This window comes from Ovis aries, chromosome 10 (genome assembly GCF_016772045.2).
Source record: "Ovis aries strain OAR_USU_Benz2616 breed Rambouillet chromosome 10, ARS-UI_Ramb_v3.0, whole genome shotgun sequence".
Classification (NCBI taxonomy): Eukaryota; Metazoa; Chordata; class Mammalia; order Artiodactyla; family Bovidae; genus Ovis; species Ovis aries.
In genome coordinates, this window is record NC_056063.1 from 81,604,213 (window position 1) to 81,743,094 (window position 138,882).

General features: G+C 45.2%; 2 protein-coding genes and 1 long non-coding RNA gene across 4 annotated transcripts; 1 reads left to right on the forward strand and 2 right to left on the reverse strand.

The window, feature by feature from the left end:
• Positions 1-16,385: 16,385 nt before the first annotated feature.
• On the reverse strand, positions 16,386-65,469 carry EFNB2 (ephrin B2). Its single transcript, XM_004012234.6, has 5 exons — positions 64,984-65,469; positions 39,949-40,232; positions 23,182-23,274; positions 22,334-22,447; positions 16,386-20,128 (listed from the first exon to the last, which is right to left on the reverse strand). Exons 1-5 carry the CDS (start codon positions 65,103-65,105, stop codon positions 19,740-19,742), a joined length of 1,002 nt encoding a protein of 333 aa, XP_004012283.1. The 5' UTR covers positions 65,106-65,469; the 3' UTR covers positions 16,386-19,739.
• Positions 65,470-72,996: 7,527 nt separating this feature from the next.
• On the reverse strand, positions 72,997-99,083 carry ARGLU1 (arginine and glutamate rich 1). Of its 2 annotated transcripts, XM_004012235.5 has the most exons (4): positions 98,504-99,083; positions 89,950-90,175; positions 87,574-87,657; positions 72,997-73,867 (listed from the first exon to the last, which is right to left on the reverse strand). In XM_004012235.5, exons 1-4 carry the CDS (start codon positions 98,848-98,850, stop codon positions 73,703-73,705), a joined length of 822 nt encoding a protein of 273 aa, XP_004012284.1. In that variant the 5' UTR covers positions 98,851-99,083; the 3' UTR covers positions 72,997-73,702. The 2 variants fall into 2 exon arrangements, 1 of the variants encoding a protein (XP_004012284.1); XR_006061020.2 differs by lacking the exon at positions 72,997-73,867 and having other exon boundaries at positions 87,597-87,657; positions 88,090-90,175.
• LOC132657268 (uncharacterized) lies at positions 98,028-119,579 on the forward strand. Its single transcript, XR_009595156.1, has 2 exons — positions 98,028-98,130; positions 119,142-119,579. It is a non-coding gene; the product is annotated as an uncharacterized LOC132657268 (long non-coding RNA).
• Positions 119,580-138,882: the final 19,303 nt, after the last annotated feature.

Below are 138,882 nucleotides of genomic sequence, written 5' to 3' on the forward strand. Positions count from 1 at the left end.
AAATTGCTGAACCCCGTCTCATCCTGGTTTGCTGACGATCCTTCCCTAGGAAGCTCCTCGGCTCATTGCAGACGTCAGCCAGTGCCCCCGGCCCTTCAGCTGCCCTAGACAGGCCCGAACCCTGGAGTGATGATCACGCCCGGGCTGGGTACCACCTCATGCTGGTGTGATGAAGCAGCATCCTGGAATAGCCTCCAGGGCCCCAAAGTTCAATTAAACAGAGAACAGAGTCGGCAGAGGCTTTGGAGGAGCTCTTCGTAACAGAGATGAGGCTTGTGGTTTCTGTAAAGCGAAGCCTTGCCAATATTCTTTTCATTGGCATATTGTGCTAATAATAGATGGTTTGGAAGCCGTGTCAGTTTGTAAGCTGGTAAGTTGATTATTAAGACAAGCGCTGTGGGAGCTTCCGACTATTACGTACAAGTGCAATTTTTAATGGTTGCCCGATTTTTAACCAGGGGGCTTCCCTGGTGACTCAGATGGTAAAGAATCTGCCTGTAGTGCAGGAGATATGGGTTTGATCCCTGGGTCAGGAAGATCTCCTGGAGGAAGGAACGGCAGCTCACTCCAGTATTCTTGCCTGGAGCATTCCATGGACAGAGGAGTATGGTCGGCTACAGTCCAAGGAGTTTCAAAGAGTTGGACACGACTTAGTGACTAACACAACAACAATTTTTAATGAGAAGCATAAGGTAGCAAGAGCATTCATCCTCAGCTCTGATTTTTAAAATCATTATGTCGTTCAGCTGAAACTAATATATTTCGGTTATGTCTCCTTAAAAAATAGATAAATAACTGTATCTTTACAAACTCACTGAATCTGCCGCATGGAAATATAACAATGAGAATAGTAATAAAATCTAGCAATCTTTCTACAGACAAAATGATTCTTTTTAATTTTATTTTGCTCACATTGTGAGTCATGTGGGATCTTAGTTCCCTGACCAGGACTCGAACTTGTGTCCCTGAAGTGGAGCCTCAACCACTGGACACCAAGCAAGTCCCGACAACATTATTTCAAGAACTTTCCTTTTTTATTGTATTACCCCCTCTGCCATCATGATGACTCTGTGAGATTGGTACTATCAGTTCCCTCACTTTAGAGGGGGGGAAAGTGAGGCCTGGGTCCATTTAGAAACCTGTACTCATTGTGAGCCAAGATTGAAGAAGTATAAGCATGTGGATACAAGAATATTTCTCTTGGTTCAAGGCTCTGATGGCCTTCCCTGAACATCCATCTTATCTCGAACTCTTTTTGAAAACTGTCAAACTCCTCTATCAGTGATTTTCAAATTGTGGGTTTTGATCCCATAGGAAATTGGGAAAAGTTGCAAGATACATGTATTGAGTTAGACTCTTTGTTGTTGTTCAGCCTTCTAGTTCATACTTTGTTTTTCATTGTTCTTGTACACTGAAACCGAAGCTTATTAACTCAAATGGAAGAAGAAATGGTGTATAATAAAACTGTCAAATATAGAGATCTCCATACAATATAAACAGACATAGCAAGACTAAAAACTTCCATTTCCTATGATACTGAAGGCAAGTACCTAATATAGGCTTTATATAAAATTGTGAAAATGTAATTTGGTATATTTGTCCTTCCCAGGTGGCACTAGGGGTAAAGAACCTGCCTCCCAATGCAGGAAATGGAGGAAACATGAGTTCGATCTCTGGGTCAAGAAGACCCCCTGGAGGAGGGCATGGCAACCCACTCCAGTGTTCTTGCCTGAGGAATCCCACAGACAGAGGAGCCTGGTAGGCTGTTGAGTCCATAGGGTTGCAAAGAGTCATAAAGAACAGACTTTTGGACTCAGTGGGAAGAAGGAGAGGGTGGGATGATTTGAGAGACTAGCATCGAAACACAGGCATGACCATATATAAAATAGATAACCAGTTCATGTTTGATTTTTTTAATGAAATAGAACAAAAGGTATGTAAAAAGCAGATTACATCTCAATAGTGAATGTCTCATGAAACTTTCCTTCAGTTTTGTGTGTGTGTGTGTGTGAAGTAACAATGTACCAGTAACATATAGCTGCGTTACAGTGGAAAGAACTTCACAAGCTGTGTGGCCAGCCTGCACTCAGCCCGGGGCAGCACTGTGAGACGTGAACTCTTGCTGAATTAACTGGACCCTGCCTGAAAATGCTCACCTGGTTCCTTACCCTGATCTGAGCTCAGGTAGTCTACTCCTTTGCCTCTGGAGCACAATGACAGCTATCTGTCTGTCTCTTTCCTGGTGAGAGCCAAGCGTACTATCTTCATGGCAGGAGTTAAACACGGAACCCCAAGAAATGAATCCACACACACAGCGTGACTCGCTTATGATGGTAATCGCAAGGGAGCTATGGCAACCGGCTCCTCTCCTGCCCTTTTCCCTCCCATCACCCCTCCTGAACAGATCTGCACCGGCATTTAGCCTAAAGTGACTCTCACTAAACTGGCAGCTAGATCCTGGCTGTTTGGAGCCTTTGTAAATGTCATTTACTGGTGGTCGAGGTCCCAGGAGCAGCAGCCTTTATGGAGACCTTGTCTCACCCTCCCTTGGGTTACAATTAGGAGCATCCTTGCAGGGGTTCAAAAGCTTCTTGGTGATTGGCTAAGCCATCTTCATCCTGTATCCCTTCTACTTCTGGTTTAGAAGTCGGCATGGTTGCAGTTTATTGCTTCTTTGTTGAATTTGTGGGACTTCGCTTCCGGTGTAGGCAGACGTTGTGAATCATAATTTGGACAGAGTTATTTTAAAAATACAATTAATAATTACTTGAACCCTAGACAGCATATTAAAAAGCAGAGACATTACTTTGTCAACAAAGGTCCGTCTAGTCAAGGCTATGGTTTTTCCAGCAGTCATGTGTGGATGTGAGAGTTGGAACTGTGAAGAAAGCTGAGCGCCAAAGAATTGATGCTTTTGACTGTGGTGTCAGAGAAGACTCTTGAGAGTCCCTTGGACTGCAAGGAGATCCAACCAGTCCATCCTAAAGGAGATCAGTCCTGGATGTTCATTGGAAGGACAGATGCTGAAGCTGAAGCTCCAATACTTTGGCCACCTGATGTGAAGAACTGATTCATTTTTGAAAAGACCCTGATGCTGGGAAAGATTGAAGGCAGGAGGAGAAGGGGACAACAGAGGATGAGATGATTGGATGGCATCACCGAATCGATGGACATGAGTTTGGGTAAACTCTGGGAGTTGATGATGGACAGGGAGGCCTGGTGTGCTGCAGCTCATGGGGTCGCGAAGAGTCGGACATGACTGAGCAACTGAACTGAACTGAATAAGAAGTAATCTATAGCATAACACATAGCATGCTTTGAGACTTGGGTTCATTATCCCGAGAGAGCTGTGCTAAAGAATAAAAAGCATCCTGAAGAACACAAAACGCTGCTTCCTCTTAAGCTGTATTGTTTCAGCCTGATGCTGCAACCTGACCCTCATACGTTCTCAGGACCCCGAAACTTTTCTGGCTGTGCTGGACTCAGCAGCAACACAGGCTGTTCACATGCCAGCCCTTTGTGGGAATAGCCTTGTGACTGTGTTTTTGTTACATATTTATCACAAAATTTGCAAGTATGAATCATTGGCAGAATATGTCCAAGGAAATTCCCAGCCGTTATCAGGTTGGGAGATATATATACCCTTGGCCACGACAGCACCTCCTTGCAGATCCCCCTGAACATTTAATGCTGCCTCCCAGACAAGCAGGGCAAAACCTCTTCCCGAGCCGCATTTCTCATCAAACTCATCATTTTTTTGCCTTCGTAACAGTAACTGCCTGCATTTCATCAGCGCGCATGCTATCCGCCGTGCTCTTGGACTATGACACCCCTCTCGCAGTCACTGACTCATTTCAGTCCTGTGCAGCACTTAGTATGACTATGGCCATTTTATAGTGAGAAAACCGAGTGCTTTCTGAGGTCACGACAATTAAGCTGCCGTCTGGAAGACAGACCAAAATCTGCGGGATTCCAGGCCCTGCTCTGAGCTGTGCATTGCTCTGTCTGTCTGTCCAAGTCCTAGCCTGACACCCAGCAACCCAGCGCCAAAGGACAGCCTGCTGCATTAAAACTTTATAACTTATTGCCTCTCACACTGGGGCTTCTTGGTGCTTTTGTAGGACAATATAGTCAATGGTTTAATCTGCCCAAATAACATAATCTCTTTACCCAGTGTCAAAACATAATTTTTCCAAAAATAGGTGGAATCATGCTTCTATAATCAATAGAAAAATGGACACACAGTTATAATTAATATTCTATTTCAAAGGCACATAGGGGGTAAATGATAAAAAAGACATCTTTTGTTTAATGAAGTCTAAATATATTGCTCATATGGATAAAGATATAGACTCTTCAAGAAAACAGTCACAGATGGAAAAGGATAAATATTCCCTAATATTAAAGACAATAGACACACATTAAAGCTTTTACTTAATTCATTCATGGCATCTGTCTGCCAGTGCAGGAAATGCAAGAGACTTGGGTTTGACCCCTGGGTTGGGAAGATCCCCTGGAGGAGGAAATGGCAACCCACTCCAGTATTCTCGCCTGGGAAATCCCGTGAATGGAGGAGCCTGGCGGGCTATCGACAGGGTCACAAAAGAGTCAGACACAACTTAGTGACTAGATAACAACAACAAAAAATAAACAAGTGTTGTATCTGGTTATCTGAGCGGGTGCTGTTCGGACGATGCGTGTTTGTGTGCCCGCTCGTGCTTGAGTCTTTGCTTTAAGTATATATGTATCAAGTCCGTTAAGTTGAACTTGTATATACATCTGCTATATATGCTGTATATGTATACGCTACACACACACACACACACACACACACACACACATACACACATATACACATTGGCTTCAAGTTCAACTTCAAGTATAAATGCATGGCCATAGGTTTAAATAGTCAAGACAGAAAAGTAAAGTGCAAAGAAAGTTTGTTCTCTCCTTACTCTGGCAAAAAATTGCTCATGGTTTCCCCCTTCATTTTGCTGTTGTTCAGTCGCTAAGTCATGTCTGACTCATTGAGACCCCGTGGACTGCAGTACACCAGGCTTCCCTGTCCTTCACTATCTCTGGGTGAGTGAAGTCGCTCAGTCGTATCTGACTCTTTGCAACCTCATGGACTGTAGCCTACCAGGCTCCTCCGTCCATGGGATTTTCCAGGCAAGAATACTGGAGTGGGTTGCCATTTCCTTCTCCAGGGGATCTTCCCGACCCAGTGATCGAACCCAGGTCTCCCGCATTATAGGCAGACGCTTTTACCATCTCAGCCAACAGGGAAGTCCCATCTCCGGGTGTGTGTGTGTTTGTGTGTGGATACAAAGTTGCTATGTATGTTATGTAATGTCTTTAATATGAATGCTTTGTATGCCCATTGAAAGACACAAAGATTTTAAAGAAAAAAAATCAGCAATTCAGGGTGACTTGTGGTCAAGAGTAAAATCCATCAGAAGCCAAGCCTTGGGATGGGCTGTTTGATACAGACACACTTCAGAGATCACTGCACAGGGCCTATTGTCTTCCAGACTCACTGACGTATGGTGAAGTGAAGTGAAGGGAAGTGGAGTCGCTCAGTCGTGTCCGACTCTTTGCGACTCCATGGACTATAGCCCACTAGGCTCCTCTGTCCATATAATTCTCCAGGCAAGAGTAGTGGAGTGGGTTGCCATTTCTTCCTCCAAGAGACATCCCGACCCAGGGATTGAACCCGGGTCTCCCACATTGCAGTCAGACACTTTACCATCTGAGCCCACTAATCTTCACAACAGTTCTCAAGATGGGCGTTAATGGACCTCTTTTCATTGATGAAGAAACCAGAGGTTCCAGGAGGTTAAGTACCTAGATGCGCAGCCAATCAGCAGCGGGGCCAGAGTCGCCTGTAGCCAATGGGAACGCGCTCTGAACTACGATTCATGGAAGCTGTGCTGATAACAGCAAGGCTTTTCTGAAAGAGTCCCTTTATATCGGGTGCCACGTACCACAATTTGGGTTGAACAGGGAGGTCCCGCCTGGCAGATCCTACACAATGCAGCGAGGGGAACATCCCCAGGGGTGAGCACCATTGCACCCAGCTGCACACCCCTGGATTCCAAACTCAGGGGGAGGCTGCCCTCCCAGCTCTAACCTGCTCTTCTCCCAAAGTGATCTTTCCCTAATGTGTTTTGCTAATGCTCTGTTTCAGCCTCCCGTCGGTTGGATCCACGGAGCGCAAGTCCTGTGAGCTCCTTCCCTGCCTGTGGAAATTGGCAAAAAAGAAAGGGCAAGAGCCCAAAAGAAAACAAACAGGCCTCGTGTTCTCAGTTATCACCATTAGCTATGGATTGTGTGTGTGTGTCTGGAACAGTTGAAAGACTCGCCTAGTTTCTAATGCCTCTGTGAAAAAGTTGGGAATGTTCATGGCATGCAAAAGAGGAGAGAAGGAAAGAAAAACGATAATGCTTGTCCTCACTGTTCTAAGGAACCATGGCCAAAACCAACCCTACTTCTGGACAGGGAAACGCATAGTTTGAATGTTACAGAGAAGCTTTTGTTGCCAAAAAAATAATTCTGTATTGACTTGCTACAAGCTGATTTTTATTGGGAGAAACAAGAAAAGCAGGGGCATTGTCTTCAGAAGGCCCGAGTTAAATAAACCATGTGTTTCCTGAGCAAAGCCTTCTCACTTATAGAAACTGCTCATCAGATTAGGCGGCTGAAATTTGGGAGTGGAGGAACTGAGATATAGGGCGACGTCAGTGGGTGTGGTTCCCGGCAGAGTGAAGTTGGCAGCGTCCTGATGGGATGAAAGGATCCAGGCAAGGAGGGCCAGACCGCTTCACCGGGAGGAGGATGGGCAAACGTTTAGTGTCTTAACAATTGCTCCCTAAGGAGAAGGTACTTTTTTTTTTTTTTTCTGTCTTGTCTATGCTGATAGAGAAGGTACTTTAAATACAGCCACACATGTGAGCAAAAAGAAGGGCATTAAACTCGTCCAGAACCAACGTCATTGTCTTGCTAAGAGCTGATCCTTTTGCGGGCCCCTCTGTGTGAAGTTTATGTTCCTAAATCATCTGATGGGCAGACAGGCGAGGCCCAGGTGAATATTGAAGAGACCTGGAGAGGAGGTGTTTGCCCATAAACGGAGACTTTTGACGCTGAGGACAAGCTTTACTCATAGACCGCTTGGACAACTACATAGGCAGTGCCGTCTAGGGAGTCTGAGATCTAAGTTCTAGCCCTGATAAGGCTCAGTTACTTCTGTCTTGCCTGACTCTTTGTGACCCCATGGACTGTAGCCCACCAGGCACCTCTGTCCTTGGGATTGTCGAGGCAAGAATACTGGAGTGGGTTGCCATTTCCTTCTCCAAGGGATCTTCCTGACCCGGGAATTGAACCTGTGTCTCCTGCATTGGCGGGTGGGTTCTTTTACAGCTGAGTCATAGGGGAAGCCCAGGCATCTTCTTACTAGGAGCAAAATATGTCTCCTTACATCGTAATCACAAAGCAAGACTGAAGGTTCTGAGCACTCTAGAAGGTACTGTGTCCTATGTAAATATAAATATGCATATTTGTGTGTGTGATATTTCTAATTCCCAGAGCTTGGCACCAAAGCAATATTTAGTGCCTTAACAATTGCTACCTAAGGAGAAGGTACTTTAAACACAGCCACACATGCAAGCAAAGAGCTCCTGGTGGTATTAATCTTTCTCATCCCATTTGCCTCTTGCAGGTTTTAAAGTACATCACAGAGGAAAAATGTAAACAAACTAGGAAAGGGAGGCAATGGAGTGGAGCAGAAGTTGTATATTTAAATTCAAAAAAAAAGAGGAAGGTAATTGGAAGGCAATCTGGCAGTATTTATCAACATTTCAAATGTGCATTGCCTTTTGTATAACAATTTCACCACTAGGAATTTGCCCTATGGATATACTTGGGAAAATACCTGGAGATGGTGAGGATGTATAAATTAGGGTAGGTGGGCACAGGCTGTGGTAACAAATACCGCCCCCCGCCCCGATCTTCTGGGTTACCATGTAAATTTGAGTCATCACACGCAGAGCACGGTAACACAGACCAGCAGGAGGCTCTGCTCCATACGGTCACTCAGGATCCAAGCAGGCCAGACCCAGCCTCCACTGCCTTTGAACTGTGCCCTCTGGAACTTGTGGCAGCCTCGTCGTGACGGCTGGGGAGGAGGGAAGCATGGCAACCCCTCACCTGCTCTTTTGTCCTTCATACGACATCCACATCACCGCTCGTTGCCTTCAACCTAATTGCAAATGAAGCTGAGAAAAGCACAGAAGTATGTAATTACTCAGTGAATTCCACTGTCTCTGCCACTAACCATGAGCTACACGTGATGTATTGTGTGTCCAAGCTTAAAAACCAAATTTTGCTGGTGGCCAATGATTTAAATAAGCTGCGATATATTATAATACGGTGACTTAAAAAAATGAATCTGTATGTCCCAATAAGGAAAGACCTCCTAGATGTATTATTTAGCGAAAAAAAAAAGAAAAGAAAAAAAGCAAAACAGTGGACAATGTGCAAAGTGTGATCTGTAGAGACGTCACTTAGAGAATGCACAGATGCAAGTATATAGTGTTTTTCTGAACAGACAGACACAATTTTGTTCACGATGGTTGCCATGAGGAATGAAGGAAGGGACAGGAAAAGAAAGATAATTTTTGCCAGATGTAAGCTCAGTACTAATTTTACCCAAAATAAGAAAGCTAAAAAGATGACTCTAACACACTAGTTAATAATATTGTGAAATTCTTAGTTTTCTCAAGATTGATTATGGTATTTTGGTTCCATGAGGGGGGAATCTTTGTTCTTTTATTTTAAATATTTTCTTGGCCATGCTGCACAGCACATAGGGTGTCAGTTCCCTGACGGGGGATCAAACCCACGCCCCCTGCTCTGGAAGCTCAGAGTCTTAACCCCTGGACCGCCAGGGAGGTCCTGGGTTTCTCTCTTCCTAGATGCTGAGCCGTGAAAGGAAGTGTAATGATATCTGTAACCATTTTCAAGTGCTTTAGCTGAAGAATCGTGAGCATGCGCACACACACATGCCCCCAGAACACACACTTATGTACAAAATGTGAATTGTTGAATCTGCATGGTAGCTCTGTGGCAGTTTACTGTTCTGGTCTTTCAGCTCTTCTGTATATCTGAGAATTTTCAAGGTAAAAAGCTAAGGAAAATGAAATAACTAAAAAGCTTGGCACCTTAGGACAGAGAGCTTCAGAGATCTCCCGTCTTCCTGATGTAGGCGGCGTTCACAGTTTGCCATATTAAAACGTCAGAAATCAGGCATTAAAATCTGAAGTGAAGATGCATCACAGAAAGAGTGGAGACCACGGTCTGGTAGAAGGAGCTCTCTGAAAGGATTTCTGTTCAGGCCTAGGAGAAGCTGGGAAACCTTGGTAAGGGTAACGAGACTCTTCCAACTGCTTTGTCACTGTCATAATCATGGTATCTTCTTGGCTGGAGATGCTGTTTGAAAAGATCGGTTGCCTTGAATCAAACCCTTTTCTGGAATCTGTTCTTCAAGTTAACCTAAAGGAGACTCTTAAAAACAGTGCAGGGGGATGAAAAGCCCAGTGACGGTAACTCATTCTCTCCTGCATCCTTGAGGTGGTGATGACTCACGAGAAGGTGTGTCCCTGCCGGGCATCCTCGGGGAGGCAGTGATGCTGCCATCCCAGTGGCTGGCGGCCTCTCTCCGCATCCCAAATGATGCTACACACAGACTCTTGTCCGTTGCGTTCCATGCAGGCTGCGGTGTTTCCCACATTCAGCAATCGCTTGCAGCCGAACCTTGTCCCCATGACGCAGAGCCGAGGGGCCCGGAGGAAAGGAACCATCACGGGCTATCTTCCATCGCCCGACAAAACGAATGGTAACTTCCTCTTTGAATCTGACACACGTGCTCCTAGAGAGAACATGTGTGGTGCCATCTTGTCTTTTCCTGACCACAGTGGGAAGAATCCCTGTGTTACATGTGTCATTGATGACAGATTTCTGCAAGATAATTAAAGGAGTTGGTGGTTATCTTTTCTTCTCTCCGTTACAAGGAGAGAAGTTAAAAGGCAGAGCCCTGGTCTCGACAGGAGGAGCCCTGTGTCTGCTCGGCTAAATACCTTCTGCTGCAAGAAACTCTGGAGGTCAGTCTGGCAAGCATCCCAGACACTCAGACTTCATTTTTTTTCCTGCTGTTTTTGAGCTCAGCACTAACTACTGTTAGCAGACAGAGAGCTCTCTGCAATCCTTTCCTCAGAACTAGCTGCAAGAAAACTACCAATTATAGCCAAGAAACAGTCTTTCAAATACACATACACATTGTAATGTGGGCTGGAAACCAATTGGAAACGTTTTGATTTGCCCTTTAAGGCCAGAGGCAGGCGCTTGAGGCAGACTCTGAAGATGTTTTAAAGAACCGTTACACTAAATTTAGCATCTGAACCAGCCCGTTGGCATATATGTAATGAAAAATTTAAAAGGAAAGAAACCCACAGTAACAAAGACATAGGCTGCTAATGGACAAATACTTCTTACAACAGATGCTCTGGGAATAAATCATAGAGTGGTTATTAAAGTTGTTACTCCCCTCTTTACATGCGTTTGAGGCGCTTCATTTTCACTTGTGAAGGTTTTGAGTTGACGACTGGACTCTGAGCTCCCTAACAGGAGGAATCTTCTGATTCATGTCGTCATTTCCAAGGCTTAGGGCCCTGCCTGGCATATATTAAGTGTTAAATAGATGTGTGATGGGTAAGTGGGCAAGTTAAATGTGTGTGTGTGTGTTTTCAGTGGACAGACGCTTCTAGACTTGTGTAGAGCCTACTGGGCCCCTTGTTAGCATCTTGGACCCGTCTGGTAAAAAGGATCTCTCTGAGGATGCTGAAGTCACTGGTAATTCTGCTTCTATGTCATCATTATCTGCGAATCTCTAAGCGTTCACTCCGGGTAAGCTATAGAGATAATAGGTTTTGATTTGTTGCGTTTTATAAGCTACACGCCAAAATGGGACGCACGGAATTAAGTTAAACCTTATGAGTGAGTGTCCCAAAAAACCCACTTTCAGATGACTGGCCTTGGAGGAGGAAGGAACAGCTATGCAGTTTGCCTGGAGCCAGGCAGCGGGGGCGGGTTGGAGAAGGGTGCAGGGGGGGAATCCTACAAGGAACCAGAAGCTCCAGACAGGTGTCCCCGGTTCTGAGAGTTGCATGCATTCTCTCAGGCAAAAGACACTTCATCAGAAGGATATGAAGGAACCCAAACACAGTAAATGCCACATGTAAAACAAAGAAATTCGCAGTGATGTTTGTAGAAACCTCTTACAGCCTTCTCAGCATCTTGAACAATATGCCGATTGCCAGGATGACAAAGGGACCAAATACCTTATAGACTCGAAGGAGAGCTGTCGCAGGAGCTTTTCCTGTGGTGTTGCTGTTGCTTTCCCCACCTGGTATGTCCTGGAGCCAGACATTAATCTCGACCACCTTTTTTGTCTCCCTTTCATGTGTCCTTAATGAGGCTACTAAACAAAAATGATACACCTCAAAGGCATCTTCACATTTCAGTCAATTTTAAGCAGTTTTCTGTGATGACCATTATCTCCTGTACGGTTCTTGAGTTTTTAAAGATAGAGTCAAGGATGGCTTTAAAAACAAAACACACAAAAACTCTGTGATGTCTTTCTTATGCATGAATGATTCTTGGGAAATAATAGCGCTCTTAACAACCAAATGTTTTTCAGTCAGGTACTTCTTTGCCACAGACTGCAGAATCAGAGGTGTAAATCAGAAAGGAGATAGTAGTAATAAAGACGTGTTCCAGCAACCAGCACGGAAAGAATGAACTACTGAGCAAGTTAATCTCAAGTACAAGGAAAATAAAGTGAACCTGGGCTCAGTTAACTGGTGGAAGAGAATACGACCAATCGCTACCACATTGCCTGGCCCCTCATGAAACCTTTAAACAGAAGCTGGGAGCCTGCTCAGAGTGACTGACAATGTTTTCAAATAAAAAGAAAAGATTTACAGGCATGCCTTGTCTTATTGAACTTAGCTTGACCGCCTTTTTTTTTGTTACAAATTGAAGATTTGAGGCAACCTTCAACCAGCAAGTCTGTTGGAACCATTTTTTCCAACAGCATTTTCTCACTTGGTGACTCTATGTTACATTTTGGTAATTCTTGCAATATTTCAAACTTTTCCTAACTATTATATTTGTTATGGTGATCTGTGGGCAGTGATCTTTGACATTACTGCTGTAACTGTTTTGGCATTTTTTGGCAATAAAACAATTTAAAAATTAAAAATTAAAAAACAATTTTAAAATTAAATTAATTATTAAAAAATTAACATTTTTTAAAACATAATGTTATTGCACACTCACTGGACTATGTGTGTGCCTGCTCAGTCACTTTAGTTGTGTCCGACTCTTTGCAACACTGCAGACTGTAGCCTACCAGGCTCCTCTGTCCGCGGGACTGTCAGGCAAGAATCCTGGAGTGGGTTGCCATGCCCTCCTCCAGGGGATCTTCCTGACCCAGGGATCGAGCCTTCATCTTCTGCTTCTCCTGCACTGCAGGCAGATTCTTTGCCGCTGAGCCATTGGTGCTAGACTGCAGTATAGTGTAAGGATAACTTTTTTATTTGCACTGGAAAATCAAAAAATTCATATGACATGCCTTTATTGCAGTACTTACTTTGTTTTGGTCCAGAACCAAACTTGAACTATCTCTGAGATGTGCCTGTTCTTAAAAATTATGGCTAAAAGGCTGAACACACAAGAGCAGGGCTCCCAGTTCAGTCAGTGTGTGCAGATTGTTAGAAGCTGGATCTTTCTAGTTTTAACGGCAGGAAGGGGTGGCGAGCAGCTGAGCTCAGAGCCAGAGGTGGACTCTCGATGGGGGAGGGGTGAACGGTCAAGTGCAACCCCAAGGGGGTTGGGGTTTGACGGTGAACAGTCTTCAGAGCTCTGTCTGTGGGATGCCAGGATAAATAGGAGCTTGCATTGAGATCCTTTTGTACAGAAGACTGATGGCTTTGCTGCAAATCCTGTAAAAGGCTGAAAGCGACCTTCAGTGTGCTGGAGACACGCCCTCTCACTTTGCAGGTGAGGCTGCTGGGGCGCGGAGCACAAAGTGATTTGTTAAAAGGCCATGGAGTCAGTGGCAGTAGAGATAGAGCAGGAAGCTAGGTCTTACTTTCATTCATTTGACACATGTGTCGACTTTCTACGACTGTCCATGAACTGTGCGGGTTTCCTTATTTCTCATGTCACACACTTATGTCCATAGAGATTTTTTTTTGAGGAGTTTGGTTGTTTTTTAAAATGTGTCTGTGTGTTTGTTGCTCAGTTGTGTCTGACTCTCTGCAACCTCCTAAGATTGTAGCCCACCAGGCTCCTCTGTCGATGGGATTCTCCAGGCAAGAATACTGGAGTGGGTTGCCTCTTCCTTCTCCAGGGGATCTTCCCAACCCAGGGATCGAACCCAAGTCTCCTGCATTGTGGCAGATTCTTTACTGTCTGAGCCACCAGCAAAGACCCCCCTCTTAAAAAAAAACTATATATATATATATATGTGTGTGTGTGTATATGTATATATAAAATTAGCTTCATGTGAAGAACTGTTTCTAAGAGATTCTGTTAGTTCATTTACCACGATATAAAAACTTTGAAGTGAATACATTTTTCAGCTTTGGGGGCACACTTTCATCACTAAAAAGTGGATTCATCTATCTGTACTTTGCTGGAAAAAAAGATAATATTTTAACATCCCCTTGATCACTGATAAATGCTTTGTTACCTGGAAATATGAGGTAGGAAATACAAAAAGAAGAAAATATTTAGGAAATACAGAAATTGTGCCATCAAGGGCATCAGTTGTGTAAATATCACAAACGTTATGCCAAATTCCCTGAAAACAGAAACAGAAGACCATCCTGGGCCTTTGGGTGCAGTCGCAATTTTGCCTCCTGTTGAGCCACCTGAAGACCTCTTTTCTGCCCAACCCAAAGCAGGTAATCAGTCTTTTCTATGTACATTAGGAATCAGTTTTATTCCTCTGAATTTTGTTTATTTTTTCTCCTTCCCCTGATTCTTCTCTGGGTTGGAGCCACAGACTGATACCAAGCTGCATGGCCAGACACTGATATTTTATTTTTTTTCTCATTTCCATCGTGAACCTTTATCACAGTGTTTGAGTGGACAACTGCTTTACCAAAAAGGAGACTAACAACAGGGAGAGTCGTTCTGAAGAGTTGTCAGCTGGCCGGACAACACTTGGGGATACGAGGCAGGGAAGTCGCAACCGCGGGCTTACCTTTCAAAGAGGACGCAGGGCCCCTGCTTCTGCCACCTCTGCAAGGAGTTTCTGTATGTGACATTCCTCCTCTCCAATAGAGAAGAATAACACCTGTTGGGCACATTTTATTTTTCTCAGTTGAGGCTGACTTAGTTTGGAAAGGATGGTTTCAAAAACAAAGTGACCACTGAAACTGTGTCAGAGGTCACAATGCTTTTGTGAAAATTGAAAACACAGTATTTTTGTCATTGATTTCTTTTACTCAGACTAATCATTCGTGATCAGGGTTGAACATTCAGCTGGCGGACGTGGCTGTAAACTGTACCCGAACCTTGGATTTGCACCGGAGGGGCAGTGAAATAACCTTATGGGGAAGACGAAATTACTATTCAAGCACCAAGTGAAACTGTAGGCCTCTGGAGAATTTTGTTTCTGGTTTTAGGAAAGAGAGCATTTATTCGACAAACATGCCTTTAGCCCAAGTCTGCTGGGCCAAGGCTACAGACTTTCAAGACTTTCATGACAATCTCCTGAGGGGCTTCTGAAGCACTCAGATTCTTTGTTTGCTACAGCCGTGGTCTGGGGCAAATCACCCCGGGCTGGAACGATTTCTGGCTCCTTACTTCAGGGGCCCTTTCTCACTCTCTCAACCTAAAAGGCTTTACTCCTTAAGGTAAGGATTAACCAGAGCTCATGTAGCCAGTGAGGGCTCCCGAGGTGGCTCTGTGCTAAAGAACCCGCCTGCCAGTGTGGGAGATGCAGGTTCGATTCCTGGGCAAGGAAGATCCCCTGGAGGGTCTCACTCCAGTGAGGTTCTGAAGTCCTGGCCACTCACTCCAGTACTCTTGCCTGGGAAATATCATGAACAGAAGGGCCTGGTGGGCTGCAGACCAGGGGGTCACTCAGAGTCAGACACGACTGAGAATCGGAACACTCAGGTGCTGCATAGCACGTGCGTAGGAGAACTGAACTCTTCATGGTTACCAGTCAGTCACTTTTTGGCTTGACCACAGCTCTGCCCTCGGAAATCAAAGGATGACCACAGTGGGGGTCTGATGATCGATCCCAAGGCCTCAAAGACCACAAGATAGGGGAAAACACTTCGGGCAGCAGTCACCTTCCCCAGAAGGTGTGTGGCAAGGATGGCTAAAGCTAAATTCACTGCTTGCCTCAGTCCGGCGTCACAACACTCGCTTTCATCCATGGCACGTTTTCGCAAAGAACCTTTGACTTTTTCCCTCCGCCTGGGATTATTTTGTGAAGGAAAGGGAAGCAAACTGCTCTGTTTGAATGGAAACCAGATCAATCTGGAACTAAAGTTGGAATAAAAGTCCTTATTCTGGGACTTTCCTGGTGGTCCAGCGGCTAAGACTCTGTTCTCCTAATGCAGGGGGCTCCAGTTCCAGGGAAGCTATGGGTTTCCCTCATAGCTCAGTCAGTAAAGAATCTGCCTGCAGTGCCTCGAGTTTAATTCCTTGGTGGGGAAGATCCCCTGGAGAAGGGAATGGCAACCCTCTCCAGTATTCTTGCCTGGAGAATCCCATGGACAGAGGAATCTGGCAGGCTACAGTCCATGGGGTCGCAAGAGTCGGACACGACTGAGTGACGCTCATTTCATTTCCAGTTCGATCCCTGGTCAGGGAACTTGATTCCACATGTGTCAACTAAGAGCCCCCACGCTGCAAGGAAAGGTCCTGTGAGCCACAACCAACACCCAGCGCAGCCAAATCAATAAACAAAAATATTTTTTAGAAGTCTCTCTTCTTCTCACGTCTGTTTTCACACTGTGCAGGTCAAACTGCTCAGGATGAAGAGGAGTCCATGTAAAACTTGACACCAAAACTTGAGTTCAGAAGTTTTACGGGGAAACCAAGGGGTTCACGCAGCAGGGTGGGGCAAGATGAACCTTTACGCTGTGCGCACGGCCTGGTTTGAAAAATGGGCTCGTGCACGCCTATGGGCAGAAGGGTTTGGGTTACTGCAATCACAGAGAAACATGGGAGGCAAATTAAAGTAACCAACAAAAAAGAAAGTCAAAGGAAAAGAAAACAAGCAGAAAAGGAAAATACTTTGAAGGCGCTTTTTCCATAGGAAAAAAATATTTTATTTTTTTAAGAACAAATTCAGTTTGAAACAGGTTTGGAACGTGACTTCATTGGCTGGGGGCTAACTGCAATGTGGAACTAAAGCAGATCAAAAAACCTATGACAGGCTATCAAAATAAAACAAAGAAAAGAAAAAATATTTATAACTCAAGCATAATACTGTGTTACTTACAAATTGGACAACGAAATTTTAAATAAATATTCATGGTACATAATTACGGCACAAATATGCAGCAATTTGGCAACCTTTTATACCATTTTTTTTTCCTCATTACAGTGCAAAGGGGAATGACACTGCTGTTTAACAAGCTGTAGCTAAATACATTGCAAAATTCAGATTTTATACAAAACATCTTGCTTAGACTTTATAAAAAACCAACATTGCTCTATGTACACAATCTGGGTAAGAAAAGCCATATCTGTCTCGTTTTTCATGTGTATTTTTATTAAAAAGGTGAATAAGGCTACTGTAACACCCCAAATCCATATACAGTAAAATCTGAACTTATTTACAGCATCTTCACTTAAACATTATGGTGCAAATTCCAAAGTCAGGTGACTAGGGATGAGAATACAAGGAAGGCATTTACAGTAACTTTCCAAAGCTGAACCAACTTCAGACAAAGGGACAGTTGGTAGATTGTCATATTCTGCACCACACACAAAACAGACGCACAGACTACTTGTCAACTGCTTGCAGGCAACTCTTCATCAACTCATCTGATTTTTTTCACAGTTTAGCACATACTCAAAATGTAGCCAACTGATGACGCACACCTTCAATTGCATTGAAATCAGACTGGTTCCCATTTCTCCCCTTCCTGCCCCTCTCCCCCATCCTAAAGGTCAATTTTTGATGGCTTACAAGAAAACCTTGTATGAATGCACGTACAGGAGAGGCCAGGGTGATGGAAAGAATTACATATGTACTGTGGCTGGTCACCATAGCAACCTTTCACAGAAATATGATATAGATATATATAATATATACTGGCGATATATATTATACATATATGTACACATGTATACCACACACCCACTCACACAAACACACACACGCACTTTGGACCAACATCATTTTCAGGTTCAGGAAGCAGAAAGAAGAATTTCTGTGACAACTCATTTTTGTAGGTATTCACTGGAGGTTTGAGAACCTTAAAATGCTGTTGCTTTTTTTTTTTTCCTCCCAATTCAGAAAGCAAAGTGTTACCATAGTAACGGGACTATGTTAAAGATGTCTATTTTGCATAGCACATAAAAAGTAGGTTTCCTGTTTACTCGCTTCTTTTCCCAGCAGGGAAGGGGCGAGGGGAGGGGGGAGAGAGGAAGGAAGGGGGTCAGGTTGAACTTTCAGCCGAAGCCCCCTGGACGTGACCCGGTGGATTCTAGCGAACACTTCAGCCCACGAGGCAAGGAAAACACAGCGCAGAAGCTAAAGGCCGGCACATCTTCTCATTGTTGAAAACACGACGCAGTGAACACTGATTTCCTGGTATTTGGGGCTTGCACTTCCTAATCTATGGTGACGTGACATGCCTTCAGAGGACTTGGTTATTTTTGTGTTTGCTCCCATTATTGTTATTTTTGGAGTAATGTCGTTTTTCCCAGAAGTAGCAGTCCAATTAAAAAAAAAAAAAACAAAAAACACGGAGCGTTTGAGACCACTTAATCGCCACAAATGAGTTTCACATCTTCTGGTGTGGATTGTGTGCAATCGTAAAATATATATTAGTAAAACTCTTTCATTTTATATCCCTTGTGTTCTATATACCTATTATAAACACATCCTACCTTCCTTCTCCCCGCCGGACATCATCATTTGGGCCCTCGGGACTCCTAGGGGGGTTGCCACGTGGGCCTCTCCCTGACACAGTACCGGGGACTGCAGTCTCGATCAATACCCACCCCTCGCCCCGAGGCCAGGGCGGCACCACCATAAACCAAAGTGTCACGAGGCGCGATGAGGAGGTGGGGCGGGGCGGGGGCGGTGGCAGGGGAGGGGCGATGAGGGGGCGGGGGGATCTGACCTTCCTTACGGATATGAAGATGCCTTAATAATTAATGTCAATGATGATGGAATTACAGCCCGTGTGACCTTTGGCTTTTTAAACTTCTAGGTCAGATTTGGCTCTCTGCTATTCTCCTAAAGGCTCTCCCTGTGTGAATAAAATGTGATAAGTATAGCAGCTGGGTCCGCTTTAAACAACATCCAAAGCAGACCGAAGACTTCCCTACAGCTTCACAGCTGTACGTCTATTGCCAGTACCAAGAAACTCCTGCCCGAATCACCCTTCTCTCCAAGCCTGGTCCTCTACCAACAATGCCTCTTTGTTCCACCCGGCTAGAGAGGGACTGTTTATTTCTTTTATTTTTCCTGTGCATTGCTATTTGATAAGAGTGAATTCCTTCAAATGCACCCTAATCTACGGTGTGTGTCGTTGCGTCTCCTGCTTGCCTCTTAAAAATCTTAGCAAAACCAAAGTGCTGTGCTCTCTAATTGGGGCTTTCCCTTCCCAAATCTTGTTTCAGAGGTGGCAGCACGGAACCGCCTTCGCAGACAGCCTATGAGTCTCCCCCACGCCCCCTTCTCACGAAACTCCTCGTTTTCCTGGGCTGACAGCCGAGCATCTGGCTGGAAGGCTCTTCTTTACCCGCAGACGCCATTCCTATCAACGTGTGGCCCCTTTCACTGCGGCTGTTGTTGCAAAAGGATGGGGTAGGAGACGCCCAACGTTAATGTCCCGTGAGTGATGCGAGTGTGGCGTGGGGTGGGGGGGAATCTCGTGTGAAGGCCTGCAGAGCCCTGGATGACAGGGCGTGTGCAACAGTGAGGACTAGAAGCCAGCGGTCTCCCGAGGCCTCACGCAGCCAGAGTCTGTGCGACAAGACAAGTCCGGGGTGCAGCTCAGGAGTAGGGGGTCGGGGGGCCACGCCCGAGGCGGAGGGCGGCCCCGCCAGGCCCGGCGACCCAGGGGCCTGGGATGCTCCCAGCTCTCGCTCCTTCCCACCAGCCGCTCGGTCTCCCGGCTCCTGCGGAGGCCTGCGGGCGCGCGCTCGTGGTACCCAGTGGTACCCGGAGGAGGAGAGGGGCGGGGCGCGCGCGCGCATCTTCTACGCGAGTCTTCCGACGGCCGGGGCACATCCTCCGTCACCGCGGCCGAAACGCTACAGACTAGTAAGCTGTCCGACTCTACGGGGCTCTTCCGGGAAGGGGTGTCCCCGCTCCCCGCTGCGCGTCAGTCCGTCGCAGACACAGGGGGTCTCGGACCCTCGGCGGGCGGCAGCGGGGACAGTAAGTTTCCTCCGGGAAGCGAAGGCACCGCCGAGGCTCAGACCTTGTAGTAAATGTTCGCCGGGCTCTGCGGGGGCATCTCCTGGACTATGTACACCGGGTGCCCGTAGTCCCCGCTGACCTTCTCGTAGTGGGGGCAGAAGACACTGTCCGCGGTCCTTAGCGGGATGATGATGTCGCTGGGCTCCGAGCCGTTGTTGTTGCCGCCGCGCTTGGGCGTGGCGAGTGTGCTCAGCGACAGCGTGGCCGTGTGCTGCGGCGAGTGCTTGCGGTGCCGCCGGCGGTACTTGAGCAGCAGCACCACCAGCGTGATGATGATGACGATGAAGATGATGCATCCTGAAGCTATCCCTGCGAATAAGGCCACTTCGGAACCGAGGATATTGCTCCCAGAATGTCCGGCGCTGCTACCGTCTGTGCTGGAACCTGTGGGGAGGGTGGGGGTGGGAAGAACAGTCAGAAGAGTCAGCTCTGTCCCAGGGGGCTCTGGAGCGCTGCTGGGGATGGGGGGGAGTGTGTCCAGGCGGTAAAACTCAGCGGGGGACCAAGCATTTCCCTGGCAGCTAGACTCTGGTAAAGCAATCACCTCATTTATTAGCCACAGGCAAGGGTAAATCAGAAAATCGGAATTGACCAACCACTACTATATATAAACTAGAAAACCAACAGGGACCTACTGTGGGCTTCCCTGGTGGCTCAGAAGGTAAAGAATCTGCCTGGAATGCAGGAGACCCAGGTTCCATCCCTGGATCCAGAAGATCCCTTGGAGAAGGAAATGGTAGCCCACTCCAGTGTTCTTCCTGAAGAATGCCTGGTGGGCTACAGTCCATGGGGCTGCAGAGCATCAGACACCACTGAGCAACTAACAATACAATACAATACTGTATCGCCCAGGGAACGATACTCAGTATTTTGTAGTAACTTATAAGGGAAAAGGATCTGGAAAAGAGCATATATGCTTATCACTGTGCTATACACCTGAAACTAACAGGACATGGTAAATTTTGTTTAGTCACTAAGTCCTGAGTCTTTTCCGACCCCATGGACTGGAACCCACCAGGCTTCTCTGTCCACGGGATTTCCCAGGCAAGAATACTGGAATGAGTTGCCATTTCCTTCTCCAAGGGATTTTCCTGATCCAGGGCTTGAACCTGCATCTCCTGCATTGGCAGGCAGATTTTTTTTTTTTTTTTTTTTTAACCAGCGAGCCACTACTGTACTTCAGTTAAAACAAACAAACAAAAAACAGCTAAATGCAAATGGCAGAAGCCAGCCCTGGGGGGAGACGGGACTCCAGGTGGGGCTTTGAAGCTGCTCCCAGACTGCTTCATTTCCCCTCCATACATCATCGTCCATCAGCTGCGAGAACGGGCTGTGACAGGCAGCCCTTGATCTTGCCCCACGTCTCAACCCAGGTCAGCCAGCCTGCAGCCACCAAAGGGCGCAGGAAAGGAAGTGGCCAGGCCTTCAGGTCAGCGTCTGCCGCTCAGGCGGTACAGCTCTTGGACCGCCTTCTGGCTCGGAAGGCTTCCTGGGAATCTCCAAACCCCCTGTCATTAAGGACAAGCCCCGCCTACCCGCAGAATGGCGGGAGCGCTTGCGAAGAGGGATGGGGCCTGGGAAAACGTTCAACCCGTAACTAGTTTGTATTACTTGATTTACACTTAAAATATATCTGGAAGGCAGTAGAAACTCTCACACGGAACAGACTGCCAACCCAAATGTTAAGCACTAAAAAACTGCCTGGCATCATTATATTATCCATTTATCAGTTTGTCATAAGAATTTGACACATCTTGTCATTGAAAGTTAGAAATAACAACTTCCCTCCTTGACGCTTGGAAAGAGATGGAATACTGCTACAGATGCTAAATTCGTGCGACTACCAACCAGGCGTTCAGATCTGACGTCTGCTCAGCGACCACCACATAACAAGTTCATTCCAGTGGTAACAAACACATAGCTATTTGCTCAAAGACTGCTAAAAAAGCGAAGTTACACAACAGTTTTATCCAGTATTCTAAACTTTTGCCAGGACTCCCTTTAATATCTCATTTTACACTGAATTCGTGGAAAAAAAAAATTTATGAAACCACCTGGAAAATGTAGCATTGTGCAATATTTTAAGGCGTTACCACCTTAAATGTAGAAGAGGATCAATCAGGCTCTCTGTGGATTAGATATAATTAGATGAGGCATTAGAGCCTTAATTATATATACATTAACACCGGCTTGAAGCTAGTGTTGCAACCAGCATGATAAAGTGTCAGCCAATGAAAATAACTTTGATCTGAAAGAGCAGTGCTAATAATTGGCACTTAGATTTGATGGATTCTGCTCTCTTGAAGCTAAGACTTTTGTGGGAGTGAATTATTTTATTCTGATTGGGTAATGGTGATGGACAGGGAGGCCTGGTGCGCTGCGATTCATGGGGTCGCAAAGAGTCGGACACGACTGAGCGACTGAACTGAACTGAGAGGGAAGATTACTGGCTTCAGGAAGTACAAGTTCACGTTCTGGGGCAGAAGCACCTGCACTCTGATAGTCCCCGCTGTGTGCAACACAGTTAAGTGTGGTACACAGTAACAGTGATACACACAGACTAGTCACACACAAGTCACACTGCTGTACCTGAATTTGGTTTGACAAAGGGACTTGTTGTTGAACTTCTTCCATTTGTACCAGCTTCGAATTCTGGCCTCCTCGTTGGATCATTATGCCTGGTTGACCCAGCGGAACTTGCATCTATATGGAAAACAGGCAGTTACTTACAGCACAGAGATCTGATGGGATCTACCTTTAGGAGCTGGATCTAAATCTCAAGAGGCACGAATAGCAATGAACGTAAGATTCTTTATGCAAAGTACAGTAAGATGCAAGAATATAATTTTCCTTTGAAAGCACAACAGTTCTACTAGTTATTTCAGAGGTTTAGCTAGTGAGGCCATCTGTGGAAACTACAGGGATTCTTGCATTTGGCAGGCAGAACATTGCAGATGACATTTTAATTTAACTGTGCGAGTTGACTGACTACTACCCCAATTTCTAATTAGAAGAATAATTCTCTCTGCACAAGAGGTCATCTCTGTGTGAAAAGGCTCAGTGAACACAAGTCTTCCATAGTCAAGAGGCAGAAATGGGCAAAATGGCAGAAACTTTAGTTTGCATTCTGGGTATTTTAATTGTGAACCAAAGGGGGTGTTTTGCCTTGAAGAAGGAAAAATCTATCTGCAGATACAGACATGGCCATAGACACTGAACATGGCTGACCTCAACTTTTAGAAGTGTCTCCAGTAAAAAGAAATGGGCTGCATCAACTTAAGGAAGTCGGTCAGTGGCTCGAGGTGCACAGAAAGGTTTGCTTTGGAAACTAAGCTGAAGAGTGAGAGGAGGCGCGTGTGCGCAGCCCTGGGGGCAGCCATACTAGCTGGGGGCCCAACCAGATCAGAGGCTCCGTGAATCAGCAGACGGTTTTTTACCTTGTCCAACTTTCATGAGGATCTTCATGGCTCTTGTCTGGCACACCCCTCCCTCCTGGTTATCCAGGCCCTCCAAAGACCCATTTGATGTAGCTGATCAAAAATAAAATGGACAAAACAAAAAAATAAAGAAAAAATCAGGAAATCAATAAGCCAAGTTTACATGAACATGAAATGTCTGAAAACAATTCGGAAAATAAGAATTCACTCTTAGTCACAGGTTTGCTGAAAGTATGGGATGCTGAAAGGCAAAACGAAAAAATACGGAAACAAAGAGCGATGGATGTCGTCCACACTGCCGCATGTATGACCTCTGGTTTCCAATGGACTTAAGCGCTTTCTCCTCCCTTTATAATCAACGGATTTCGTCTGAGTCTGTAGATAAAAGGAACGGCATCTTCCAAAAGCTGACCATTTTGGAGTTCAGCCTCCAAAGAGCAGTACAGTAAATACGGTAATTTCAAAATGTGGTAATCATCACCCAGCACCTGCTTCCTCTACTACTGATTTCCTGCCTCAAGAACAATTACCTTGATGCTCCCTGATTGTCAAGCGTCCAAGTTCTATAAACACTCAGAGAGGAGACTCCCACGCCCCGTTTTCTTTCCCCAGCCTTTCTGGAGCTTAAGAGGTTGTACTAGAATTCACGTCTTCCAGCTCTGGAGTTTTCCTCCTCCATCATTTTGTACTCGTCTCGAATGAATGGATGCGCTATTACCACCACCATCGACCTTGGTCAGACTCATCAACCAGACTCCCTGGCACAGAACTCTGGGTGGACAGAGCGACGTGCCCACTCACAGACACGTGCCCACTGCTCTGTGAGTCGCCCGGGGCAGCCCGGGACGTAAGGCAAGGACTTGGTCCAGGTCCACCACCTCGGTTACCTTTCCACCTTGAGGAGGAGGGGGAAGGCAGGATGTTTAACCACTCTCAGTGTCTTTTTTTTTTCCCCAGCAGTCCATGCCCTACTCTATTTGAAGACAAAGGTCTATCTCTTTAGGACAGTGAGTTCTCTGAAGAGCATTGTAACTAAAGCCGCAAAAAGACAGGCTGCTAGCTAACTTGCTGAGGGACAGGATTTAAATTACAGGTCAAGTTCCAGATGAGAAAAGGAAGTGGACGTTTAGACATTTCTATTCCTCCACAGTTCAAGGGGCAGGGAACATAAGTGTTTCACATCCAATTCTGCCGTATAAATCTTTCTCTATTATTTTTTTTTCTCTCCCCCCCCCGCCCCCCTGCCTTTTTGGTCATGCTGTGTGGCATTCTGGATCTTAGTTCCCTGACCAAGGATCAAACCTGTGGCCCCTACGGCAAGCCGGATCCCTAACCACTGGACCCTCATAGTAGTCTCCCTTCTCTAATTACCAAAGTCGTGCCTACTAACTCTATACTTTTAAAAGCACTGAAAATGGGACAGACTTTCTGATAAAAATACATCCAAAGACATTCTGTTAATGGGCTGTTTGTTTCCCAAACGGCAGGGCAGTAGACAAATCTGGATAGGTGTGCATGGAAATATGTATGCTGTGGATAATTACCTGAGCTGGAAAACAAGGCCTGAGTTGACTTGTTTTTGTGTTCTCAAGTTACTGACTTTACTTTCACTGTTTTCCTTAACAACAATGGCTGCCTCTTGTGTGTATAAATATCTCTTTGCTTATCTGAGTGCTTCCTTCAAGTCCAAGCTTACAATCATATCTTAGTCTTCTGTTCTTGCTGATACTGAGTTTCTCCTGGGAAACTGGACAAAAATTGCCATCATAATTTTTTTTTTTTAAGAGTAAAAAGTAGATAGTACCCTCTTATAGATGTCTGAGAAAATGTTTGGCAGATAAGTTAGAATAAATACCTAAGAAGCTTGCATGCTTTGGGGACTCTAAAAAAATTTTATTTTTTTCTTTCCATTTTCTGTCTTATTTCCCTTTTGTTTTTTCCAAACCTGGGCTTAAGTTTCAAAGTATCTTTTCCTCCCACAGGCCTAGAAGAGTATGGTTAAGTGTGAGCAGGCACTCTTTCTGAACAATATCAGAGCAGTACTATAATTGTCACTTGAGTTTTCTCAAAATTTAGGATATGTTTTTATACAGAAAAAATGGTGAAAAGCTGATGTCTTTATCTGGCTGACAGTCTCAAAGGTTTAGTTACTTAACTGAAGTGGAATTCCCATCTTTTCTAATTTATACACACATAAATGCACCCCAATGCAAAGTTCAATGACTAAGTGTTTCTTGCTAAAACTTTAACATGGAGCTGACGAATGATAAAAATAAGATTTGAAGGTTGATACACAGAAGAATAAAAAACCAACCAGGTAAGGGGAAGGAATATAGATTTATTTATTTTAACCTTGATGTAAAAAGATCAAAGATTCAGGTCTAAAAGTAAAAAATAAAGAAATACAAGAAAGGATAGCCAAGTCACAGCAGAGAACAGTCACTGGTGAATAACATTCAGAACTGCATCTGCAGAGGCAGAAACTACAGCCGACTTCCACTTTGTCAGTTTGGAAGCAGGAGGGGTGCCCGTAATTCGAGTGACTTTCCTTTTGATTTTAATTTATAGGTCAGTGCCTTTCCTGTGCCGTGGGAGAAGACCGCTTTGCATCTCCAACTGTGGACGTTTTTTCATTCCTTGGGGAAGGGAAAAAAGCAACCCTCAAGCGCTGGAGAGTCCCAGAAGGAAACCTGAAGATGCAGCTCTGGCTGAGCTCTTGAGGCCGAGGCCACTGCTGGGGTGGGGGCTGGGATGAGGGTGGAGGGGGCCCAGGAGCAGCAGGCTGTGACTGCGGAAGGGCCTTCTCTCCACTCTAGGCTCTGCATCCCTTCCCTCTAAGTCCACTTGGAAATCGCAAAGTTACTAGAAGATACTGAAAATTTCATTCCTAATGTTTGTTTTAGCATCCCAATACTTGGGTGTTCAAAAGGGTGCGAAGTGGGGGGTGGGTGGGATGAATTAGGAGACCGGAATTGATACATATACCCTGTTGCTTATCTTTAACTTTTCATTTTGTGTCGGAGTATAGCCGATTAACAATGTTGTGGTAGCTTCAGGTGAAGTGCGAAGGGACTCAGCCTTACAGGCATCCATTCTCCCCAAATTCACCTCCCATCCAGGCTGCCGCGCGCGTAACACTGAGCAGCGCTCCCTGAGCTGTACATACACGCTACTGACACTCCACTGTACAGCCCAGGGGACTCTATACTCAGAGCTCTGTGGTGACCTAGATGGGAAGGAAATCCAAACAAGAGGGGACATATGTGTATGTATCGCTGATTTGCTCTGCTGTACGGCAGAGACTAACACAACACTGTAAAGCAACTGTACTCCAATAAAAACTTAAAAAAGTGAATAGAAGGGGCTAAACTTTAAAATACAGTTAAGAGGGCCGGGCAGTCCAGTGGTTAGGACTTGGCGTTCTCCTTGATGAGGCCCCGAGTTCAATCCCTGGTCAGCGAACTAAGATCCCACAAACCATGCAGCTCGGTCCAAAAAAAAAAAAATACAGTTATATGTTCCACCACGAAAGGATTTTTGCCCTGAGTTAGGAAAGATGTAAGCTGTCTGGGAAAAACCCCCGTTTTAAGATGTGAGTACCAGTGGAAACTTCAGAAGGTAAACTTCACAGCAAGTTCAGTTATAAAATAACTCAAGAGTAACTTCAACTTATTTTATATTTAATCTCACAGTAAAAACTAATGTCTGTCTTCCTCACGACCTTCTTATCAAGGAATGCAGGGCTTCTGGTCCTAATCTAGAGGTGTCCCCTGCCCTCCCTCCACCCCCACCTTGAGAAACGGCACAGCTGAAAGTCTTCTGACCTGATGACACCTTATTATTGGCCATGAACTCTGAAATAAAGCCTCAAGATTAATACTCTGATTTCTGCTGCAACAGCTAGTCACCAACAAGCTTTAAAAAGCTTAGTGGCTGACTTTGAAATACAACAAGAAAGTGCTAATATTTGGGAGTAAAATCTACTTCTACTTCCGGAGACAGTTTTGCAATTATTCTTACTGTTGATTTGAATGTATTGGAAATTGTTAACTGGGAGACGGTAAAAATAAATTGCGAACCTCATTCTACTTAATTTTTCTTTGCATCTCTCAATCAGCATCATCTAATGCCACCACAATCATAGTATGACTGTACTAAATGGATGAAATTGCACTTAATCATTTACAGAGAAAAAATAACATTGTTATATCTAAGCTTTTAGTGCCCAGAATTTTTTTCCCCCCTTTACTCAGAGAAAAACTAGATTTTATCAAATCAAAAATTATCAGAAGAGTATCTCTATCTAGTTAGAAAGGAAGGTTCATAAAGATACATGGGCATTTTATAGCCTGCTTTTAAAAGCTTTTGCTTCTGGGATCTAATTGCACTGAGCAAGTGTATTGAAATCTCTAGCTTGTTCCCCCAGGGCCTGATTTTAAGTGGGTGGAGATCATGGCTCAGCGGAGGAGGGGGGGAAATACCCTGAGTTCATATTGCCTAAAAGTTCTCTTCACGTTTGAAAACTGCTCCGCAAACATCTGTACCTGCCCGTGTATTTGTACGCGGACTTAACTGCAGTTTCTCCCTAGCTGCAGGCAGGCAGTGTGCTGGTGATCTGAGTAAGAGAGGAGAACCAGTGGGCAAGGCATACTGCATTTCTGGCTGTGTTTTTGGACTGTGCCCACGGAGAGGAAGTCCTATCACATTCTAATGTGTCTTCACTTGGTGGTTATGGCTCTGCACCCGGGGGAGGGTGAGCTGGAGTCCTGGGTCTCGGCTGTTTTTATTTCAGTCTTCCACCTCGGTAAGTGGATGGAGCATTAACTGCTGGCTGAGTGCCGACGTACACTTGGGTCCATCCCATGCACAGAGAGGTCAGCACCAAGAAATTCTATAGAGTGGGCACCTCCCGACGAAGCACATCTGTCATTCTTAAGTTATGATGGAAAGAGTGAAACATCGAGATATCCTATGCAGGGCATTTCATACTATTTTATTTATTTATTTTCATGCCCACACCTCTCAGCTTGTGGGATCTTAGTTCCTTGACCAGGGATCAAACCTTCGCCCCTGCATTGGAGGCACAAAGTCTTAGCCACTGAACCGCCAGGGAAGTCCCTAGACCATTTTAAAATGTAGCTTACTGGGATGGGGCTGGGATGGAGTCGGGGGGAGGAGGGGGTTGATGGACATCCCCAAAGCAAATCCTTTTCTCATCAGAGAGATGCACCAAAGAGAGACAGATAATAAGCATACAGGGTCAGGAAATCAGAGTTCAGTTTTCTAGTAAGAATAAAAACTCTGTGTCCATATAAAACTGCACAAGACATAATTTGCTCTTATTTGGTTATGAAACAAAGAGCATTTTGTGAAAATCCTCTATCAACATCAGCTTCCTGGCACTGTCCGAGTCCGCCGTGTCATCTGATGCTGGCCATGCTAAGTGTGGTTTCTTCGAGCAGCCCTTATACACACGGGTCTCCTGAAACTCAGCTCAAGAACTGGAAGGACTTGAAGCCTATTACCCAGCACACTGAGGAACTAAAAGAAGCAAAACCAAGCGAGAAACTTGGAAAGTAAAGCGATGTCACTAAAATGCATGTGGCATGTGGATGGGGTTACTGTTTCCTTCCAGAGGGTTGCTATATAAGTTGAAAACCAGAAGCCTGAGAAAAATGGAATTACTTAATATGAACATACAACCCAGGGAGCTAAGATCTACCTATTTCGCACCCTGACATGAATTCATATTCAAAACATACGATGCATATTCAAAACATATATTAAAGACACAGGGATTCAGTTTCTAGCACTCAGTGTAGTTTAATGCCCTGGGTATCATAGTTATCCTCTAATATGCCAACTTCGAAGAAAAGTTCTAAACATGGAAATGCTAACAATCACTAAATGCCAAAAGGAACTTGCCCTTTGCTTTAATTAATAAAAACTTTTGAAACAAAAACATCTGTATAATGTGTCAAAAGGAGGATGAAAAAAAATCACTTCTAACTTCTTCTTTTTTATATGCTTTCCTCTGTGGTTTTATAGTTAAAGAAGTGGCAAATACACCACCATGGTTTTCCAAGGTCCTCACTATTTTTGCTTGGTGCAGTATCAAAAAAAGTTCAGCATTAATTCAAATCCCAGAATGCCTGATCTTAGAACTAAAGATTTATAGATACTTCTAAAAGTCTGGATTTGAAGGAAGAAAAATACAAAGGAAGACACAGGATGTGTGCATTTTTCACCCAAGGAAACATTGTTTCAGTTATGATGGGAAGAGTCACTTGAACTTAACCCCACATCATTCTGGCTGTGTTTTGACATTTTAAAGCAGTAAATCAGGCATTTGGAGGTAATAACTGGCTTAGCCCCAGTGACTTCTATACAACACGTTTAGTTAGTTTCTCCACTAGACAGAATGATTTGGAAAAATGAATTAAAAACCAAAGTCACAATTTAGCCCCTCCTCCCATATTAAACTACAAGTAAAGATACAAGTAAAGATACCTACTTCTCACGTAGCACTAGTGGTGAAGAACCTCCTGGCAATGCAGGAGACATGAGACGTGGGTTTGATCCCTGGGTCAGGAAGATCCCTTGGAGAAGGAAATGGCAACCCACTCCAGTATTCTTGCCTGGGAAATCCCATGGACAGAGGAACCTAGCGGGCTACAGTCCATGGGGTCTCAAAGAGTCGGACACGACTGAAGCAACTTAGCATGCATGTAGCAACAGAGATATGGGTATCCAGTATAAATGAATGCTCTTGAATAAAATGGTATAATTTTATTTTCCCAATTTTAAATGTTCACCATGAACAGTGATAGGATATTCTACTGACAACTCAGTAATGAGAGTTTTGAAAAATGTTTAACAACCTTGAAACAGTTTAGTCAACTGCTTCTGCTTGTGTGTTCACTAGAAGATTGTATGACGTATTACTTTTCCAATATTACTCTTTTGGGAAAGAGGGACAATGCAAAGATACCACTTAGAACTGAGTCTGCAGGCGCCAACATATGTTATTATTTCTCCTACTTCATAGGAGACTTGGATGTTGAGAGAATTCAGCCAATCGAGAGAACCGTAATAATCGAAAATAATAAATATGACCCTCAGAGCATAAGCGATTTCATCACAGCTTACTCATAAAACCCCTTCACCATGAGGAAGTATATACAAAGTCCAAGGTGGGGACAATCACTGAAGATGCTAAAAGCCGAAGTCACCTTTGGTGAGACAGCCCTGAACAGTCGCTGACTACACATAAAACCAGAGCGGAAAAAATGGGAAAAGGAGAAGAAGTGAATGTGTGTGTGTAAGTGTGGGCACACATCGCAGGTAGATGTCGATGACAGAAATACCTCCCAGGCTCAACGGCTGCTCTGACATTTCGCTGAGAAAGATCAAACAGTCCTGGAAATAAATCACCGGTCCCCTCTTTTTACAAGAGGCAGGCTTAAACACATGGGGTCCTTTATGAGTGGCTTACTTTATTTTCCTCAAAATATGGCTTGCAACACCTTGATTTGTTGATTTTTCATAAATTCTGTTGTGGGAAAACATTCCTTTCAGAGTCTAAAATTTTATTGCTACAAGTGATAATGATGTATGTAGGTAGGATCTCTCTCATTAGGCAAAACAAAAATTTCAACAAGATTTTTTAAAAAATAGAAAAAGCTTTGCATCAAGTGTGCTTTTAAGAGAGTGTCACAATGATTTAGAATTGAGAGAATGTGATCATTAACAGTAAAAGAACCTTCTACACACGACTGTCAACCTTAATATGGGCCAAAATCTACTTCAAAAGAGGAATGACATTTTAAAAATAGGGTGCCAACTGCCTGGTGGCCTAGTGGCTAGTTAGGATTGCAGATTTTCATTGCGACGGCTGTGGTTCAGAAAAAATTAGGGGGCCAGATGATCACGTCGATAGAATGACCAAACTCACATTAAAAAAAGAATGAGGTCAGAGTTCTAAAGATAAAACATAATGCCCTATTGTCTATATTAGCTTTACTTTGGCATTCTGATTTTTTTTTTAAATAAAAATGAGATTTCCAAGTCAAGAGAGAGTGATAACATCTAATAAAAACATTTTGGCCATGAAGAAGCGTGTGTTTGGGCAAATTATTTCCAGCACACAATTTCTAGCCCACTCCTGAGTGTTTAACGGTCTTCATCATTAAAATATCTTTGTGGAGATGTGGAAACCTCTAGATAGTGAAGGGTCAGAGTAAAAAGTTCATGGTGGGGCGGGCACAGCCCACAAGCCTCCTGCTCGTCCCTAATCACAGGCAATGATATTAATGACCCAGTAATTGGGAGACCGCGGCACTGAAGTGGAAAACTTCCATCTGAGGCAGAGTTCATCTCTGGGTGGTAGGGCTTCACCAGAGACTGAATTAATGCTTGCTGACAGTTTAGAACATAACACTGCAGATGAGAAAATGCATGATAGCTCAGACGGACATGATGTTATTTGCTTTGACCGCCTAGAGACCAGCAGGAACCCTGATAAAGTGCCCTGTCTGAATCTGCCCTACACGTGAACCTAATTCCATTCAGGGGACACGTCCTAGACTCCAAGAAGCCACATTTTCCACATGTTTGCATCAATAAAAGAACACCTGCAGCTCCTGGTTTAACATCAGGAATGATGAAACTGGGTTACTCCACCAAGGCAAAAAGCAAAGCGGGACGGTCTTTAATGACACACAGCCTGGCTCCTCTGAGAAGAGATCAACTGTGCTCCTGCCAGAGGTTCTGCCTGCCCACCCACCCATCCAGCCCTCCCTCCCTCCATCCACCGATCCACCCCTCCCCCCATCCACCCATCCATCCAGCCATTCCTCCATCCACCCATCCATTCCTCCACCCCTCCGTCCCTCCTCCATCCATCCATCCCTTGCTCCATCCACCCATCTACCCATCCTTCCATCCATTCCTCCATCCCTCTCTCCATCCATCCCTCCATCCACACAAACTGTACGCTTGTACTTGGCTAAGAAAATCTGAAGTCTCTTATTACCTCTTTTGTACACTTGAGAGATTTTTCATTATTTTTAATCTTACTATTAGCCACTTCTCACTGACAGGCAAAGCACACTGAACCCTTGAACATGAGGGTTAGAGGCCCCAACCCCCAAGCAGTCGGGAATCTGAGTCTAGTTTACGGTGGGCTCTCCACACCCGTGCTTCTTCCATATCCTCGAATTCAACCAACAGCAGTTCCTAAGGCGCTGGAATAGTTACTACAGAAAAAATCTGCACGGAAGTGGATCCAACCAGTTCAGTCCGTGCTGTTTAAGGGTCAACTGTACTTGATAAAACACAAAGCTCCGTCTTGCTGGAGAAGTGGAATTGACTGACAGTAGCTCTAAAGAGAGAAATGAAAATTCAGAAGATCTGATAAATTGCCACTACAACCACTGTTAACCAATGGCCCTTTCTACTTTCCTACTGCTCTATAGCATTTTCGCAGGGCAATTTCAGGGCATATGACTGAAGTTAGCCATCACTGTGATCACGCTTAGTCGCTCAGCTGTGTATGACTCTTAGCGATTTCATGGACTATAGCCGCCAGGCTCCTCTGTCCATGGGGATTCTCCAGGCGAAAATAGGGAGTGGGTAGCCATTCCCTTCTCCAAGGATCTTCCCAACGCAGGGATGGAACCCGGGTCTCCTGCACTGCAGGCAGATTCTTTACCATCGGAGCCACCAGGGAAGCCTGAGGGTACTTATACATTTACACAACACAGGCCAGCACCTCTGGTCCAACACGTCTGATCCAAGCAGAGGTTCCTGGGTATCCGTGGTGAGCACCCATGCTTGGGGGCCTGGGTATCCATGCCTGCTACTGCCATGCATGCACTCTGTATGAATATATGCTGTCTCTGCTGCCACCATGTATGTGACATGTGTGTCCCAGTATGTAGGGCGCTCTGGCTGTAGACTGTCTTTCCTCTCCATCTGTACACAGGTATGTGCCTGACAACCCCAAGGAGCACCGGTAGCATCTAATGATGCTGGGCTAAGAGTCTGAAAACCTTGGTCTCAGTTTTGCCCCTGACACCCCATGCCCGTGTGAACTGTACTAACCTACTCACACATCCTAAGTTTCTGTTTTCTCACGGTGATAAAAATTCCTCTGTCACCTGTGTTTTGAGACTGCACAGTGACACAGAGGATGTGAGGCCATAACACTTTCTTGTAAGTGATCAAACACCCAGAGCCTGAGGTTTCAATCTGTCAGGAACACACCCAGGACTCTTAAGAATGATATAAATAAGTTCTTGCCAAGTAATCTTTTCATGTCTGTCTAATGCTTCCTGGCTATTTCTTGAAGTACTTTATTTTGCTTTAAATTTTGATTTTCATGATAAATATTTAAAGGCTATTAAGAAAGAAACGCGTCCTCATGCTTCCACAAAGTCTCCAGGACTGTTCAATTATTTACAAGTCTAAGTAAACTTTGCAAAAGCTATAAATACAGGTGCTAGGGAAATTAAGGTTTAATTTATGAAACAGTAATGGCAGTTTTATTCTGAGCAATTCCTAAATAATTTTTTTTTCCAAGGAATTGCCTTCACGCCTCATGTACTCTTATTTCACATGAGAGGCTTTTAGTCTCTCCCCATTGCTTTAAGGACCAGAGTCATCTTGTCCGTTCATAGGTTATTCTGGGAAAAAGGAATGGTGCTCAGAGGACAATCTCTGTCTAGCTTTAAATAAGATAAGCTGTCACTACCGCCTAGGTGACGCCATTGAACATGAACAGAGTCTCAACCTACAATAGCCTAATCCTCCTAAACCCCAAGAGATACGGGATAAATACCCCAGTGGCCATGACTCCAGCAGACCTGCAAACCAGGCATTTCCCAGCACAAGCTCCAGTGGAGCAGAAGTTGAGATTTTATTCCTGAAATTACAAAGAATTTAAGCTTTATTCATATTAAATTGAACAAGGAGTCTTACTGATGTACTCCACAAGAGCGCTTCCAACACGGTCATAAAAGGATTTTATGTTACGCTAAAAATAACAGAAATGATGCTTCTCATGGTCAGACCAGTGAAAGGAAGTATGGTCTCAGTTCGTCTCAGTGACGAGGCAACCGAGATGCCTACATTTTCTCTAGAAGAACATGGATACCACGTTGGGATGCTGTGGAAATGACCAATAAAAACACAGCATCTCCTTTGTGTAACAGGGAATAGAGAAACGGACCTGGCAAGGCTGGTGAGATGCTAAGTGGGAGATGATTATACGTGTAGAAGACTCCGCCCAGTCTGTCTCTTTTGGGTCTTACAGAGGATCTGCTAACAAGCTTGGGCAATTCCTCCAACAAAAAGATCCATAAATGCATGTTTCTCAGTAAGGAAAGCCCAAGGACAAAAGAACTTTTATAACACTCCAAGAAGACAAAAAAAAAAAGGGAAGGTCTTATAATTAAGTTACGCAGCATTACTGAAACTTGTAAATTCTCCGGAGTTTCATTTTGTGGATGGTATTTCAAACAAATGACACTTTTGGAGCGCATCCTCCCTGCCTGCCAGCTCGCAGGAGCACACAGGCTTGCCTTTAATCTCCTGCCTCTTGCATGCCTCCACCCTCTGCCTCTCTCCAAAGAGACCCCCAGCTGTGCTTACTCAGGGCACCATGGTAAGCACTTCACATACAGCGCCCCACTTCAAGGCACATCATCCTCAGCTGACAGACAGGGGGCCTGAGGCAGGGACTGGTTCAGTTCCTTGTTGAAGGGCATTCGAGAACCCAGCTATGCCTGACTCCAAGCTCCCAACTGGGTTTTCCCAGGGGGCTCAGTGGTCAAAAACCCGCCTGCCAAGGCAGGAGATGCAGGTTCAATCCCTGGATCAGGAGGATCCCCCAGGAGAAGGAAATGGAAACCCGCTCCAGTATCCTTGTCTGGAGAATCCCATAGACAGAGGAGCCTGGAGGACTACAGTCCACGAGGCTGCAAAGAGTCGATGAGCATTCCACGATGCAGCCAATCAGTTCAGTTCAGTCGCTCAGTCGTGTCCAACTCTTTGCGACCCCATGGACTGCCGCACGCCAGTCTATGAAGCCAGCAGTTCTAAGTTAAAAATAAAAATGCATTTAATTCTTGAGTTTATACGCAAGGCAATTCTATGCCAGGTATCAGACCTAAATCCCTGCCCCAAAGTCGGATAAGTGACAGGCTCATACTGCCATGCTCTTGAACTTGATGATGTTCCGTGAGGGAAATACAGCTTTTGCCACCTTTATCATGTAAACAACTTATCAAATAAAGCCTATAATCAACTGCAGAGACCACGCATATATTCTAAAATAAATCTATGTGTAGGACATCTGAAACCTCCCATAATGATTTCGCTAGGGAAAGGGCTTATAGTACATTCAGCATATTTTATTTTTCATTTCTGTATATATATTTTTAATCTTTTGGCCACACCACTAAGCAGGTGGGATCTTAGTTCCCCGACCAGGGATGGAACCTGCACCCCCTCCACTGGCAGCACAAAATCTAACCACTGGACCACCAGGGAAGTCTCTATTCAGTATAATTAGTGCCACTTGCTACACTTAACTCCCAGAAACAAGAAAACCAAAAACCAACAAGAAAAACAAACAGGAAAAAGAAAACAGTCCACAAAACTACAGGAAATGGAATCTGCTGTTCTGTTTTGATTCTTTAAGAATGGTGTTTCCTTATATTTGTGTGCAAACATTTTAATTTATTTTGCAATTTTGCTCAGAAGTGGAGCTTCTGCCTAAAAAATAGCAAAGCTGACTGAGGAGCTTTCCAATTTTATATGCTCTGATAACATTTTAAAAAAATTTGCTTTGGAGAATGAAACCCATGATGGGCCTATAAAATGGTGACTCATTCAAATTCATTCAGCGTTTCTCAAGGAAGACTTTCCCGAGGGGTGGCTTTCCGAAGGACCACTGTGAACACAGCGGGGTGGAGTTACAGAACAGCATTTAATCAATCAAACAATCGTTAGAAATGATGTCTTTTAAACTGTTCCACAAATCCACATCTTGGCTATGGATCTGCGGTAAAAGAATGTACCAACCACACAAGGGTAAATTGGGAGGTGCCCTGAGCGGGCGGCGTTCTTCCTAACAGCTGGGCTGTGGGCATGGTTCACTTAGAAATTATCCACACAAGGGCATTCATTGTCACCGTCTCTGACTCACAGGTTTTTGGTAGTGTGATGAAAACCTCTTTGCAGGTATTTTGCAAGATTTTACGCTGTGGCTGGCTGACCAACCCAAGGGACCTTCGTGAGGGTTAATATGGCAAAAGGCCTCCACACCAAAACTGCTGATTCATTCAGCTCTGAATTATTAATCCCCCCCCCCTTTTTTTTTAACTTTTCAAATCCTTCAGCCATTTATTTATTCTCTTTTCATGAATAACTATTGATAAAAAATAAAAACAAATACATAAATAAATAACTCTTAAGCACCAACTATGCAGCCCATACTGTGCTTAGGTCTAGAAATACCCCGGTTAACAAAAGCTGAATCTCTGCTGTGGAAGGCAGAGAGAATACAAAGTGAAAGTGTTAAGTCGTTCAGCTGAGTCCGGCTCTTTCCGACCCCATGGACTGTGGCCCACCAGGCTCCTCTGTCCATGGGATTTCCCAGGCAAGAGTACTGGAGTGCGTTGCCATTCCCTTTTTCGGGGGATCTTCCCGACCCAGGGATGGAATCCCAGTTTCCTGCACTGTAGGCAGACTCTTTACCATCTGAGTCACCAGGGAGGCCCCAGAGATAATGCAAGTGAGTTATTAAACGATTCCAAAGAAATCAGTGACAATGACTCCCAATTTGATATCTGGAAGCAAGCAAATCCTTCTGGGTTATCACTTCTAAAACGAAATTGGAAACCAAGCATAAATTTGACACAAATAAGGCTGAGGACACAGTTAGGAATGCTTGCCTAGTATTCACTGGAGTGTTTTTCTGAGACTGGGCTTCCTTTGACAAGGGGTCACTTCGGAACAGATAATTATTTTATAAACTTTTTTTAAAAAATGTAAAGACATGATTTAAAAAAATAGACCTGTAGCTTATATAAAATGTTTGTCTTTGAGGCAATTAAGAATCAGAATGTAATAAAAACCAGACCAAACGGCTGCAATATCCTCACCTTTGGAAGATTTAAGATTAGGAGATTTTATTATGCAAATTAAACCCAAGGTTAATGACTGACCCAGGTCACCTGAAAAAGTCAGTTCCCAACATGATGAAAACCCGGATATATCATTTTGCCCCACACCAAAGCAAATAATCATCTAGGAGAAAACAAATTAGGATGAACACCTGTCACGTCCTTTCTTAGGGGAACTCAGCAGATACTTGGCAGGTTTAAAAATACATTCTCAATCAAAAGTTAATATTGACTTCTAAAACTTAAAAAAAAAATGTGATGCCTGTATTACAAACCTGTTAATCCTACAAATCAGTGTCTTTAAAGAGTTTACAGTGGATCCTGCCCATTCAGCTGGAGAAGAGCCACCCTGACAAGAGACGCTAGACCAGATGAACACATCCAACCAGAAATGGTTTGGAACTGGAGACTTCCACCATTAGCCAGAATACGAACAATAATAATAATGAAGGCCGTTTCCTACAGAAGACATCAAACTTCAAAGAAATAAAATAAGTTTCTCATTAAGCTTAGGCAGAAGGACTAGAACCCAGGTCTCAGGGCTCCTGGCATCAGTTCGCCTAGGGAATGACCCAACACCAATTCCAATTCAGTCTACTGGCAACTCGGACTGTTCTCTGGGGGTTATAAACAACTGCTCCCAAGTGTCACTTCCCTTCTTCCTACCCGTGGAAGGAAACCAGGATACAGTAATGATGCTGACTGGACTAATACTCTAGCTGCTGCTGCTAAGTCGCTTCAGTCGTGTCCGACTCTGTGCGACCCCATAGATGGCAGCCCACCAGGCTCCGCCATCCCTGGGATTCTCCAGGCAAGAACACTGGAGTGGGTTGCCACTGCCTTCTCCAATGTGTGAAAGTGAAGTTGCTCAGTTGTGTCCGACCCTCAGGGACCCCATGGACTGCAGCCTTCCAGGCTCCTCCATCCATGGGATTTTCCAGGCAAGAGTACTGGAGTGGGGTGCCATTGCCTTCTCCGGAAGGTGCAGCCCGACAATGTATAGTACCTGAGTTTAACTCCAAATCTTTGCATCCAGCTAGAAGGTGCCTACTAGCATTGTCAGGCTTCCCTGGTGGCTCAGAGGTAAAGAATCCGCCTGCAGTAGATCCCTGGGAGAAAGAAGCGGCAACCCACTCCAATAGTCCTGCCTGGGAAATTCCATGGACAGAGGAGCCTGGAGAGCTATAGTTCATGCGGTTGCAAAAGAGTCAGACATGACTTAGTGACTAAACAACAACAAGAAATCTTATTTTTAAAAGTCTTTTTTTTTAAAAGACACTGTTGGACTTCCAAAAGCTTAAGATTTCCATTTATTTTACCTAATGACTATTTTATATTTTCAAAGATTTCCCTCTTATTTCATACATATTACCACCCCATCTGCTTGTCCCATCCCTCAAAAACACTTTTCCTTTCATTGTATGAGCACTCTGCTTTTAAATCTGCAATTCACCACTTTCCCTTTTTCTTTGTTACTTATTCTCCCTCAGCCACTCTCTGTGCATCACGCTGGTTTAAAAATAGGCTTTCTGTCGCTGTGGCATTTCAGGTTCACAGCAAAGGACAAGGATTAGCTGGTTATGACCGCCTTTGTTTTAATTACTAATGACTGTAATAAAAAAACAGAAAACAATATTGAGTACTTAATACGTAGTCAATGAATTGTTGATTTTACAGTTTCTCAACAGCAGTCAAGAGAGTTTCAGTCTGATCCCCCAGAGACGGTCTCCCAGTAGACAGCAGCTCAGCGCCCCTGACAAACTGGAGCCCACCATGACGAGTGGAGACTCCCAAAGAAACCAAGGAAGAGGACTGTACAGCTGTCCTAGGCACCCAGACTGGGCTCTGACATAGCCTGGGCCTGGAACAACCCTAACTCCTGCACCTAGTAGACGCAGCCTGCCTCACTGGATTTCACAGCCTCAGGAGTGAACAGCAGTAGCTCAGATAGAACCCAAAAGGTACACAGGATGTGTCAAATTAATTATATGGGGAGAAAAAAAAGAAATTCATCAAACAAACCTAACTTTATTCTTATTTTCCCAAATTTGGTTTCAGCCTGCCCGTGTACGACAGTGGTTGCCTAGAACTCCATCCTTTGACCTACACGCTCCCTGAGGAATGGGTACCATTTTACCATCTTGCTCACTGCTGAACCCCCTAGCACTGATGCACAGTTTCTGGCACAGAGTAAATACTAAATGAATGGATGGATGGATGGATGGATGGATGGATGAAGATAAAGTCATCGCACAAGATTCACCTATCAAAATCTCACCAATGTTTCTTAAAAATGGTTTTGTCAGTAGAGATGCTGAGCATATTCAAATATATCCAGTTATTTCAATGCTACAAAAATTCTAGGAGGCTCTTTCTCTTTAGGTATTTATATTAATGAGTATTACTAATACAGGGTCCTTCATTCAATTAAGGCTTCTTTAAAAAAAATGGACAATTTTCAGCAAAGATTCCCACCAAATTATTTGCCACAGTAATAATTTTAAGGAAACAAAAATGGATACAAACCTATTTAGCTTATCCTAATTTCTATAAAATAAGTGAATAGAATTATACTTACATATAATGTAATAATCTCTGTTCTTCTGAAATTCTAGACCCCAGAGGTTAGGGCTGAATTCTTGGAACTTGATAGTGAACTTTACATCTTGATCTGGTCTGGCACAGTTGAGAAGAGGGGTATTTTCCTTCTTAATAGTGCATCTGTCTGCTTGGTCTTTGTCCACCATATAAACTTTATAATATTCATACTGGCCAACAGTTTTAGAGTCCACCTTGGGGCAAATAATATCCAATTTGTCTCCTATCTGTGGGTATAGTACCAGTCCTTGTCCAGGTAGAAATCTAAAAGCATAAAAGAAAAGGTACCATTGAGTTTATTTTAAAAAAAATTAACCGTGTTAATGATAGTGACAACATAGTCAGACAACATCAAGAATTCCAAACTGCAATTTCATAGTTCCACACTTTTATTGATCAACAGTATCTGAGTTCACTTTGCTGACAAAAGTCTGTATAGTCAAGGCTATAGCTTTTCCAGCAGTCATGTATGGATGTGAGAGTTGGACCGCAAAGAAGGCTGAGTGCCGAAGAATTGATGCTTTCAAACTGTGGTGCTGGAGAAGGCTCTTGAGAGTCCTTTGGACTGCAAGGAGATCCAACCAGTCCATCCTAAAGGAAATCAACCCTGAATATCATTGAAAGGACTGATGCGGAAGCTCCAATACTTAGGCCACCTGATGTGGAGAGCAGACTCATTGGAAAAGACCCTGATGCTGGGAAAGATTGAGGGCAGAAGGAGAAGGGGCCAACAGAGGATGAGATGGTTGGATGGCATCACTGGCTCAATGGACGTGAGTTTGAGTGAACTCGGGAGATGGTGATGCACAGGGAGGCCTCGCATGCACAGAGAGTGGGACACCACTGAGCGACTGAACGACAACTCCCTGAGTTCAGATCAGCACGGGATGCGTGTATTTAGGAACTAAGCTTTAAAGAAAAAAAAAAAAAAAACACCAGAAAGAAACCACACTCCTATCTTTACCCAGCAGGATCAAGTCACCCTGCCGATAGTCCTCTCCCACCCCCTCACTTGTAATATTTCAGTGCTCCTTTGTGTAACTTCACAATGCCTTTTCCTTGATGGTGACTCAGACCTTCCCACCTGTTTGTTATTTTTTAACCATCGGCAGCCTCCATTTATTGGGCATGCCGCAGAAAGACCGCATCAATCCCAGGGAATGGTGGATGCAGTAAGACTTTGTTGTCCTGTTAGTTTCCATTTGCTGTTGATGCTAATTAACAGACAAGTTTCATCAAGAATGTTTCAAATTACTTATCATAATTAGTCAGTCACTGATCCAACAATGGCTCCTTTATTACCCTGAACAAAAGAAACGTCTTACAAACCCATAAAAAGTCAACCAGAAATAATTAGTTGGAGTATTGATTCAGCTGCAAGATGAAAAGTCCCCAGCTCAGGAGGACAGCATCTACTGTCCTGGCCCCACAAACCATTTTCCCCCTCCCTTGAGATATATTTGCTTCAATTAATTCTTAGGTGCAGATCTTTAGAACCCAAACTCCTGATACACTATCCCCACAATGCTCACCGCTAACAGCCTCCCTCCTCCCCGTTCTTTCTTCCCAGCTCTGCTGCTGAAAGATCTTTCCTATCAGGGAGCTCCTCTGAGAACCCGAAACAAGAACTTCTCAGTGAACATCATTCTACAAGTGTTAACATTAAAAACACACTTAGAAACCCATCTCGTTCCTTCCGAGGAAACCAAGCCTGCAGGCTCATTCAAGTATTAAAGTCTGAGAACAAAGCGTCATGTCTGATCCAATGTTTACTGAACCAGGGAAGGCCATCAGCCATGATCATGAATGGGTCGTAGTTCACTGAGAGAGAGAGAAAGACAGAGAAAGAAAGAGAGGGAGAAACCAGGAGGGATGGGGCGTCCTCAATTTCAAATCAATACTGAAAGAACAGGTGATGACGTGTGCTAATGAGCGGTATCAATTTTTCTGAAACGTGCATGAGGTTGATTATAAAGCATCACAGAACATAACAAAAACTAGATAGCAGACTTATGTGAAAAACCAATATTCTTTGTGGCAGGAAAAAAAAAAAAAAAGCAAGTTGCACACAATGGCTTGTCGCTTTTCCCTGGAATGTGCCTTTCTACAATCCCAAAGAGAGGGTGGCCCCCTTTCTTTCTTATATTGTCTTAACTGAGATTCCTAAAGCAGGGATATATGACACTTTTCTTAACTTAGGAAAGAAAGAACAGTGGATGAGAACCACCTGACTAAAACCTTTCCTTGAAGCGGAACTCAGAATGAATGACAAGTCTCAGACAACCATGCTGTGCACCCTTGAAGAATTCTCTAGAACTGTTGACAAATATAGATCACCACTGCGGAGCCTCTCGGGGAACCTCTGGGCCATTTCTGCAGTTTTCTGGAGAGCTGCTGGGAAAACTGGACTCCAGGGGACCGCCGGCCTCTGACGCTCTCTCTCCATCCCGAGGGTCAGTGGTCTCCATCTTTTCTGTGGCTAAAACCCGGCTGTGGCTTCTGGTGGATAGACTGAAGGGCAGAATCTGAGTGTTCGAGGCTATTTTAGTCTTTTCTAAGTGATTCTGCCGTGGTTGGGAAGCGGGGCAAGGAGACTGACGGTCCATATAGATGAGATACAGTGAGTGTTAACGCTGCTCACCTTCCCGACACATCATTTTTCTCATGTCTTATCCCTGGACCTTCTTAGGAAACCTTCACTGCATCTGAGTACCAAGGGGGGACTCCTGCCTGGGGTTTCTCACCCCTCCAAACACTTTCTTCCCTAAACCTGCTCGGAGAGCAGCCGGCACAGCGTGGGCACCTGTGTTAGCTGGAGTGAAATCTGTAGCCTGGATGCCCGGACCTGCCTCCTTTCAGCTCTGACCTCCACGCTGAGCGACCTTCACCCTGGACCACCAGGCTCCGGACCTCAGGACCCCGAGACAGACGGACCCATGCTCTTGCCCATCCACTCAGTTTCTTTAAGACTTCGGGCCCATCCCCACCCGAAAGCCGTGTATCATCTCTGCACATCTCTGCGCTCTCCCACATCACGCCTACGTCTCGGGTTTGGCTCACCATGCTCTTCCTTCATTCAAGATGCTACCCAGATCCTGTTTCCCTCACAAAGACGATTTTTTCCTGCGTAACCGAAGACTCGCTGGTGGTTCCCTCTCCGCCCCCGTGAGCACCTCCTCGTGACTCTCTCTTCACTCACCAAATCCAAGTTCCAGTTTCTGCTGGAGCCGATGGGGTGAAGTCAAGGACAGAGGACATATGAACTGGCCTAGCTACAAGCATCTGCATGTTTCAGACCAGAAGGCACTGATTATATTGGCTGAGTCGCTTCAGTGGCGTCCGACTCTTTGCAATCCCATGTAGCCCGCCAGGCTCCTCTGTCCATGGGATTCTCTGGGCAAGAATACTGGAGTGGGTTGCCTTTTCCTTCTCCAGGGGATCTTCCTGACCCAGGGATCGAACCCTCATCTCTTACGTCTCCTGCACTGGCAAGCTGGTTGTTCACCCCTACCAAAACCTGGGAAGAAAAGTACTGATCACACAAAAAGCTGAAACGGTCAACGACAGGGGTGCCATGTCTAGGGAGGAGGTAACCCAGGGGATGCTTTTTGAGAGGGAGGAATCTCAATTGCAATAAGCGTATGGGATGCACTCACAAAAAGTAAATCCTGATGAAACCCACTATTCCTAATGCTTGCAAAAGCATCAGTTCACTTTTCAGAAGGCATTGTGGCAAAAAGTCAGGCAAGGATTTGCTCCTTCACTCTGAAAAGTGGTTTCAAGGGTTCCTAAAGAAAATTATGCCTTCTTTAAATCCATACAACAGGACCCGACACTTGAGCACTTTAGAGGTTGATTTTTTTAAACCCATACAGGTATATAGTAATAGATATACCAGCAATTAGCACACTCGTTTCTTTAATTGATGAGATTATGGTTTCTCAGTGGACAAATGATTTGGGCTGAATTTCCTGCACACGTTACCACTAAGTGCATCGAGCCCAGAAATTCCTTTGCCTCCCAGGAGACTTCACGGTTGCTGGTTTTTGTCTTTAATTGAGATATAGTTGATTTATAATATTATATTGCTTCCAGGGGCACTACATTGTGCCTCAAAACGTGTATGGTTCTACTCCATCGACAGTTATTGTGAAATATTGATTACAGTCCCTGTGCTGCACAACATATCCCTGTAGCTTATTTTATACACAGTGGCTTGTCGCTCTTAATTCTCTGCCCTTCCCACCCTCCTCTGCCCACCCCCCCCCCCCGGCCCTCAATTAATAACCACTGGTTTGTTCTCCATATCTGTGAACTTTTCTTTTTGGTTACAATCACCAGTTTGTTTTTCCGATTCCACACATAAGGGATCACAAACTGTACCTGTCTCTGGCTTCCTTACTAAGCAGGCAGGATACCCCTCAGGTCTATCCAAGCACCTTCACTGTCTCTAAGGTAACGTGGAGCAAGCAGAGTCAAGTGAGGGTAACAACTGAGGCAGCTGCGTCCCCATCAGAGATGCTACGATGGCAGGGAAGGAGGACCCGGATGTCAGGACTTTACAGTCTGGCTTCCTGAGGGCAGGCAGCTCCCAGGCATGGCTGACTGAACACAGAACATCCAAGTGCTGACACCCAGCAAATGCTTAAAGGACCGGAGGCAGCTAAGGCACACACAGTGAATTCGAGTCACAGCTAGTGCCACGAACTAGCTGCAGATCGCAGGCACGGAAGGGCTTCTGAAGAAAGGATGAGCTGCAGTTGGGATGGGGCTGGGGGAGGTGGGCGGGAGGGTGGTCGTGCTGAGAACCGAGCGGAACCACCCCAGCAGGATGTGTCTCTGGACAGTCAGGGGCACTGCAGGTGGAGTTCTGGATTCGTTCTCCCCAGAGTCATGGATATCGGCAGTTTTCTGCAACCCTTTCCTGGTTACAACGCAAAGCCGTGCGCCACCCCCAGAAGCAAGGCTGCTTTTGAGCACTGACTCTTCGGTAAGTGAGCACCAATCACAGCACCCTCCACCACGGTCTCCATTCGGTCCCCGCACAAGGACCTGACATGCAAACCAGATGAGGACAAGCACCTCCCCCCACCCCCACCTGCCCTGCACACCTCTCAGCTCCGGCTGCACTGCCTTAAAGCGTAAATCAGGTTTGGGGAAATGCAGCTTTCTCTCAATTGAGCTTTTCATAGAAAAGCCACGTAGTTAAAGGCAAACCAAGAGAAACAAAGTCAATCCACGTGCATGCCTCTGCCCAGGCATCAGAGACCAGGGTCCATAGCAGACTGATGGATCCATCTTCGTGTCCATCTCAAGCCGTGTCCAGGGAGCCAAGGACCAAAGGGTGAGGGAAAAACGGACCAGACATGCAACTTGTGTTTCCAATGTAATGTTATAGAGCGATCTGGACAGTTCGTGAGAATCACAGAATGTAGGTGGGAAGAAAACGGGGCGGATGTCCTGATAGTATCATTTCCGAATGGAAAACAATGTGTCCCATAGGTTAAGGCCAAGGCAGTGACCACAGAGGTCTATTTTTGAAGCCAGGTCACTTATATTTGCATTTTATCACCTCAAGATTGCTCAGAAATGTTAACAAGTCAGATTGCACAGCACATCTGTGCCCTGAATATTTGGTAAGAGTCAGTAAGACAATTGTCTTATTGTTGACTTGGGAAATTTTTTTTTTTAAAGAATAATTAGGGTGGGGACAACTGGCTAATTTTAAATTACTACACTGACTCTGCCTGTTGTTTAGTTGCTAAGTCGTGTCTGACTCTTTCACGACCCCATGGACTGTAGCCTGCCAGGCTCCTCTGTCCATGGGACTTCCCAGACAGGAATACTAGACTGAGCTGCCTTTTCCTTCTCTGGGGATCTTCCTGACCTGGGAATCTTCCCTACTCAGGGATCGAACCCTCATCTCCTACACTGGTCGGCGGATTCATTACCACCAAGCTGCCAGGGAAGCCTAGTGACCCTACCTAGTGAATATCAAGCGCGGATTTCCTTCTGTGTGATGAGATCATGTCCATTTCCGTAGCCAAAGAAGCCCAGGGGAAAATCCCCACGTTTGTAACCCATGCCACAGGGCTGAGGTTGTTGTTGTTCAACCACATCCAAAAAGGGAAAAAAAAAAAAAAGTGGTTAGAGGTCTTCATCAAGAATATCTACCGGCTTTTGATTGAAAACAAAGAACAAAGAAGGCTCACACTGTCTCATAACCTACATAGGAGAGCAAATACAGTGGGTCAGATCCCCTTCGGGGCCAGGGGCTCAGAGTCAGAGCAAGTCACCCTGCTGCCCTCCTGGGAGGGGGAGGCCCGTCTTCCTACCCATCAGGGGAGCTCGCGGTCAGGACAGCTGCCCAGAGTGTTGGAGCTGTGGTTCTGGGTCTCTCCCTGGAGGGCTTCCGTGGGAAGGCACAGGAGTGGGGTGAGCCGAGCAGAAACAGGGAACTCCTATGGTTTTTCAGTTTTTCCCAGTGAATCATTCCCAAGTAAGACAATAAGGTATGATGACTCTGAGCCAAACCCAGGGACAGTATAATGTGGAATAAAATGGAAACTCTGAGTAGGGTTTCTGAAGTTTCCCTGCCTGAAATTTATGATGATGATTATTTTGGTCGCGCCACACAACTTGTGGGGTCCTAGCTCCCCAACCAGGGATCGAACCCCGCTGCTGCGGAAGCACAATCTTAACCACTGGACCGCCCGGAAAGTCCCTGATATGAAATGCTTTACTAGTAGGATCTGTTTTTATCTTCTGATTACCTATCAACCTGAATCCAAGTTTTTAAAAGTTATTCACCAAACTAGACTCTTAACACTTCCACGGGGAATACTCTGAATCAATCTAATAACCTAAATTAGACTTTAATGTTTAATAATCTAAATTAGATCTCTAGTAATCTCAATTAGATATTTCAACTCCATATTCATCACTGTGGAAACTTTTAAAATAATGCAACCACTACGTGACACTATTTTTTAAAAATTTATTTTATGGGAGTAGAGCTGATTAGCGTGTGTTGATTTCTGCTGCGCCCTCCTTCCCAGGTGGCTCAGGGGTAAAGAATTCACCCGCAGTGCAGGAAACACAAGTTTGACCCCTGTGTTGGGAAGATTCCCCTGGAGAAGGGAATGGCAACTGACTGCAGTGTTCTTGCCTGGAGAATCCCATGACAGGCTACAATCCATGGGGTTGTGAAGAGTCAGACAGACATCCAAACAACAACAATTCCTGCTGTGCAGCACAGGAATTCAGTGATACAAACACAATACATTCTTTTCCATATTTTTTCCATAAGGTTTGTCATAGGATATTGAATATAGTTCCCTGGTGACACAAATTTCCTTAATGTTTTAATCCACACTAGGATCCCATCCTTGTTTAAAAACCTGGCATAATGCATTTAAAGCCTAAACTTGCCACTTAGGAGTTTAGGGGTCACGACAGATCGGAATATCACACGTTACCGTCTCCAGTCTGGACCCTTCTGTCAACTGGCACCACACTCCCAGGTTTCACAGGGTACATCAGATGGGGCAATGGTTGCCTGCCTGACATCCAAACCAGGCCTGATGGAACAGCGAGGTCCAGGAGCCAGGAGCTGAGATGCCCGGGGCTGGCTGGTTACGGGCCCACAGTTATTCTCCCCACCCCCTCACGGACACCCCGTTTTCCTTGCTTCTCTTTTCTCCCCTTCCCACTCCTCCATTCATGCCCCCATCATAACATATGCCCCTCAGGACAAACGTGCAAGGACTTCTCACACTTTTCTTTGAGGTTGCCAAAAATATGTAGGTTGAACCTAGAAGGACAGCCAAATCACTGTGGCCCCCCTGATGCTCAAAGAGTCTGAAAACACTTGAAATAAGGAGCCCTTGCTCTCCTGAAGGCAAGAGCACGTCGAGGCAGAGGACTGGAGAACACATCAAACTACCACAGTAATAAGGGCAAATTGATACGCTGCTGCCAAACACAAAAACATCCCGCTGACCCAGAGCAGAAGAGAGGGGAATGAAAGGAGGTAGGCAAGAATGACCAGCTTCTGGGTCCAAACAAATAACCGGGTCAGGCAAATGCCCTCCAGACAGGCATGACCACCGAGCTTCTTGTTTTAAAGTGTGTCAGCTCTGACCCAGGGTCCTCTCTGGGTACCGTTGTACACACACAATTTCAGCATCTCTCTGAGTATCTGATATTTCCGCATACTTGTGGCAGGTATCATCCGACTGAGAACAGGAGCACGTCGCTCATATAGCAGGGCCCATGCAAACCCCGCCAATGTGCAAACTGGGGGACAGCAGCCGGCAGGTGACACTTCTACCTCTGGAACAAAATGCCGAGCCAAAGCAGTTTCCGCGTCTGAGTGAAGAGACCTGACTTTGCCACGCGTGTCTGTTAATCACTCGGTCGTGTCCGACTCTTCACGACCCCGTGGACTGTAGCCCATCAGGCTCCTCTGTGCATGGAACTCTCCAGGCCAAGAATACTGGATAGGTTGCCATGCCCTCCTCCAGGGGATTTTCCCAGCCCAGGGCTCCAACCCAGGTCTCCTGCAGCGTGGGTAGATCCTTCACCGCCTGAGCCACCTGGGAAGCCCACGTGTATGACTGATTTTATTTTTCCTTTCGCTTCAGAATTACATCATTAGATGCTCATGTGCACACGGCCATATTCAAAACGGACAGCCAACAAGGCCCTACTGTGGAGCACTGGGAACTCTGCTCGTGTCATGTGGCAGCCTGGGTGGGAGGGGAGTTTGGGGGAGAATGGATACATGTATTTAATGTATGTATGGGTCAGTCCCTTCACTGTTCACCTAACACTATCACAACGGTGTTAGTTGTTAATTGGGGTATGCCTCAACACAAAATAAAAAGATTTGGAAAACATTACATCATTAGAGTTTATGATTATTTAAGTAAATGGCTAAGTTCAGTTGAAAATACACACACATACACAGAGCATGTTGCTCTGCTCATTTTGCTGACCAGACAGAAAACACAGACACCGATGGTCAAACACAGGGCCTTTATCTGAGGCTGCTTTGAGGTAGTGGATGGTGGACTTGGGGTGACTGTCAGCTTTCTGCGGTTTTTCAGAATTCTCTGTGATAAACATCAAATGCTTTTGTAATCTGATTAGAACATTATGTGTCAAGGTCCAGTTTCAAGAACAAACTACTGCATTCTGGAGCAGTCTTTCATGACTCCAGTTTAAAACAAGATTTTCAAGGCCTGTAGACTTTTACGCTTTTGGGGGATGCATTTCCTGAGAACGCAACTAAAACTTATCTTCTCTGAACTGCGGTCTATTTAACGAAGCAGTTCTTGAGTCTACAAAAGCCGTATGTAGTCACATACAAGTAGTTTATTCAAACAGATGAAAACTATGGGATACAGTTTCTGCTTAATCATTCAACTGCACAGATCTGGGAGTTGGCTAACATTTCAGGCACGCTTGAGTCCCAGCTTTAGGAACAAGTTTTTATTACCCTAGCAGTTGGCACACCCCAAATCATACCACAGAATAGGCTCATTCACAAGCCAGAGTTCTGTACTAAGTACACTCTGAGTTTACCATGCTTTGGAAAACATGCATTTTTCCCAGAAAATGCTTTTATTTGTAATTAAATGTCAGAGGCTGCAGGAAGAAGAGCAGCTGGTGTGTAAATCGCTGCCTCTGAAATTCTGAATCAGGACAAGCCCGCTACCGCCTTGTTCACCATGGCACACCTTCCTAACTCCCTCCTGCAAAGACGTGCTCGGTGCTAGCGATGAGCCCAAACCCTTAACGCTGCGGCCTCCCCATGCACCTGGGGCTTTGCAGAGGAGGAGCTAAACCAGCATTAACGCAGCAGCCCGAGACTCCTTCCAGAGACGCTCAGTGCACTTGGGAACATAGATCCCTCCTCCCCCCAGAATGACTTAAACTCATGAGTTTGTGAATTTGATGGCACATTTCATAAACAGGCAGGATTTTCAGGCTTGCCTTACTTCCGTTTAATGCTAGATTGCTGCTATGGCTTAATACGATCAACTCCAAACGCCCCAAACAGAAGAGCTTGTCATAAATGAATAAAAGCAGGGCCCAAGAAAGACTTAGGCAATATCGACCATAAGAAATACTCGGGGAAACCATTGTGCTGTTTTTGTGGACAGCACTTTACTGCCCCCTTTTGCACTCTAATATCAGAACAAGTGTCTCACACTTACTCTGAAACCAGAGAGATACGGGGTGTCACTATAGGGTGTCAGGCTGATACAGAATTAGGTTACCAGACCCCACCTTGGAGGAACAAGTAATTACCTTAAAACTTCATGTAAACGCACCACTCACTGTCTTCTCAGTGGCTTGAAAGCTCTAAGAAATAAGGTAGTCACTGGAGGCTTTAATTGGCATTTGCAGCTTTTGATTCCAGTGTGTATGGGTGCTGGGACAACTGTCTGTTTTCACAGGTGTCCCTTCTTTCACACTTTTCTAGAAACAAATATCAGCTGCAACATGAAACTGATTTATTCAAGGAAAAGAAAAGGTGTATAAAAACTGGCTCTACAATCTGGACCATTACAGCGGCCTTAATCCAAGAGCTGGTGGGGGGTGGGCAGGGGGTGGGGGTGGAGAGTACATCTCAAACTTCACACCAAGGACAGGCAGCATCTTTTCAAGGAAAGGAAAGATGAGAAGCACTGAAACTCACATGGCGGTGAGCACAGGTGCCCGATCCCGTTCTGCAACGCTCCAAGGGGAGGCGGACTCCTCATCTACGCAGGGACTTGAAAGAACTGTAGACGGCGGTGACTGAAGCAAAGTTTTATTTATAAAATCCTGATCTGCAAGGACACAACTCCGGGCCCCCATTCTTGGCCCAACGACCTCAAGCTGCATTCAGCAGTGTGTGTGTGCAGGGTGGTGTATCCTTTCATTTCAACTTAATCCATTTCCCTCTGTCATTCTACAATTACCGTATAAGCCAAAATAATATCAAATTTCACAGCCTCCAAGGCTGCACAATGGGGCGAAAACTGACTCCCTTTGATGTTAATCTTGTTTGTTATTTGTGATATAACGCTCAAAACACTGGTGGCTGAAAGTGAATTTCAGTCTCCAGTGCTCAAAGAGATGATGCTCAAGCTTTACATTTTCTTTCAGGAAAATAACACAAGTAGGTATTTAGTTTTTTGATCCCTACCGTAATTTTCTCCATAACAAAACCCTCCAATTCACAGAAGGCTCGCCTTTAACGAGCCGAGGTTGGACTAGATATATCTTTGTTGGTTAAGTTAGAATTTAAGAGTGGGAGGGGCAGAGGTCATGGTCTCCTTTTTCTAGGCTCACAGAGGCTAATCTCCAGCATGGAGTTAAAACAAAAATCAACCACTGGGCTCAAAACACACACACAAAAATCAAGGTCTTTATTTATGGAAGTGCCCCAAACATCTCCTCCCTCAAAACTTTCCCCAAAAAATCATGCCTTGAATTTTGTAGCTAGCTGGGGCAAAAGGGTTGGGGATTGGGGGGTGAGACCGGGAGGGCTGGAAATGCTGGGATGTGCCTGGGAAAGCGGATGGGGGGGTGAATCACCCAGGCCAACCTCTGTCAGGCTGGCCCGACCACGCGGCCCCATTATCGAAACAGGAATTTCGTAAGCAGGGCAGGCAGGAGCCGGTGCAAGCAAGCTCCTTTCCCAAGCATAATCTGTCTGCACCTGTGCGGTCTTGCTCCAAAGCATGCTTTTAGCAAGAGTCTATAAAGGAAGGTGGGACTCTCTCTATTCACAGCTGAGGGCCCAGGAGGAAACCCCAGAAAACCAGCTTTCCTGCAGAAAGCCATTTGAAGGGCATTTCCAGCCGGGTCTCTGCTGTTTCAGATAGAAGTACAGACCCCCTGTGCTCAGCTACCTGAGTGGGAACACCACAGTGGGCAAGAGCAGGACACTGTCCAGAAACGGGCTGGCATTTTAAGGAGATGGACCTGAGATCTCAGCGCAGCACCACCATCGAGGGCCCTTGAGCATCCCTTTCATTTCCATCAACACACTTTTTTTTTTAACTTCAAACAATTGTGCCTATTGAGAGAGACCATCCAGCCACGTTTTATGGGTGAACGAAACCTCTCCCCTTTGGTGAGGAAAACAGCCTTGAAAGAAAGCACACGCCATGGGGGGTGGGACGCCCATTCTCCAGGCTGGAGTGTGACCCCAGGACTGTTCACCACTGGACCCCGGGGCCCCCAACCCTAGTTTGCCCCACGCTGAATAAGGGCTCAGTGAGTGTCTGTGTAATTGTAGAAAGAGCATTTTCAGAAGTAAGGTTTAAGAAAGAGGCGAGATTCCCGGTCTCTCTTGCCATAAGCAGAGAATCCTCTTGCCAGGCAAGCATCAGCTACCAACACAATTTAGAAGGCTGCATGTCAGCCCTTCGCAGCCACCTACACAGTTGCCTTCTGGACACTTCCTCCTTCCTCACTCCAGAGAGGGTCAGGGACGGGTCTGCTGTGGGCGGGTGATGCTGACCATTCCCCTGCACCTCCCGGGATGGGCCACAACCCAGGGAGCAGGGGCAGAAGACAGGAAGAGAAAGCAAGCAGTTCCTGAAGTCACGCCTGCACCATGATCATCAGAAAGGAGGAAAACCAGACTGGGTGATGGATTCCCTTGCAGATCACCCCAAGGTGTGTACATTAGGGAGAAAAATGTGGATGGCGCGCCACCATAACTTTGTGGACCATATATTTCCTGCTCAGTCACCGCCAGCAGCCTGGGATGAGCCGGACCGAAAAACAAACACAAGGGGAGTTCACCACCCTGAGTCACCCAGGCTGCTGCTGAACTCCAGGAGGGGAAGGAACTGGACCATGATGAGATGAGAGGAGGCCCTGAACTCGGGCAGGAGTGAGGGCTGGAGGTGTGAGAGCCCCTCACCAAGCCCCCCCAGCCCACGCCAGGGCTGCAGGTGAGCAGACCCTGAGCCCTGAGGGGATGCAACAGGGTTGGGGAGGATCTGCTCGGGAGTCAAGAGCATCCCAGGCCCACTGATCCTCCCCGCCTCGCTTCCTGAAACAAACTGCTCCAAACTCGCCGAACATCAAAAGCCAGATGGGCTACACTGAATGAATCCACAGGCAGGAAGCCAGAAGCCCAGTTTGCTGTAGAAATAGGCCTGGACTTGATTTGAGTCTTCTCAGCTCTGACAAGATGGAAGCTGGCTCAGATCCCAAAATCCAAAATAAAATGGCATTTAATTGTGACTAGACTCTAAAAAAGATGTCATCCTATCTCCTTAGCTTGACACGCGTGCAGCACCAAACCCCACGGAACTCTCCACGCAAATCTGACCTTGTCTTCTCCCAGCAAAGAGACAATCAAATGCTCCCATTTTTGAAAGGAAAATGTTAATAGTCAGAGGAGTAATACTCAATAAATGCATTATTAATATGATGGACTTTTGTAACTGTCTAGCTTCCATTGGGTAAAACCTTGTTATCAAAGATTTAAAGGATCCATTTAGAATCGCATGTCCATCACAGGAAAGTCTATAAATCAAGATGGACAGGCAAAGAGTTGATACCCCAAACCTTCTTTCAACCCGCCTTGTGGGTACTGCTTTGAGCACGCGTAAGCTTCATTGGGTTATGTGATTTCTAACCAATCCATGCAACAGCCTGAGAAAGAGCTGGAGAATTTAGAGAAGGATCCTGGAGTCAGAACACTCAGGTTCAGACACAGACTGTAGCACCTATGAGCTGCATGACTTGAGGCAAGATGAGGAACCAGTCTCCACCTCGGTTTCCCCATCGCTGTCATGGGGGTCATAACAGTTCCTCTCTCAGGTGGTCACTGTTAAGTCTGAACGAGTCAGTATTTGCGGGGCAGTTAGAACAGTCACTGGCCCCTAGCATGTGCTGCAGGCAACTGTCATTCAGTGAAACAGACTGTGCCCGCCAGGTGAGGAGGTTGCTAAATGAGCAACAGCATGGCACGTTAATGCCAAAAGGCCACCCGGCTGTCTTCAAGGATTCATTCAACAACCCAGTGGCTTCCCGTGCCCTGCCCATACAGGGGGGTTCACCCAGGATCCAGCTCGTCCTCAGCCCTGGTGGAGAAGCTGAGTCGATTCAGGGTTATAAATGTTACAACACAGCACCAGGGCAGGAAGCAGAGGAGAGAGCATCCAATTTGGTAGCAGAAGGGAACTAAACAGGTGCTTCACGCAGCAGCAAAGCGTGCGAGATGAGCGGAAGACAGGCAGCTAAACAGGGACTTTAACGGTGCAGGCGCCACGTCCTAATCAACATTTTCTTTTTATTTACTTGACATCTGTATGTAGAAGGCAAACTGAACCAGACAGCCGGGCATACAGTAGAAGCTCAATTAACTTTCAACAGCAGGAGCCGACAGGTATCGGTTCGTTGTGCCAAGCCCAGAGCTAGAGTCTTCAATCCTGACCACAGTTTCAGCACACTTCTTCTTCAGTCCTGTTAGATTACTGTCCCCCACTTTAGAAATGGGACAGGTGAGAAACGCAGGGGGTCTTGCTCCCAAAGCTACACAGCAAAAAATTGGCTAAACTGGCAGTGGGCTCCTGCAGCCAGATTCCAAGGCCCGTCCTCCTAAGCAAACTGAAACAGCCCTGGACTGGCTCACTCTGCTAAACTGAATCGCCTGAACTCTCCATTATCAGCATAGACCTTCTGAAAACCAATGCATACTGCTAGTTCTCCTGAGAGTGAAGGGGCTAGAATCGCTGGGTTAGCTGTCCCGCAGGGTCTGTTTGTTCACTTGTGGGAATCTGTCTCCAAGCTCCACTGAGACATAGGAAATGAGGCAGATTATTAAAGACATACAGTGTAGACAGGGGCCACCCTTAGCTGAAATGTGTTCCTTTGATTTGCTGACTGTGGTTCTGTTTCGGAGATCTCCCAGGATTTTGCCTAGCGATACTGTTGTCTCTCTTGACTCAGTTTCCCCTCCCGTGGGAGGAACGCCAATCCCTTTCTTGCTCTGCGCCCGTGGCCACCCCAGCCACGCAGCACTGGCCTTGTTTGCCTTCCCCGTGGGATAGCCTTACTCCCTTAGGGTTTAAGTCTCTTGAGGGTAGAGACTGCTCTTTTCTGTATTCTCAGAGCCCAGCATTAACAGACCTCACTGTTCACAAATGCTCATCCAACAAGTCAATGAATTATCTACCATCAGTGATCAACCAGGCAAAAACAGAGGCCAAGAGCTGGGAGACAAGGGCCTCCAATTTCTTCGGCGATCCAGGGCTTTCTTCAGCGATCCTTATCAGCCTTTCAGAGGATGGTGATCTAATCTTGAGCCATTTTCCAAAAAAAAAAAAGTTGGAAAGAGGGCAGCCATTCTTAAGGTGTGGCATCAGCTGAGAGCTTGTTAGAATTGTGAATTTCAAGTCCCACGCAGCCCTCAGGAATCCGGAACTCTGGGGGCGGGCGGCCAGCCTGTTTTAACAAGCCCTCCAGGTGATTGTGATGGTTCTAGAGCCACTGGGCTGGAGGGAGTGCCCCAGGATCAGGTGATTTGTTAACAGGGGCAGCCAGAAACAGACCTCTGGGTTGTGACTGCTCTTCCAACTAATACTTATTGGATGTCAATGCTTGCTGGTAGAGATGGATGACATGAAAGAATTCTGCTCCCTGCCTTTTAGGGATAGGCTGGGTGGTGGGGGATTAAGACTTGCATATGAATCATGACAGTGCCGTGTATCATGTTCTTTCTATGCCCTGGGTATTTAACTCAAGTGCTGTGGGATTACAGGGCCAAGATTTAAAGAAACTGTGTTTGATCTACGCCATCAAGAGAGAGCAGTCATTTCAGGGGAAATGGTGACCCTTAAGGACAGTCCATTTCTCATGAAGATCCATTTTCCCATAGACAAAGTGGGGTGCAGGGCTTAGGAGAGCCTGTTTTTATCAAAGACGTACCCCAAGAGCCTACTGTGCAGTACAGGGAATTCTACTTGATGCTCCGCAGTGACCTAAGTGGGAAGGAAATCCAGTAACAAGGGCGTATATGCACACAGACAGCTGGTTCACTTCGCTGTACCCAACACTAAAGCCAACTACGAATGCGGAGTGAAAGCGTCAGTTGGTCGTGTCCGACCCTTTGTGACCCCATGGACTGTAGCACGCCAGGCTCCTCTGTCCATGGGATTCTCTAGGCAAGAATACTGGAGTGGATTGCCATTTCTTTCTCCAGGGGATCTTCCCAACCCAGGGAACAATACTCCAATAAAAATTAATTTTTTAAAAAAACACAATATGCAATCATAGAGAAGGTCAACCTTATTTTTAATTATTTCCCCCATATAATTAGACATTTATTTTCTGCTGATTGGAGTTTGCAAGATTAAAATACTTATTGTTTAAAGGTCATGTATTTAACATAAGAGAAGGGCATTACACATTAGATGATATTCCTAACACTGACTATGCATATATTTGTACTGAATATAAAAGAACAGAGATGAAAATACACTGTTTATTGCAAAAAAAACATAACCCAAATATAGTTCTAGTAAGCGAATAGTGGCTCATCGGTAAAGAATTTGCCTGCCAATGCAGGAGACACAGGTTCAATCCCTGGGTTGGGAAGATCCCCTGGAGCAAGATAATGGCAACCCACTTCAGTGTTCTTGCCTGGGAAATCCCATGGACAGAGGAGCCTGAGGGGCTACAGTTCATGGGGTCAAAAAAGAGTTGGACACGACTGAGTGACAAAACAATAGCAACAGATGTAAGTGAAAACTGACCTCTTCCAACTTCTGCAGGTAGAGGCACTCTGAGCTGGCCTCGAATGTAAGCAGCCTGGCCCCACTCACTCATCAGACAGTTCCTATTCGGGACAAAAGTTTCAGGCCACAGTGAGCCAGTTTAACAGGTAGAAAAAGCAAGGATTGAGATCCAGAAGTGCTTCCTCAGGCGAGAGCACCACGCTGGCCCTCAGGTTCATCAGCTGGTACAGGAGATGCTGCAGAGATGCTAGAAGGGCCATCTCAGACATTAGCTCTGTAGCTCAGAGCTACTGAGGTGTGCAGGGTTGGGTGGGTAGCACCCATCACCACTCTGGTGGAATGCAGGAGTACTCAGTACGTGAAAAGCAAAGAGTTCTGTCTCAGAAGCAAGAGAGGCTTAACTAGCACCTATGAATACCTGTGGGCTCCTCAGGTGGTACCAGTAGTAAGGAACCTACCTACCAATGCAGGAGACACGGGTTTGATTCCTGGGTCAGGAAGATCCCCCAGAGGAGGTCATGGCAACCCACTCCAGGATTCCTGCCTGGAGAATCCCATGGACAGAGGAGCCTGGCAGGCTACAGTCCAAGGGGTCGCAAAGAGTCAGACACGGCTGAAGCGATTTAGCATGCATGCACATGAATACTTGTAGAAGGACCCAAGGACTGTAATTAAAACTGGGTGCCACCAAACGTAAACTGAGAAGAAAAATCTGGATGCTTTTCGAGTTTCATACAGAAAACACCAAGAAGATGAAGTTTTCAGAGCATGGTTCATTCACAGTCTTCTGAATGCCTGCCCAGCACCAAGCAGTTAGAACATTCACCTACCCGTGCTCTCCAGAATGGAAAGAGCGAACTATTAACACTTCACTACTGCCAATTTGGTCTTCATATTTTGTTGGGGGAATTACTAAGGGTAGAAACAACCTGTTTGCCTTTCATGGCACTTTCTCCTACTATGATGTTTTCTTTGAAACCAGCAAGGCTGCACTCACCAGCCACAAAACGCCCTGGACTAGAATTACACATTTGATATTTATACACGAAAAGGGGAATAAAGACCCTCTGCCGCTTCTCCACGGAAGCCACAGAAATTGGCGCACCTGGCATTTAGCGCATGTGCAGAACAGTTCATAAGGGATCACCTTCTCTTTCCATGGGGCCACCGGATCCAAACGTCCTGATCCCTAACGCTCCTGCAAGGGGTTCTCAAAGGTAGGACTCGAAGCTGTGGGTTGGATGCTGGTTCGTAAACAAGTGGCAGCACTTGCCTGCATCATTTCTTTAATCACTTTAACCCTGTTCCTCATAGAAAGCTGGAGGCCAGGGCAATTCAGCGGCTCCTTTTGTCACTTGCCTGCCATAAATATGCACCAGCCTGCGTCTGAAAGGCTGAAGGAGGCCGCAAGCTTGCTGGACATTTATCATGCTCTGTTCCCCGCTAACAAGCAAATACTTTCGCTGAATGGACCATTAGGGCTCATTGTCAGATGCAGAATGCAAGGTGCTGGGATGTGACCAGCTTGTAAATGAGGGGGTGCCCCTTCTCTTAGATGAACCTGGGCAAACACACTGGGTCTTTTGACATGATTTCTGAATTGCACTGGAGAGGAAGGTAGAGTAGTAGGCCCTGCGGAGGGCAGGTCTCTGGGCCTCTCTCACGTGTGTTGAAGTGGCAAAAGCTACACCGCAATGGCCAGAGAAACAGGCAACACGCGTCAGAAAGCCGTCGTTACACACTGTCAAGGTGGCTCTCTGAGAATTAGGAGCAAAATCCACGAGGTGGGTCTAAAACAGAATAATTTCGATTTAGTGAAGATCTTCAGACACGGGATGCGTTCGTCTAGAAAGTCACCACGCTGTTTTTCTGAGGACGGCCCCCAGATGCCCCGCTCCAGAAAGTCATCACCCTGGGGGGTTGCAGCTTTCAGTTTTCTCAGCCTCTTAAGAGTTCAGACTTTCCTAAAGAAATGCTGAGACTTTTCTAAGACGCCAAACAGGAGGCAGAAAAAGCAAAAATCTCCTTTCTGGCCTGACCTAACTTGCCGATGCCACTCTGCCTGGAACCCAATCACAGCTTCAAAGGCCGACTTTGGTTAATGACTAAAATGCAAAGTGTAGACCTCCAAGACAAAAGCCCTGCCTATGGACAGGGCTGTTCAGGGCACGGAGCAGCAAGAGCCTCTTCTGTTTTTAAGTTTCAAGCTGGCAGCAATCACAACTTTTACAGTCCTACCCTTTCCCCAATGGGGGCCTGTCCCATTCAACTCAACTCATGGTTAGGAGTGAAATGTCATCTCCACCGGTGGGGGCATATCGGATTACTACCTATCTGAGTGAAGACGCAATTCCCCCTGTGATTTTGCTTAATTATACATTTTTTTTTTCCCCTGGGAGTGGGAAACACAAAACTCAGAGAGGCGCTAGCTCCCTGGCAGAGGCGGGGGGTAGGGGGGTGATATATAAATGTTAGCTCAGCTTTTCCCCGGGCTGGGGCTGAAAGATGGCTGAAATCAAAAGGTCTGTGTTTTCTTTTCAGGTCCCTGCGGCCCTTCCTAGCCCCTCTGGGCTCTGTTCATCCCCAGCAGGTCCCTGCCTGGAGACCAAAGAGATGAAGGCAGGTACCGCCAAGGGCGGCTAATCCTACATTACGGCAGCCGCTGTTAGGCCAGGAGTTAAAAAGGAAAAGCTTGCAGGCCTGAACTCACTGCAGTGAGCCGAGGTTTTAATCAGCCGCAACCTCAACCTCTGGAAAAGGCGGTCAATGGGAACCTACCTTGGCCATATTATCCGCCACCAATGAGCAAGAACTGAGCCATCTTTTCTTCCCGGCTTCAACCATCTCGGGCCACAAGGGGGGCTTTCATACCTTCTAATCCGAGTTTCCAAGTCTGTATGGCTCCCACATAATAGCCAACAGCCTGAAGCAAGGGCCTTCCTTTCTACACTCTTTTCAGAGACGCGTCATTCCCCACATCCAGCTAATCTATATGTTGCCATGGCTTCACCCTTTATCTGCCTTTACATCTTATGAACTGCATGGATTTACCACATTATTTTTATCTGAAAGACAGAAAATGGTGGTTTTATTGCCATACAATCAGATTACCGCTGCTAGCTTCTCTATGCCTTTTTACCATACTTCAATCAAAAGGGATCCGTGTCTTTTTACTCTGCCCTTGATTTACATTACATCTGTAAAGACCCAGTCTGGGTTGTAATCCCCTTATTAACTATGACCAGGGTTGATTTGCCTAAAAATAAAAGCAAATTGTGTCAGACCCTTTCACTTTGTTTTTGATTCGGAACTACAAAATGGATTACTAAAGAAATCTTCAGAGTTCACACGGCTCGTATAGTACTGAATTTAAAATGAGAATTAAACAAGTCAAACAGGAGAGCGATGTCCACGGTCTACATTTTCCATCATGGGAGAAGGGCTGAATTGCCTGTGTCTTTGTGTGCTTTGGCTTTAGAGAGACAATGAAGCCCCAGGAGTTTTTCCAAGCTGTTCGGAACTCTGTCCCTTCCCTACCCTACCCTTCCCTCTTGCCTTTTCTTCTCCTCCTCTCTCCCAGCCCCATTCTAATTCCTCCCCTTAAAAAAAAAAGATAGAAGTGGGGGGAGCTCATTCCCGAAAGACCTAATTCCTAACTAGCAGCTTCTAGTCTGCATATGTTAATGAAAATATTTTAAGCCACTGAACACTCCCCATTTAAGGCTCTACTCTTCTGCACCAAGAGCGAGCTCCTAAGTCAATCTATGAAAAGTGACCTGAAAAACAGGTTTTTACGGCAGCAGCCGGAGACTAGGCGGGCCCCCAGTACCGTTTCGATGATTATTTTCCTTAGAAGAGCCCTCCTTTTCGTCTCATTTGCAGTGGGAGAGTTCAAGAATAAAGTTTTCATGGAATGCTCAAAAAATAGCCTGCTTGTTCTTTTTTCTTTCTTTTCTGATAAGGGTCTCAAGTCTGTCTTTCCTTCCCCCTGCCACTCCCATCCCTGTGACGCGTCACTGCAGTCACGCTGGGATCTCGAATCGCTTCCCATTAGGTGCCGGCGCTGGAGACGTAGCTGGTTGTGGCGGGGTGGGGGGGGGGGTCACTCTCAGCCACCCCCGGTACTACCTGAATTATTTCAGTGTGGGGCCAGGTAGCAAAGTCCCTCTGCAGGTAATCATCATGCTGACCCACCAACCAGAGGATTCCTCTCGGTGTATTTCCAGATAAGAGGTTTTACGATAATGATTCTGAATATACCGCTGACTCTTCAGCTGACTCCGTATGGAGGAACCAAGCCCATCAGCAGTTCTCAGCTGGTACGGGCTTGATGGCTCATTTACCTGTCCCCCGGCTTCAGCCCGGCACATCTCGGGACGCGGGAGTCATTTGCATGTCTTTGCCTCCTAGGACAAGTGTCAAGAGCTACCCTTTTTGAAAGATTTTGAACCAAGTGCTTAAGGAATCATCTTAACCTCCAGCTCCCGTTTCTGAAGCTCTAGGCTGTTAATTGCTGAGGTTAAAAAGTGCAGTCCCTGGACACACGATTCCCAAATCAATTCTCTCCTGGTCTGAAAAGAAGGCTCCCAAGCCTGCAGTGAGATCTCGAGGCTGCCCCGGCTTTGTGCTCGCCCTGGCTCGGTCGTCCTGTGCAACAGCGACAGTCCATTACCTACAGTTTATCATCCTGACAAAATGTGAGGGCTGTGGATGTGAAAGCAGGAACAATTCCACCCCTGGTGCTTTGTGCTTTTTTCCCCCCTCTCTATATTAAAACCGACAAGATTAACCCAAACGCAAACTGGGGAGCATAGTTCAAGGGGCTATTGAATCCTTGCTGAATGTGCATTTGTTTACCTACAAAAATAAGAATTTCAGACACAATAGAAGGCCGTCCGGCTTATATATGGTATTGAATGGACTGTTTAAACAGCAGTATCCATTGTAGTTTATTTTATCAATCTCTGACAGGTCTGTATTTATTCAGAGCCTGACTGTGGTGGAGCCTAAGTATTATAGGTTATCTGGACATTATCCAGCCATTCTTTTGTATCAAGTCAATCAATATCAGGAATTCACCATTATGTAGGGAAAAAATGACCTGAGAAAAGCAAAACGCTTGGTTAACTAGTATATGGGGCATATACTAGGGAACCACACTCCTAGACAGAAGAAACAAATGCTCCAAATTCAACAAAGCTAGTGTAATTCACTCCAGAATTCCATACCAATACCGACCTGCTCACTCTAAAGTGAAGTTAATAATAAATATATATATGTATTTTAAAGAGCAAACCTTTTTTTTTTTTTTTGGCTAAAACATCATGCTTGGAAAAAATTATTCTACTGAAATGTTAATTAGCAATGAAAGCCAGGCTCTGTTTTTCTCTCCAGAGTTAAAAAAAAAAAAAAAAAAAGCTACACAACCGAAATGGCCACAGTTGATGCAACCCTTCCTTGAACCTGTGGATTCAGGGGCTAACTTTTCAGTCAGTAAAACTTCTTCAAAACTCTTCCGGGGCAGGGGGTGGGGGTGGGGTGGGGTGGGAGAAGCGGACAGTGTGATTGAAGTAGTTATGGAGACGGTGAATTTACAAAGGATTTTCTGGACTGTGTCTCCAAACAGCTGCTGTGTGCTCTCTCTGTCCACCACCTGCTAAAAAAGCTGACCTCCGAGTGAAACAAACCTAATTACTGATGGCCGCTTCATTACAAGTGAATTGTTCTACACTTGGACAAACTGATGGGCAACTTCAATGCAGTTGATTACTCTCCTGCCACGTCGTCACATTTACTGACTTCCCCCCTGGAAATAAATATGCAACTTCCCCCAACAAACAGAGCAACTCCTTGGCACCCCCCCCCTTTTTTTTTTAAAAATTCATTCTCAAACTTAGAAAAGGCTCTTTTATAGCATTCCCCCAGGAAGAAATCTTTCTGATCTCTCAAGCTAGCATTCAGCTGCATAACTTAGTTAAGTAGACTTTTGCCAGGGGACAAACGATCCCCTCCTCTAGGCCAGCCATTATCCTGAGGATTGGAAAAGAAATTCTCCTCTTGGGGGCCGGAGACATCACACCAACAACAACGCGGTCGGTGCAGGGAGGCAGGCTTCTCCACAACCAGGCCTCCAGGAGGGCTCTAAATCCAAGCCCAGCTCAGAAGAGCAGCCTGATCCTCGTATCAGGCTAGTGAGTATCAGTCACCAGTTCCCCCAGCATCTTAGAGGAAGAAGATACAACCGTAGGCTGAAATAATTACTGCGCTACCTTTATTGTTTCCAAGTAGCTATTTGCAAATCCCACAAACCAGTAGTTAATAATGCATAAAGGTGACTTCTACTGAGCTGAAACCTGAAGGGGTTAATGGAAATTTCTTTAAAGACAGGAATGTAAAAATTAAATCTTATTGGGAGGAGGAGAGGAGTGGAAACCCAAACCCAAAAACCAGCCCCCCAAAGCCAGTCGGTGAGTGAAAGTGCAAGGCAGCCCCGGGGAGGAGGCGAGGGCCAGCTTGGCGACAGCGCAGGGAAGAGTGACCCCTGTAGGCAGGAAGCGAGCGTCGGCCGCCCTGGGCCGGCTCCAAGGGGCTCGCTGCCCTGGCCCGGCTCCCGGCTCCCCGGGTCCCGGGTGCTCGGGCCCAGGCTCCCAGGCCCGCGTTCTCCCGCACCGCCCGGCGCCTCACGCTGCGGGAGCGGAGGCCAGCTCTCACTACCAGCGCTTTCTCAGCAAATATAGTATCTTACACCAAAGCGAGGAAAAGGAAACACAAGTCCATAGAGATCAGGCTACAGGGAAAGCGACTGCACTGAGTAACTTTTATTATACACGGGAGCAGTGTCGGGATAAAGCCATCCAGCCTCGTGCAAGAATCTCGGTTTCATACGCTTTATGGCCATGACGGTTTTTCCACTCTTCACCAGGGAATTCTTGGTTAGCATGTTGGTGAATCTGAAATTCACCGCTTTTAAAAGCGTGGATATAATTCTCTGATTGAGATGTGATCTTCAAATCAACCCCACCCCACCCCCATCCCTTTATTCCTAAATCCACGGCCAACTCAACTTCGTATTAGGTCATTGATTTCGCTTCTGATCTCAAATGCTGACTCCGGGAACAACCAGTGTCTTCAGACTCCCCCTCCTCCCCCACCCCCGCCCAAGTTTCCCAAGGTTAAAAAATCATGGTTCTGTTAAATAATTTTGTCTAGGATTTGAGACGTGTCCCGAGAGTGAGGTAATAACGCAATACTGAGTGCACAGCTGACTAATTACCAGTCACGACCATATATGTATATATATCATATAGGTATATTTCGAGATGGATCTCCTTGTCTAAATGCTAAACGTACTCGGGCTGTTCACACTGAAACTTAATCTCCGCCAGGCCTGGCTTCTTCGGGCTGCACCTTTCGATAAAGCAAATCGGACCCAAGGCTCCCATTCCCGCCCAGGCTCCCCAGGCGCGAAGGCTTCAGGAGCTGTGTGGCGACTGGGCAGGGCCTTAATGAAGCTTTTGCGCAAAGCATCGTTAAAATCAAGTTAGCTTTCGGGACACAGAGTCCGGCCCAAGGGTTTAGAAACGAAGGGAGAGGCCGACCTGCAGACAGTTCCCCGGGAACAGCCGAAGGCCGGTCTCCCAGGCAGGGAGGGAAGGGCTCGCCGCCCGAGTTTTCCCAGGCAGGCGAGCTCCCCGCGCACCCTCGGGCAGGCCGCGCGGCGCCCAGGCGCGCGAGCTCCGGGCGGCCCAGGGACCCCCGGCTCCCTTCTCCCGGGAGCGCTCCGCTGCACCCCCGGCCTGCTTGCCCCGCCCGCCCAGCCCGCGCCCCGCGCCCCGCGCCCCGCCGCTCCTCGGGAGCGCGGCATCCTCGCGTCTCCGGAGCCCACCAGCCTCGGCGCGCCAGCCGACCCTGTTTGCGGTCCCGTTCTCCGCCCTGGAGAAGTCAGGGTCAGGGATCGCCATCGGACACCTCTCCAGACGTGACACCCAAGTCAACAAGGGGCTTTTTTAGCCCCCGGGAGCCTGTTCACAGGGCGGAGGACGAGGAGGGCGCCCCTCAGGGCCGGCGCTCTGGCTGCAAGGCCGAGCGGAGTCACCACAAAGCGAAAGGCGGCGGGGGTGGGGGTCGAGGGGGCGCGAGGGATCGAGGATCCAGAAACAGACTCCAAGGCTCGGCGGCCCGACCCATCCTCCCTTCGGGGCTGCGCGGAGCGGCGGACCCCGGGGCGGCGAACGAGGGGCATCGTGGACGTTACTTACTTGGAGTTCGAGGAATTCCAATAGATGGGTTCTAAAACTATCGATCTGGAAATCGCAGTTCTGCATAAAACCATCAAAACTCCCCAGCAGTACTTCCACAAGGAGTCCCTCCTCGCGGCCATGGCCAAGCCGCTCCCAGCTCCGCGCGCTCCTGGCGCCGGAGGAACGAAGTGCGGGCCGGGAACCCCAATCCTCCGGGCAGACACGGGGGAGACCGCAGGCAGCTCCTGGGCGCGCCGATCAGCAGCTCCAGCGGTCGCCGAGGCCCGGGGGCGCTCTCCGCGGGGGCCCTCAGAGCGCAGGGCGGGAGAGCACGCGCGGGGCGCGGCGGCGCGGCGGGCTCGGGGCTCCGGGGCGCCGCGCCGGACGCAGCTTGGACAGCCGGCTCCCGTGCGGCTCCAGGGTGCCGGGCGCCGGAAAGCGGGGAGGGCGCGCGGCCGGGACACAAAGGCGGAGAGACGACGCGGCGGCGGACGCGGCGCCCCGAGCGGGGCCGCCTCGCACTATAGATCCAGGGGGCCCGGCAGCGGCCCGAGCGCGCGGACGCCGCTTCGGCGCCGTTCCATGTCCCGGAGCGCGCGCGGGGCGCGAGCGGCGAGGGGCGCCTCCGGGCGCACGGGGAGCCTCCACAGTCCTCGCTGATCCCAACCCGCGGGGCAGGCAGGAGCGGGGGGCTCGGTCCTCGCCGCGAGCGCCAAAATGCGCGCGCGGGGCTGGGGGGTGAGGGGGGCCCTTTGTGCGCGGGGAGGGCGCCGGGACCAGCTCCGCGCACCGCTCCTCTCTCCGGCCGGCGCCGCCGTCCCCGCCGAGCAGAGTCCGCTCGGCCGGCGCGCTGTCAGAGCGCTATAAACGCGGAGCCCCGCCCCGCGCCGCGCCGCCCATTGGCCCGCCGCGCGGCCCTCGTCTGCCGGTTGGACGACTGGACTGTCCGTCAGCCACCACCCCGCCCCCCACCCCAGAGTGGGCGGTGCCACTTGACAGGTGAGCCCCGCCCCCGCCCCCGGGCGGGCGGCGCGAGCGCAGCCGCGCCGGGGAGCCGGGGCCAAGGGGGACCAACCCGCGCGCGAGCCCCTGGCGCCCCCGGAGCGGCGGCCTAGAGACTCTCGGCCCCGAGGGCGAGAGGGAGCGGGGGCAGCGCGGGCCACCTGTCCCCGCGCCCAGCAGCGCACAGCTGCGCCCGGAGGCGCCCAGCAGCCGCGATCTCAGGGCCCAGCAAACGCCCTAAAGTTCGGCAGAGACACCACGGCAAGGGCGCCCCTTTTCCCTGCGGAGAGGAAAGTGGTGGGTTTCCCGAGTGGTGGGTTTCTTCCTCCTTATGAGGCGGAGGACCTCTCCCCACCCCCCAGATCTGCGTAGAGGGGCTCACGGCCCCTCGCACACCCCCTAGCCACCCCCTCTCCAGGGCTTGTCGGTGACACTTCGCACACCTGATTTCTGCGCCAAACGCTGGCCGGGGCGCCCGATCCCAGTGCGCGGGGGCCGGGAAAGGCAGAGCGCGTCTGCCGGGGACCCGGCAGGGTGGCCGAGCCCCAAGGCGCTGGCCCCACGAAAGCAGCCCTTCTCCCCGCGCGCGCCGCCGGACCGTCTCCTTGATCGGGACACGCTCACTCCTCCCCAAGGTGACCGCGAATTTCGAGGGTGACGGGGACAGAGAAGCGGAGGGGCGGCGGGAATTCTCTCCGAGTCCCGGCCGAGCGCGGGCCCCCGGAGCAGCCGGGACGCGCGGCGCCGCCGCTTCCGCGGACCCACAGTGCCCACTAGCGGCCGCTCTGTGCGCTCCGCGGCCAGAGCGGGATCCTCGAGGGGCCGGTACTCCGCGCGCGCGCCCCGCCGCAGAGGGGCCGCGGGCGAGATCGGCGGAGTGAGGAACAGCGGCGGGAGCGCGGCGGGGACTAGGCACTGTGCACGATTGCCAACAATTCGGTTTGAAAAATTTATGTTGTATACCTACCTACAGCATGCTTAAAAAAATTCCTTTCTACACCAGGTTTCCCTTAATGTTTTAAACGCAAATAACCGGTCACTACTATTGCTACGAATTGTAAATTTTAAAGACGGATTATCCACTAAATTTAAAACAGAATTACTTATGTGGTAAAAAAATATATATATATATCTCGTTTAGATAGTTTGAGCCCTTTCCCTCTTCTTTGTAATAACTTTGGAAGGGTTTTATGGTGCATTCAGTATTCGGTTTTTGGACATTAAGAATGTACATTTCAACTGGGAATGTTAAAACTTTTGTGAAGGCTGAAAATACCAAGGCAGGCGAGGTACCCAATACATTCATATTATTCCAAACAACTCTTTACAAGAAAAAAAAAAACTATTTTCTGCATTTGCTAGTTTTCAATGAAGACTCCAGCTTGCGAAAAGTATTTTAAAGTTTCAAAGACAGTAAACCAATTGGAAGTCATCCTGACTCCCAGAGGACTGAAAAACTGGGAGCAAATAGGCAGTATATTTCACAAAAGCATTTTTTTTTTTAAATAAGCTTACAAACATTTAAGGGATTCATTTGAAACAATATAAAGCTAGCTTATAACCCTTTAAAAGTACTAAAATCGAGTGTCTCAGTAGCTGTTTCACATTTAGCAAACTTAGGTTGTGAAATTTAAGTTGTGACCTCTTAGCACCTACATCCTCTCTCCAAGTAAACCAGAGGAAATAAAGGAAATTTGCACTGTCTGAAAATAACCCTGGCTTCCATTTTTAGTCAATCAGATATTCTCACATCCAGAGCATTTTACCTTGGGGAAAATGTAAATGTACATGTTTAAATGGCTTCCTTTTAACATTTTAATAAATATTTTTCATTTTTTAATTTTACAATACTGTATTGGTTTTGCCATACATCATGAATCCACCACAGGTATACATGAGTTCCCAGTCCTGAACCCCCGTCCCACGTCCCTCCCCATACCATCTCTCTGGGTCATCCCAGTGCACCAGCCCCAAGTATCCTGTATCCTGCATCAAACCTAGACTGGCGATTCGTTTCTTACATGATATTATACGTTTCAATGCCTAAATGGCATCCTTTTAAATTAAAAAAATAAAGTGTGTTCTTGACCAAAAAAAATTACACAAAAAGATTCCTATTACGTAACTTTCGTGTGAATATTAACTTACTTTCAGTACAGGTAACTGTAGAAACTATGTGAAAAGTACCAGCAGTAGCAACACCACTGCTCTTTAATTACAATAATTAAAAGCATTACCCCAAGTCACTTTATCTATTGTATATATATCTACAAGGAAAAACCACCAGTCCCATCTGCCTGTATGGGTCAGTTTAACAGCTCTTTGTATTTGGACTTCATTTTACAGTCGTGAGAGAAACTTGGTTATTTTTGAAAACCTGTAATTCTACTGGCACATATTTAGCCCTACATCTAAAAATGAGATTTTATTTCAGCAAAAATTACTTCAACTACTTCCAGTGTTAAGAAAGAAATTTTTAAAAATCTAATCAAACTTTGAGGGATTTCAGAGACGTAACGAAGTATAAAAGTTGATGGATATAAATTGGAATAAACATAGAATGAAGTGGTCAATATAAAAGTTCAGTAGTTGTAGTTTTAAAAATAAGAGGGCAATGAATTTTGTCCAAGTAAATGTGCCTTACTAGTAGTCATGTTCCTACCCCTTTGGGGTTCATACTCAAGCTTTGGTCTTTGGAACTTACTTTTCTTACATATTCCTTGTACCAGTATTCCAAGACTTACTTTGAAAGACATCTTTAACTTTCAAAAAACTAAAGAAATGTCTAAGTTTAACATTACAGAAAAATTGCTGATGTTTGATTCTTGTTGATGAAATGTTGTCAAAAGCCATGAATTTTCTAACACAGCTGGAAGCCCCTACTGCACTATGTGCAGTTCATGTCATACAAGTTACTCAAGCTGTAAGAGCTCTTCCCCCGAGTGACACTTTGCTTGGTCTATTCCCAGGTTGACCTTTCAAAACGAAACTCTTAGATCACTTTCGCCACACATTCCTGCCGCATCAGCTTATAAAATTCATATTATTACACACTGCAGCATGCTAAGTTAGTGTCTACTTATTAATTTGGTAGGAAAAAATTATTAGTCATTACATAGGGTTCTCGGTCAAGAGAGTAATTTTTCCCTTTGGGAAGTTTCATGACAACTCATACCTTACAGACCCTAACATATTTAAGGAACCAATTCTATTCCTACTACAGATGGCTTCCAAGGTGACTTTCCAGTGGTAAAGAATCCACCTGCCAAAGCAGGATATGCAAGAGAAATGAGTTTGATCCCTGGGTCAGGAAAATCCCCTGGAGAAGGAAATGGCAGCCCACTCCAGTATTCTTGCCTGGGAAATTCCATGGACAAGCCTGGCGGGCTACAGTCCATGAGGTCACCAAGAGTTGGACACAACTGGGCAAACACGTAGTAATCTAATAAATCTCTAGCTCAAATTATCACTGCTTTTATATTAATGCAAAAGCACTATATGTGGAAAGAATGCAGGTATGGCTCCAACCACCTGTGGAACCTGGCCCAAGACTCCGCTTTAGATCAAACCAGTCAACCCTAAAGGAAATCAATCCTGAATATTCATTGGAAGGACTGATGCTGAAGCTTCAATACTTTGGCCACCTGATCCAAAGAGCTGACTTCGCTGGTAGACTCTGATGCTGAGACACTGAAGGCAAGAGGGGGCAGTAGAGGATGAGATGGTTAGATGGCATCACCAACTCAATGGCATGAATTTGAGCAAACTCCGGGAGATAGTGGAGGACGTGACTGGTAGGTTATGGTTCGTGGGGCTGGGAAGAGTTGGACACGACTTAGTGACTGAACATGCTGAGATTCCCACTTTGTGCACTGATAAGATGCAGACATCCTGTGTAATATAATAAATTCTGCTCTCAACATGTAAGGGGTATTACTGACCAGCAGTCTCCATCAAACCATTTTTGCTCCTTTATCCCACTGTGCAGGAAGAGATTTCACAGTACCTAGAACCAACTGGAATTATATATTCCTTTGATTATATATTCCTTTAATTGTTCATGCTGTCATTAATTTAATCCATTGTGAAAGACTGGAAAATGAGGAAGGCAACAATCATTACCCATATGTATACAAAGAACCCACTTTATTCTAACCCTAATAAACCAGGCTTAGTGATCAGCAGTTAACAGCAATCTTACAAGGTTATTGACGCTGCTGAACACACACCCACACACACACCCACACCCACACCCCTTCGCTTGAGTGGTAGTGAAAACTACCTGAACACTGATTTTACTTTTATTCTGAAACTTACTGGCTTCAGACACGGAAAGATACATAAAAAGTGAAACTTTTCCAGCATCCCCTGGTCAACCACCGGAGGCTCAGGAAAGGGACAATCTTGTAAAACAACGTCCCATGAAGTTCAATCACACACACACCAACTTTTAAGTCCTATTGGGTTGTCTGTATCCCCCTTTCCATTGCTTCCTAGCTGCAAGTCACTCATTCTAGTAATTATTCTAGTAATTATACACAGTAAATGGATCAGGCAATGTGATTTAACCATCTGAAAACCAATTATGGCTACCTGATAAAAAACATACAGCATGAAACATACAGTATAAAACAGATTACCGCTCCACTGGACCACAGACTGTTAAAAAGAAAATAGCAACACTCAAAACACAAGGGCAAACAAGAACATTTATGAACGACAAAGGTGATGGTGAAGAATCAACACCTCCACAAGTGGCAATTCAACCAATCAGAGTGGGCCTACTGCTTGGCCTTCACACTCCTCCCAGAGCCTGTTATCTTCACTGGTTCTGGTCCTTTCACGAGTCAAGTCATACTTTGCTACCTGAGTGTTCACAAGCCTCCTGGATGGAGTCTCAAAAACTGATACTCTGTTGCAGAATTTCTCAGGCCAACAGACAAAACATGGATGGCTCTGGGTGTAAAGGAGCAGAAAGCAGGGACAACCGATGACAGAAGCTCTGGCTTTATTAACATCTTCGGAGAAACTTTAGTTGAGAACTCTGATATAAAACAAAGCCTTGGAAACAATATATACACCTCAACTGGCCAGGATTCTATGCTTATTTTACCTCAGACAGAAAATTTTAAAAGTAGTACTAATTATCTTTTGCAAATTTTTTTTTTGTAAACTAAATTATTTGCAAATTCTTAAAGTACTGGTGGCTACACAGAAAAGCTACGGACATTACTAGTAAAACTGACTCAGAAATTAACTGAGGATGGGGAGAGCCTAATTTGCTGTCTTCACAAGAGAAACTGAAGCAGTGTATCTTTAACTACAAACCCCTTCCCCTCTTTGCAAGCATTGAAGAGTCCTCACACATAGCTAATTTAAAGGTTTAGTTTATACAACTGATTTCATTCTGCAAACTCCACAATATAAATGGCAATAACTACATATTTTAAATACTGTAATAAAAATAAACAAAGTCATCAGTTAATTCTGTAATGCAATAAGAACATATAACTTTAAAAAGCAAATTGTGAAGAAAAGCATACTTAATAAATTAAAGAACATCTGAACTGCTAATAGTTTGGGAAAGAATTTGAACTTTTATAGTATGTATACAAAAGCAGCAGAAATGAAGAAAACAAATGACTACATATTGCTGTTGCATAGAGAAGACTGGGTGTACTTTATTAACAATTCCATCCTCTTTCCTGCAGCCTGGAGCAGGAACAATTTCATTATTGGACGGGAGTCTCCAACAGCAAAGGGATACTGCAATACGTTACTAAGCAACTCACTGCGATTTCACACCATATGAGGCAGGAAGAAATTTTTTAAAAATTAAAAAAGGCACGCATAAGCTGATTTCATATATTCTAAAGTCCAGGCTACTCTCTTAGATACAATGTTTAGAACACTTGTATAGCAAAACAATTTTTAAATAAACATTTCCAAAAACTTGAATACACAACTTAGGAACAATGGATCTGCACCCCCCCCCAAAAAAAGTTACATTTAAAAAAAAGTGTTAAGAATCATAAAATAATTAGAGCTAACCTAATTTAGAGATTAAAAAAGGGATTCATAAGCAACCTAAATTCTTTAGGTAAATAAAGTGAATGTTTTACTAGAGTAGAAGGTACCATGTTCACTAAAAGTCAGTTCTCACTACAGTTCATGCCTATTTAAAATTCTGTCTTTAAAGATATTTAAACCTAGTTTATTGTTCCTTATCACAATTAGACTCAGGAAGAGCTCAAACTAAAGCATGCACACACAAAATAATCTAGCATTTAGTCATCTCATTAACTTATGTCTTCACTTTTAAAAGACTGGTCAAACTGTCTCAGAAATACTGGAAGGTTTCTCTACTTTGATGACGTATCTATGCATCTCAGGCAGCTTTTTTATATCCATCTCCTTTTCCTGAATAAATGTTTTAATGCCAGTTGACTTAAACATATGTAAAGATAAACGAGGCAGATTCTAGTATATAGAAGTCATTTATATAAGATACCACATGCAAAAACAAAAGGAAAACTTTTAAGCTGAAATGTGTTTTCCCCAAAATAAATGTGCATGTACCCTCCACTGAGGGTGATCTGACCATCTTAGCCTTTTGTAAAAGAACAGAGCTAAGTTCTTTCTGATGGCCCACTGTGAAAATAATTTAAGATACTGTAAACTTTTAGAGGCATTTTTCTAGTCTTTATTAAGTATAATTTGTGGTGATAATACTTATTATCCTAAAATAGAGGTGTAGGATTGAGAATTTAAATCTTTTTCTGGGTGCTTAATCTTTCTTAAAGGTAATACTGCTGCCATAATTTGTGTCGGCATAAATTAGGTATTTGTAAAAATAGCCATTAAATACTAATTCTCAAGTATATTTAAAGTACATATAAATCCTATGTTAAAGGTATAAGCTAGAAGAAATATATAGCATAGTCCTAGGATTTCTAGATTGTTGACATCAAAAAGTAAACCACCCTCTTTAAGACTTAACAGAACTTTAAAAAAAATTGCTTCAACATATGAATTTAAGACTTTACTTTATTCAGCAAAATCATTTATTTACACAGTGGGGAATGCTGGTTTGATTCTGTCAATGAAATAGAAACCAGGTGAACAGAGACAATACTGAACTGTGTATGTATCCTGTGCCAGAGGTGACCAACTGCTTCCTTACCTGTGTCAGGAACACCAAGAGCAACGGTATCACGAGACACTGGCTAACAATACACCACAAAGGCCCAGTGACACCCTGGGGCTTCCAGTGCAACCACCAACTTTTTCTTTTTTTATAAATATATAAAAAAACAAAAAGTCAGCAAAACCAGCATTATGATGTAGTAAACAGAGTGTAACTCTAAAGTCAGTGGGTCAGTAAAAACCTTATCAGACCATCCATAGTTTACAAAGTGATCTGTTCTTCCTCAGACCACTAACAGAGTCCAACAGGTGAAAAATAGATCGCTTTTTAAAGAAGGTAACAATGATCTGATAAGGATCTGACTTAATGGAGGTTAAGAGGGGGTTGGGGGGTAAGGGGGTTGAGGGGTGGGTGGACTGGGGGAAAAAAAGGAACTGTAGAGCATAGCCCCTATTAAAACAAGCTAACTTTCCAGATTTTCCAAATTAAAAAAACAAAAATAAAACAAAACAAAAAAAACCACTTCAACATGAAGCTACCATACAAAGTTTTTCCATATTTCTTCGTAAAAAGTTCAGAGTTTGCAGTCTAATCCTGGGTTTTTAACGAGAAGGACAGTTTTGGCCTGGACTTCCCCTTGCCCAGGATAATTTTTTGTTCTTCTTTTTGTTGACGCTGTCGCTCTTGTTCTAGTTTCATCCTTTCCTCATGAATCTTTCTTTGTTCTTCAACAATTCTCAACTGTTCTTCAGCCTGTAAGTTAAAAATAAAAAATTAGTAACAAATTTTTTTATTGTAACTTCTGACAAATTAATCAAAAGGGTATACAAAAGTTTATGTTTAAAAAAATCTTGCCTAAGATGACATAGAAGGTATTAGGGAAAAATATTGAGAAGTCGAAAACAACTTGTAAATTATTCTAACATTTTCCAATATCGTTTTTTATGAAAAATATATGAACAAATTGTTAGGAAAGCACATGAACATTTTGAAGATGAAAAGAAGTTTCTATAATCATGCCTTGAGCTCAGTATACATTTTGTCCTATTACCTATTTTTATCTATCATTTTAGCAACCAGACTAACAAACTGTCAATTACGAATGGAGGCATGAATTCTAAAGAGTATTCTATCTACCAACTTGTTAAACTAAATTTGTAATCAGAAAGGCACACAAAAATCCTCAATGGTGCTACATTATACTGTCATATTGACAACCAAAAAATAATAAACTTTTTTCTGGAGAGAAAAATAACGAAACCTTTCTGACTTGGCTGACTATTAAAACGCTAATTTCAATCAGTTCAGTCACTCAGTCATGTCTGACTCTTTGCAGCCCCATGGACTGCAGCATGCAAGGCTTCCTGTCCTTCAACAACTTCCCAAGCTTGCTCAAACTCATGTCCACTGAGGCGGTGATGGGCTTCCCTGGCTAATTTCAATAGACACCAATAAAATTAATTCCTGCAATGCCTTCAACTCCTTCAGTCTCAAGCAACCAACTTCCTGTGTTCTCTACAGAAGATTTCCTCTCTGCACTAAGAAAATTCAGGCCATTCTCACCAGCTCCTTCCTCCTCAAGTCGCTCTTCTCTCCAAAGATACCACATCCACTTCCTTAAACTCTCAACTAGGTCCAATTCCACCCCTCTCCCCTCCAGGGGACATCAAGCAGTGTGTGGTGGTGACTTGAGTCCATGACTGGGGTGTGGCTGCTGGCATCTCATGGGGAGAGAACAGACTGCTAAACACCCAACAAGGCCTAGGACAGGCCCGCAACAAACAACTCATTCCAAAGTTGAACAGTGCCAAGGTTTAGACTGCCTGTGCCAACCCTTGACTTCTGAATCTCAGTTATCACTGAGTTGGCCTTTTCTCTCTATTTGACCTTGATCGTAAAATATTCACTGCATCATCTGAATGCCTTTCTATTTCCAAAGTCAAAAATTCATTGCTTTCATCTCCATTATGCTCCTGAAACTGCTTTCTAGATGGTCAGGGCATGGCACATGCAGCTGAGTCAAGGTGTAGTAAAGACTCTCAGGGTGCGTGCCTGTGCTTCGGAAACTTTCACCAATACAGACATCCCTAAAGTTCTAACTCAGCCTTAAGGAAAGCATATTAGAAAGAACCCTGGGAATTGAAGGGTTTTATATCACACACCTCAACAACCCACTTGAGAAATTTATGAAAAGCACTTTGGCACTATCTACCCCAAACTACATTTTCATAGCACTTTTATATCCAGCAATTTCATTGCCTACTAGTTTTAGTCTATAAATATACTTGCATACATGCAAAATTGAACAAATTTATTGTAACATGGTTTGTAAAAGACTGGAAAAACCCTGTAAAAGAAAATACCATGTAACTGTTAAATCCAGAATTATGTGATATTACCTAATCAAAAAAATTAAACAAGATTTAAAAAGCAACTTCCTTCACAGACAGAAAAAACTATTCCAACCGTATTGAAATTAACTTCAGATCTGAGTGAAGAAAAAGAAAAGGTTCATTTTCATTAAGTCTACAAATACGGGAGATGACAGTGTCTATGCAGCAGGGGAGCATAATTAAGCTGGGATGACGCTAACCACTGAAGTGCTATGCCCAGTGCCAGCGAAGCTCAGGGCCTGCTGCCGGCACCCGACAATGGAGCAATTCCCGAAACCTGAAGCACACCTTTCCTGCCTCTGTGCACACACACTCGTAGTTTGTTCTACTGCAGCTTTAAACTGAGCATATTTTGGGACAAAAAAAAAGATGCATTTTCACTAAACTTATCATGGTAATCATAAGTCAAATGTTTAGGCTATACACTAACCTATACAGTGCTGTATGTCAATTATCTCTCAACAAAACTGTAAGAAAAAATAAAAGTAACAAAACAGACAATTTCAAATAAAATGGTGCAGAAATAAGTGTCTTTGTGTAAAGAACATGTATTCCAAAATGTGGCCTGAAATAAGTTTTTCAACAATTTTAGTATATTAGGGAAGGCTCCCTATTTGTAAAACATTCCAAGATTTTATAAAACACAGAATTTGACATTCATAAAAGTTGGTTTTTAAGATTCAGTACTTCAATAATCTTGGGGAAATCTTAATTATTTTTGACCCTTATATATAAAGAATGACTCTAATAGCAATGATAATAACTATGAAATGACTAGAGTAAGTATATCGTAGGGTAATTACAAGATGAAATAAGATAATTATGAGAGCACACTGTGAAGTACAACACTTAAAATACTAGAAAATACCCTTTCAGCCAAACAGAAAAATGAGGCCTAAGTAGAGTGACCAAAGAAGAAAAACCATTATTTTAGCTCTAAAATAAGAAAACTATGTTGAACTGATAAAATTACAAAGTCCTTTTCAACTGCAAGTTAATGAGTATGTTGGTAAATTGATAAACCTTGACAATAAAGTAAATTTTATATTAAAAAAGGCTAGCTGAGAAAAACCAATCTTTTCTCATTTTAACTCAGTGGCTTTCAAGAGACGGAAACCTGCCTGTGCGTCAGCGTGTGTGGTGGGGCTCCACAGCTGCCTGGAAAGGTGTTTCGCTAAGGCCTTGCAGCCCTCTCAGCTAACTGACCTGCTCTGTCTCTCATGACCCCGTTAGCAGGCAAGTATGCATTACTCCTCTCCCCTCTTCGTTTCCAACGTGCACGCAAGAAACCATTCTTCCAAATGAGGGGCGGGCATGCACAGGCGTGTTTATACCGATGGACAGCACCAAGTTCTCTTACACCATGGAGGTCTAAGAGAAAGGTCAACACCGATGATGCAGGCCAGCTTTCACGGCCACGGCACCCACGTGGTCTCAAAAAGGTTTTCAACTCTCACCCCATTCAAAAGAATTGCTGAGGTGAAGTACACAAAAGCAGTGTATACTGCCATAATAGAAGGGTCTACCTAGCCCCTCTCCCAGGATCTTTTGTCTCCCTTTCCCTCTTTACCCAGAGGTTCTATTACCTTACTAAAAATTAACTCTTTTCTAAGCATTCTCCTTACACTGTCTACAATTTTGGATCAAGGTTCTTAGCAGCAGTTTCTTTAGCAAATAGTGATACTGAAAACCATCACTCTACTTGGAATACATATGAATTTTTATGAAATATGTATCAGGATTGATAACAGGAATGCTGGGAAAAAATTAAAAAATTACAATTAGGAATCATGCCCCTAACTTGGAAATGTGAAATTTCTACATTTTAAAATGCTTATGTTCCAAAGCGTATGTTTCACTCTGCCATTTTGCAATTTTAACACACCCTTCCCTCCACTAACAAGTATAATACAAGTCCCATTTTAGATAAAAAATGAGTAAAAAATATTAAAAAGAAAATCTGATGTAATTAGTTTTGACCCTTAGCAAACTATTTTATGTTATTCATGTACAAGGCCAAAAAAAAGGAGAGGGGTTGGTTTGAAAAAAGTAATACCCTCTTTCCCCCGGAGCCCATGGCAATTTAGTTATTCTGACAGACACCTTCTGAGGATATATACCATCACTGTATCATTAGCTACTCATCTAAAGAGAAATCGTAACCACCCTCCCTCTAGTCCCCTTTCTCCTCAGTTTAATTCCCTTTTGCTACCTTTATATCAAACATACTTTAGATAACATCTCCCCTCTCCTCATTTTACCTAAGTTAAACAACTGCTCCAAGAACTGCCTGGTAATTGAGCATGGTATGAAACACTGGGTACAGAAACCACTGTCTTCCAGATCTCTGGAGAGACTGCTCGACGTTACTGCCAAGAGAGAGCTGACACTTTCAGGATTCTACCATTCATGTCTTAAAATTTCACAGAAAAGAAACTGTACTCTTCTAGATGCACTTCTTTTAATTCTGTGCCCTAAATCCTCTTTTACTCGGTTCTTTTATCTTGTTCAGTAAGCATTCCTTTTGTGAAGTTTTCCTCCAATGCCTGGTGACCGCTGGCTCTTGGCATGACCACACCGGGCCGTCCTGGTTCCTACAGCAGACTTCCTTCTCTTCCCTTTCCTCTTCTTCCTCCCTCTGCACACCCTCCTCACTCACCAAGTTCAGCTATCCTCTCTTTACTATTTCTATTTCCACCTTATCAAGTGCCCACCTTTTCACTGACCTCAGTGGCTTTCTTGTTTCTATAGCCTCTGTCCTTCACACCACACTGCACGATGTCAATACATTTAATGTTCACAGTTTTTAAAAAATTGTTGCCCAGAATACATCAACATAATTAAATCAGTTTTCTACCTTATCATCTGGCAACAAGCCTCTTAATGCCTGAAAACCCTAACTTGCCCACCATTCCATCCCAAATTAAGATATTTAAATTGACCTATAAATTTGATGCATACCATGTTTTCCCATCTCTTAAATTGTATAAACATGTCATTACTAGTCAACTGACATACACTCAGCTCTATTACAAATGTTCTGTTCTCTTTCCAACTGTTAGTTTCCAGTAGCCACTGTAACATATTACCACAAACTGGATAGCTTAAAACAACAGAAGTGTATCCAGCAGGCAGTTATCACTGCAGCAGAATCAAGGTGCTGACATTCTAGGGCCACATTCCTTCCTCCAGGATCTTCCCGTCTCTGTTCTGACTCCATACCGCCGTCTCATCTGTTATGGAGTCTGAAAGCCTCTGCCACGGTGTCTTCTCTCTCAGCCCCTGTTGGCAGTGTTTCTGCTGATCTCCCAGGCACATCTGGCCATGAGCCAACAGGCTCTTCCACAGGTCCTTCTGGGATAACCTCATCTACTCCTGGCTTCTGCTAAAATGGCTGAGGTAACCTGTGAGTCACATGCCTAATCTTTTCAGCATTAGCAAGGAGATGTCCAGTCATACCCATGGCCTTCTTTCTAGCACAAACATCAAGTTCTCATCTATTTTACTTCCTGGTTCTTTGCTCAATTTCTCTCTTCTTGCATTTTTCATAAATTATGAGAAGAAACAAGGCTACACTTCACTTAGAATTGAAGGTCGTCACGATGTAAGCTGCACCTCCTGCCGTAGGGTACAATCCAGCTAGGTTTCTCCCACTATATAATAAGGAATTCCCTGCCTCCAGTTTCCATTAATATGTTACTTGTTTTCTTCCCACCCCTAACCAGAAGTGCCCAGAGGCACTTTAGAAAGTCCATATTCCTACCTACAGTCTCTCAAAAGCAGTCCAGGCACTTTGTCATGTGCCTCTAAATTCTTCCAGCCTCTATCCACTGTCCAATTCCAAAAATAGGCCCACGTGGTTAGGTAACAAGTTAGCACAAAGTAGGTAGGCTCAAAACAACATAAAGTTCATCTGAGGGCTGGAAATCCAAAATCAGCATCGCTGGGCCCATACCAAGGTGTCGGCAGGCTCTGCTCCCTCAGGAAGGTCTAGGGGAGCCCACTGCAAGCTTCTTCCTACTCCTGGGGGCTGCGAGGAGGACTTCTTGCATTCTGACCACATCACTCCTGTCTTCAAGGCTAGTATCTTTCAGCCTCACTCTTCCTGCCATGTCCTATGTGTTCTGTGGTAACACCTCTTCCAGTTCCCTCTTGAAAGGATACATGTGAAGGCGTTCAGTTCAGTTCAGTTCAGTTGCTCAGTTGTGTCTGACTCTGTGACACCATGGACTGCAGCACGCCAGGCCTCCCTGTCTATCACCAACTCTCAAGAGTTTACTCAAACTCACATCCACAGAGTTGGTGATGAGTTGGTGAATGCCTGAAGGCATTCAGGGCATAGTAATAATCCAGGATAGAATTTCTACCCCAAGACCTGAACTTGTATCTGTAAAACTCTTTATCTGTCATATAAGGAAACATTCCCAAGTTTTGGGGATTAGAACATGGTATCTTTTTTTAGGGGGCTGGAGGTTATTTTTCAGTCTACTATACTAACATTAAAAAGTGCTTTTGGTTCAAGATGGCAGAGTAGAAGGACATGCACTCATCTCCTGTGAGAGCGATGGAACGTTTAACTAGCTGCAGAACCGCCACTGGAACCCACCAAGAAAAGACACCCCACATCCAAAGACGCCACAGTGAGATGGTAGGAGGGGCACAATCATGATAAAACCAAACGCCATACTTGCCAGGTGGGTGATCCACAGACTGGAGAACAATGATACCAAAAAAGATCTCCCACTGTTGTGAAGGTTCTGACCACCACGTCAGGCTTCCCAGCCTGGGATCCAACAAAGGGACTGGGGATCCCCAGGGAATCTGGCTTTGAGAGCCAACAGGATCTGATCATAGGCCTCCCAGGAGACTGAGGGAAACAGACACTCCAGTCTTAGAGAGCACAAACAAAATTTTGCACACACAAAGACCTAGAGAAGAGCAGTGACCCCACAGGAGACTGAACCAAAACTACCTGCTAGTGTTGGAGGGCCTCCTGTGGAGGCGTGGGTCACCAGGGGCTCACTGCAGGGACAGAGGCACTGGAGGGTCCCCTGTAGCGTAAACCCCCTGGGAGTTTGCCACTAACCCTACCATAGAGCCTTGGAGCCCCCAGGGTTGAGTAACCTTAGACTAAACTACCACCAGGGATGGAGTGAGACAAGACCACACCCCCACACACCAGCAGCAGATAATCAGATTAAAGCTTTCCTCAGCAAGGCCCTGCCCACCAGAGCAAGACCCATTTTTTCCCACCACCCGTTCCTCCCATCAGGAAGCTTACACAAGCCCCTTAGCTTCTTCCTTCAGAAGGCAGCAGGCAGCAGCCAAAAGAAGCAGTCTCACAGCAGCTAAACAAAAACCGTTATTACAGAAAGTTAATCATGATGACAGAGCAGACAGTTATGTCCCAGATGAAAGGACAAGATAAAATCCCAGAAAAACAACTAATGAAGTGGTGACAGGCAACCTTTCAGAAAAAGAATTCAGAATGATGATAGTGAAGATAATCCAGGATCTCAGAAAAAGCATAGAGGCAAAGACTGAGAAGATGCAAGAAATGTTTACCAAAGACCTACAAGAACTAAAGAACAGAGATAAATAATACACTAGAAAGAATTAACAGCAGAATAACTGAGGCTGAAGAACGGATAAAGGGAGGACAGAATGGTGGAAATCCCTGCTGCCAAACAGAATATAGAAAAAAGAATGAAAACAAATGAAGACAGACTACAAGACCTCTGCACAACCTGAGGACAATTAAATGCACCAATATTTGCATCCCAGAAAGAGACAGAAAAGAAAGGACTTGAGAAAATATTTGAAGAGATAATAGCTAAAAACTTCCTGAACATGGGAAAGGAAATAGTCAACCAAGTCCAGGAAGCACAAAGAGTCCCAGGAAAGATAAACTCAAGGAGGTGTCTCACACCGAGACACATAGTGATCAAACTGACAAAAATTAAAGACAGAGATAAAATATTATAAGCAACAAGGGAAAAACAACAAAAAACATACAAGGGAAATCCCATCAGGCTATCAGCTGATTTCTAAACAGAAACTCTATAACCAGACAGAATGGCATGATATATTTAAAGTGATGAAAGGGAAGAACCTACAACCAAAAATACTCAACCCTGCAAGACTCTCATTCAGATTTGATGCAGAAATTGAAAGCTTTCCAGACAAGCAAAAAAAAGTTAGAGAATTCAGCACCACCGAACCAGATTTACAACAAATGCTAAAGGAACTTCTCCAGGAAAGAAATATAAGAGAAAACCCACAGAAAATATACCCAAAACAATTAAGAAAATGGTAATAGGATCACATATATCAATAACTACCTTAAATGTAAACAGATTAAAAGCACCAACCAAAAGACACTGACTGACACGAGGGGGGGAGGCCCGAGGGGATGAAGACATGTGCATGCATGCACTTCCACTCACCACGTCACTCGGCCTGACACCCCCAAATTGTATGTAATTATTTTATACTGTTAAGTTAAGCATGTTCCCATTATGGCTTGTAATTATTTGGGGGTGGGGCTGTCTGGCTATTAATTGTGAAAATTGAGAAAACATTTTTACTATTGTCATTATGTAACTATTACTCAATATCACTGTTATCATGATTGGTCAACAGGAAAATAATAGAACTTTGTATCATCAAAACTAGGATCTAACAGAAAAACCTGTATAAACACCTTTTAAAATCCACATGCATAACAGAATTATCTTGAAATTTTTTTTGAAAAATACAAATGCTCAGGTATTGCCTTTTTCTCCAGAGCTCCAGATATGTCTCTAATGATCAGCCATGTTTAAACAACTGGACTATGTGATGATCTTTTACTTTCATCTAGTTTGTTTCATTTTTTCTATTTCATATTTAGCACTCCTATTTAGTTTGTTCTCCAATTTCTCCGTCTCTTCTCTTGTGTTCTTTTTCAAGCCTTTATCAAGTATAGTCAAAAAGCTTTTGTATACATACATAGTATGCATAATATATATTTTATAAAACTTTTTTGACTTTTTGCCTAAAATATTATGACACTGTTATTCCACTTGTCTTAGTATGAATAGAAAGCTAGATTTCTAATTAAAAAGTAGACATGCAACAAGCAACAAAGATTTACCGTATAACATAGGGAACTAGAGTCAATATCTTATAATGACCTGCAATGGAAAATAATTTCAAAAATAATACATGTGTGTAACTGAAGTACCTTGCTGTGTATTTGAAACACTGAAAGTCAACTATACTTCAACAACATATATATACATACTTAAAAAAAAGTGCTTTCTTGCATCTTTCTGAAAACTCTTTTTTACAGTCTCTCCTAACTGCAAAGTAAGATCTAGCTTACTTTAAACTAAGAATATGGATACATTCCATATATAGTAAACAATGGTACTTTTTTTTAAATCTCTCAAACTGGTGAGATAACAACTGTCATGTAGAACAACGAATATGGGAAATCTCCCTATTCGATAAGCAAAAAAGGGGAAAACTTCAACATTAAAGAGAGGAAATATACTATATATCTACAATTTCAGGGAACTGTCTGAGGGTCATTTTTCCTACTGACATAACCACCTAGAACACTTTATTCCATGCCAACACTGAGTAAGTAAGATTCATATACATTTCAGGACAGTATCTGGCTCTTCCCAGACACATCACTAAAAAACTGTCTTCGCACCGTTTTTAAGTATTAACACTGAAGGAAATGAAAATTCTCCATCTCATCATGCTAACAGCCTTGCAAATAGTTGATACTACTTGTGCACTGCCAATACTAACCCAAGAACTTGACCCAATGTGCCAAAAAGCCAAGCCAACACAATTCACATTTTGATTAAACTTCATTTGACTTTATAAATCAAGTGTGTATGTCAGCTAATACGGGGAGGGGGGGTCAGGATGTGGAACACGTGTACACCCGTGACAGATTCACGTTGATGTATGGCAAAACCAATACAATACTGTAAAGTAATTAGCCTCCAATTAAAATAAATAAATTAAATTAAAAAATATAAAATAAAAAAATTTTCTTGTCTCCTTATGAACAGATAAAATCAAGTATCTTGATAACTTGGAATTGAAATAAGCAAAAATTACTCTTGGTCTAGACCACTTAACATGACTATCACATGAGAGTCCAGTGCTTAGCTCATGTGTTCCTTATTACAGACATTACTGGGATCTATCTCTGTAGTTTCGTCAGGAGGACCTACTTAAAAGTTAGTCTAAGTGTGGCGTGAGTTTACTTTCTTTACTAGTTACTCCTAAGTGATCACAATGGTGACATGTATTACTTCTAGAAACTGGAGAAAAGTATAAAATCACTTACAAGCCTACCAATCAGAGATATCTATTCTCAGTACTTTGGCATATTTTTCTATTTAATGTGCAAATGTACATTTCAAATTAGGAAAATCATAGTATGTATGTAAGTTTTGTATTTAGCTACTTTCTCTGTATTACATAGGTTCTATCCCTAGGTCGGGAAGATCCCTGGAGAAGGGAATGGCAACCTACTCCAGTGTTCTTGCCTGGAGAAGCCCATGGACAGAGGAGCCTGGTGGGATCCAGTCCATGGGGTCATAAAGAGTCAAAAAGGACTGAGCAACTGAACTGAAAATGGTCATGCCCATTTCCACTCCCAGGACACCACTCTGCACAAAGGGCCCCTGTGACTACTTCCCTGCCAGCACTGGGCACTGACAGGAGGAAAAGGTCTTCCAGTGTGGCATACAGCATCAGAGAAAGAGCAAAGAGAGGGCCGTTTCTTTCCTTCCTTCCTAAGGAGGGGTTTTATTTTCAGGAATCTATTACAGCTACTCTCCCATTACTTATCACACAGCTTGCTACACACAAAGTGGCTTTACTACTACAACTGCTACTGCTCTTCCTGTTACTCCAAGAGATCCCCCAACTCCTGCTGTTTCTCCAGTTCTATTTCCCTCCAGGCCTTTGCACTACATTTCATTTCCTCACACTCTCGTCCTCATTCTAATTATCCATCAGGGTCCAGATCAGGGGTCTCTCTTCCAAGAAGGTTCTCAGGGCAATTATGTCAGTTGTCTCACATAATTCATACTCCTTACCAAGCAGTTCCATGTTATTAGTTGACTTTCCTTGTAACTGTCCTTGTCTCCACAATTAATACATTAAAGTCTTTAAGAGACGTGACTCTTTTATCTCCATATTACTCTTTATACATTATATCTATCATTTTAACAAGATTTTCAATATATTCCATGTAGAATTCCCTAGCAATGTCTACTCTTTGTGGCCCCATGGACTGTAGCCTGCCAGCCTCCTCTAGCCTGGATTTCCCAGGCAAGACTACTGAGTGAATTGCCATCTCCTTCTCCAGGGACCCTCCTGACCCAGCGACTGAACCTGAGTCTCCTGCGTAAGCAGGTGAGTTCCTTGCCACTGAGCCACCAGGGAAGCCCAGTTCTTCGTGAACATGTATAGAGATTAAAGAACTGTACTCAAAAGTCAGAGGAAGAGGAGAGAAAACAAAAATTAAAGAAACTGCAATATATGTTTTGCAAAATATACATTTTGTCTCTTCCTACACAAAGGATACTCTATTTTCCCTGCAAGGAAATGTTCACCAGAAGAAACAAATAAAAATTAATCTTTTCCAATATGAACAGTAACTTATACTTGCAACTTTACTGAACCCAACCAAGAAGCAAATGGACTAATTATGTCCAAATTCTTACCAACTTTCAAATTCTAGCTTCTTTCCCTGTACGATCAGTATCTTTCTTTTCACCCAAGTGTCACTGGCAACATGCAGTTAACAGTAGCGTCACTGCACCATCTATTAGTACTGCCCCGGAGCAGCACTGCTCTCAGTATGGTCCAGGGACCAATGACCACGCAAACTGTCACTGACCCACAAAAGAGAAGCCAGTAAGCATTTCAGCAACTCCTACAGCACTCTGATCTCAGTTTTCTAATAATGCATCTTAACTGTGTTTTGCAAAAGTAGCGGTCTGAGGCAAACCAGGATTAGAAGACAAAAGAAGCTGCTCCGGAGTATTTTTGCTCACTTTTCCCAGTAATGACAAACAGAAGGCTCTAAATTTACGGTTCATGTCAGTAAACACTCCTAGAGGAACACTGGAGGCGGAGGTGTCCCTAGGCACCCAGCCAGCCCGGGTCAGGAGGGATCAGGACTTCAGCAGCATACACCCAGTTCAAGAGTCACCATCCAGTATTTCAGGCCATCCACAACCTAAAACCCTTTACTATCCAATCTCTTACCCCATGTTCTAAAAGGAATCCCATCTCACCTGCTGGGTGATTTGGCTTCAGTGTTTCAACCCAAACTACACTGCTCCTGTCTTCTGCAAATATCCATGCCTTACAAACCAGACTGCATGTACCATTCAAAGCTCAACTTGCAAAACTAAAATTAAGAGGCACACTTCCAACTTACACTGTCTATATGTACTGAGATTTCCTTATGTGGAATTATTTTTTTAAAAAATTATCACATACTTGTTCATCAGCATACAGTGATACATCTTACTATGATTTCTCATCCACTTCACATTCATGGAGCCTTTTCTACCTAAGCAGATTTTTGGTAAAGCAGAAGTGAGTCTTCCCTTGACTTGTGGCTTTCACTTTAACCGGGACAGTGATATTAAGTAAGAGTCCTTATGTCAAGCTCAAAAGTTGTTCAGAGTATTTCAAGTTTGGCTATTATGTGGGGTACATTATCTTATAAAAGATCATGCTCTAAAACCAACTGCTGGTGGTTTACCTTTCACATTCTTATTCATTATAAACAAGTATTCACAGTCTTCCCTCATTCTCCCCACCCAGCCATAAGGATCCAGCTCTAACTGCCTTGTTCCACTCTTTGACCCTATGAACTACAGCATGCCAGGCTTCCTTGTCCTTCCCTATCTCTCAGTTTGCTCAAACTCAAATTGCTTAAACACTCCCAGATCTTTTTCTGTGCCTTTAGAAACACAGTCACAGAATTTGTTTTTTCTAAACCACTTAAATGGAACCTACATCTTGGCACCCGCCCCCCCCGCCCCGCCCCGCCCCGCCGTTCTACAGTGTAACTTACTGGCAACTGTTTTCCCATGGCTATATTATTCACAACCATTTCTAACTACGCAAAACTTGTCTACAATCAAAAGTCCTTCTTGGGCCATGTTTTCATTCCTGGGCAGGAACCACTACTAACGCTCATTCACCGTTAAGTACATGTCCTTCCATCTTTGATTTATATTCTTACTTTGAAGTGGAATTCCTATATGCCATTTGTAAGTTTTCCCCTATAATGTCTGACGATCCCTTTTTGTTTTTGATTTATTTATATCTATACTCCTTTAATCCTAGCTTTCTTTTTCATCATACTGAGTATGCTTCAAAATATATTCACACTTTTAAGTGGGAAAATCCTACTCCAACAAAAACTTTATCTACTTTTAAATGTTAGTATATGCTACAAACACAAAAAACTGGAGTACCAAAATATAGAATGGGAAAGAAAAACAGAAGTGATATGTATTAGCTTTTCTATTGAAAAAATTTACTTTGGCATTCTTATGTTGACTTTACTGAAATGTAAAAACTGGATCTCCTTTCATATGCCTATTTCATAATGCCATTATATAAGTCTCTGTTCCTTGTTAGATTATAAACTTGAAAATCACAAAACACTTTCTAACCTGGTACACTTTATCAAATACTATCTACTTAGTCTGTTTAGTAATTGCTAACAGCAACTTATGCCAAGTGAAATATTGTATATTAGTGGGTGTAAATACCTTCAGACTTTTGGTTTTGTGTTTTAGGTAGAGAAAAAAATTAGGGACAGTTCAATTTCCCCTAGAAAATCTGTTCTAAACCACTGTGAATTCTGGAATTTTCTCCAGACTAACCAGAATTTCTGGCTTGTCCCAAAGAGATTCCTCTAGAGACAGTAGCCAAAATCTAGTGAACTATTCCTATTCCTGCCTCAAATTCCTTAAAAGAGTCCTGAGAACTCTGAACTACTTCTCACGTATGCTGCATACATACCAGTTTGGCTTGTGCTTCTGCAATTTTTCGGTTATTCTCTTCTAGTATTCGCTCTAGCTCCTCACGTTTTGCACGTTCTTCCTCCTAAAGGGGAGGACATGTTAAGATGTTAGAAAGATAAAATGTTTTTTTTTTTTTAATTGATAAATACTTACTAATCTTCCTCTGAACTTTTTTGATCTGACTTAACAGGGCAGCTGTATAGCTACCTTCTGTCTGACAAATGATAAACTGTGCAGCCACTAACATTTGTTTCTAGCACTAAATTTCAATCATCCCTCCCAGTCCAAACAGCAACCGACTACACCCTCCCTAATGACAGTTTCCTGGCAGTTACTACTAATACTTTAACATCACACAAATCAACAAGGACAACTACAAAACTGGATAGTATTTACCAAATTAAAAAATAATATATAAAAGATAAATAAAGTGAATATTTGTCTCACCAATTATGTATACCTACGTATTCTTTACCTATACTCCTTTAATCAGCATTAAAAGTTGAATATTTACTGTCTTGTCCAGTGTCCTGCAGAGTGTGCTCCTCGGCTGCCATACGCGCCAGCTTCCTCTTTAAAATGATTTGTACTGTTAGCTTGGCAAAACCTGCATCAGCAGCTCAACCATTTATAAAGAAACAACATACAAGGAAGGCTGAGCTGAGGAATGCAGATGTTTATGGTAAGAAGGAACAAAAAATGTAATTCATCATTCCTAAGGCAAACAATTAATAAGAAAAATACATTTACTGTTAGTGAAAAATACAAATGGTAATCCATACTTCATGGAACTAAGGGCTTCTTCCATGGGGAAAATGGACTTAACATTCAGAATTGTTGACAATTTCTAAAGGCAGCTTAACTTGTCATCTACAATCTGAACTGAAAATCAGGAATCCAGGGGGTGCATGGTCAGGAAATAAAATTCTGTAATTTATTTTTTCTTGGAGAATTTAATGAGATTTTATAATGCAAACTATATGAAGACTGCTTGATGGTTTGGGCAGTGTTGCAATCACAGCATACATATTCAAATGATTTTAATATTTGGGAAGACTGTCAGGAGGGTTGTGTCCGTGTAAAAAAAAAATTTTGTTAATATGAAACAAAAAGCAAATGAAGAGAAAAAAATCTTCCTATGATTAATAACTCGCTACAAGACAGCACCATTACTCCAAAAGTATCTTCATCATGAAAAGCACTAATCAAAATTTCATATACTCAATTGCAGAGGCTGTGACATCCACTAAATATAGACATGTGTATCTAGTTAAAGACAGCACGAGGGAAAATGCATTTGAAAAACTACACTTACTGGAAAACAGAGATTTAATATAAGGTCAACTTGTCCACAATAATGCCAAGATTAAAAATGACAATCAATCACATTATTTTGAATAAAACATTGAAGTTCAACAAAATAGAACTACGGGTTTTCCTATGGCACACATCAATGGAATTCAGTTATTATGCAACTATGTTGAGGGACACTCAGTGCTGTAAAGTAATTTGCCTCGAGTGTTTCAGTGACTTTCAGCAAGTTTTAGGATCCTGGAGTAATCAGTGCAAACAAGCCATAAAGCTTCAGTAGCAAATTACTGTCTCACAGAAAGACATTTTCAACTTCTGCTCCAGCTGCTGATAAAACAAATCGTGTGTTTAGCTTGACTCCAGACAAGGACAACCTGTTCCTTCATAACTCTCTAGAGGAAAAAAGGAGTTGTTAGTAGATACTAAAAAAGTGGATGAATAATCTGGACATTTTTCCTAAAAAGATCCTTGAAACACATTAGGAAAATGGAGGGCCTTATGATCAGAATGCTAGAATTAGTCCATTGTGTTGAAGCAGGATTTGGGGTAGGGGGCAAGGAATAAAAGAAGGAAAAAAAGAAGAGCAAGAAAACCTATTTATCAAAAGCAGGTGCTGTCACTCACGTTAGGCCCTGCTCTTTTTAATCTGACTGAAGGCAAGAAGCCTCTCACAGTCTAGGCAGTAAGAGTGAGGAACAGAAAAGAAGAACACACACCCACAGGTGGATTATTACCCTTTCCCTTTCCCACTCCCTGTCCCCCCCACCCTCCCAAAGAAGAGTGTAAGTCCTGCAGCCATGGCAAAAGTTTCAAACACTTCTCAAATATGTAAGCCAGTTTCATTCAATCAAAAAGTATCCTTGGATAGTTTTATGGAAATAACTTTTAAGTATCAGTCAGCACATCTGAATAGGCTAAAAAATTAACTTCCACAGCAATGTTAAGTTTAGACGAGAAAGGAATGAGTCTGTATTCCATCTCTTTCTGAACTGAGCAGGAGGCACACCCGACACTGAAAGTTTTGCCATGGACTGTCTCTACTTTCCCAACGACCGAGCGTTACCTCTCTGGCTTTTTGTGCTGCAAGCTCAGCTTGTCTCTGTCGCTCGAGTTCTTCGAGCAACTGCTTTTCCATGATGCGCTTGGCTTCCTCCACCCTCCGGAGAACTTCTCGCTCAATTTCATCCTTCCTTTTCTCCAGTTCTTCCTCTACCCTTTTGGCCACCAGTTCTTCCACTCTTCGTGCTGTTTCTTCCTCGATGAGTTTTTCTTCTATTTCCTGTTGCCGACTAGCAAACAAAGCGGGAAAAGTGATTTTGATAATATAATAAACCAAGAGTTGAAAGAGAACTAGTTCTAAGTCTGTAAAACAGAGTCCAATTATATAGTTCTATGATTTTACAACTCATTCTCATGTAACATACAAGGAAAAGGTAGATATCAAGAGGTTAAATGATACCAAAATTCAAATAAATATAAGATCATGATTTTTTCTTCTGTCACTTTCTAAAGTAAATACAAAAAGACTAGTATATACAAAGAGCTTAATGCCTTAGCTTTAGGAACCGCAGAGTAAATCTCAAACAGAAAATCTACTTTCACTATCAGCTTTATAATCAAAGGACAAGCTATTAAATATATGATTTGCTCATCTGCCTATCCATTTAATCTAAGCAATGAGTTACACAAAAGTTAGGAGAAACTTATGTAGCAAGCAATTCAGACCAACTAAATTGATTCCTCCTCCCTCACTACAAGCAAGGTCAGAATAAATACAGATTCAAAGAGATTCACAGTGCGAAAGCAATAGTACTTCAGCTTTTAGACAGAACACAGACTTATTTAGCTTCACAACTTTTACCCTTTAATGAACCTGTTCTTTCGTTAATTGACTGTCAATTCAACACTCTACCAAATATGGAGAGTGCTAGTCACTAAGTTGTGTCTCTTTGCGACCACATGGACTGTAGCCCACCAGGCTCCTCTGTTCACGGAATTCTCCAGGTAAGAATACTGGAGTGGGTTGCCATTTCCATCTCCAGATATGGGGAAGTGGATGAAATGCATTTTTATCATCACTTCTACTAAAAAGCTCAATGAAGCATGATATTGCTTAATTATTCTAATCCCATTTAGATGTTACATATGAACTTATTTACTCAAGGCGAAATTTGGTGCTGAAGATACTGACATTTATAAAGGCACCATAGTGGAAACCTCGTACATTTTATACACGTGATCTCCAATGACAGCCACTAGTCACATGCATCCAGTGTGAACTGATAGTAAAAAGAAAAAAATAAAGATACAGGCTGTATTAAAATTAATTTCACTAGTTTTTTTTTAAATCTGGCTCACATTACATTTCTATTCAACAGCATTATTTGAGACAATCTGTGCTGAAATGAATGCAAAAGACTCTGAAAGTATACCTAAATCCTAAGAGGTCAATCTATTAATGCTTCAACTTTCTCACAACCACAAAATCAGACAAAATCTGTAACCTTTCTATCTTTTGATGACTCATATGTATGTATGAAGTCATTCAATTTATCTGTTAAGACTATAGTTTCTAGTGAGTGAAGTCGCTCAGTCGTGTCCGACTCTTTGGGACCCCATGGACTGTAGCCCACCAGGCTCCTCAATCCATGGGATTCTCCAGGCAAGAATACTGGAGTGGGTTGCCATTTCCTTCTCCATTATAGATTCTAAGTGACCTTTAAATATCCTAATCCACTTCAAGTCAACTATTTTGGGGGGTGATTCAATTTCCACTAAGGTGCTTTCATTCTTAACTCCTGTTATTTATTCAGTGATACCACACTAACACCAGCATATCTAACATTCCAATTCATATCTGTTTCTGCATTTATAATCTCTACGTATTTCTGCCAGGGAGATAGGAGCTTCTTGAGAAAGCATAATTTCTATTAGGCTCCAGATATCTGAAATAACCATTCTGAAGATTCTGTTGCTTGTCTCTTAACTATCTCTTCCCAACATTACATTGTTAGTGATTATAATTGGGGGGGGGGGGGGACATGAAAGCCTAACATGTACTCTAACTGTGCTCTTTTCCCTTAAGTTTCAATAAAATATCATATTAAGGCAGTTCCAATAAGCCTTCATCTACAGCAGCTCAGTAAAACAGAACAGATATCTACTTCAACACTAAAAATGAGTGACCAGAATATCTAAAGGAAATCAGGCAGTGACTTCAATACAAATTAAAACTATATTTCAAATATAACCACGTTGTTTCTCTAATTCATCCAAACAGAAAGACAAACATGAAAAGAAACAAGCAAGGCTAACAACTGCTGAACCTGTATGAAGTATGAGGATTATAGTACTCCATTTTGGTAAACTGAACGCTTTCGTAACACCATGTTTTAAAAGTATACACATAACCTGCACACGTTCTTTTGTTAGTTGGTTCTTATAAAATTAATAAATGTGTAAGTCTAGAAGAAATTTCATTTTAAAATTTCAAAAATGGTACAACTCAACTCTTAAAAGGACACTATAAACCAAGTTCCAATTAAAAACTTTCCAAACAAAGTAGTAAAGAGGGAGAAGAATGGGATAAGGCTTTGAGTTAGGTTTTCAGTAGAAAAGCTGCCTAATTAACCAAGGAGTTTGGTAAAGGTGGAAGAGATCTGACATTTATTTAGTGTTTCTGACAAGCAAACTGTCCCTAAATGACAGCAATACAGCACAATGGCTGATGGGGCCACATTTCCACAGATTTGGTCAGTAAGTACAAAATGAGCCTAAATAGATTCAGTGTTATTACTTACAGCAAAAGCCACACCAGCATGGTATCAGCTCCCTGGGTCTCTGCTCCCACTGATGAACACCAAACCAGAGGGGCCAGGTAACAGGCCACACATGGTGACAAGCAGTGTAGGCAAGAGGCAGCTTCTGCTAAGGAGTCAACTCTGTAACTACAGCTCAGCAGTTTCACAGTCTCGAGGGGAGGGCAGGCGGAAACTGCCAAGCTTAACTGAAACCAGGAGATGGGAAATGGCCCAATGGACTTTCTCACAAGGCTGCTTATCTCTCTCTGTTCCTGAAGGAACAGGCAACCCCACCCCAGACTGTAATTAGGCCTTGCTGCTGTGCCCTGCCAGGAGATAGGCAAGGTCACAGCGCCAGTGCAGAGCTGCCCCCTACAAGGATTATCAACGATATAATCGCTGTTATTCTTGGTAAGGTTAGAACTGGTATTTCAGCAATCAGAAAAAACTAATCAATGTCTAGATCCAGCTCTGAAAAAGTTAAAAGCCCAATACTGTTTTAATTCCCCTCCCTCCACACACATGAATCCAGAAACTCAATGACACAAGCACAGGGGAATTAAGCACCTGAGAGACAGGACAAGCCTCTACTGAACCACCCACTGTGTACCAGATGCTGTGCCAGAAACCATAGCCTGGACTCCTGACTGTGACTCTGTATCCCTTTACCCCACCTTTCTGTGTCTGGATCCCTTTCTTTGTCTGTCTTCCCACTAAAGCAAAGATATATGGTATAAAACTGAATAAAACCTAGTACAACATAACGTTTCTGTACCACTCAGCTGAAGGAGAGTGGGATGGGTGGATAGTTCTTAAAAAAAACTGAGTTCATTTTTACTGATGACAAATTCATTATCATAATCACTGATAAGGCAGCTATTAGGCTGACTTTCAAAAGAGGCACTGAAACTTTCTCAGGAAAAGAAAAAAAAACCCAATTTCATCATTAGTATCTTATGAAACGTATCACTACAATCACTGCATAGTCATTCATTAAACTTTGGTCATAGGAGTGTCATTCTTGATATTCTTTTCTCTAATTTTTTCCTCAAAGTCCTCTGCTAAATTCATCCTCTTGTAAGAACCTGACACTGATGAAAGGGGTGAATCAAAACCAAGTTTTCTCCATTGCCTCAGGTCTTTTAAAAACACTGATCACAATCAACGGTAAAACGGCAACTACTAGAACAAACAGCAAAGGCCCAGCAACACAGCACCATTAATTTGAATGGGACTTTGCACAGAGTATCGAGCAATATTATTTTTAAGTCCTTAAAATGTACAAACTCAATCCAAGGAGCTTAAGGGCTTCATAATATTAGCAAACAGTATTTACTCAGTACTGACCACTCTGCCCAAAGCTTTATACACCACAGCATCATGCACATCTGATGGGCTCTGAGGCAAAGCAGGTGGCTGAGGGGTGGCCCTCAGCCTGGCTGCTCCACAAGCAATGACCTGCTCTGCACTGTTTCTCCAGATGAACGTGGAAGGCACAGGTATGCACAAAAACTTAGCTACAAAATACTGTAAAAATTGATAAAACTCTTTTCAACATCAGCCTAATCTTTCTCCCTAAAGTTCTTCTCAAAGCCCTACCCTCCCTGAAACGCAGTTCCAACACACTGAACTTGCTCTCACCATAAGCTCCCAAGTATTCTCAGAATCACTATAGGTCGCAGTTCACTTCAGATATTCTCATTTAGAAGGCGCTCAAGATGTCATGCAGTTGAACACTGAAGTTACTATGCCACTATTATCCTGATTTGTTGCAAGTCATTTTCAGTCACTCTTTCCCCAACAGTTATTACAACAGGCATAAAGCATCTCAAAATAAAACATGAAAATAAGGGTGCAGAAGCAGAGAGAGAGTGCAACACTGAATGACTGGGACATTAGGAGGAGATCTTTCGAACTGAATTATCAACCTCAAAATTGAGAAAAAGAATTTTTTAAGGTCTGTCTTTTATTGTATTAAGATTATGATTTATAAGATCACTTCTTAAATTCACCAGGTTCAATCTGGTTGCATGTATATAAATTAACAAACAACATTACTGAGTCTCACTGCTACATAACAAATATCACCTAGGTACCCCAAATGCACTATTTCTAACCTTCACAATAAACAAGACAGGTATCTCCATTTTACAGATAAGAAATCAAGCTCAAAGGTAGGTAGTTTATTCAAGGTCTCAGAAGTGTAAATGGCAAAACAGCCTGGTTTCCAATTGTACTGAGACTTTCTAATTGCTAAAGCCCGATCAATTTTATTTTTGCTGTCTCTCTCCACCTCACACTGGACCTCTCACAAGAAGGTACACTCGACAGTGTCTTCTGCTCCTTCTTCACTCACTGCCTGACCACGCACTTTCCTTCTGTCCAATGGTAAACACAGACATCCCTGTGACCTCCGCTCTTCCCCACACTCTCCCGGGGTCATTCTACCTAGGATCAAAGGTTCTCAGGTTTCAGTCCCCCACTATCAAGCTTGGATAAACTCACTATCTTCAAAATCTAGTGCCTACATTGGAAGTGCCAAGTGGAAACTCCCTTTACTTTTCCCCCTCCACCATGCACCAGGCTTCTGACATTTCACCTGAGTCTGACCCACAGTGTCATGACTTAAACTTCTGGTAGCTGAGGTGCAATGGCCACAATAGAGCCAAGAATAATGCTTTACTTCCCTTATGTTTCACATCAAATTTTATTTTCTCTAAATGTTTCTTAAATCTGCCCCTTTTGTCCATTTCAACACCTGCTCCTTCACTACTCCTGTATGTATTTACTGTAATTTATCCTACACAGCAGTTGATCTGTTTAAAACAAACAAATCAACAACCCCACACCATCTGCCTGCTTTAAACCCTTCTGGTTTCTATGATGAAATCCAAGCTCCATAATTCAGCCTACAAGACCCTTCCCACAATTCCCAGCCTGAATCTACCCTTCCAGTCACTCCATGACTTCCGTACTGATGGCATTTCAAGTCCACAGTCATCTCTTTACTCCACATTAAGCCCATCTACACCTCTCCCTTTATGCTGGCAGTGCTGGGGGGACTCCCTCCCTGGGAGCCCATGTATCCTATGGGGAGCCTGACAGTCTCCCATCTTTATCTGCCACTCATTCCTCAAGAGAACTAAGATGTTGAGCTGTCCAGGATGCCTCCTTTTCACAGTCACATCACCATCACGGAATTTACCACACTGCATTATAACCTACCTACCCACCTACCCGTCTTCAAGCTAGACTGAGATCCTGGAGGGTCAGTCATCTTTCAGAATAACAGCTCTTGGCATAGTGCTTGGCATTTCTCAAATGTTCCATAAGTATTAGCTGAATGAGCTAACTAACACAATTTGTAGATAGACAACTACTTCTGCCCATTCCCACGGCTGTGAAACCTAGACCTTTCAACTGTCTCCTCTGCATGATCAGACCATATTAAGCAGTGCCTACTACAAGAGACACAGGTTCAATCCCTCGGTCAGGCAGATCCCCTGGAAAAGGGAATGGCTACCCATCCAGTATTCTTGCCTGGAGAATTTCATGGACAAAGGAGCCAGTGGGCTAGTGTCCATGGGTCACAAAGAGTCGGACATGACTGAATGACTAACAGCAGGACACACAGGAATTCAGTGTAAGGTGGATGCTAGTTCTGCCCCCTCCTCCCTTCATACATGCTAATGGAAGTGTGCCTCCTCTATCAGCTTGGAACTACATAGTGAGTGAGTGAGTGAAGTCGCTCAGTCGTGTCCGACTCTTTGCAACCCCATGGACTGTAGCCTACCAGGCTCCTCTGTCCATGGGATTCTCCAGGCAATAGTACTGGAGTGGATTGCCATTCCCTTCTCCACGGGATCTTCCCGACCCAGGGATCGAACCTGGGTCTTCCGCACTGTAGACAGGCGCTTTACCCTCTGAGCCACCAGGGAAGTTTCTCATTTCATCTCTGGATTTCTTCTCTGCTATTCGTGTGAAGTTTGCTAAATCCTCTAACTATTCCTCCCATACATACTCTTGAGCTTTCTAATGAATGGAAAACCATTACTCTTTGGAGATATCCTTTGATTCACATGTAAATATTATCTCAGAGATGTCTTTTTTATTAAATACTCATATGTTGATAGTTACTTGAGAGCTACATCTTTACAAAACTAGATTCTATGTAATTGAAATTTCCTCCGAAATTATGGGTACTTGGTGTTCATACAATCACTGACACTTCTAAGGAAAAATGAAAGCACTGCCACGTTTTAAAGGAACGCAGTGAAGGGACTCTTAGTTTTCTATTCCCAGACCTCTTAATGATTTGCTTTTAGAAACAAGCCACACTACAGAGAAAGTTAAAATCCCTGCACAATCAGTACACAAGAAAAACTTGGCTGGGGAAAATTCAACATTCAGTAACTGTCCTGCCTCACGGGCGCGTTGGGAGCATGCACTCAAGAGCTACGCAAGACGGCCGGTTAAACAGGTAGAGTCAGCAAGTCGAACTCTGGGTGGGAAAGAACACCCAAAGCATCAGAGCACCCTAGTCTTGAATCGAAACAGAACCCAACACTTTAAAACCAAAAATTCATGATTAAACCATACTATCCCACGCCATTTCATTAGCTTGGGACTATGTGCACCTAGTCTTAGATCAAAAGATAACTCGAGAGGTGCCTCTTCTGCATGGGATCAATGCAAAAGTAAAAGCAAATCTGTCTTCTTAACAGCAAGTACACCACAAGGGGAAACAACAGGCTTGCACCAAAGCCTGCTACAGAGAACTGCACAGCAAACTGAATGAAGAGCGCAATGCCCTGGGGGCTCAGACGGTAAAGAATCCGCCTGCACTGTGGGAGAGCCGGGTTCGACCCCTGGGTCGGGAAGATCCCCTGGAGGAGGGCATGGCAGCCCACTCCAGTATTCCTGCCTGGAGAACCCCCATGGACAGAGGAGCCGGGCGGGCTACAGTCCACGGGGTCTCAGAATCGGACACGACTGAGCGACTAAGCACCGCACAGCAAAAGGAGGGAGGCAGCTTTGCTCGGGATGGTGGTTACACAGTGAATGCACGCGTCAACACCCATCTTACTGTACACTTAAGCTTCGCGCGTTTTGCTTTTCACACCTCAAAAAAAAAAAAAAAAAAAGAGGCGGCTCAAGAAGGGAAAAGCGACCACGACATCGCTCAACAGGAGGAACACACGGAAGTTCAACGCCTGGTTTTGGAGTGTTTTTCTTTACCCCGAGAATTCGAGTCCTACGTCTCCGACGCGATAGAGGCCCGCATCCCTCGTCAGCCTCGGGGGCCGACGCGGCTCGCCGCCCGCTCGGAACTGCACCCCCCACTTCCGGGACTGGCCGCCGCCGCCTCTCGCGCCAAAACGCGACCTCCCCTCCAAGCCCTCCCAGGCCGGTCCCCGCTGTCTTCCTCCCCAACCAACTCGCGGGTAGGTCCCGACCCCCCGCTTTTCCAGGCGCCGAGGCTGCAAGCCCGCGGGGCCCGGTTCCGGCGACCCCTCTAACCTCCTCCACCTCCCCCCATCCCGACCCAGCCGTCGCCCGTCTCCTCGCCGCCCCTCACTCCCGCGTCACCCGCCGCTGCCCCTCACTGACCCCCTTCACGCCCGCCACTCCTCACTGGCCCCGTCACCCCCTTCTTCCCTGCCACCCCCCACTCGCCCGTCAGCCCGTCTCCCGTCGCCACCTCCCTCCCCCCCGCCGCCCCCTCTCCTCAGCACCACCCTCTCGCCGTCTCCCCTCACCAACCCCCCCGCCACCCTCACTCCCCTCACCCCCACCATTCCCCGCGCGGAAGCTCACATTTTCCGCTGCCGCTCGAACTCTGCCTTCTTCTCCTCCTCCTCTCGCTTCTGCTTCTCGTCCAGGCTGCTGCGCTTGCTCACCGTGCGCCCGAAGATGTCGATGCGGTCGGGCGGGGACGAGGCGCGCTCCCGGTCCCGCTCGCGCCGGGACACGGCCGTGTTGGTGGAGCGCGAGCGGGACCGCGACTCCCGCCGCCGGTTCCGTTTACTTTCCCGGGACTTGGAGCGCTTCCGCACGCGCTCCTTGTCCCGAGAGCGCGACCGGGACCGGCTCCGCTTCTTGTTGTGCTTGCTGCTCTTGGTGTGCTTGGAGCGGGACGAGCTCCGGCTCCGAGACCGGCCCATCCTTCCGGGCGACGCTCTGACTAACCGCTGGCTTCGGGCCCTGCACGTGCCGGGCTACCCGCGCCTCCGCTTCCGGACGCGAGCCGGTAGGCCTGTCGAGGCCGAGGGAAAGAAAGCTGGTCAGCGAGCTGACTCTCTCGTCTCTCCCTGAGGTCGAGGGCCGCCGCGAAGGCCGCCTCCAACGACAAGGCCGCAACGCCAGGAGTTGCTAAGATGGCAGCCGCGGCCGCACCGGCCGCCCCTCCCACAATGCCCCGCGCTCAACGCGCCGTCGCGCGAGCCCCGCCCCCGACGCTCCCTGCGGAAGGCGTGGCCGGAGCTTCCGAGCGCGCTCGGCTCTTTCCGCCGGCCTGCCGCGCGGGAGGCCGACTCCTTGGCCTCTGCTCCAGAGCAGTTTTGCTTCCTGGTAAGATGCTAAGGTCGTGATATTGGGCTCGTCCGGTTTTGGCGCAGGTGAAAGGTGCCTCAGTACGAACTGACTGACGGCGTTATTTCTTAGGAGCTGGTTTCGTCAATCAGGCCAGAATAGTGTCAGTGACCCTGGCTACAGACCACTTTCCTCTGAGCTGAGCTCCCTGGTGCTGTGCCCTGGAGACACCGCACTTTATGACGCGGCTGTGCAGCTCGCTGGCTGGCAAGGAGGCTGGGATACAGGAAAGCCAGGGGTTAATGTAAGCGCTTCAAAGGCCAAGTGCAAAAATTCAGATATCTCCATCAAAACTGAGTTTAGTAAGAGGCTTAAAACTCGAGAGAGATAAGCAGAGGGAAAATTAGCAGTTTTCCTTTTGAACAAGTAATAACCTATTAAAAAGGAAATTATTTTATCTGCAGTGGCATCAAAAACTAAAGTAATTAGGAATAAAGGAAGTAAAGTTTAAGGAGTTACAAGATCCTGGTGATGAAATAAATCCATTACTCTTGGTGAAAACAAGACTTGAGTAAATGAAAAAAATGTGCCAAATCTTTGGATGAGAAGTCAGGACCAAAAATAGGCCAATTCTTCCCAAGTCAAATTTGAAAATTAGCACAATTGACATAAAAACCCCCAAATTCTCTCGAGGGTGACTTAAAAAATAATTTAAAATTTTGTGTAGAGGATCACACAGTTGTAAATGATCAAAAAAACCCTTAAAAAAAGTAATAATAATAAAAAAATTAAACACCAAGCTGTTAGCACAGAAATAGGAATAACCATCAGCAGACTAATAGTACAAATCCAGTTTTTAAATTTTTTTTAAGATAGATTCAAGTAAAATAATAATAATATAGAGTGTACAGAATTACCTTGTACTGGAAATATTTCTCTCAATCTGTTACGTGTACAATATGTGTATACATATTATGGGCTTGTCTGATGGCTCAGACGTAAAGAATCTGCCTGCAGTACAGGAGGCTGGGGTTCAATCCCCAGATTAGGAAGAGCTCCTTGAGTAGGAAATGGCAACCCACTCCAGTATTCTTGCCTGGGAAATCCCATGGACAGGGGAGCCTGGCAGGCTACAGTCCATAGGGTCACAAAGAGTTGGACATGACTGAGTGACTAACACTTTCACACTATACTTCATGCTTACATATAATTCTCCAAGCAAGAGTTCAATGGTACATGAACCAAGAACATCCAGATGTTCAAGCTGGATTTAGAAAAGACAGGAACCAGAGATCAAATTGCCAGCCTCCACTGGATCATAGAAAAAGCAAGAGAGTTCCAAAAAAACATTTACTTCTGCTTTATTGACTATGCAAAAGCCTTTGACTGTGTGGATCACAACAAACTGAAAAATTCTTAAACAGATGGGAATACCAAACCATTTTACCTGCCTCCTAAGAAATCTGTATGCAGATCAAGAAGCAACAATTAGAACTGGACATGAGACAATGGATTGGTTTCAAATTGGGAAAGGAGTACGTCAAGGCTGTGTATTGTCACCCTGCTTATTTAACTTAAATGCAGAGTACATCATGCTAAATGCCGCATTACTTTGCTGATAAAGGTCCATCTAGTGAAAGCTATGGTTTTTCCAGTAGACATGTATGGATGTGAGAGTTGGACCATAAAGAAAGTTGAGTGCCAAAGAACTGATGCTTTGAACTGTGGTGTTGGAGAAGACTCTTGAGAGTCCCTTGGACTACAGGAAGATCAAACCAGTCAATCCTAAAGGAAAATCAGCTCTGAATATTCGTTGGAAGGACTGATGCTGAAGCTCCAATACTTTGGCCACCTGATGCGAAGAACTGACTTACTGGAAAAGACCCTGATGCTGGAAATGATTGAAGGCGGGAAGAGAAGGGGACAACACAGGATGAGATGGATGGCATCACCAACTTGATGGACATGAGTTTGAGTAAGCTCTGGGAGTTGGTGAAGGACAGGGAAGCCTGGCATGCTGCAGCCCATGGGGTCACAAAGAGTCATATGCAGCTGAGTGACTGAACTAAACACATCTGCAATGAGGGCCATTTGATGTTAAAGTCAGTTTTTTTTTATTGGTAGTTGATATATTGGTTTCTTAGAGCACCACAGTCAGACTGGTGGCATAAAGCAACAGAAACTTAATCGCTTGCGGCTCTGGGGTCCAGCTGTCCAAACTCAAGATGTTGGCAAGGTTGGTTCTTTCGGAGGCTCAGAGGAAGACTGTATTCCGTGCCTCTATCTTAGTTTCTGGTAGTTGCATTCTTTCTTTCCTTGGCTTTTCAATCTCAGTCTCTGTCCTCACATGGCATTCACTGTGCATCTGTTTTCTTCTTCATGTGTGCTCAGTTGTGTCCAACTGTTTGTTACTCTGTGGACTGTAGCCCACCAGGTTCCTCTGTCCATGGGATTTCCTAGGCGAGAATACTGGAGTGGGTTGCCATTTTCTTCTCCAGGGGATCTTTCTGACCCAGGAACTGAACCCGGGTCTCTTGTGTCTCCTGCATTGGCAGGCGGATTCTTTACCACTGTACCACCTAGGAAGCCCAGGTTTCCTTCTTATGTTCAGTTCAGTTCAGTCGCTCAGTCGTGTCCGACTCTTTGCGACCCCATGAATTGCACCATGCCAGGCCTCCCTATCCATCACCAACTCCCGGAGTTCACTCAACCTCACGTCCATCGACTTGGTGATGCCATCCAGCCATCTCATCCTTTGTCGTCCCCTTTTCCTCCTGCACTGAATCCCTCCCAGCTCAGAGTCTTTTCCAATGACTCAACTCTTCACATGAGGTAGCCAAAGTACTGGAGTTTCAGCTTTAGCATCATTCCTTCTAAAGAACACCCAGGACTGATCTTTAGAATGGACTGGTTGGATCTCCTTGCAGTCCAAGGGACTCTCAACAGTCTTCTCCAACACCACAGTTCAAAAGCATCAATTCTTCGGCACTGAGCTTTCTTCACAATCAAACTCTCACACCCATACATGACCACTGGAAAAACTATAGCCTTGACTAGACGGACTTTTGTTGGCAAAGTAATGTCTCTGCTTTTCAGTAGACTGTCTAGATTATTCATAACTTTCCTTCCAAGGAGTAAGTGTCTTTTAATTTCATGGCTGTAATCACGATCTGCAGTGATTTTGGAGCCCAAAAAACAAAGTCTGACACTGTTTCCCCGTTTGTTTGCCATGAAGTGATGGGACCAGATGCCATGATCTTCGTTTTCTGAATGTTGAGCTTTAAGCCAACTTTTTCACTCTCCCCGTTCACTTTCATGAAGAGGCTTTTTAGTTCCTCTTCACTTTCTGCTATAAGGGTGGTGTCATCTGCATATCTGAGGTTATTGATATTTCTCCCGGCAATCTTGATTCCAGCTTGTGTTTCTTCCAGCCCAGCGTTTCTCATGATGTACTCTGCATAGAAGTTAAATAAGCAGGGTGACAATATACAGCCTTGACATACTCCTTTTCCTATTTGGAACCAGTCTGTTGTTCCATTTCCAGTTCTAACTGTTGCTTCCTGACCTGCATACAGGTTTCTCAAGAGGCAGGTCAGGTGGTCTGGTATTCCCATCTCTTTCAGAATTTTCCACAGTTTATTGTGATCCACACGGTCAAAGGCTTTGGCATAGTCAATAAAGCAGAAATAGATGTTTTTATGGAACTCTCTTGCTTTTTCCACAATCCAGCGGATGTTGGCAATTTGATCTCTGGTTCCTCTGCCTTTTCTAAGGCCAGCTTGAACATCTGGAAGTTCATGGTTCACATATTGCTGAAGCCTGGCTTGGAGAATTTTGAGCATTACTTTACTAGCATGTGAGATGAGTGCAATTGTGCGGTAGTTTGAGCATTCTTTGGCATTTCCTTTCTTTGGGATTGGAATGAAAACTGACCTTTTCCAGTCCTGTGGCCACTGCTGAGTTTTCCAAATTTGCTGGCATACTGACTACAGCACTTTCACAGCATCATCTTTCAGGATTTGAAATAGCTCAACTGGAATTCCATCACCTCCACTAGCTTTGTTCGTAGTGATGCTTTCTAAGGCCCACTTGACTTCACATTCCAGGATGTCTGGCTCTAGGTGAGCAATCACACCATCGTGATTATCCGGGTCGTGAAGATCTTTTTTGTACAGTTTTTCTGTGTATTCTTGCCACCTCTTCTTACTATCTTCTGCCTCTCTTAGGTCCGTACCTTTTCTGTCCTTTATCGAGCCCATCTTTGCATGAAATGTTCCCTTGGTATCTCTGATTTTCTTGAAGAGATCTCTAGTCTTTCTCATTCTGTTGTTTTCCTCTATTTCTTTACATTGATCACTGAGGAAGGCTTTCTTATCTCTTCTTGCTATTCTTTGGAATTCTGCATTGAGATGCTTATATCTTTCCTTTTCGCTTCTCTTCTTTTCACAGCTATTTGTAAGGCCTCCCCAGATAGCCATTTTGCTTTTTTGCATTTCTTTTCCATGGGGCTGGTCTTGATCCCTGTCTCCTGTACAATGTCACGAACCTCATTCCATAGTTCATCAGGCACTCATCTATCAGATCTAGTCCCTTAAATCTATTTTTCACTTCCACTGTATAATCATAAGGGATTTGATTTAGGTCATAACCATGAATGGTCTAGTGGTTTTCCCTACTTTCTTCAATTTCAGTCTGAATTTGGCAATGAGGAGTTCATGATCTGAGGCACAGTCAGCTCCCAGTCTTGTTTTTTGCTGACTGTATAGAGCTTCTCCATCTTTGGCTGCAAAGAATATAATCAGTCTGATTTCAGTGTTGACCATCTGGTGATGTCCATGTATAGAGTCTTCTTTTGTGTTGTTGGAAGAGGGTGTTTACTATGACCAGTGTGTTCTCTTGGCAAAACTCTATTAGCCTTTGCCTTGCTTCATTCCGTATTCCAAGGCCAAATTTGTTATGTTAGTACTAATTTTTTTAATTAGGACCAACCGTAATCCTGTAAGATCTCATGCTAATGTAATTAAATCTGCAAAGATCCCATTTCCAAATAAGTTCACAAATGCAGGGTGACATGAATTTTGGAGGGATACTGTTCAATCTAAGACAGCAGGGTTTTTTAAACAACCTTATTTTTCTGCATGTCACGAATTCTTTATGATTAGTACATGATATTTTACGAAAAGAATAAAGGGATGTGTCTTTTTTAAAAACTGTGAGAAACTCCACAATCTATCATAAGGGTGATGCTTTAATTTGGTGGGAAAAGATGGGTTATTAATAAATGCTACTGGCATAATTAAAGTAAAAACATTAAAAATACAGTTAATTTAATTTAGATTTTTGCATCATGTGCTGTGCTTAGTCACTCTGTCATGTCTTACTGTTTGTGGCCCCATGGCCTGTAGCCCGCCAGGCTCCTCTGTCCATGGGGATTCTCCAGGCAAGAACACTGGAGTGGGTTGCCATGCCCTCCTCCAGGAGATCTTCCCAACCCAGGGATCGAACCTAGGTCTCCCACACGGCAGGCGGATTTTTTACCATCTGAACTACCAAGGAATCCCTTTGCATCATAACAGAAAGCAAATTAAAGATGGATTGAAATCTAAATACATAGGAAAGCATAAAATATCACTCTTAAATAATTATATGACATAAAATATGTAACTATGAAGCAATGGTTTTGCCACCTAGAGATTTATTTTTAATGTAAAATCCTGTGTCCTTTGGCCAGAGATTCTCAGAGTGCTTGGACCGAAGAGTCTGCATTTTTAGTGAGCACCCTACATGCTTCTCTTAGAGGCACTCCGTCAAGAATAGTTTAAGAAAAAAAAAAAAAAAAACTGGAAAAGAAAAGTGGATCAAAGCCATTCAGATTCCTGGGAACTTGTCTTTGAGGATGCACTGAAACCATGAGGGACACACACACTTCAGTTGTCCACTTTATCAAAGTTTTGGCATTGCACACTCCATGAACTTACATGCAGAGACACAAAGGTCAGCATCATATCAGACTTCTCACCGGAAACCATGCCTAGTAAAGGACGGTGGGGTGACATATTTGGAGTTTTGAAAGAAAAAGAAAAAAAAAAACAATGACCTAGAATTTTGTATCCAGCACAATTATCCTTCAAAAGTAAAAGAGAAATACAGATCTTCTCAGAGAAGCAAAAGTAGACCTGCCTTGCAAGAAACAGTTTGAAAAGTTCCTCAGAGAGAAGGAGAAGGATAAGGGTCAGAAACTCAGATCTCTGTAAAGAAGAGTCAGAGGAGAAATAGTGAAGAGTCTTAGATCATTCTTGGAAACCCTTACTGTTAATGGTGCTGACTGTTATCTGAACCCCATACTCCTGGAAAACAGTGACAATTAAGAGATTTCTCATACTTTGTGTTTGGAGAAAAAGCTCACTGCAAGGAACCCATTCCCCTCCCCCACCAACCCCCTGTAAGACTAAATGAGACTTAACAGGAGTACCTTGATTATTTATGAAAAGGTCAGACACAGACCCTCCAAATTTCCGTGCTTTGTCTCTTAAATGAGCTGAACTATTTTGTCCCCACTGATCAATGGGAGCAAATGTGTGTTAGTCAAACTTTGGTTAAACTTCTGTCATGACATGTTTTGAAATGGCTCCTACCCCTCACCCCCACCCCCAGCTAAACAAGGGGATTTTTCTCCCATCTTCCCCATGAAAACCTGATGGGGCTGCTGAAATCCATGGAAATGTGGGGAACCCTTGCATGGTCTGTTAGCCTGTCATCCGTGTCGTGCACTGTGCTGTGGGAACCACGAAAGCCCTGCTCCTGGTCCCAGAGCTGCTGCTGTGTTCTCGATCCTCACCTGTCTGTAGTTTTCAGGTGTTGGTTTATCCCAGGACCTCAATTCTCTGATGGAGCTAAGAAAATTCATTGACTTTCAGTTTGTACAGGGCTTCACTGGTAGCTCAGACGGTAAAGAATCTGCTTACAATACAGGAAACCTAGGTTTGATTCCTGGGTTGGGAAGATCCCCTGGAGAAGGAAATGGCAACCCACTCCAGTCCTCTTGCCTGGAGAATCCCATGGACAGAGGAGCCTGGTGGGCTACAGTCTACGGGGTTGCACAGAGTCGGACATGACTGAGAGACTAACACTTTCAGTTTATGCAGCTCTTTTCTTGTTCTGAGAGATGGAGACATGACTTCCAAGCTTTTTGTTTTACACTTAATTGTTTTAACTCCCACAAGAACGTATACCAGTAACCTACGAATTCACCTATTTCTTTCAGATAATACACCCTTAAAAAAATGTGAGTGAGCTGTGACTCATATCTGGATTTCTTTTCCCCACATAGCATGAACAATCTTTTCTTAAAAAAAAAAAAAAAGTTGACATATACCAAAGAGTCCCAGAAATTAGCGTTTCAGTACCAGCCTGTTCCTAGTTAGCCATTTTTTTTTTTTTTTAGAATGAGACATTCTAAGAATGGCCTGCTCTCCTCCTTTCTTTCCTTTTAGTCTTCCGTTTTTAAATGTAAACTCAGCCATTTTATGTAAGTGCCTTTGTGGGGTTTATAGGCAGGGGGGATTCGCGTTTATTGGCAAATCATCGTGCCCCAGGAACAGTGCTCAGTGCTTCTCAGGCTTGCAGGTGCACTGGAAGCAGTTTAAATGCTCTCGCTGGCTCAGTGGGTCCGGGCTGGGGCCTGAGTGTCAGCATTCCTCACTGGGTGATGCCTGGTGGCTGGTCTGTGACTGCGTTTGCCTTGGCTAATCCCTGCTCACGGATGAGTATTGAGAGACCGGAGAGGTGAAAGGGCTTTTGCACAGCTTCACAGCTGCCCCTGAAGCATGCAGGCTTGAGGAGTTGCAGCCCCGTGGGCTTCAGTAGCTGTAGCTCCCGGGCTCTAGAGGACAGGCTTCCTAGTTGTGTACAGTCGTAGTGACTCCAGTCCACGTGGGATCTGCCCACATCAGGGACAGAACCCGTGTCTCCTGCATCAGCAGGCGGACTCTTTGCCACTGAGCCACCAGGGAAGTCCAGTTCTGTTGTTTTCAAGCGCAGAGTTTGAGGTAATTGGTGACAGCAGCCACAGGGAATTAATACACTTAATACAGTATCTTGGTTTTCCAGGTCTCTGAATGTGTCTGTACCTGCTAGGCCTTTCAGGGGCTGCCGAGAACACTTCACACCAACACAAGCCCTTATCCTGCTTTGTTTACTTGGCTTAATTAGGAAAAAAGAAAAAAAGATGTTTACATTATGAAAGTAAATCAGCCGAATTGTACTTAAGAGCAGAGAAGCCTCTGGTTTGCTTTTGCTTTCAAATACTTTTAAAGTACAGCTCTATTCTTCAACAACAACAAAAAATTTCTCCCTGGGGGAAAAAAAAAATCTTGAATATATGTGATTAGTTGCCAGGATATTTGCTTGAGTACTGTGCTGCTAAGCAAGTGTTTATCATCTGAAAATCTTGTGACATTTAGAAAAGAAAAACTTCTTGGGCTAGCCTTATAATTTGTTTCTCTGTGCTGCAGAAAGTTAAAATTCAGAACCAAGTTTTATTTCATTTCTCTTCTCAAATCAAGTACAGCCTTTTGGCTTTACTTGGATTTGAAGATAAAATAGACTAGGAATAAATTTTTCCTCTTTGCTCTCCATTTAAAAAGCCATAGTAGTGGAGGAAAGATAGTATTCATTTTCATGCTGCTGCAACAAGCCACCCCAAAACTTTGGCCTTAAAGAACCATTTTATCATGCACAGAGATTCTGTGTACAGTGGGAGAGGACGAGATGGGTTGGATGGCATCACTGACTCAAGGGACACTGAGTTTGAGCACACTCTGGGAGATGGTAAAGGACAGGGAAGCCTGGTGTGCTACAGCCCATGGATTGGTTAAGACTCAGACATGACTGCGTGAACAACAGCAGCAGAAATGGCTTGTCTCTGCTCCAGGTTGTCTGGGGGCTCGGTTGGGAAGGTTCAGTGGCAGAAAGCAGAAGGGGGACCACGACTCGATGGCCAGGGCATCATCTGGAAACTCAGCTACATCACCTACCTGTGGCCTGGGCACACCGTGGGGCCTCGTGCCAGCTCAGTGCTCCCAATGTCAGTGACCCAAGAGAACAAGTGAGGCAGAAACTACCCAAGCCTTTTCTCAATGTGACTTCCAAAGTCATCCCATCACTTCTACTGTATTCTGTTTGTAACCATTGAGTCACCAGGGTTGGTGCAGATTTCAGGGGAAGAGGCCTCTTCCTGGGGGCTCACAGAATGTGCAGGTGTGTTTAAAAATCATCACAATACCCTTTACGAATAAATGTTTCAAAGAACATGTAATCAAAGTAGTGAGGCATTCTAGGTAGAAGATACTCTCAGGCTTCTGTCTGATTCTGAGTAAGATTTTGCAGCTCTCTAGCCCTCGCTGTCCTCAACTGCAGGATGAAGGGCTGTAAAGAGCCCTCGCTGTCCTCAGGATGAAGGGCTGTACTAGGTAGGTCCCCAGCTCCTCTGCAGAGCTGTGGTTCTATAGGTCTTCCTGTAACTGTAGCAACTGAAATGTTACAGGTTCCAGTTTGAATTTTACAGCTGATGTTTATCGGTCACATTATTTTCTGTTGTCTTTCCAGTTTTAGAATATTTTTTTAAAGTCTTTCACTTATAGTATCTGCTTGCTTTGCTTTGTGTAGAGTCTTTATTTATTTACATCCTTCTTTGGGGGTTTCCCTGGTGGCTCAGTGGTAAAGAAACCCCCATCAATGCAGGAGACACGGGATCGATCCATAGGTTGGGGAAGATCCCCTGGAGAAGGAAATGGAAACCTACTCTGGTATTCTTGCCTGAGAAATCCCACGGACAGAGCCTGGTGGGCTACTGTCCATGGGGTTGCAAAGACATGACTTAGCAACTAAGCAACAAAAGTAAGTGTAATATTTACAAAAGTAGCCAATAAAACAGGAACTGTTGTTGTTTATCACTGAGTCATGTCCGACTCTGTAAACCGCCAGGTTCCTCTGTCCATGGGATTTCCCAGCAAGAATGCTGGAGTAGGTAGTCAGTCCCTTCTCCAGGGGATCTTCCTGACCCCAGGACCGAACTCAGGCCTCCTGTATTGCAAGCAGATTCTTTACTGTCTGAGCCACCAGAAAAAGCCCCTTATTTCCTCTTGTTCCTGCCTTTATCCCCCTCACCTGCATGGTTAATTTCTTCTTTCTCCTGGGTTACTTTGTCAATGTGCAAAGATACTGAATTAACTTCCATGGGGAAAAACAAAAATGCGAGTGCCTGCTTATGCACACTTTTCAAACAGCCTCTATTTCTTGTAGAAATAGCTTCACCCTTACTCCTTCCGCCCTGAACTCTCTTCAGCTGGAAGCCTCTACTGCAAGAGTGCTTGTCCATGTCACTGATGACCCCGAGCTCACAGAACCCAACCGTCCATTTGCAGTCTTGACCTTAGTCACCACTCACATCCTGCCGTTCTCCTGAAAATACCGAACCGGCTCAGGGCATCGCACCCTCTCTCCCACTGGCCATTCCTTTGCATTCTCCGTCTGTTCCCCCAGGCCCTCTGATTATCTTGTCTCCCTTGGAGATCCCACAGGCTCTGCACACCAGCTGCATGCTCCTGAGCCTCCCAAACTTGTATTTCCAGCCTGACCTTTTCCCCCAAGGTTCAGACTTACATATCCAGCCACCTGCTTAATGTCTCCACTTGGAGAGGTCCTAAGAATTTCAACCAGAACCTGTTCAGAACCAAACTCCTGATTCCTGATGTTCCTTACAGAACCTTCATGCATCTCCAGTTCTTCCCACCTCAGCTGTTCCAGCCATAACCTCTTCCTCTCCTGTGTGTCCAGTCAAACACCAAGTCCTGTGAGCTCCAGCTCAGCTTCACAGCTTGAATCTAGTCCTGTGCTGGCTCACGTGGTCGGTTTTCCACACAGCTACAAAGGTGCTCATTTAAGTGATGTGAATCAGAGCACGCTTCCTACATATAGAACCTTCATCAGCAGCTGCTTCCCTAGTAGCTCAGTTGGTAAAGAATCTGCCTGCAATGCAGGAGACCCCGGTTCGATTCCTGGGTCAGGAAGATCCGCTGAAGAAGGGATAGACTACCCACCCTAGTATTCTTGGGCTTCCCCTGTGGCTCAGTTGGTAAAGAATCTGCCTGCAATGTGGGAGACCTGGGTTCCATCTCTGGGTTGGGAAGATCCTCTGGAGAAGGGAAAGGCTACCCACTCCAGTATTCTAGCCTGGAGAATTACATGGGCTGTATAGTCCATGGGGTCGCAAAGAGTCGGACAGGACCAAGCGACTTTCACTTTCACTTTCATCCACCGCTGTAGAGAGCCCCCTGCCACTCTAAGCCTCTGACCGTGTGCTGGTTCGTCTCTGTCCAGTGCCTTGGCCTCCCCTCCCCGACCCGGTCCTGCCCCGGGGCCTTTGCACTGGCTGCTTCTCTACCCCCGACCTTCACAGGTTTACGTCCTCTCAACCTCTGGGGCGCTGGGCATCCCATGTTCCCTCAGCTCCTTCCAGACGTGCTGAGACCTCAGTCCTCTGATCGTGCTTGGTGAGATTCCTCTCGTGCCCCTCTTGCCTGCTCTCGCTCCATCTTCCGCCTGTGTTCCTCCTGCTGATCACAGTTCCTTCATTGTTGTGCCCGTGGCTTCAACAGAAGCTTCCAAAGGCAAGGCTCCCGTGCATCTCATTTATGCCGTGTTCTTTGTGCCTCAACGGTGCCCAGAACGTACTATTTGCTCAGTCAAGATTGGTTGAATGAACAAAGGAATGAATGAATAGAAATGCAGAAACAAGCCCGTGTTTATTTATAATTTTATTCTATTGATATAATGAAGGTGGTGTTATACAACAGCAAATAAATGATATTTATTGGTACTGGGATGATTAGCTAACTAACCACTTGGGAAAAAATAAATTTCATATCCTACCTGATTGTATATAAATAAATCAATAAATATAAGGTGAATTAAAGTCTTAAATTTAATGTTTTTATGTCTTATGCACATACACATTTTCTTTTTTATTCATATTTTAAATATTTTAAAGGTAAAAAATGAAACTGTATTAGTGCTTTAAGGATTTTTATTTTCTTACATGTATATTTTGGGTGACTGTCAAAATGTGACTGAGGGAAAAGTAGTAAGAGAAAATATTTCTAAATTTTAATAAATAAGAATTTAAAGAGTCTTATGATGAAAGTTTTATAAGAATGTTTAAAATTAAATGATCTGGTAAAAAGATTTCAACGCATGTTGTAAAGACCAAATAGCCTTAAAATATAAAAAGAGCTTATAAGTCAATAACGAAAGTGAATATCCCAGTAAGGAAAGGGCATAAATTTCACTAAAGAATGAAAGACAAATATTAACATTGTCACTATAATTAAAGACTCATACATTTAAACATTAAATGATTCTATACCGGTAGGGGAAAATGTAATCCTGCTCACTGCAAGTTTAAAATAGTGCAACTTTTCTGGACAATGATTTGCACTACTAAATTTTTTTTTAAAAATGCAAGCCAGTCAAGCTCAAATGTATACTTCTTGGAATTGTTTGTAATAGTTAAAAACAAGAATACAGCATAAATATTCAAAAAGAAGGAGGTTATAAGATAATGATATATATCCATATAATATATATCCAATGAAATAGAATGAAATCACCATGAATACTGATATAGATGTATAATATTCATATGGAAATACGTCATATATAGTAAAGAAATGGTTGAAAAACATTGATAGTATTGTTCAATTTTTGTGTTTATGTTTATTATATGATAATCATAGCAAAATAAGTATGCTATTATAATAAAAATAGTATTATCAGTAGGAAAAATAGGAATTACTAAAGATTAATTTACAATTTTTAAATGAAATGAAATGTAAATAGGACATTTAAAAGGTAAGTAAAATATGAAAATTTATCATAAGTGCACAAGAGAAGAATACCAGTTGGTAACTGGAACATTTGCTTTATCTTTTTTCTACACACGTAATATAAAAATATGCTCTTGTTGAAAATATTCAAATGGTAAAGCACTCACCTGGCACCGCAAGAGATGTAAGAGCTGTGGGTTCGACCCCTGGGTTGAGAAGATCCCCTGGAGAAGGGCATGGTAACTCACTCCAGTGTTCTTGCCTGGAGAACCCCATGGACAGAGGAGCCTGAGAAGCCCCAGTCCATAGGGCTGCAAAGAGGCGGATGCGACTGAAGCAGCTTAGCAGGCAGCACACATGAATAAGACAGTCTCCCTCAGTATTTTTTTCCCACAGAGATAATGTCTATTCTATTTGTTGCATATACCTCCAGATGTTTTCCTGTATTTATCAAATACATTATTTGTTTACTTTTTAAAATGACTTAACCACATGTCTTAGGAGTTTGGGGCTGTCAATAAAGTAGAGATTTAACATGTTTTTTAAACACTACATAATATTCCAGAGCATGTGAACAGGATTGTTACTGAACTATTTTCCTTTAATAATTCTGTTTATTCACCCGGGCTTCCCTCATAGCTCAGTTGATAAAGAATCTGCCTGCAATGCCGGAGTTCCTGGTTCAATTCCTGGGTTGGGAGGATCCCCTGGAGAAGGGACAGGCTACCCACTCCAGTATTCTTGAGCTTCCCTTGTGGCTCAGCTGGTAAAAATCCCAACAGAAAGTGTGTGTGCCAACGGTGCAGCAAATCCTAGAGACCAATGACAGAAGGATGAGACAGTAGCCATTCTACTTGGTTAGTTCCACTTTGGGGCTGAATTGGAGGATCCAAGTTCTTCAAGTTCATTGTCTTTTACCAAAAAAAATTAAGGATTCTTTTTTCTCCAACCTCCTGGGAATGACCTCTGCAAGATTCCTTCTCATACTAACCTTGCCTTGTTTAAACAGAATTCACCTCTCTGATCAGCAACACCACCAAAACAAATGCTGTTGGCTCATCAACACTTTCTTTCTGGTTTTGCTGAATGGAGTGTGTGTTTCCGGAGGGAGACAGGGAGAAAGGCAGGAAGGATCTGAATAAGACTGGCAGCTTTAGTGGCCTTTGAAAGCCTGGCATTTGGCAGGCAACACCACTTTAAAGATTCACCTGCATGATATCTGAAGGTCAGAACAAAGAGAGGCCATTCAGAACTTTAAGTCTATGATTCTCTTATTTGCTTGGATAAGTATGGACTCCAGCTCCAGTTATTTTTAAATAACTGACATTTCTTGCTAGGGCTTAAGATGGTCTCATCGAGGTTGGTTCCACTCAATAGTGATAGGGTTAAAATGCAAAGTCATGCATGGGTAGAGTGAATTTATATCTGTGGGGAAAGTCATTATTATTTTTGCTTAAACAAGCTGTGTATCACACTGGGCACCACCACTGAGTCCGCAGTCATTTCATTTTAAACGTGGGCCTCTGTGGCTGGTCGCCGAAGCTCTGCAGGCATGGGGGAGGGTGTGTGGGTGGGTTGCCCATGTGTGCCTTCACGAGCATTTATTTAGAAAACTTAGAGGTTGGAATAAAAGCAAAACTTTATCCCAGTTGAGAGGGAATAAGGTTGCTTCATTACTACTGCCCAGTCTGTGTTCTCATTTCCGGTTGGAACTCACTATAGGGACTTCCCTTTAAGCACAGTTGGTTACTTGCTAAGTCGTGTTTGACTCTTTGCCACCCCAGTGAACATGTAAATAGCACTCTCCATACCCTTCCCAAGGGGCTACTCTGGTGGCTTAGCGGTAAAGAACCTGCCTGCCAATATAGGAGACCTGGGTTTAATCCCTGGGCTGGGGAGATCCCCTGGAGTGAGAAATGGCAATCCTCTCCAGTATTCTTGCCTGAGAAATCCCATGGACAGAGGAGCCTGGAGGGCTGCAGTCCATGGGGTCACAAAGAGTTGGACACAACTGAAGTGACTTAGCACAGCACACCCTTCCCAAACCCCAACAGAATGACAGAAAACTCATTTTAGGGACTTCTCTGGTGGCCCAGCAGTTGCCTTCACCTTCCCGTGGAAGGGGTGCTGGCTCAATCCCTGGTTGGGGAGCTGAGATCCCACATGCCTTGTGGCCAAAAAGCCAAAACATACAACGGAAGCAATATGTAACAAATTCAGTGAAGACTTTAAAAATGGTCCACATTAAATATATATATATATATATATATATATATATATACATACATATATGTATATTTTTAAAGGAATGGAACAGAAATAAAGCACATGCTGTTATATGGAAAGAACAGAAGTCATGATTTCAGGCAATCTGAAGTCATCAACCAAAAATGACTTGAATCAGTAAAGTTGCTTGAAAGAAAAGTGAAAGTGAAAGTCCCTCAGTCATGTCTGACTCTTTGCAGTCCATGGAATTCTCCAGGCCAGAACACTGGATTGGGTAGCCTATGCCTTCTCCAGGGGATCTTCCCACCCCAGGGATTGAACCCAGGTCTCCTGCATTGCAGGCGGATTCTTTACCAGTCGAGCCACCAGGGAAGTCTGTCCTCGTCCCGTGTACTTTCTCGCTCGCCCCGAACCTCCAACACCTTTTCTGTCCTCAGTCTCCTGTCCTCCTTTAGTTCAGGGGACGCTAAAAGCAATCAGAAGAGAACCTCCAGAGGCTCCCATCGGTGAGCTTGCCCTCCTGTTCACATGAATATACTCCCTTATGTATAGTCTGTCTTTTCCTCTGTTCACAGAGCTGAACTGGGGCTTCCCTGGAGGCTCAGTGGTAAAGGACCCACCTGCCCGTGCCCTTCAAACCATTCTTCCTCTTGGCATCATGATGCTTCTACTCTACCAGATCGTCCCCATTAGCGAAAAAAAGAAAAAAAAAATCCATTTAAAAAAGACCTTGGGACTTCCCTGGGCGTCCAGTGACCAGGGCCAGAGCTCCATACCTGGTCAGGGAACTAGATCCCACAAGCCACAACTGGGGGAGAAAAAAAAAGATCCCAGAAAAAGATACCCAGTGCTGCAACAAAGACCTGGGGCAGCCAAATAAATTTGTGTTTTAAGAAAAGACCCCTTGATTCTGTGCACTCATTTGGCTGTGAGTCCATATTTCTGCCCGTTTGCAGCAGGGCTTCCCAGAGCAGCTGTCTACACCCACTGGGTGCCGTTCCTCCGTTCTCATTCTCTCTCGAATACACTTGGTAGGTCTGTGCTCCTGCCTGACTACCCAGCCTGCCATCGTTGTCGTTCAGTCGCTCAGTCGCGTCCGACTCTCCGCGACCCCATGGACTGCAGCACGCCAGGCTTCCCTGTCCTTCACCGTTTCCCGGAGTTTACTCAAACTCATGTCCATTGAGTCGGTGATACCATCCAACCATCTCATCCTCTGTCGTCCCCTTCTCCTCCTGCCGTCAATCTTCCCCAGCATCAAGGTCTTTTCCAAGGAGTCAGTTCTTCACATCAGGTGGCCAAAGTATTGGAGTTTCAGCTTTAGCATCAGTCCTTCCAATAAACATTCAGGGCCACTTTCCTTTAGGACTGACTGGTTGCTGCTATCATTAAGCTCTGAGTGCTATTCATGTTGCTAAACCCACGTGGACGGTGGCCCCTGCCCTAGTGACATGGGCATAGATAGCCTCAAGGTAGGACAGACCGTGCGTATCTCTATCCCGAGCCTCCCTGGGGGCTCATCTCAAGGGATTCTCGCTTAGCTTTTCCTCCTGCTCTGTCCCACTTCCGGTACTAACCCTGACCCTTCTCCCAAGGTCACTCTCTGAATATGCCTGCTGAGCAGAATATGCCTCTCTCAGGCTCAGCTCCTAGCAACCCAAGCCAAGAGAGCTCCTCTGTGCTCATCGCTGGGTGTTGAGAGCAAAACGGTCCACATCTGTGTCAAATAGGAGACCTCCCTTTCCCTGTTAACCTTTGCCGAGATTCCACTCTGTCATGCGTCTGATACTTTCGGAGCTAAATGTTCTGCTTAATTCCTCTGTCTCCCTGACCTAGTTTCACTCAGATAATAGCTTGCTATGAGAATTGTAACTAGCCTCTAGCACAGTGTCCAATAATTAACACAGATCTGGCAACAGAAGACGTCCAATACATATTTCTGAATGAAGCAGAAATTTGGCCCTCTGATGGGACGTTGTCCATTTGCCTCATATTGTCATCATTCTAGCAGGTATCTTCTGCCCTGTAAGGGCTGGATCTTTGAGTAAATGCTGACTTCTGCTTCCATAGAGAGTGTGAAAGTTGTGTCTGACTCTGCACAACCCCTATGGACTGTAGCCCACCAGGCTCCTCTCTCCATGGAATTCTCCAGGCAGGAATACTGGAGTGGGCTGCCATTCCCTTCTCCAGGGGATCTTCCCGACCCCAGGGATCGAGCCCAGGTTTCTTGCATTGGAAGCAGATTCTTTACCGTCTGAGCTACCAGGGAAGCCCACAGAAGCAGGACATAAACTGAAAAGACAAAATTCTCTTCTAAAGGATAAGCTCCTTGAGAATGCACAAAGAATCTAGCACAGATGTCTTCACAAAGCAGTCTGTTAGCAAATGACACTTCAGAATCTCCAAGAACCTTGTGGTTGGAGCTGCTTATTTATTTTATATTTATTTATCTGACTGCCTGGGGTCTTAGTTGGGTGCACAGGACTTCTCTAATTGTGCCCTGGGGAATGTGGACTCGTGGTTCCCTGACTAGGGACCAAGCTCTCGCCCCCTGCTTTGGAAGTGCAGAGTCTTAACCACTGGACTGTCAGGCAATCCCCCAGTAGATAACTCAATTGCAGGCTTATCAGAGACCTTGAGGCAGAAGAACCAGCTGAGCTCTACCTGGACTCCTGACCCAGAAAAAATTATGAGAATAAATGCTGTTCTAAGCCACCACATTTCAGGGTAATGAGTTACTCATCAGTAGAAACTAACACTCCATAAGGTTGTCAGATGCATCTGCTTCTAGGGAATCATTTGGATGTAAGGGAAATATGATCAGAAGTCATTCTGAGCAGAAAGTTATGGGAAAGAGCAGAGATGTGACTGGACATTGATTAAAAACCAATGTCAGTTTATAAACTCTGTGTGTGTGTGTGTGTGTCTGTGTGCTAAGTCGTGTCTGACTCTGTGACCGTATGGACCGCAGCCCTCCAGACTCCTCTGTCCATGGGATTCTCCAGGCAAGAATCCTGGAGTGGATTGCCATTGCCTTCTCCAGGGGTCTTCCCCACCCAGGCATGGAACTTGCATCTCCTGCATTGCAGGTAGATTCTGAGCCACCAGGGAAGCCCTAGCTTACAAACGAGTTTGTAAGAAAACCAGAAGTACTCCAGTGTTGACAAAAATTATCCCTTTTTAGTAGCCAAGTAATCATACCATGTATTCTAAGTTTTACTTAATGAACAAGGAGATTCTTGAGGTTTTACTCGCCTGGACAAGCGCAGTGGTTTGTTCATAGAACCTAAGAGTTTTCCTGGACAAATGCTGTAAACTTTTTAAAACTGCATATTATCAATATTCTTTGAATTGTTTTTCTTCCTCTTAAATATGTGCTAACCTTTTGACTGTAGCTGCACTTTTTCCTTCTCTGCTGGCAATCAGGATGTCCTGGCTTCCATATTTGAGTGTATGCGGCCCCTTCTTCCCTGAGGACCAGAGGGAGAATCTCAGAGGAGCTTCATAGTCTGCGGACTTTTTCTTACAGGGCTACAAAATAAGGGGATGAGGGAAATATCCTTTATTGAACTGAGTTGATAACATGTCAAGACAAGTTACAGACTGAGACTGTTCAAGTGAAAAAATGAGCAAGTACGATAATCTTATTAGTGAGCTCAGCTTTGTTTATTATTTGTAAATGTAGGGACAGAATAATTTTCTTTGTTGTGATGTGGGTCAGGGTGGTGATCATCTTATGGAAAACAAATCTCCTCTTTTGCAAGCCAGCTTGCTGTAGAGTACTTAGGCATGCTTTTCTTTTCATTTTTAAATTTTTTATTTAAATGTTTTAAATTTTAATTAAAATTTTTTTTTATTTTTTAAATTGAAGTTTTTTTTTTACTTTTGACTGCACTGGGTCTTCTTCACTGCCGTGTGAAGGCTTTCCTAGTTTCGGGAAATGGTGCTCCAGCTTCTCACGGCAGAGACTTCTCTCGTGGAGCACAGTCTAGGTGCGCCGGCTTCAGTACTGGGGCATAGTAGCTGTGGTGTTCCGCCTCTAAAGCTCAGGCTCAGTAGTTGGAGCACAAGGACTTAGTAGCTCTGGGGCATGTGGGATCTTCCCCGACCAGGGACTGAACCCATGTCCCCTGCATCAGCAGGCAGATTCTTATCTACCACGCCAGCAGGGAAGCCCCAGGCATGGTTTTTAATGAGATTCATGGAAATTATGCAAGATTCAGAGCTAGCTTCTTACGCAAACTACCCTGTGCAGGGCAGGAGATCTGACATCCCAGGCTTCCAGCCTCCTCAGTGCCAGCAGCTCCCCTTTCATAACTGTGACAATCGGAAATACTCCCACAAATCTTTAAAACTCCCTTCTGAGTGGTGGCATCCCTATTGAAAAATCACTGCTCCATTGTCCTGTCAGCTCAGCTGTCAATACAAACTCTGCCGTGTGTAGCATGGACTTGAGCAGGACTCCACCCTCAGCTGGGGAAGGGAGCGTAGGCCTTAGCCCATGTTCATCTGATGACAACTGTTGGTTCAGGATACACGGCCCAATCAGAGCTGAAGACACAGATGGAGCTTTTGCTCAATATCTGCAGAAAGAGGCTGCGGGCTTCCCCGTCTACTTGAATGACAGGGGCTGTGGGTGTGGAGCGGCTGCAAGCACTTTGCATCTTGTAGACTCAACCCCGTGGAATGCATATTTGGCTCTGGTTCCCTGTAGACGCTTGTTCTTAGAAGGAAAGCTATGACAAACCTAGACAGCGTGTTAAAAAACTTTGCTGACAAAGGTCCACATAGTCAAAGATATGTTTTTTTTTCAGTAGTCATGTACGGATGTGAGAGTTGGACCATGAACGCCGAGTGCCGAAGAATTGATGCATTTGAGTTGCGGTGCTAGAGAAGATTCTTAAGAGTCGCTTGGACTCCAAAGAGATCAAACCAGTCAGTCCTAAAGGAAATCAACTCAGTATTCATTAGAAGGATCGATGCTGAAGCTGAAGCTCCAATACTTTGGCTACCTGATGCAAAGAGCTAAATCACTGGAAAAGACCCTGATGCTGGGAAGCAAAATGAAAAGGGGGCGGCAGAGGATGCGATGGTTAGATAGCATTACCCACTCAACGGAAATGAATTAAAGCAAATTCCAGGAGATGGTGGAGGACAGACGAGCCTGGTGTGCTTCGGTCTGTGGGGTCGCGAAGTGTCAAACACAACTTAGTGACTGGACAACAATAAAGTGCTGCTGGATTTGAGGAGAAGGGAGCTGTATTTCTGCTTTATGTGTTTATGTTTATGTACATAACAGTGTGGCCAAGGAGGAACTCGTGTGTGTAATCTGTGAGCCTAGTACTCTCACAGAATACTTCCCCTGAACCAGTTATGTTGTGTTCAAAGCTATAACCTGAGCACTTAGGGGAAGGGAGAAAAAGCAGGGTCAACACAAAGGTGGAGATGCAGGCACTGATGGGAAAGAAACGAATGGATGCCTGAGTGAATGGGTGAGTCAGTAGTGGATAGCAGTCAACACTATGCCAAGAACTGGAATAAAGCGAGAGGGTGACGGCCGGGCTGGCAAAGGTCTGTTGTCTCATGGGTTCGGTGTTGACTTGAATGTGGAACAGAAGGCTCCGTGGAGACAAGTTCTGTGCCCCCCGCCACCCCACCAACAAGGAGAACTGACCGTGTTCTTCCTGCTGTGGACTTGGTCGTCCGGGTGGGCCTTGCCTAGACTGCCAGCAGTGGCCTGGGGTCCTCCTTCCCTGTCTCCCCTTGTCCCCCCGGGCCCCCCCTGTGCTGGGACAATGTCCCCTGTGAGCCCTGTGACAAAAGCCCCGCTGCCTTCAGCGGGCTTGTTCTTATCAGTGACGGAACCCAGACAATGAACAACCTCCTCCAATGACAACTCTTGCTGCGAGGCTTGGGAAACGCTGGCCAGGACGGGACTGTGGCTTTTTTGTGGCTTTTTTTAACCGCAGGTGCGGTCCTCATTCCTGCTGAGCCGCCGGGGCCTGTGCGCAGCGACACGGGGGCTGTCCCCTCCCAGCACCGCGCCCCCAGCGCCCCCTCACCGAGGTTATGGAGGGAGCCCGTATTATAAACAACAGCAAAAGGAAACCAAGCGCGACAGGAGCCGGCCCCTCGTGGCTGATAATTCCTGCCAAGTCCCGGTTCTCATCTGGAGCCCAGGACTTCATCTCCCTGCACCCCTTGCTGGGGGGCACGGGAAGAGAGGAGCAGAGATCCCCCTCGACCCAGAAACTGGACCCCCACAACCTTACCTTGCAGGCCCCCACCTTTGCTTGTTGATTGGGGCGCCTGATCATTAACCCGAAGACAAGGATGACCGATTCCCTAAAAGTCCCTGATGGCCCCACCGGGGCTCCTCCACATCCTGGCGCCGCCTCTCCTTCCCAGACTTGGGCTCAGGCGCTATCACCGCCCCTCCCCCCCCCCCCCTGTTCCCCCTTCCCCCATTCCTCCCCCCTCCCCCTACTCACACCCTCTTCCTGCTCACCCCTCGACCACTCCTCACCCCTCCCTCACCCCTCACCCCTCCCCCTGCTCACCCCCTCCCCCACTCACCCTCTCCCCCTGCTCACCCCTCCCCCACTCCTCACCCTCCCCCTGCTCACCCCTCCCCCTGCTCACCCCCTCCACACTCCTCCCCCTCCCCGTGCTCACCCCTCCCCCACTCCTCACTCTCTCCCCCTGCTCACCCCTGCCCCTGCTCACCCCCTCCACACTCCTCCCCCTCCCCCCTGCTCACCCCTCCCCCTGCTCACCCCTCCCCAACTCCTCACCCTCTCCCCCTGCTCACCCCTCCCTCCTGCTCACCCTCCTCCTCACTCCTCACCCCCTCACCCCCTCCTCCACTCCTGCGCCCCTCCCCCGCTGCCCACCCAGCTCCTCCGCAGGCCCGGTCACTGCCTTCCCTTCTGCTCCCCCTAACGGCAGCCTCCGTAAATCACCCGAGGGAGGCTCGGTGACGGCAGCTCAGGCTGCCCCACTCCAATGCAGAGAGAAGACATGCTGAAAGGAGACAAAGTCCAGCCTTTACCACTCAGAGGAGGCCCAGCTTCTGATTTAAGCACAACAGACAGTCTGGTCCGAAATTGTGAGATATTTGTTCTTTTTTGTTTGATTACAGACACAAAAAATTAAACACCAAAAATTACATCTATGTAAATCAGACTTTGTCATAGAATCAAGACTTCTGGCTATTTTTCTGTTATACGTGACAATACAATTGATGGAAAATAAACTTAAGCTGATCATATTTATCTAAATTGCAATCTGAATGAAGTTGGTTCTGTAAAGCTGATATTGGTCACATTGCCCTTTTGAGTGGAATCAACTTGTTTACTGAAAGAGAACCCTAGGGTTAGAATGCTAGGGTTATGCCTGTATTCCCAAGGCTGACCACAGTCCTAAGAAGTGGAGTCAGAAATAGAGACACAAGGTTAACAACCAAACATGTGGTCACCAGAGGGGAATTGAAGAGGGGCATGGGATAAGCTGCAATTGACATATACACACTATTATATATCAAATAGATGTGACCCATAGACTGTAGTCTGCCAGGATCCTCTGTCCATAGAAAGAATCCTCCTGCAATGTGGGAGACCCGGGGTTCCGTCCCTGGGTTGGGAAGATCCCCTGGAGAAGGGAAAGGCAACCCACTCTACTTTTCTGGCCTGGGAAATCCCTTGGACTATACCGTCCATGGGGTCAAAAAGAGTCGGACAGGACTGAACAACTCTCACTTTCATATATATATATGTATGTATGTATGTATGTATGTATATAATAGATAACTAATAAGAGCCTACTGTATTGCAAAGGTAACTCTACTCAGTACACTGTAATGACCCATATGGGAAAAGAATCTAAAAAAGTGTGGATTCTTGTATAACTGATTCACTTTGCCGTACAGCAAAAACTAACAAACTCTGTATATCAACTATAGTCCTAAAATATAACTGGAAAAAAAAAGAGGTGAGGTGAGCTGCATAATATGAAGAAGACTAGGAAGAGCCTTCTGCAGTTAAAAATGTTACCCAGTGTCACGTGGTCTGAAATGATGAGTTTAACCTTGAGCTAAAGTCAAAGGCTCCTATCAAGAGGCAGATGTCATTAGAATCAATTAGTCTTCGGCTCTTTTTCCCTTCCGTTGTTAAATCTCTCAAAGCCTCACTCTGAGCCACTGGGAAGAGGTGGGGAATGGCTCTGTAAGGAGCAGGGTCTATTTTCTTGCCGCTGGGAAACTAAAGAACAGGATGAGATGCGGGGACAGAGGGCGGGCGAGCAGCCTAGGAGGGGCAGGGGGAGGCTTGGAGCTTTCCCTCCAGCTGTCCTCAGGCACCTCTTTCAGATGTTTCTATTTCCTGAGTCTTTATAAAAAGAATTCTCTCTTCTGTATGTCAGCTGTGTAGGTCAAGGGCTGAGAGAAAGACCTTTTTTCTTTCCTATACTTGAGTGTTCGTACAGCTTCCCTGGTGGCTCAGATGGTAAAGAATCTGCCCTGCAATTCGAGAGACCCTGGTTCGATCCCTGGGTGGAGAAGATCTCCTGGAGAAAGGAATGGCTACCCACTCTAGTATTCTTGCTTGGAGCATCCTTGATCCTGGCAGGCTACAGTCCATGGGGTGGCATAGAGTCAGACACAAATGAAGCAACCTGACACGCACACATGTTAATGCATCAAATCTTACCGATAGCCTGATGAGGAAGGTACTGTTAGAAAATCCACTGCACAGCTGAACGGAGGCAGAGGAAGGTAAAGCCACTGGCCTAGAGTAAGAGACAGACCGGCACCTTAGCGCTTGTGCCGGAGGTGGCCCTCCAGTGGGGAAGGGCAGCGGACCTGAGCTTTTGAAGCATCAGCTGATCTGATCTTTGCGGTAGATCGCCCATGACCTTTTAGGGCATGTTGATTGATTATCAGTCCATCCTGATGCTGGGTAAGATTGAAGGTAGGAGGAGAAGGGGGCGACAGAGGATGAGATGGTTGGACGGTATCACCAACTCGATGGACGTGAGTTTGAGCAAGCTCCGGGAGATGGTGATGGACAGGGAAGCCAGGCGTGCTGCAGCCCATGGGGTCGCAGAGAGTCAGACATAACTTAGCGACTGAACGTCAGTTCTTCCTAAAAGGATAGTGTTTCACTGAGGCTTGATTGAGCACACCGAATTCTATCTTGTTCTTCAGGGTTCTAGGCCGAGTTAGTTGGAATTGGGTAGCCTCACTTTCTACCAGATTGCATGATAGAGATGAGATTGCTCCTTACTCCCCAGTGGGCGCCAGTTTTATCAATTACTGTTTGTAGAGCAAAGACAAGATTTCTCTAAGAACGTTTTTCTTGGTGTTTTAAGTGTTTTAAAAACAACCACTGTAAAATTTTCACAGCAGCAGGAGTCAGGGTACCTTATGACCTTGGCCGTGCTTTCCACCGCCCAGAATATTGTTCTGGTGGGGCGAAAGAAAGATGGAGGAAAAAGCCACTCCGTGGCTGAAACCCACACTCATGTTGGATTGGGCTGGCCAAAAAGTTTGTTTGGCTTTTTCCAGAAGATGACATGGAAAAACACAGACAAGCTTTTCAGCCAACCCAGTACATACAGACAATCCATTGAATTAAAAGAGCAATTAAAGAGAGATCAAACTCTTGTAGTAACTTTGTATGCCTTCTTTTTTTCCAACTATGATTTTCTCTAGCATGTGAGCATAAACCTGTGTGGTTAGAACTGTGACCGTAGGAAGGGGATCGAACTGCACATCCACCAGTGAAAGCTGTCGTTTTAACTGCCAGCATCTGCAACACCTATATAAGACCCGTCGCCTCCACTGCATTTCTGGAAATGTGCTCAATTGTCACATAGTGAAAAGCAAGTATTGGGCCAGTTCCCAGGGGTGGTGGTACTCTGGAAAAACTGATTCCAATCCTTATGTCCTTTAAAAACAACTCAAGTAAACATATGAACTTAGATTCCATTCCTCTCACCTCTGATGACTGGTCCATCTCAAATTCCATCCATTGGGAATAGACGAGGAGATGGACAATATCCTTGGAAAGATTATATGTCTAGACCAAGGGACACATCAGTTTTTTACTTTCACATAGGAAAAAAAAAAAAAAAAAAAAACCTTTTTGCTCAGAGAGCCAGATGGTAGACAGAATTGCTCTATTTAATTCTGGAAGCTGTTCATGAAAGACAGTGTGCTGGATACGCTGACAGAGATGAATGCTTTGGGAAAGATTGCCCCCCAGACCAGAAACTTGATTTGCAATCGAGGAGAGTTTGTCTGTTTCCTAAGCGACCGATCTTCCAGAATGACTTTCAAAAAGGTGCGAATTGAAAATTAAATCTGAAATCATGAGATAACTAACATCTTCCTGTTATAGTTACACGTTTGGGCGTATGATTAATCCCTGGTCATTTGGCAGGACTGTTACAACAAATCACAATCTGAAATAAACTTCTTATATTCAATTTGTATGCTAAAATGTATTGGCTTGGCACACAGGGATTCGATTTTTGCCAGAGTTTTGTAACAGGGAATAAGGATTTGTGTTGCCAAGAGAAAATTAAGGGACCGAGGATAGCATTCTTCTGAACAATCCAGAATACTATTGTGCTTAAAAATTAGGCAATGTAGGATTTGCACTTTAGTATTTTAGTATTATGTGTTCACACACAGAATTTCACCTATATAGCATTTCTCTTTCCAGAAGTAATTAGGGGATTCAGTTAAAACCAATTATTTGTGATGTAAAAGAGGTCCCTGTGCTGAACCCCACACCGGGGGATGGTAAATCAATGGTTCCTTCCAGGGTACGTTCTGTTTGATTATACTTGTATTTCATAATATTTTACCCTTTTCATTTTGTACTCATAGTTGCAGTGGTTTATGAAGTAACAGTCTCTAGATTTCATTCCAAGTGGAAAATTGGCATGAAAAGTCTCAATCCAATTATTTCTGTACGCGTTTTGAAACAAATCATTTTGGCCCTTTTGAGAATCTTACAGGAGGTGATAAAAATAGGAAATTTCAGGTTTCAGATGTTTTATTGCGCTCTCCTAGCATAATAACAGCTTCATTAAAGAGGTTCACAATACAATATGAACTTTGTGAGATGTCTAGAACACACTTGCTGGCCTTCTTTCGAAAGTTTTGTGTGCAAGGAAGTTGTTCTGTTTCACGTTATATTTCATTTCGTTTTGGTGGAGGTTTTGTGAGATATTGAATTGTTTCACCCAAATGCATGATTCTAAGAGTCTGGAAGGTGGGAGCAGTGTTCTCGAGGGTAAGGGCTCAGGACACTTCCCAGCTAAGATCACACATGAGACAGTGGGATGGGTTTCAGGGCTTGTTGAAATCTTGTGAACTGAGAGCACTTCAGTTTATGGGGTGCGCTGGAAGCAGATGTCGGGGAGTTCTTCTCCGGAGCCCTGGGACGTCAGAGCTTCCGCTCAGTCACTGTGCAAGAATATGACGGGGAATGTGAAGATGCCCCCTTCTCCTCTGAACTGGGGAGTCGATCGTTTCACAGGCTGGACACATTTTAAAACTGCTATGACAAACCTAGATGGTGTATTAAAAAGCAGAGACGTCACTTTGCCAGCGAAGGTCCGTCCGGTCAAAGCTATGGTTTTTCCAGTAGTCACGTACAGAAGTGAGAGTTGGACCGTAAAGTAGGCTGAGTGCCGAATAATTGATGCTTTTGAACTGTGGTGTTGGAGAAGACTCTTGAGAGTCCCTTGGACAGCAAGGAGATCCAACCAGTCCATCCTAAAGGAAATCAGTCCTGAATATTCATTGGAAGGACTGATGCTGAAGCTGAAGTTCCAATACTTTGGCCACCTGATGCGAAGAACTGACTCGTTGGAAAAGACGGGAGAGGACCTATAAAAGTCATCTAATGCAGGGGGGCTTAGTGGTGGTCCAGGGATTAGGACTCCAGGCTTCCAGTGCAGGGGCTTGATTCCCAGTCAGGAGACTAAGATCCCATGTGTTCTGTGGTGCAACCAAAAAAAGAAAAAAAAAAAAAAACCCAAAAGTCATCTAATGCGGAGGCGCTTCTGCTGCCCCATTTCCCTACCCAGAATCCCTGCCCCCCGCTCCCAAACAATGCGTGAGTTTCTCCAGTCATGCGAAACTATGAGTCTCCAAAGGGTTCCAGAGTGCTTCCTGCTATCGGACTGAAATCTGCCTTCCTGTAATTTCCACCCATTGTTCCCAGTTACATGCCTCCGACCCGAAAAGAAACAGGCCCTGCTTTCCATTGTGACGGCACTCTGCTCTCGGTGGGGAGGTGGGGAGGAGAGCGGGAAGGGTTTGTGGGCAGACAGGGTCGTGTCCTCTCTGACCCTCAGTCTCTTCTCCTGTGAAATGCCGGTTATCAGACCTGACCTACAGAGTGGTTGGGAAGATTTGAGAAAACGTGTGTAGGACATACAGCGGGGGCTCAGTAACAGATTAGCATTGTTGTTACTACTGAAGGAGCCTAAGGAACTTCCCTACAGGTCTAGTGGTTAAGACTTCACCTTCCAGCTCCAGGGATGTGGGTTTGATCCTTGGTGGGGAAGCGAAGATCCCACATGCCTCACTGCAAAAAAAAAAAAAAAAAAACCAAAACGTGAAACAGAAACAATATAGTAACAAATTCATTAAATGCTTTAATAGTGATCCACATAAAAAAATGATCTTAAAAAAAGGGAGAGAGAAAAAGGAGGTGCCTAGTAATCTCCGTTGGAGTTTCTTTTTCTTTAGGCTAATGGGCCTCTGTGTTTCATTGGTTTTAGAAATTTTGTGGTTCTGGACCTCTCCATGTTCCCAGTTGTTCCCATCCTGCCCAGTGCCTTTCCATCCTTTTCCAGACTCATGCTTGCGGGAGAGCAGTGGGGAATGCTTCCTTGGAGCCGTGTCACTGGCCACTGAAACTGCATCGATGTCCACAGAGGGTGCTCTGTTCTAGTCCTTTCCTCCAGAGACCAAATGTCCAGCAGATTCCCATTGAGGAAATGATAGGCATTCCATGGAATAAGAACAGAAAGAATCACAAGACAAAAATCCACTCTCTCTAATATCGTACTGATCATGGTATGCCCCTTACCTGAGGGTCCTTGTGCCAGACGCCTGCACATGTCCTCTCTCAGTTACTCTTCGCATCAGCCCAGTGACGTCACCGTCTCTGTTTCCCTACAGAGGACATAGAAGTTTGGGGGATTTAAGTGAGGGCAGCATTCTAGAGTTGAACGTAGGTCCTCTTACTTCGAACGAGGCCGTTTCTCTAGGTCCATCTGGTGGGATGGGCATCATGGATCTCTTTCCATCCTCCCATCCTCATATTTCTACCCACCTCTTGCCAACTCCCCTACCTTCTCTGAAGGGTTGGCAAGGGACCACGGTGGGATGAGGGATGCTTCTTCTGCTCCATGCAGGGCCGGGTGGGATCGGGAGGTTTGAGGGTCCCTATCGGTGATGGAGGTGAAGCCAGTCTCTCGGAAGCTAAGGAGGCAAAGGCTGTGTGAGTATCACGCGTGTCTGCTATGTGTGTGCTAAGTCACTTCAATTGTATCCAACTCTTTGCGACCCCATGGACTGCAGCCCACCAGGCTCCTCTGTCCATGGGATTCTCCAGGCAAGAATACTGAAGTGGGTGGCCTCTAGGGGATCTTCCCGACCCAGGGATTGAACTCACGTCTCTTACACCTCCTGCATTGGAGGCCAGTTTCTTGACAGTAATTAGCACCACCTGGGAAGCAACTTCCAAGGTTAAATTGATGATCCAACCCAATCAATCAGCACAAAAAACAGTGGGGGTAGGGACTTCCCTGGTGGTCCAATGGGGCAGACTCTGCTCTCTCAAGGCCAGGGGCCTGGGTTCGATCCTTGGTCTGGGAACTGGATCCCACATGCTGCAACAAAGACCCAGTGCAGCCAGATGAATAAATAAATTAACTAAAAAAACCCACAATGGGGTAGACGTGGATTCCGGGCAGGGGAAATCCAAGGCGCTGGGTGCTCTGGACACTCACCTGCATATGCTTTCCCAGGAGAACAGAAAACCCCAATGCAGGGAAACAGAAGGCTCCTTCCTCCCAGCAGTCTCCACCGCCAACTTGTCCTTCCCACCCAGAGACAGGGGGAGAGGCACACAGCAGGCCATGTGCTGCCCGAGGGCACGGTGATCCCACCTGCCTGATTCCCAGTCTGCTTCTATATCGCCAGACCCTAGAGCGCCCCCCACCCGCCCCAAACTTCTGCTCCACATCACCCCACTGTTCCCATCTGATCCCCTGGACTGTCTCCCCAGCAGAGCAGGCAGCTCCTCAACCCCAGAATAGTATTTCATGAGACCGACAATTCCCATTCCTCGGCTAAGAGCATACCATCATGATAACATGTGAGGGCTCTTTTAACACGGCTCCAAAGTGACATTTCCAAATCATTTGAGAAATATTAAAATTTAGAAATGCAATGGAACCTCCGTCTAGGGGCATGTCTTTAATAATATCTAAAAAGCAAGCGGTTAGAAAAGGCAAGAAATATGCCTGCAAGCCAATGTTCCCTATAAAACAGGGAAGCCTAAAGCCAGTCCTGAACCGCAGCCTCAGAAGGTCGGGATGGAGGTTGTCCAGCTCATAAGCACATTCCTCTCCTTCTCCTGATGTTTCTTTTCCAGGTCATAGGAAAACAAGCATAATAATGTATCTTGCTTATAGGTGCCAAGACTCGTGCTGGTCCCTTCCAGACTCTTTTCTTTATTGTGTTCGGGAGCAAAAGCCCGGTGGCAGCAGGAGGAAGAGAGCGTTAGGAGGAGACAGAGAAAGAGAACAGGGAACCGGGGCACTACCCTGTGGGCACTGGATGCGAGCTGTGCTTTCAGGAGCTACCAGCAGCCTCTTCTTTTGCTCAGATACATCCAGCTCTTTCAGGTGTCAGCTCTATTCCGGGAAAACCCTTGAGTCTGTCGGCGTCCCCCCAGGACACGGCTAGCAGCTCCAGCTGGGGTGAAGGAGGGTGGAATGAAGGGACCTTTCCCAAAGGTTAGACGCACTGTTTGGGAGCCCCAAAGACAGTGCAGTAAGCTCTGCTGACGAAACAGAGCTATTCGCACCCCAGACCCAGAGGGACAAGGGCGAGGGTTGTCATGGGGACCTGGGAGCACCGCAGGGCTTCCCTGGTGGCTCAGACGGTAAAGAGCCCGCCTGCAATGCGGGTGACCTGAGTTCAATCCCTGGGTCGGGAAGATGCCCTGGAGGAGGGCATGGCAGCCCACTCCAGTAATCTTGCCTGGAAAATCTCATGGACAGAGGAGCCTGGCAGGGTACAGTCCATTGGGTCTCAGAGTCGGACACGACTGAGCATCATGCTGAGAGGATGGCTTTTGGAGGATAAAGGGCACAGGCAGTTCGGGGGACCCCACAGGGAGGGAGCTGCAGGGATGAAGATCCAGCCTTTCTTCCCAGACTCCCTCTGGACTCCTCACTGGCCAAGCCCAGCTGGAGTTCCATGACCTATGTACACCAAGCAGGTCAGGGGGTCGGAGAGCACAGAGGGTGGGGAGCAGAGTGGGTGTGGAAGGGCAGGTGGGCCGTTTCTGGATGCCCAGCATCACGTGAGGGCAGGTGGGCCGTTTCTGGATAGCCCTGAATGCCCAGCATCACGTGAGGGCCCGTGTGTCGTGCCGGGGGGATCGCAGTTCACCCAGTCATGAAAACTGCAGGCTTTACCAAGGCTGAGTTGTTGCAGAATGGTATACAGTGTTCTTCCTCCCCTTTGCGTGGTGGCTCCAATGCTCTGTGTCTGCAGATCCTTGCTAGTTCCTGGTGTGTATGTGTGTGTGTGTGTATGTGTGTGTGTGTGTGTGAGTTCCTCTCCAAGCACTTACATGGTAAGTAGGGAACCTGGACCCTGGTGTGAGCCCAGCAGGCCTGGTGTTTTTTGCTTGTGTGTGGGATGCAGACAATGGAATTGGACTCAGCACAGTTTCTGGGATCCAGCTGGTGGGTCCCACACATGGTGTTACTTAGAACTGAATCCGTCAGACTTCGGGTATTGCTCTGTGAATGACTGTCCTTGTTTGGTCCAGGCCTTCTGAATTTGACAGTAGAGGGTGGGCCCCAGGGTCCACCCTGGAGCACATAGCTGTGGCTGCTCTCTTCAGAGTAAGCGTGGGGCAAGATTGGGGAGCTCTCCCTGGGACGTGTAGTTCGGAGCCACTGAGATATTCGCTGATGGAGACAGAGGTGGCTGCCCCCAGCTGGGTGTCCAGGGCTGGGCAGGGATGCTGAGGCCTGGTGGGACCTGGGTGTGTCTGAGTGCCCAGTTCCAGGAATGACTGTGACCCAGGAGGCCACCTCTCTGCTGACCTTGAACCTCCCCTACATTCTTGTTAAAGTCCACCTTTGTGTCATCTTTGCTGGGGAGCTGAAAGAGGTGGGATTCTTTCTATAAGAAAAAGTGGAGTAACACAGGGCTTTGTCTTTGGGAGATGCTGTGTCCTGAAAAGCAGAGACAACGGCATGGATGCCCGAAGTTGGGATGGATGTGGGCAGGAAGGCCCCGGGGTCTTTACCACAGGTACTCAGGCCTTAAAAGGAAGTGTGACCTCATTTCACAGTCACAGCCTAGTGAAGCCAGCGACCCCAGCAAAGAATAGCTGCTTCTCCTTCAGCCTGAGGACCTGTCACTCCTGCCAGTTACCTCCTCTGCTTACAGAATGCTTCCCCTGGTGGGTGACTCAGCCCAGCAGAGAAAACCCATTAGTAGACGGACTCTCTTTTAGCTGGGGGGTGGTGGGATGTGCTGGCTGTTCTTATCCACTCCTAGAAATCAGGGAAGGTGTATGGAGCTGGGTGTCCACGTGGCATGGAAACGTCGACCTGGGGGTGTAGAGTGTGATTGGCCGTGTGAACTGGGCCTGTTACCTGGAAGAGCACTGGCTTCAGAGCCTGGCCAGCGAGGAGATCAGCCTCACTCCTAAAAGTGACCTCAGGACTTCCCTGGAGGTCCAGTGGTTGAGAATCGGCATGCCAGTGCAAGGGACTTAGGTTTGATCCCTGGTCTGGGAAGATCCCACATGCTGTGGGGCAACTAAAGTCCATGCGCACGACTACTGAGCCCCAGCACCCTAGAATCTGTGCTCCCCAACAAGTGTACCCCCACTTGCTGCAGCTAGAGAAAGCCCCAGGGCAGCAACAGAGACCCGGCAGGGCCAAATTAATAAGTGTGTTTTAAAAAGTGACCATCAGGCTCCATGGCCCTGCATGAGGTAGTCCCTTTTCTGTCTAGCTTCTTCATCCCAAAGTAGACACAGCAGTAGTGGCCACCTATAAAGTGGTCGTCAGGATGAAAGGAGTTGCTCCATGTCAAGTATTTAGGAAAGTGTCTGGAACTTATACTAAGCTTTCAAGTCATTTACCCATTCACTCATTCAGCATTCAAGAAGTATTTATTGAGTTATGTGCCAGGAACTGTTTTAAGCTACGGATAACCCAGGTGAAAATATTTGCCTGCATGGAGCTTATTATTAGGAGCACGGAGCCGTAAAGATGTTTACGGTTTCATCCTTTTCTTCACATCGCACAACCCTCATATGCTGAAAAGATGTGGAGGTTACGGCCGCACAGGCCTTGCTAGCTTTGCTGACGTTAGGCGTTTCCAATTCCTAGCAGAGGCTGGAGGAAGAAATGCGTTCTTATTGAAATGGTTCATTCTTTCTGAATTGCTAATGCTTCCTTGTGCATTTATGGGTTCCATAATGCTGAACCGAGGGTGGGGAGTTTAAGAGAATGGTTGACCTAGGTAACCACCATTTTTAGATAGAAAAGCCCAGGTTAGGACAGAACTGAATTTGGGGAGTTAAACTCGAGAAACTGCCAACTTTTGAACTTTGCAGTAGGAAGGGGTGAAAGTTGAGAGTTGGTTCGAACATGGGAGTTTTCTAGTGATTTAAAAACAGTTTTTATTTGTGGTAGGGAGGGACCTCCAACGCTCAATTCAATTAAAACCCACAAAGAAACTCTCTGTAGCCCACGCCACATGGCTGCAATGCGCGCCAACCTTGGCTCTTTGGGACGGTGGCCTGGGTTAAATGTTTACAAATACTGTGCTGTGTTTAGGGCTGGGTCTCAGAGTTCGGCTCTTAAACTTGTTCATGGTATTAACTGATTCCAGGAAGAGAAACTGGGAAAAAGGTTTGCAAAGGCACAGAAAGGAACCCAGCCACATTTTCTCATCTTTTAATCATAGAACTTGGCACAAGGGAACCACAACCTTTTCATGATTATTGTATAAGTTTTCTTTGTTCATTTATTCAGCAAATGCTGTGTGAGCATCTAGTTGGGTCAGGTATGGCCCCTTATGCTGGAGACAACACAGTAAGCCAAGTGGCAGCTGCAGGACCAAGGAGGCCTGGCCCTGGCCCTCAGGGAGCTTAGCATACAGTGGGAGAGACAGAAGCTAATGGAATCTGATGGTAACAATAAATGTCCAGGTAATAGCTGGGGTGCTTCTAAAAAGAGGTAGGTGGTGCCCTAACAGTGAATAATGAGAGAATTTGCTTCATTAGCAAAGTCAGGGTAAACTTTCTTGTGCTATGCTTAGTCACTCAGTTGTGTCCAAGTCTCTGTGACCCCATGGGCTACAGCCCGCCAGGCTCCTCCATCCATGGGGATTCTCCAGGCAAGAATACTGCAGTGGGTTGCCATGCCCTCCTCCAGCGGGGATCTTCCCGACCCAGGAATCAAACTGGGTTCTCCTGCATTGCAGGCAGATTCTTTTCAGACTGAGCCCGAGAGAAGCCCACAGAGAAAGTTTAAGTCCCTGAGTCACGTCCGACTCTTTGTGAGTCCGAGGACCGTAGCCCACCAGGCTCCTCCATCTGTGGAATTCTCCAGGCAAGAAACCCTTCTTAAGTGAGGGTAGGGTCAGGATGACGATGAAAGTCTTTGCCGTGTGTGATGGAGCACGGCAGGGTCTGCACCCCTGGCCCCCAGCCTCACCCCTCTCCCCACCTCTGTCTCCGCATGTCGCTGTGCTTGCCACCGGCGTCAGCGCCCAGGGTTCCCGTTCCTGGAATCCTCTGTTTCTCATCACCTCCTCTTCATCCAGTTGACCTTTTACTCTCCCTTCAGAGCTCAGGTCACATTATCCCCAAGGGAATAAGAGTGACCTCTGACCTCTAGCCTCCAGGATGGTGAGAAATCAATCTCTGTTGTTTAGGCCGCCCAGTCTGTATGGTTCCAACAGTGGCCAGCAGTGAGGTTCCCTTCGTCCTCACAAGGCCCTCCATGGTGCAAGCATCTGGAGAATGAGGGGGATCTCCTGTCTCTCCCTCCCTTCATAAGGGCATTGATCCCACTGGGGGGGCCCCATCCTCATGACCTCATCTGAACCTAATCACCTTCAAATACCATCACGCCACAGGGCCAGGGCTTCCATCTGTGAGTTTCCGTGCATGGCAAGGATGCAAGCACCCAGAACATCACTCTCACCAGGTACCAAGAGCTCTGCTCCTGCTGTGAAAACGGCTGAATAAAATGGTCATGGTTCCTATTTTCATACAATTCCCCAGGTGACTCAGTGGCAAAGAATCCACCTGCCAATGTAGGAGATGGGGGTTCCATCCCTGGGTCGGGAAGATCCCCTGGAGGAGGAAATGGCAACTTACTCCGTCCAGTATTTTTGCCTGGAGAATCCAATGGACAAAGGAGCCGTGTGGGCTACAGTCCATGGGGTCACAAAGAGTCGGACACCGCTGAGCACAGCACAGCCCTGTTTTCATGGAATTTACAATCAGAGGGAAGAATGCAGTGAATAATGTATCAGTACATATGGAATCTTGGAATAAAGATTTCTCACTGCTGGGGGCTCTGGTACCCCTAGGGTTCTTGCCTGCTGGCCGGGGGCTACCAGTCAAAGCAGGGGCCACAGTCAAAGCTGCAGTAATTCCTGCAGGTCTGCGGGCCACTGTCCACATTCCCCAAAGCCCACCCAGGAAGTCTTTCCTGGAGGAACACTGAGCCGCAGGCCACCAGGCCACCCAGAAGACCGGGGCGCCTCCAGATCAACTGAACGGAGCCCTGCACCAGACGGCAAAAACTATGTTTCTTAAACCTCCCAGTGTGGGTCCCTGGAGCGTGGGAAATGCATTGAGAAGACACAGCACACACAAACCTTCCTCTCAAAGATCTACTCAGTTAAAATCTGATGCAGCAAAGCATTTCAGGAATAGACACAATGTATTCATGTGAGTAATGGAGATCACCTTGTCAAATTTAGCATGATGATAACTGACTGTTTTTCACGTATGTGTGTTTCCTATTTTAGTTGTTGGTCTAATAAATAAAATCATTTGTATGTTTTTAATAATAGTCGAGAGAAATGAGACTTAAAACCTTGGTAGAGAGCAGTGAAAAACAGTGCTTGTGGCATTTCCCCTTACTGTAAAATTTAATGAAACAATTGATGGAGAATTAATAAAACAATAAAATACCAATTATACATTTCCTACTGTGGTGCTTAAAGGAGATGACCTAGATTATTCCCTAAGTTAAAAGCCTGCATGCATAAAACAGACCACACTATATTTCAAAGTCACTGGTAGATTATATTTTCTGAAGGCAATTAGCAAATTTATGCAACATTTAGAGTTTCTGATTTTGCACTTTTCTGGCCCTTTTAAAAAAATATATATTTTTAATTGATTGATGATTGCTTTACAATATTGGTTTGATTTCTGTCACACATCAGCTTGAATTAACCATAAGTGTACATATGTCCCCTCCCTCTTGAGTCTCCCTCCCACCTCCTGTCCATTGCCACCCCTCTAGGTTATCACAGAGCCCAGCTTGAGTTCCCTGGGTCAAACAGCAAGTTCCCACTGGCCCTGTCTTTACAGATGTTAGTGTATGTGGTCCTGACCAACCTGTCTGCAGAGCAGCGATGGAGACGCAGACGCCAAGAACAGACTGATAGACAAGGGCTGGGGAGAGCGTGAGATGAATGGAGAGAGTCGCATGGACTGGTTATGAATAGCTGGCATTTAAAACATATGCTAAGAAGTATTGATAATCTTTTTCTTTTCTTTCCTGAGCCATACAGCGGTTGGCTGTCTGTTTTACATATGGTAATGCAAGTTCCCATGTTACTCTTTCTCACCCTTTCCTCCCTTCTCTGCATGTTCATAAGTCTATTCTGTCTGCTTCTCCGCTGTTGCCCTGTAAATAAATTCTTCAGCACCATTTTTTCTAGATTCTGTATGTATGTCTTACAATACAGCATTTATCTTTCTCTTTCTGACTTACTGCACTCTGTATAATAGGTTCTAGGTTCATCCACCTCATTAGAACTGACTCAAATGCATTCCTTTTTATGGCTGAGTAATATTCCATGATAATCTATCATATTATCCTGTGGTCTAACCGCCCCCGCCCCCTGCCTCCACCTCTGTAGTAACAGCTCGGGTTCTGCCGCCTTGGCCCCCGAGTTAGCAGAAGGGAACGTTTCTCAGGGTGTGTGGCTCTTTCCTTTGCCCTTTGCAGACGTGGGCCACGCTACTCTCTTTGCTTCCCTCTTCCACTTTCTGCTTGGCAATTCTTCCTTTCCTCGCATTTCTACCACGCTGCCAGTGTCCCCTGAGCCCCTGGATTGGGTCAGTCACTCCTGCTCCAGGACCCCCACTTCCCTCTCCACATTCCCGAGGTCTGCTCCCTCTTCCCGGGAGCAGGGAGAGACGCGTCTCAGTTGCTGCGGCTCTGGGCCCTTGTTTTCTGTGCTGGGTCTAACGATGCCTTGGTTCTCCATGAGTGTTTGTCAAACTGATTGAACTGGGCCGAGCGAGGCCTCTGGCTCCTCATCCCCTGGCGTTTGTCCTGTTGTTGACTTTGGCCACCGCCTCTGGCCTCGCACTGGACAAATCACTTATAGGTCTCTCACTAACTTGAAAATCACAGTGTCTGGTTTGTGAACCTCACAGGATTCTTAAGTATCAAGTGAGGAGCCCAGAAAGTACCGCTGGATCAGATCCCGTTGGATGGAAACGTTGGCATAAGGCGAGCCTGAGTTTCCTCTACTTTTTTGGACCCGGTAACTTGACAGCTGGCCCTTGGTTGCTCAGCTCCGGGCATGTCAAGAACCGGCTGTGACTCTGATCCACCCAGACCGGTTCCTGGGAAAGTCCTAATTCCCACTGATGTAAAAAGGGAGGAGAAGGATGAGGAAGAGATGCTGTGAGCAATCAAGGCTGGAGACCCTCATCCCACGGTGAGTGCTAGAGTCACCCAGGGAAGAGGCCAGCAAAGGACCACAGCAGAGGCTACCTTGGAAGTAAGAAGTGGGTGGCAGTGATGCTAAGGACAGGACCAGCTCCTTGGGCTCGCTCATTTCATCCTCTTGCTGCCCTGTGAGGGAGGGTTTCCATTTTTTTCCTCATCAGAAGAGGAAACAGAGGCTCACTTAGAAACCAAAAACTTCCCCTGAAGTCCTACAATAAAGAAAAGTTAGAGGCAGGATTTATTTCCAACGGTCTGGTGGCTCAGATAGTAAAGCATCTGCCTGCAGTGCAGGAGACCCGGGTTTGGTCCCTGGGTTGGGAATATCCCCTGGAGAAGGAAATGGCAACCCACTCCAGTATTCCTTCCTGGAGAATCCCATGGACAGAGGAGTCTGGTGGGCTACAGTCTATGGGGTCGCAAAGAGTTGGACGCCACTGAGCGACTAACACGTTGCTGTTTAGGTCTCTGCAGAGCACTGAGCAGAGCTCCCTGGGCTGGACAGTAGGTTCTCACTCTAATGTAGTTTCTATGACAGCCCTGTGATGTCTTCATTTTGCAGATAAGGGTGCCTAGACAAAGAGGTTGGCTGCCTTAGCTCAGCCAGTGGCAGCTCGAGGAATCAAGCTTGGCCTTCATGGCCTCCCCTTGCCCCAGGCTCTGAGTGAAGCAAAGATTTCAGACCCTCCAGAAAAAGAGCATCCTGCTGCAGGCCACAGGCGCCCCCAACACAAGGGTCACATATGAGAGCAAAGAAAGGACGAGGTTCGTGCTTCTCTCAGAAGGTACCAGCTGCCTGAGAAATACACTCTCCTTTGAAACTGACAGCTTTATATTCTTGCTTTATGTTTGTATCCACAATGAGAACATTCACTTCTAATATTTAACTTACAGCTGGTAGGAAATATCTTTGAACTATTCTCAAGGTTTGTGCCAAATATTTTTAAGATTCAAAGGCAGGCAAAAACCTTGTCATTTTCTCCAGCAGATTTTTTTTCCTCTTGTGTTATTGCCTGGTTTAGGCATGCTTGCCTTACAACAATGATATTTGAACAAAAACTAAGTTTTCTGTGTTTTCCTGGAAGCTCTCATTTCTCATCATCTGTATTTAAGAAAAACAAAACCAGTGTATACAGTCTTCAGTTTGGTTCCTCTGAGTTTGCGTCTCATGCACTGATGTGTTTCCATCAGGCTGCCAAATTCCACTCTTCTTGCCTTGCCTGGGTAATTCTGAAACAAACTCAAAACTAAGAACAAAAAACAAAGGAGAACACAAGATTTGCAGTCAAGAGACTGAAATGCAGCTCTTCCATTCATTAACTCTGTGACTGGGGCGCATCAGGCCAGCACTGTCTCTGATTTCTCTTCTGTAGAGCCAAGTTTGCGCTGTTTATCTCCTGAAAATGAAATACGTGACCCCATTTGGAGTGTCGTGGGTATTGCTGGACAGAGTGGTGCTAAGTCGCTTCAGTCGTGTCCGACTGTTTGTGACCCTGTGGACTGCAGCCCACCAGGCTCCTCCATCCAAGGAATTCTCCAGGAAAGATCACTGGAGTGGGTGGCTGTGCCCTCCTCCAGGGGATCTTCCCAACCCAGGGATCAAATCCGTGTCTCCTGAGTGTCCCGCATTGGCAGGCAGGTTCTGTACCCCTAGCAGCACCTGGGAAGCACACACTTAATCCACACATGCTTTCTCTCTCCCGTTCAACAGTCTTTTCTTCACTGGGTTAGAATTTTCCTCCGTCCCGTCTCTTTACTGCTTCCCATTGTTGGCAAAGACTCTCTCTCCCAAGCTGTTTTGAATTCTAGAACAATCCTTGTTATTTGGTCTTAGTTTCTGCATTTTTTAGAAAAGTCAGCCCTTTTCTTTTCTTTTTTTTTTTTTTGACTCTCTGCCTTCTAAATTTCTGTCCTGGCATCCTCATAGTTTGGCTAACTCCGAAATGTGTTTCTGGGATAAAGTTTATGTGTAAACAACAGGCAGCTGAAATCACCAACCCTCTGCTTCACTGAGGCGGGGGAGGGGGGGGGGGGGGGGGAGATGGGGGGGCTGGAAACGAAGGAGGGTGATCTTTCTAGTCTCTTTTCAGATGTTGGAGTCACACATTTCTCTGTCTGCTTTCAAATGCTCTTAGGAATTCTAGGAGCCTGTGCTGGACCCCGGTTTGCCCTTTTGGAGAAGTTTCTCTGACCTTTAGCCCACTCTGGGTGGGAAGAGCTAGGGAACAAAAGCCTGTCCTCCCCCCCCCCACCCCCTACCCCCACCCTGGAGCCGTGAAG

Coding starts and splice junctions, on each gene's coding strand:
- EFNB2 (XM_004012234.6), bottom strand. CDS start 65,105: ATGGCCGCGAGGAGGGACTCCTTGTGGAAGTACTGCTGGGGAGTTTTG. Junction 40,233..64,983: donor TGGAATTCCTCGAACTCCAA/GTAAGTAACGTC, acceptor TTATGCTTTTAG/ATTTCTACCTGGACAAGGAC. Junction 23,275..39,948: donor CAGAGATTATTACATTATAT/GTAAGTATAATT, acceptor ATTTTTGATCAG/CTACATCAAATGGGTCTTTG.
- ARGLU1 (XM_004012235.5), bottom strand. CDS start 98,850: ATGGGCCGGTCTCGGAGCCGGAGCTCGTCCCGCTCCAAGCACACCAAG. Junction 90,176..98,503: donor TTCGAGCGGCAGCGGAAAAT/GTGAGCTTCCGC, acceptor TTTGTTTGCTAG/TCGGCAACAGGAAATAGAAG. Junction 87,658..89,949: donor CAGCACAAAAAGCCAGAGAG/GTAACGCTCGGT, acceptor CCTCCCCTTTAG/GAGGAAGAACGTGCAAAACG.